This window comes from Molossus molossus, unplaced genomic scaffold, assembly GCF_014108415.1.
Source record: "Molossus molossus isolate mMolMol1 unplaced genomic scaffold, mMolMol1.p scaffold_m16_p_9, whole genome shotgun sequence".
Classification (NCBI taxonomy): Eukaryota; Metazoa; Chordata; class Mammalia; order Chiroptera; family Molossidae; genus Molossus; species Molossus molossus.
This window is the reverse complement of record NW_023425403.1, coordinates 26,304,063-26,444,790: the sequence shown is the minus strand read 5'-3', so window position 1 is coordinate 26,444,790 and position 140,728 is coordinate 26,304,063. Positions and strand designations below refer to the sequence as shown.

Here is a 140,728-nt window from a genome sequence, read left to right as displayed (position 1 = left end):
GCTATTAGAACTTCTGCCCATCAGGAGGCTGCTGCCTCTCCTAGTTCTGCTGACCACTGATTCTAAGTCACAGATCATCACACAACTGCCCCGCCACAGCAGGATAGCTTGGATCTTTGGAGCCCCTAACACACTAACAGCAGCCTTGGGGGCCGGCACTCAGTAAATTCAGATGCCCTCATTCACTGTCTGCTTCCAAGGGCACAGAACAAAGGTTATCTGGGGACCCAGGGCCAGGATAAAGCTCCCTCTGGGGAACATATGCTTCTGTCCAGAGTTGGATGACCTCTACAGACCAGGCAGCACTGTATCCCTGGGGCCAGTCATTAGGATGACTTCCCAAAGCAGAAGGTCACTTGCTTCTAAACCCTGGCTGGCCATCAGAAATGATGGCAAAAGTGTAAATAGGTATTTCACCTAGAAAGGGTAATTTGGCAATGTCTTTTAAATTTGCAAAAGTAGATGCCTTATGATACAGCAATTCTATTTCTAAGATTTTAGTCTACAAACATACTACCCACATGTGAAATGACATGTGAACAAGTTATTCACTACAACACCATCAATTAGGAAAGATTGGGAGTAAATTAGATGTTCATTAGAAGCTTTTTTTTTTTTTTTTTTTTTTTTTTTTGGTACATGCCCCTAGCGGAAACTGAACCCAAGACTCTCTGGTTTGCAGGCTGATGCTCCAACTGCTGAGCCAAACCGGCCAGGGCCGAGCTTTTTTTAATATTGTTATGAAAGGGTCACAACAATAGATTGTTAAGTTAAAATAAGCAAGGTGCAAAAGGGTGGGTATATTTTACTATTATTAGTGTAGAAAAGAAAGGATAATTACCTATTCAAAAGATTAAATTAAAAAACAAACCAAAGTGGCAAAAGGAGGTACCTTTCACCCAGTTAGCAGCATAGGCTGGGGGGAGGCTAGACTGAGAATTCCAGAAGAAATGCCCCCCCCCCCCCCAGCAGAGGAGGAAATGTGTGGCCAGGTGCTGACTCATAAAAGCTTGGACTCTCTCTTCTCACGGTCTCCTATGGTTAACAGCCTAACCATTCCCCAAACTCAGGTGTACTTAAGTGGGTAGGGAAATCTTGTGGTGACAAGGTCACCCCCTAGAGCAACAACATCCTTTAAAGCGGCTTGACTTCCTGGAACCCCTTTCCTCCCCCTCCCCTGCCAGTTCTGCTGTCCTGGAAAATGATCACTGAATGGCATGTGTTTGTTTTAGAGATTACTCTTTAAGGATCTTATGACACCCCTTTGAGATAACTGGCAACACTCTGGGGTGTTGCAAAACTGACTTGGGAGTGACCGCCTTGATGACCATCAGGAGGCCACAGCCAAGACTCAGACCAAGTGGGCCTGCACTACTCGGGCATAACCCAGGGCAGTGGCTGGGGCTGGGTCTCTTCACCTCCACCTGCTGGGCATTTCTCTGGATCCCTAGGTCTGCTTGGAGTACTGCAGGGGCATGGAAGGTATTTGCTTGGGAGCTACTGACAAACCCTGCTCATGGGTGAGCTGCTGGGTCCCTGGGAGATGAAACTGGTTCTTTTTCCTCAGGGATAATTTTAGGTTCTTGCTTCCACTCCAATCTTTCAAACTCCCAGCCCCTGGCTCAGCCTCCCAGAGGGATTGTTTAGACCAGTGACTATACAGTGTTCTTTTGAAATATAGAGCTCTTCAAAGGAGACATACTAGGGCATGGCCCTAGAGGCATTTTCCATAATATTTTTTCTCCTTTTTGTCTCATTGTCTTAGGGGAGGAAGCAAGACAGCTCAGGGATCAGTTCTGATAGGACTTAATAAAGGTATCATATCTTTCTTTCCCTGAACTTGAACCCAGGAGTTTATTTTCCAGCCACACCTCCCCACACCCAATTTCAGAGGAACTGGCTTGGAGAAGTGGAATAGCTTAGCCCACAGAACCAGCTGTAAGTCTGGATGAGGGTGTGGGGAGGGCAAGTAGGTTCTGGGCTCCTTCAGGTGAAGGGAACCTCTGACAAGACTCTATGAAAGACTTCAAGAGTCATTAAAATACCAGGCCTCTGGTTCCACACCTTGAAGATGCAACATGTGAATTCCTCGATCCATTGTCTTTTAATTTTTAAAAGGTCATGAATAATTCTTCAAAGAAATAGTGAACACTTTCCCATTGGGAGGGTGATGATGTAAGATTTGTGGATAGTTGGGGGTGATGTGGACAAGTCTCAACCTCAAACCCATTCATTTCTTTTTAACATGTCTTTACAACAGAATAATTTAAAGAGAAGGGGCCCATCTAGAAAATTTCAAGGTGAAAAGGTGTGGAAAGGGCAACATGTAATGTGGAAGAAGGAGAAATCAAAACTCTCAGGATCCCAGGCTACATGAGGTCCAATCAAAATTCAAATGAATGGGCAATGATAAAGACTCCTGAAAAAAGGCAAATTTCCCCAGAAGCTGGGGGTGGGGGGTGGGGGGGCAGAACAGAAAATTGGAGAGACAAGGAGGGTAAGTGAAATAGAAGGGAAAGGGGACAAATCTCACTGGAATGACCTCTTGGGAGAAGAGAGGATACTGGCTGCCCTCTATTACTTAACTTACAATATCTTAGGGGAGGGCACCCAGGTAGTGGATGGAGAGGGTTATCTTTTCCTGTGACACAGTAAGCGGGGTGGCCAGAAAACCAGTGCCGATCAATGCTGTGCTGAAAGTGGAACTGGTTATTGCAGGAGTGGGTACATCGTGGCAGAGAGGTCAGGGCCTCCGTACTCCACATTTGGCTAACGGAAAAGCCAGGCATTCATCTGGCTTCCCTCCCTACCCTCCGATTCCCTTCCTGACGCGGCAAGTTGAGACTATTGGCTGCTGCCCCTTTAAGGGCCGCCTCTCCCCCCCACCCCCCACCCCCGCCCCAAGCGGTGGCACCAAGTGGGGGGTGGGGACGGGGGAAGCTGAGCTTTCTCTCCCAGTCAACTAGGGAAGATGGCCCAGGACAGGGTGATCGCTCCCACGCCCCGCTGTCCCCTCCCCTGAGTCTCGTGAGCTGGGAGCCCCCTTCCCTCTGTCCCTCCCGCCCCATGCGCTACGTGGGAATGGCTCCGCGGCCTGACGGGAACAGCACTCTTGCCTCATGGCCAGATGCCCCTACTCTGGCCACCAGTACTGGGAACACGAGTGGGCTGTCAGGGGTGCCGTGGGCAGTGGCGTTGGCTGGGGCGCTGTTGGTGCTGGCGGTGCTGGCCACCGTGGGAGGCAACCTGTTGGTAATCGTGGCCATCGCCCGGACGCCGAGACTCCAGACCATGACCAACGTGTTCGTGACTTCTCTGGCCGTGGCCGACTTGGTCGTGGGACTCCTGGTAGTGCCTCCGGGGGCCACCGTGGCGCTGACTGGCCACTGGCCCCTGGGAGCCACTGGTTGCGAGCTGTGGACCTCGGTGGACGTGCTGTGCGTGACCGCCAGCATCGAAACCCTGTGCGCCCTGGCGGTGGACCGATACCTGGCCGTGACCAACCCGCTGCGCTACGGCGCTCTGGTCACCAAACGCCGCGCCAGGGCAGCCGTGGTCTTCGTGTGGGTCGTGTCCGCCGCGGTGTCATTTGCGCCCATCATGAGCAAATGGTGGCGCGTGGGGGCCGACGCCGAGGCGCAGCGCTGCCACTCCAACCCGCGCTGCTGCGCCTTCGCCGCCAACTTGACCTACGCACTGCTTTCTTCCTCCGTCTCCTTCTACCTTCCGCTGCTTGTGATGCTCTTCGTCTACGCGCGAGTTTTCGTCGTGGCTACGCGCCAACTGAGCTTGCTGCGTCGGGAGCTGGGACGCTTCCCGCCGGAGGAGTCTCCGCCGGCTGCGTGTGGATCTCTGTCCCCAGCACCGGCTGGGCGGTGCGCTTCGCCCGCGGCCGTGCCCTCCTGCGACCGCCGGCCCGCACGCCTCCTGCCTCTCCCGGAGCACCGGGCCCTGCGCACCTTGGGTCTCATCATGGGTACCTTCACTCTTTGCTGGTTGCCCTTCTTTGTGGCCAACGTCGTGCGCGCCCTGGGGGGCCCCTCTCTGGTCCCCAATCAGGCTTTCCTCGCCCTTAACTGGCTAGGCTATGCCAACTCTGCCTTCAACCCGCTCATCTACTGCCGGAGCCCCGACTTTCGCTGCGCCTTCCGCCGCCTGCTGTGCCGCTGCCGGCGGGAGGAGTACAACGCCTCGGTCTCCCCTTCTTGCACCCCTGCGGCCCTGGCCAGCCCCTCGGAGTCCAGGCAGTGCCCAGCGCTCGACCAGTACGTAACCGAGGCAAAGAGCCTGGCAGCTCGGGATAAGAAAGCACTGGGTGGCTCCTCTGGTCACTTTTTTTGAGTTTGGAGTTCGGTAGGAGAAGCCGGGAGCCGAGGAGGGACTCTGCACTGAAAGAAGGGTAGACGTGGATTAGGGACCCAAAATAGAAACCAGGGTCCATTCTTTTCCCTCTGGCCCGCTGAAGTTTGGGGTTTTATGACCGCCTGGATTTCTTGTCACCGCTTGGGCTGGCATTGGCGGGCAGAGACGACTGGAGGCCCTCCCAAGTCCTTGACCCCAGTTCTGGTTTCTTTGAAAGGTTTGATAGCTATGAAGGTGAGAATCCACTTAGGGTATGACGGACAGAGGGGAGTGCGAGTTCTCCCAGCTGGTAGAAACAGGACTGGGTGGGAGTTGGGGTCGGCTTGTGGCTGGGTAGGGCCCGATGCTGCTTTTGTATAACTACATGTTTTCCAGGGTTCCTGACCTCCACCCCTTCCCTGTGTCTCCTTACTCCAAGATTTGCTATCTTGATCCCCCCCCCCCCATTTCCTGGGGAATATCTTAGGCCTTGAAGGACAAGAAACAAGAGCTCCACTGATCCAGAACCTCTGGAAAACTCTGGCCTCTGCCTAGAAGGAGCCCTGTGGAGTTTCCCGGCTGGAAAAGTCTGTCCTCCAGAACCTGATGACTGGGCCACTGGGTGGGGAGGTAGGGACTGACTGGTGAGGGGAGTCATTACTAAGCAGGTTTCAAACCATCCTCTCTTTCTCTCTGAGAGAAGTTTTCTAAACCCCACCCCTGAACTTCACCAGTACCTCAGCAGCTGGAGGTCCGGCTGCCAGTGCTCAGCTGCCCTAGGAGCAGCCTGGCTAGCTTTGCCCGGGCACCTTGCTCACTTGTGTGAATGTGCTTAGGGCAGAGAGAGCACCCTTCATTTTATCCCTTCTACCCCCCAGACCTGATGAACCACTCAGTGTTCTCTAGGCATGGCAGCCCAGGCTGAGGGCAGGATGCTAAAAAAGGTCAAGGTTTGGAATTTTTGTCCCTGGCCTCCTCACCGCGGCTCTCTAAGCACTAGCCTCCTTCACCTTAGACAAAAAAACAGCTCTAATCTACCTCACAACAGTGTCAGAAGGATTTCTTCAGGGTTTTGAGGGACTCTGGGGTTCATAGGAAGGTGAACTATTAGAATGGATCTCTTCTTTATCTTTTAAAATCAACTTAATAAATATTATTGAATACAGTTCATCCACTGCTCTCTATTTGTTTTCTTTTCATAATCCCCTTGCTCCCTTCTTAGAGCTGGTTTTTGATGGAGGCAATAAATTAGGACTAATCCTTGTTCCTTTCTTCCTAATCCTCATGAAATGAAAATGAAACATCTGCTTGGGTAAAGGGAAGCCAGCTTGAGCCTTTGACGCTCCTGCCTCCCTACCCTTTCCAAAACTCCCAGAATCCAGTTCAAGTGAGTAACAAAGCCATGTAACACATAGGACTTGAGCAAAGTGTCCATAAGACTGGGTTTGCTGGGCTTACATAAAGCATATGTCAGGTCCCATGCTATACGCCAGTGGTGGCTTCCTAAGATCCCATTGCCAGCAAGAACCAGTTTTGTTCCGCCCTATACGTGTGCGTTTCTGGAGGCACGGAGCATTGCTTGTGTTGGGTATATGTCTTGGGTTATAAATATAGTCTGACATTTCCCATTCTTTTCATAACCTCTTCCTTCCCACTCCCTTTCCTGGGCTGCAGAAATTTATAGTAGCCTCTGGAAGTGAAACTGGAGTTACAAGTTTGAGCCAGTTGATAATTATTTTCCTTATTCTAATTTTTGTGAAGCTTATCAGGCAGTTTTCTATGGAAAGAAAATCTCTATGAAAATCACTGGATCGTTTTGTGAGTTCTTGTTTAATCTCCACGAACAGAGGCCATTGTCTGGGCTGATTTACAGGATAACCTGTGAAATAAAAAGTTTAATGTGCCATATGACGGCAGTATACAATGCGTTGGCTAGGTTCAGGGGCTCCAGGGTTATAAAACTTTGATCTGCCCTGAGAGTAAACTCGGTGGATTTCCACATATGGGTGTTCCCTGTGAATTGGACCTGGTCTAGGCTGTTCTCTTTTCTCCAGGAGCCCAGGTTTTATTTCTTAGGTTGTTTGCATACCAAAGATGACTTTCTCCTTTTCAACCCAGAGCAGTGTGAGATCTCTGCTGTCGGAGGTGTGGAAGGTTTCCGGGCAAGGACTCAACTTTTGAACCCTTCATAGGGAAGGAGGTCTTGCTTTATTTAGCCTGGGGATAAGTAAGAGGGCTGCCTCCCCCTATCTCTGACTATTTTCCCAGTGTCACTGAGGAAAGTTGCCCAGTCAGTTTTAGGCAGGGGAGAAGGATGATTTGGGGGGTGGAGAGGCATTCTGGTTTGTAGAATTGTTCTTGAACATTATCCAGGAACTCATGCTGCTTGAGTCTTGCTTGACATATACCCGTGTGCCAGCTGTCAGACTCCTTCGGAGTGTTTAGACTTGCACTGGGGCTGTGGACTCCGTCTGCGAATTGTCACCAGTGTATCTGACAGATGGAGAGGCAGCCACTCTGGTCATTTCTCCAGCAATTTGTGGCCAGGTGTTAGGCTGAGTGAGATTTACATCCTTGGATGGGGAGCAGGCTGCTTTTGTTAGCATGAGGCCCGAGCACTTGAACTGTGGAAGACAAACAATCATCCTCTGAACCTAGAGATGTGAAGACTTGCAGACCAATGAGAACGAAAGAGCCCGTGGAACCCCTGGTCATGCCAGACTGTTAGCAGGAGCTGGGCGTCGGGCAGAAATGGCAGGGAGAAAGGGGGCTGAGTTGGAGGAGTGACTGGATTTTCCAGAGGAACTGCAAAGGAGCAGGCAGAGTTAGAGCACGGCTGACAACAGACTTTTCTCAGACTGTCCCCATGGTACATTCTTCTGGGGAATGGTGCTAAGTTCAGGCTGTGGTCCTAATGAGCAGTCACCAAGCTGTAATTCTACACCAGCTTCATTCCTCCACCCTTTATAGAGTAGGAGCATCTTCTCCCTCTTTTCCTGGGGGCACAGGTGAAGGTCATGGGAATAGTGCTCCTTTTTGTTTCCGTCTTGAAAACCAAAGACCCAGGCTCCTTCTCAGGCCTCCTGGTGGACTATGTGTTTTTGTGTCTGTCCAGAGCAGAAGTGGGCGCCTGCAATGGAGACTATTGCTAATGCTCTCCCCCACCCCCAGGCAAAAAACCCCAATATCATCAGCTTTAGGTTAAGCAGTGAGTGGTTGAAGCATAATGTACAACTCAGTTTGATTAGCAGAAACTCCAGAAGGTCGTCTGATCTTTCATTAGCTCATCTTATTGTGACATTAAGGAAAATCAAAATGCTTCCCTCATCTGTAAAATAAATGGAGAATAGACCTTTCTCTCCTCTCTTGCTTTCAGAAGGGAAATGAGCATTTTTGGGATGGCTGGCTCACTTGAAGTTCTATGAAGTCCTAGTCAGAGCTTAGCACCTTCAGCATTCGCTCCACCCAAGGCATAAACAGTGCTGGGTGCCCCCTGATGGCGATGTGAGGTACAACAAGTGTGGACTTGGCAATGTTGGTCTGTTGAAAACATAAGGCCCCTGCCTATCCCAACTGGAAGAGACCACAGAAATGATTTAGACCAATCCTTTGATAAAATGGATGAAGAAACTGACTTGTAGAGAGGTGAAATGTGAGAAGCCAAGATTGAAATGCAGCACTGTGGTTGGTAGTATAAAGAGCACAGAATTCAGAGCTGGAAAACAAGTAAGAAAGGGAAGAGGAAAGAAATGGTCATTTATTGAGCACAAATAAATATGACTGTTTTATTTGGTGTCACTACAGAAGTTAGGCTGTAGTGACACAAATAAAAAATAGGGCTTCATAGAAATTAAATAGCTTGCTTATGTTGACTCTAGTGCAAAATAAGCTCCAAAGTTTTTTTTTTTTCCTCTACACACACTGCTAATAATCAGTTATGTGACGCTGAGCAAGTTGCTTAGCATCTCTGACACGTTGTTTGCCAGTGAATCAAATGAAGATTTTATTATTGCTCTACTCAGCTCACGCAGACTGGTTTTGAAGAGCAAATGAAAGACTGTATGTAAAAATGGTTTGGAAACTGAAAGGGCTTCTCTAGTGTAAATGGTGTCATTAGAGTATGGAGCTGGGACCAGTTCCAGGTGTCCTGGTTTTCATCCTTGTATGGTCCTGCTTCTACTGACAGCCTGGATCTTGAACCCACTTGTCCTTGGTCATTGTGAGCGTGCCCTATCTTATCTTTCTTCTGCGGGTTCCTGCCCACCTCAGACTGATTCCGCTGGCTCCATATCCATGTTACTGTTCATATCCTGTTCTGGCCCTTTTCATGTTCAGACCCTGATCTGGCCTGTGCCTGACTTTTTTGGTCCTGGTTCTGCTCACCCTATCATTGTCCATGCAGCATTTATAATGGACTAAAATTTAAAGACGGACAGAAGGTTTAGGACAGAGGGCACTTCCAGATGTCAGTCCTTTATGGGACATAGTCAGGGTTCATGAGAAGAGGGCCCTAAGGAACCAGAAAGGGTAGATGGTGTATTAGTTTGCTAGAGCTGCCATAACAAATTACAAATGGAAATGTATTCTCTCACAGTTCTAGAAGCTAGAAGTCCAAAGTCAAGGCGTTGGCTGGCTCATGGGGAGCAGTTTCTCTTTGCCTCTGTGGCTTCTGGTGTCGGCAGCCATCCTCGGTTGCTTGGCTGGTAGCTGCCTCGCTCCAGCTTCTGCTCCCATCTTCACATGGCCTTCTCCCCCTGTGTGTTTGTGTCCAAATTTACCTCTTCTTCCAGGAGCACCAGTTGTTAGATCAGGGCCCAACCTAACTCAATAAGGCCTAATTTAACATGATTACATCTACAAAAATCTTATTTCCAAATAAAGTCACATTCACGACTTCTGAGGGTTAGGACTTCAACATATCTTAGAGGGCCACCATTCAACACACAACAGGGGGTGCAATGGGGAAGGAGAATGCCTAGCCTTTTCATGCTTATCTTATTCCTGCTGTTTCCCACATTTCCAAGGCTCTGTTTCATCGCAATCAGTCAGAAGGGTTGTGGGAGCGCTTCCATTCCTGGATTTCCACTTCTTGGCCCTTTCTCCCATCTTCCTGGGCCCCAGATTGGAGAGGCCACTGATAGGTCAGACCGGTGTTTGTTGTCTCTTAGGGCAGAAGTTGCTACCCATTCTCCATTCTTCCCTTTATCCTTCAGTAATCGATTCCCTATGTTTTTGTTTGTTTGTTTGTTTGTTTATTGATTTTTAGAGAGAGAGGAAGGGAGAGGGAGAGAGAGGTAGAAACATCGATGAGTGAGAACATTGATTGACTGCCTCCTGCATGACCCCCACTGGGGATCAGGCCACAACCTGGGCATGTGTCCTGACTGGGAATCAAACCGGAAACCTCTTGGTGCATGAGTCGATGTTCAGCCACTGAGCCACACCAGCCGGGCCGATTCCCTAAGTTTTAGATGGGCACATGGCCTTGCCATAGACATGTTGCAGCCGTACTTGCAGCTGGGTGTGACCATGTGGCTAAGTTCTAGGCAGTTGAAGTGTGCATCTTCTAGGTCTGTCACTAAAAGGGAAAGGCAGATCCCCCACGCCCACGTCTTCCCTTCCTGATGACTGGAATGCAGATGAGATGTTGAGAACTGAAGTAACCACCTTGGGTCATAAGATGGCAACCGGGTGCTGCAAATGGCAGAAAAACCAGATGGGAGGAGTCTGGGTATCCAGCAGGGTAGAGCCAGTATTTTAACCCTGGACTGCTTATATTTAAGACCCTTAAATGGAAGAGAAATAATCTTTTATCTTAAGTCACAGTTATTTTAGCCTTAAAAAAACACAGCAGATGCATTATACAAATACATCAATGAGGGCATAATAAGAGAGGGTATTCATAAATGGGTATCTGCTTACATTCTGTGATGAATGCAGTTGGGCTACAAAGCTGCCTTGCTGTGGTTCCTCTTCAGGTACTTCTGATCTCCGGGAACTGGCATCTCTGTAGCATCTGAGTTTGTGTTGCACCCGAGACCATCAAGTCCACCTCTTTGACGTTGATTTGTATGGAGGCAATGATCAGTAAGTGTATTAGTTTCCCAAGACTGCCATAAGAATTACTACAGCCTTAGTGGCTTCAGACAACAGACATTTATTCTTCCCTAGTTCTGGAAGCCATAAGTCTGAAATCAAGGTATCAATAAGGCTGGCTCATTCTGGAGGCTCTGAAGGAGAATCTGTACCATGCCTCTTTCCTAGCTTCTGGTGGCTCTGGCAATTCTTGGCTTTGCTTATATACATCACTTACCTCTGTCTTCACTTTCCCCCTGTGTCCCTGTGTGTCTTCTCTTTGTCTGTCTCTTACAAGGACATGCATCCTTGAATTTGGGGCTATCCTAATCCAGAACGATCTCATCTCAAGATCCTTATCTTGAATTATATCTTCAAAGACCCTCATTCCAAACAAGTTCACATCCAGATGAACATATCTTTTAGAAGACACTATTCAACTCACTACAGTGAGAGATACTTATGAACCCTTTAACCAAGAATTCTGGTCTCACGGATTGTCATCCGCACCAGTCACCCCTCATAGAAGTGTTAATTCTCTTGGACTGTGTAGTAGGCCGAATTCTGAGATGACCCCCAATAAACCACATCCTTGAATAATCCCTTACCCCTAAATGTAGGTGGAACCTATAATTTGCTTCTAACAAACATGATATGGCAAAGGTGATGGGATGTTACTTCTGTGATTATGTTATGTGGCAGAGGCAAAGGGATTTCTAAGATGTAATTAAGTTCCCTATCAGTTGACTTAAGTTAATAAAAAGGGAGATAATCCTGAGTGGGCCTGACCTAATGAGATGAGCCCTTTAAAAGAAGCTCAGAGGTCAGAGACAGAAGAAGTCAGAGGGACAATCTTGCTGGCCTTCAGAAAGCTAGCCACTCTGAGTTCTACAACTGCAAGGAGTGGATTCTGCCAACAGCTCTGTGAGTGGGAAGAGGACCCTGAACTTTGGATGGGACTGTAGCCCTGGCTGACATCTTCATTGCATCCTGGTGAGACCCTGAACAGAAGACCCAGCTAACCCATATCCAGACCCCTGACACATGAAAATTGTGAGATAATAAATGTGTGTTGTTTTAAGCTGCTAAATTTGTGGTCATTTATAAGACAGAAGTAGAAAATGAATGTAGACTCACTGCACAATTCTGCCTAAGGTTATTCTTTCTAACAACCCTTTTCTGATGTTTTTAAAGGTTTCCCATCAGAAACGAAAATACAATGGGACCACAAACTCAGGAAGATCCCATCATCTGTCATGACTTACTATTCTCATCAAAGGCCTCTTGGGGACTTTTGATTGGGTGTCCCAGGAACAGGGGCTCTAGGTTGCCATTCTTCACTTCTGAGGGTATGACAGTTTCTATGATACCTTGATCCCCACACACCTTTTAAGAAAATTAGGAGCTAAAAGTTCAGAACCCATTTACTACAGTTTTTGTTTCTAAATTGCTAGTGAGGTGCCACACTTTCTAACGCAAAGGCACACACACATAGTTCTCAAATCTCTTCAGCAAGGAATGAGATGAGCCCAGGTCAGTGTGGCTCAGTAGTTAGAGTGTTGGCCCACACACAGAAGGGTCATGGGTTTGATTTCAGGTCAAGGGCACGTACTGGGCTGCAGGTTGGATCCCCAGCCCTGGAGGCAAACAATAGATATGTTTCTCTCATATTGATGTTTCTCTCTCTCTCCCTCCCACTCTCTCTAAAAATCAATGAAAAAATATCCTTGGGTAAGAATTGACCAAAAAAAAGTGAGACAAGATAAAATATTTTTGTTTCTACTGTTGGTATTTCCAGAGAGGGAAGGGTTGGGTCACTTCTTCCCAGAGAAGAGAGAAGTGGGACTGGAGGGCTGTACCCCAGCTCAGCAACCAGTGTCTCTGGTTTCCCTTCCAGTCACCGGATTGTGTGAGTGAGCCCTTCCTCTAAACCTCCCCTTGGGCCCACGTCTGAATCTAATTGATGTTGGGACACTCTCCCAGGACCTCAGGGAGAGGACTGGGAGGAGGGGAGCATAGGCCGCTGTTTCTCCAATGGAGAAATTCCTGCCATTTCTGGGGAAGAGAAACATTTGAAGCTGATGGTGAACTTCACTACGCCAGCAACCTCAGGACTCAAAAGCCAGCTGTGTGATGGCTTCCTCTCGTTTACTGAGGGAAGAACTAATGTTAAGGGCAAACTAGTTCTTATCCCTAACCCACTCTCATGCCCATCCTCTTGGTAGGGTTGCTGGCTCACTGGCATTGCCCTGGGTGGTCTAGTATTGGACTTCTGACCTTGCTTTTCTTGGAAGTTGTTGCAATGAAGAATGTCTGTTTCTTTAAAAAACAAAAAGGAGGTATTCAAGTAGTACAAAAATAAGTGGAAATTACTTTTGATACATAGGACGCTGTTTAAATTAAGCAGATATTTTTCAGAACTGCCCCTGCCCACCAACATCTCCCTCCAGGCCTGGTCTGGTGCGTGGTATTTTTATAAAGGACTTCTGGCAAGTCTACCCAATAGCCCTGTCATAGCCCGAGGTCTTCATCACTTCTTAACTGAATTAACTAAAATAGTCTCCAGCTAGCTCTGGCTTCTCTTTAATTCGTCTTCCACAAGCCCTTAGGGGGATTTTTCTAAAATACAAATCAGACAATGTCATTACCTTTCTTAAAATAATTTAATGATTTCTTAAAGCCTTTGGGGTAAGATTAGATCCCTCAACATTAAAGCCTGGCATTAAATGGACAATGCCTACCTTCTTTTTTTTTTTTTTTTTTTTTTTATCCTCACCCGAGGGGACATTATTCCACTTTTTGTACAGATAGAATGGGAGGGAGAGAGAGGAAGGGAGAGAGAGAGAGAGAGAAACATCGACGTGAAGGGACACATCGAGTGGCTGCCACCCGCACGACCAACCAGGGCCGGGGACAAACTGCAACCTAGGTATGTGCCCTTAGCGGGAACCGAACCCGGGTCTCTCCGAACCACAGGCTGAGGCTCTAACCACTGAGCAAAACTGGCCAGGGCAATGCCTACCTTCTTAACCCAATTTCCCGCCACTCTCCTCCCCCATCCACGTTTATCCCAACCAGGCTTAAATTCACTCAAGAACTCATTTTATTTTCTGTTGTCTCTGTACCTTCACACAGACCGAACCCCCTGTCATGCATCCAAACACGATTTATACTCTGCTTACCCATGCACCCGTTCCTCCCAGCAGATAGTTTTCATCAAGAGAACAGTCTCTAAATACGTCACAAGGTAAAATTAACAAAGTTTGTCAATGGCTTGAATGTAGCATATAAGAGAAAAAGGAAGAAGTCAGGGATAAGAGCACAATTTTTGTCCTGAGCACCTGGCAGAATGGACTTGCCACTTACTAAAATGGAGGAAAAACAAGGGGGATATGAAACTATGAGTTAGTTTTTGGACATAGTATATTTGAAAAATATATATATTATGTCTTAGAATATCAAGTAGGCATTTGGATTCCCAAGTCTGTAGGTTAGAAGGGAAGTTAGAGATGCATATATAAGTTTGACAGAAGTGTATTTAAGCTCATGGAAGTGGATGGACTCACCTGCATGGTGACCATAGATAGAGAATTCAGAGTGCATCAAATCAACACATTGTACACCTTAAACTTACACTATGTTATATGTCAATTATGTCTCAATAAGGCTTGGGAAAAAATAACTCCAGGCATAAATAAAATAATTTAGAGGACTAAGCCCTGGAGCATTCTAACATTCAGAAGTAAAAAATAGAAGGAACCAGGACAGCCACTGAGAAGCAGCAGCAACGAGGTGAAAGGAGAAGCAAAAGCAAGTAGTGTCCAAGATGCCACGGGAAGAAAGCGTTTTAAGGAGGAAATGGTCAGTTTTGTCGCATGCCATTGAAACATCTAATAAGAGGAGAACTGAGAACACACCTTCAGATCTGACAGAACGAAGTCTGTCATTTGTTACCTTGATGAGAGCAGCTTGATGGTGTGAAGGTAATGAAATGCTGATCAGAGTGGGTTCCACAGAACACGGGAGGTGAAGTAGAGATAGGGAGTATAAAATGTTCTTTCACTAGCTATTGCTCTGAAGAGGACCCGAGAAATGTGGTGTGGTTGATGATCCTGTTGTTATTTTGGTCAATCTGGGCACCGTGTTTCTCAGAATCCTTGTTAGATTCCAGGTTAGAGTTCTCCAAAAGAGGATCTTGCTCAAGATTTGAGAGGCAGAAGTGAAGCAGAGTCCACTAATACTTGAAGGACTCCAGGGTGGGATGTGGAAGCAGAGGTGGTAGGTGGGTTCTGACTTGTCTGCAGACAGCTCTTCTGTCAAGCTCTGCTGTCCATCTGAGCATCTGGGCCCACCTCCAGACACTTGGCTGCAGACCCACAGGTGTGGTAGATGCAGAGAAGCCATGTCTTGCCATAGACCCCCCCATGCATTCCCCCTGCCGTTCCTGCAGCTGAATGTGTCTGGCTTCTTGAGTTTCGTGGCAGGCTCTCATTTGTCCATGCACCAGTGCTCCAGGCAGCCCGATGAATGATTGTTCTCTGATTCTCCAGCTCCATCTTTTGGAGCTTCACTTCCCAGGTCATCCTCCAATAGTGTGAGGTCTAATTCCTGCGATAGCCACATCACTCCCAGCAGATCTGTTTCCTTGGCTGAACCCTTACTGACACATGGGGTAATAGCTGCAGAGGGGATGTGAGCTCAAGGGAGTGTGGCTTGTTTTTAAGATGGGAGTTTTGCTGCCTGTTTGTTTGCTTGAGAGAATGTTCCAGTAGAGAGGTGGAGTTAATGGTGGAGAAGAGAAAGGACAACTGCAGGAATATGGAGCTGGGACCCAGGGTACAAAGGGAAAGGTTGGATTGAGATGGGGACAAGCATTGTACTAAGAGAAAAGACAGGGTAAGTGGGTACCTATGGAGGTAGATTGACAGTTACAACGAGAGCATGTGGAAGTCTCTCTTGATGGCTTTTATTGTCTGTGAAATAAGAAGTACCAGCAGTAGATGAGTCTACAGGGAGGAGAGAGAGAAAGGTGTGATACAGTTATGAAATTTGTCTTTTTTGGTTGCCTAGCATGTGGACCTCTTTCTAGAGTTTTGAGAATTCTCTGTTTTTTTTTGCATCTTGGTGGGAGACAGAGCGCGTCCACCACATATGAAGATGAAATGAGCAGACGCTCAGTCTTACCAACCCTTAGTTAGAGCATGGGGAGGAGCCAGCAGGGCATGTGAGTAGGTTCACCCATCAGACACAGACTTCCCCAACTGTATGTGTGGCAGGTGAAGTTAGAAAGGAGGGACAGTGTGACAGCAGCAGCTGTGGCACCAAAGCCCTATCTGCTGGCTGCAGAGGAAGCAGGCTGCAGAGGAGTGTAGGAGCCAGTCAGCGTCCTCTGTTTTGCAGCAGTGGGATCCTCACCTGCTTCCTTCTGGGGTCTGATCATTGTCACGATTCCTGCTCCCAAATCTCCAGCCTCACTGTCAATTATATGGACTATCAATATCCTTTCACTAAATCCCTCTTATGCTTAAATCAGCCAGTCAGTTTCTGTTGCTTACAACCAAGAACCCAAACTGATACTGACAGAAATGAAAGGCTCGAGTCAGCTAATTTTCTTTCCAACTTCTTTCCTCATGCAGTTGGTATCATTTTTCTGGGTTTCCTCCATGTCAGGGGCTAGTAGCTTCTGGAAGCTTTAGGATCATTTCCTTAGAACTGCATGACTAGAGAGTAATGAAAGGCTCTTCTCCAAAGGGACTCCGATAGGCCAGGCCTGAGCCACACTCTCCTTCTCAGAGCAAGCACTGCGGCTCAGGATTCAGGAACCAAAGTTCTATTCCTGGCTGTGCAATTTGGGAGGGTTCAACACCCCAGCTCCAGGCAGTTGGATTAAAGTCACTAGAAGATCCCCTCCTCGGCCAGGGAAGGGCCAGTGACTCACAGCAGCCAAAAGAAAGGAGAAAGATGGCTTGGGGCTTCAACAAAGGAAACTTCCTCACTCTTACAGGGAGCTAAGACAAGAGATGATCTGTCTTCTTCTGAATAATAAGGATATACTTTCTGGAAAGGCTGCAGCCATTAAAAAACAAGGCAAAATGTAAACACTGTTATTGAATGGGAAATCTATGCATGTGGTTTAACATTTCAAGGGTACAAAGTAGTATACGGTGAAAAGCAAGTCAGCTGTCTTTCCTGTCCCTGTCTAGCTGCTACTGAATTTCACTTTGCAGAGGAAATCATAGTTACGTGCTTCTGCGTGTCCTCCCAGAGAGTCTCTGTCCATACACAAGCATGCGCATGCAAGTGTATCTTTAAAAAAAATTTTTTAAAATTGATTTTAGAGAGAGAGGGAGAGAGAGATAGAAACATCAATTGGCCGCATCCTGCATGTCCTTCACTGGGGATCTGGCCCACAACCTGGGCATGTGCCCTGACCAGGAATTGAACTGGTAACCTCTTGGTGCATGAGTCAATGCTCAACCACTGGCCGGGCCACAAGTGTATCTTTTATTTCTCCCCTAAACGCTCCCCTCTTTGCTCTCTATTCTCTACCTCCCTTGTTTTTAGTTAATGATGTAGCTTAGAGATTTCCCACAGCTATACACATAGGTCTGCCTTTAACAGCAGCACAGGATCCCATTTTGTGGATAGTCCATTGTTAATTTAAACATTCCTTCAGTGATTGACATTTAGTTTGCACATACAGTTGCAATAAAAATTTCTCAAATGCATATCATTTTGCAAATATACTATATTCGCTTTTGCTCTCATGCCCAGAATCAGCAGGAGACCAAAGCTGAAGCATCCAGAAGAGCAGCCAAGGGAACCACAGGGAATGACGCTGGAACCCTGATGACACTGTGACACTCTGGACCGGACTGGGACTGAAGTCAGATGTACCCTGGCCTGCCCAATGACAGAGCCAATACATTCTCTCTCTAGCTCAAGCCAGTTTGAGATGGGTTTTTAAAATTACTTGTGGCATAAAAAGTTATCACTGACACATGTTAGAATTCTCACAAGTGAAATGTAAAGTGAAGAAAGTATGATGAAAATGATATGTACATTTGCTATCAGTTATCTTAAAATATAAACATCATTTTTAAAAATTGGAAGAGGGTACACCAAAATGTTAACTGGCTATGGATTGATAGTAGGAAATCTGTGCTTGTCATTATAGTTCCTGAAGGTTTAAAGTTTTCTACAATGATGGGGATTAATTTCATAATTATTTGTCTCAAAGCAGATTCCCTGGGAGCACAGCCCGAGAAAGGGATTTGGGGCACATGAATTGCAGAGGGAGTGCCCTATAGAAGGAACCTGTAAGGGAATAAGGGAGGAAGAATTGTGAAGGGTAAGGGGCCATGCACGCATGTGGTCCCAGGTCAAGTGTAAGTTTGGCCTGATTTGTGGGTGGGCCCTGGAGTACAGATTGAATCACAGAGATTCCCCAAAACAAGGGCTAGGCTTTTTGTATGTCTAGATCAAGCAGCCATTGGCTACCCCTTTTGGTTGGGGTGTAACCTGCTAGGTAATTTCCAGGTGAGGTGGATCCTGCCAGCCAAAGGCAATTCTCCAGAGAAGGTAGGTCTGGAAGACACCCACCATCAAGGCTGGTAAAGGGTATCTGAGTGAGACCCCCAACAATGTCTACAACAATATTTATGAAGTTATTAAAATAAGAAAGAAAGAAAGAAAGAAAGAAAGAAAGAAAGAAAGAAAGAAAGAGAACGCAAAATCAAGTCTGATCCTACAGAGGCTGATTCTTTCTACCCTCGCCATTTGCCTTCCAACCTGCTTGCTTGGCCACCACTGAAACAGCTGACAGTGCCGAAGTCTTGACTAGAGAACTAAGAGAAACAGGTTGGCTTACTGAGCTATAAGTTACACTATTCCTAAACCTAGGGCTCTTTATTAAAATAACTTTGGAAGAAAACTGTGCTTTCTGTTTTTTTAAAATCTGGAGCCATTAGCAAAATGGAAGTAGAAGCTTTTAAAATGTATCCCTCAATTTGCAGGGTTGAGATATCACTGGATCTGAGGTTTTCACTTCTGCAGGATAAGACCTCACCTGGCTTATTGGCTGCCTGCCTTGCCCTGTCTTCCTTCTTTTAAATTTAAATTTAATTTTTTTTATTGTTGCCACTATTGCAGATGTTTCCCCCTTTTCCCCCTTTGCCCACCTCCATCCAGCCCCTGCCCCCCTTCCTTGACCCTTCCTGCACTATTATCTCTGTCCATGGGCTATGCACGTATGTTCTTTAGCTAATCCCCTCACCTTCCTTTATCCAGTTTCCTCAACCCCCACCCCTCCAACAGCTATCAGTCTATTAAATTGCACATATTAGTGAGAGCATATGGTATTTGTCTTTTTCTGACTGGCTTATTTCACTTAGCATAATAATCATCAGGTCCATCCATGCTGTTGCAAAGGGTAAGGGTTCCTTCTTCCACTCTCTGTTCTTTTTGTTGTTAATCCTCACCCAAGGATTCTCTTTTATTGAAAGAGTGGAAGGGAGGGAAAGAGAGAGAGAAAGAGAGAGACAGAGAGAGAAACATTGATGTGTGAGAGACACATTGACTGGTTGACTCCCACATAACCCTGACCAGGGCCAGGGGTCAAACCTGCAACCCAGGTACATGCCTTTCACTGGGAATAAACTCCACAACTCTTCGGTCCACAGACCAATGCTGTAACCACTGAGAAAACCGGCCAGGCTAGAGTCCTTTCTTTTTCACAGCTGCATATTATTCTATTGTGTAAATGTACCACAGCTTTTTTATCCACTCATCTACTGATGGGCACAAGGGCTGTTTCTAGATCTTGACTATTGTAAATTGTGCTGCTATGAACATAGGGGTGTATATATTCTTTCTGATTAGTGTTTCAGGATTCTTAGGATATATACCCAGAAGTGGAATCTCTGGGTCAAATGGCAGTTCCGTTAAAAAAAAATCTTTTTTTTTTTTTGTTAATATTCACCTGAGGATATTTTTTCATTGATTTTTAGAGAGAGTGGAAGGGAGGGGCAAGGGAGAGAGAGAGAGAGAGAAATATCAGTGTGAGAGAGACACATCAATTGGTTGCTTCCCTCACTTCCCAACTGGAGCTTAGGATCAAACCTGCAACCCAGGTACATGCCCTTGACTGAGAATCAAACCTGTGACCCTTTGTGGTGCAGGCTGACATTCTAACCACTGAGCCACGCCGGTCAGGGCCATTTTTAATTTTTTGAGGCAACTCCATACTGGTTTAAAAAAATTATTTTTTCTTTATTGATTTTAGAGAGAGAGGAAGGGAGAGGGAGAGAGAGATAGAAACATTGATGAGAGAGAACATCAATTGACCACCTCCTGCATGCCCCACACTGAGGATTTGGCCCACAACCTGGGCATGTGCCCTGACTGGAAATCGAACAGGTGACCTCTTGGTGCATGGGTCGACACTCAATCACTGAGTCACATCAGCCAGACCATACTGTTTTTGTTTTTTTTTAAATCTTCACCCGAGGATATTTTCCCATTGCTTTTTAGATAGAGTGGAAGGGAGAGAGGGAGAGAGAGAGAGGGAAACATCGATGTGAGAGAGACATATTGATTGGTTGCCTTCCCCATGACCGCCACCGGGGCTGCGAATCAAATCTGAAACCCAGGTACATATCCTCGACAGGGAATTGAACCCGAGACTCCCAGGTCCACAGGCCGATGCTCTAACCAGCCAGGGCCCCATACTGTTTTCCACAGTGGCTGCACCAGTCTGCATTCACACCAACAGTGCACTACGGTTCCCTTTTCTCCACATCCTCACCAGCACTTTTTGTATGTTGATTTATTTATTTATTTTTTATCCTCACCCGAGGACATTTTTTTTCCATTTTTTGTTCAGATGGGGGTGGGGGGCATCAATGTGAAAGGGACATATCGAGTGGTTGCCACCCGCACGACCTAACCCGGGACGAGGACAAACTGCAACCGAGGTACGTACCCTTTGCGGAAACCAAACCCGGGTCTCTCTGGACCTCAGGCCGATGCTCTAACCACTGAGCAAAACTGGCCAGGGCTGTATATTGATTTATTGATTGAAGTCATTCTGACAGGTGTGAGGTAATGCTTCATTGTAGTTTTAATTTGCATTTCTCTAATAATCAGTGACCTTGAACATTTTTTCATATGTCTATTGGCTTTCTGTATGCCCTCTTTGGAAGTGCTTTGCCCATTTTAAATTGGATTGTATGTCTTCCTGGTGTTGAGTTGTATTAGTTCTTTATATATTTTGAAGATTAACCCCTTATCAGATGTATCATTAGTGAATATGTTCTTCTATATGTTGGGTTATCTTTTCATTTTGTTGATGGTTTCTTTTGCTGTGAAGAGCTTTTTAGTTTGATGTAGTCTCATTTAATTATTTTTTTTCTGTATGTCTCTTGCCCTCAGAGACATATCAGCAAAAATATTGCTCTGAGAAATGCCTAAGATTTTACTGCCTATATTTTCTTCTAGTATTTTTATGGTTTCATGACTTACATTGAAGTCCTTTATCCATTTTGAGTTTATTCTTGTGTATGGTGTAAGTTGATGGTCCAGTTTCATTTTTTGCATGTAGCTGTCCAATTTTCTCAACACCATTTATTAAAGAGGCTGTCTTTACTCCATAGTAAGCTCTTGCCTCCTTTGTCAAATATTAATTGAGCATAATGTCTTGGGTCTATTTCTGGGTTCTCTGTTCTGTTCCACTGGTCTATATGCCTGTTCTTGTGCCAGTACCAGGCTGTTTTGATTACAGTAGCTTTGTAGCATAACCTGATATCTGGTATTGTGATCCCCCCTACCTTGTCCTTCTTTTTCAAGATTGCTGTGGCTATTCGGGGTCTTTTTTTGTTCCATATGAACTTTTGAAGTGTTTGTTCTAGTTCTGTGAAATATGTCATTGGTATTTTGATGGGGATTGCATTGAATCTATAGATTGCTTTGGGCAATATGGACATTTTAATTATGTTAATTCTTCCAATCCATGAACAAGGTATGTGTTTCTACTTTTTTATATCTTTCTCTATTTCTTTTTTCAATGTCCTGTAGTTTTCTGCAAATAGATCCTTGACTTCTTTGGTTAAGTTTATTCCTAGGTATCTTAATTTTTTTGCCACAATGGTAAATGGGATTGTTATTTCAGTTACTCTTTCTATGAGTTCATCACTGGTGTATAAGAACGCCATCGATTTATTGACATTAATTTTATATCCTGCTACTTTGCCAAATTCTTTTATTAAGTCTAATAGATTTTTGATGGAGTCTTTAGGGTTTTCTATGTATAATATCATGTCATCTGCAAATAATGACAGTTTTACTTCCTTCTTTCCAACTTGGATCCCTTTTATTTTTACTTCATGTCTGATTGCTGTGGCTAAGACTTCCAGTACTATATTAAATAAGAGTTGCAAAAATGGGCATTCTTATCTTGCTTCCTGTTCTTAAGGGAAATGCTTTTAGTTTCTGCTCATTGAGTATGATGTTGGCTGTAGGTCTTTCATAGATGGCCTTTATTATGTCGAGATACGATCCCTCTATTCCCACATTGGTGAGCATTTTTATCAGAAATGGATGCTGGATTTTGTTGAATGCTTTTTCAGTATCTATTGATATGATCATGTGGTTTTTATTTATGTAGTGTATCACATTTATTGATTTGCGAATATTGTACCAGACTTGCATCCCTGGGATGAATCCCACTTGGTCATGGTGAACAATTTTTTGATGTATTGCTGGATCCGATTTGCTAGTATTTTGTTCAGTATTTTCTTTGCCAAATATTAATTGACCATAAAGTCATGGGTTGATTTCTGGGCTTTCTGTTCTGTTCCATTGAACTATATGCCTGTTCTTGTGCCACTACCAGACTGTTTTGATTGCAGTTGCATTATATAGTAGTTTGATACCTGGTATTGTGATCCCTCCAACTTTGTTCTTCTTTCTCAAGATTGCTGAGGCTATTCATGGTCTTTTTTTGGTTCCATATAAATTTTTGAAATATTTGTTCTAGATCTGTGAAATATGCCATTGATATTTTAATAGAAATTGCATCAAATCTATAGATTGTTTTGGGTAGGATGGACATTTTAATAATGTTAAGTCTTCCAATACATGAACATGGTACATGCTTCCACTTATTTACATCTTCCTCTATTTCTCTCTTCAGTGTCCTATAGTTTTCTGAGTACAAATCTTTTACCTCCTTGGTTAGATTTATTCCTAGATACATTATTTTTGTTGTTGAAACAGAAAATGGAATTGTTTTCTTGGTTTCTCTTTCTGAGAATTTGTTATTGTGTATAAATATGCCACTAATTTCTGAATATTAATTTTGTATCCTGCTACTTTGCAGAATTCTTTTATTAAATCCAGATTTTTAGTGGAGTCTTTAGGGTTTTCTATGTATAATATCATGTCACCTGTAAATAATGACAGTTTTACTTCCTCTTTTCCAGTCTGTATGCCTTTTTTTTATCTTCTTCTTGTCTTATCGCTGTGGCTAGGATTTCCAGTACTACATTGAACAAGAGCAGTGAAAGTGGACATCCCTATCTTGTTCCTGATCTTAAGGGAAAGGATTTTATTTATTTATATTTATTTATTTAAGTAATCTTTATTGTTGAAAGTATTACAGATGTTCTCCGCTTTTTCCCCTTTGACCCTGCTCACATCCCCCTTCTGCCCTCCCCAAGCTATTGTCTGTGTCCATTGGTTATGCACATAACTTCTTTGGTTTATCTTTTCCCTGCCCTCCCCTTCCCTTTGAGGTTTGTCAGTCTCACAACCAATCTGCACTTCTTAATCCCTTCACCTTTTCCATACATCTCCCAACCTCCCTCCCATCTGGCAAACAACAAAAAGTTTTCTGTATCTATGAGTCTGTTTCTGTTCTGCTTTTTAATTTTGTTTGTAGATTCAGTTGTTGATAGATATGTAATTATTACCACTTTATTGTTCATAAATTTTATTGTTTTTTATCCTCACCCGAGGACATTTTTACATTTTTTGTTCAGATAGAGTGGGAGGGAGAGAGAGAGAAAGAGAGAAACATCGACGTGAAAGGGACACATCGAATGGCTGCCACCCACACAACTCAACCAGGGCCGGGGGACAAACTGCAACCGAGATACATGCCCTTAAGCGGGAACCAAACCTGTGTCTCTCTGGACCACAGGCCGATGCTCTAACCGCTAGCCAAACTGGCCAGGGCTATTGTTCATATTTTTAATCTTTTTCTTCTTCTTCAAGAAGACCCTTCAACATTTCATATAATACTGGTTTGATAGTAATGAACCTTTAGCTTTTTCCTGTCTGGGAAGTCTTTATATGTCCATCGATTCTAAATAACAGCTTTGCAGGATAGAGTAATCTTGGTTGTAGGCTTTTGCTTTTTTTTTTTCTTTATTGATTTTAGAGAGAGAGGAAGTGCGAGGGAGAGAGAGATAAAAACATCGATGAGAGATAACATTGATTGCCCCCTGCATGCCCCCCACTGGGGATCAGGCCCAGAACCTGGGCATGTGTCCTGACCTGGAATCGAACCAGTGACCTCTTGGTGCATGGGTTGATGCTCAACCACTGAGCTACATATGCCAGGACTGCAAGTTTTCCATATATGACCTTTATTATGTTGAGGTATGAGTCCTCTATTCCCACCTTGCTGAGAGTTTTTATCATAAGTGGGTGCTGAATTTTATCAAGTGCTTTTTCTGCGTCTGTTGATATGATCATGTAATTTTTATCTTTCATTTTGTTTATGTGATGTATCACATTTATTGATTTTTTTTTTTTTTTTTTTTTTTTTTATCCTCATCCGAGGACATTTTTCCATTTTTTGTTCAGATTGAGTGGGAGGGAGAGAAAGAGAGAGAAACATCGACGTGAAAGGGACACATCGAGTGGTTGCCACCCGCACGACCCAACCAGGGCCGGGGACAAACTGCAGCCGAGGTACGTGCCCTTAGCGGGAACCGAACCCGGGTCTCTCTGGACCGCAGGCCGACGCTCTAACCGCTGAGCCAAACCGGCCAGGGCTGATTTTTTGATATTGTACCAGCCTTGCATCCCTTGAGTGAATCCTACTTGGCCACGGTGTATGATCTTCTTAATGTATTGCTGGATCTGGTTTGCTAATATTTTGTTGGGGATTTTTTAAAATTTATATTTTTATCCTCACCCAAGGACATTTTTTCATTTTTTGTTCAGATAGAGTGGGAGGGAGTGGGGGAGGAAGGGAGGGGGAGAGAGAGAGAGAGAGCGAGAGAGAGAGAGGAAGAAACATCGATGATGTGAAAGGGACACATTGAGTGGCTGCCTCCTGCACGACCCAATCTGGGCCAGGGATAAACCGCAACCAAAGTATGTGCCCTTAGAGGGACCTGAACCCTGGTCTCTCTGGACCGTAGGCTGATGCTCTAACCTCTGAGCCAAACCGGCCAGGACTTTGTTGGGGATTTTAACATCTATGTTCATCAGAAATATTGGCCTAAAATTTTCTTTATTTGTAGTGTGCTTATCTGGTTTTGAAATTAAAATAATGCTGGCTTCGTAAAAAGAGTTTGGAAGGTTTTCCTCCTCTTGAATCTTTTAGTATATTTGAGAAGGATAGGTGATAATTCTTCTTTGAATGTTTGGTAAAATTTGCCTGTGAAGTCATTTGGTCCAGGACTTTTGTTTGCTGGGAGTTTTTTTGATTACTGCTTCAATTTCATTGGTTATCAAGCTAGTCAGGTTCTCCAATTCTTTCTGATTCAGTTTTGGAAGATTGTATGTTTCTAGGAATTTGTCCATTTTGTCCAGGTTGTCCAATTTGTTGGTATATAATTGTTCATAGTATTTTCTTACAATCCTTTGTATTTCTGTGATGGTAGTTGTTACTTCGCCTCTTTCATTTCTGATTTTATTTATTTGGGTCCTTTCTCTTTGTTTCTTGGTGAGTCTGGCTAAAGGTTCATCAATCTTGTTTATCTTTTCAAAGGGGCAACTCTTGGTTTCATTGCTCTTTTGTATTTTTTTTTTTGAGATTCTATGTCATTTTTTTCTGCTCTGATCTTTATTATTTCCTTCTATGTACTCTGGACTTTTCTTGTTTTCTTTCTTGTTAGGTGTAGGTTAGATTGTTTATTTGAAAACTTTCTTGCTTCTTGAGGTAGACCTGTAATGCTATGAACTTCTCTATCAGGACTGCTTTCACTGTGTCCTGCTGATTTTGGGTTGTTGTGTGTTGATTTTCATTTACTTCCAGGTATTGCCTTATCTTCTAAAGGGCTGACTTGTTTTGGATTGGGTGACTTGAAGCCAGAGAAGAAAAGAAAATGAATTAGGGAGAAGTGCCTTGGAATTCCAGGTCCTCCCTCCCCCTCCCCCAGCCACCTCTCAGAGGATTCTCCTCAAATGCCATGGAATATTCCCATAGTCCTTGAGGATTGCCACCACGGAGACAGGGAGTTGCGTTCTGTTGCTCTGGTGACCAGTTGTCTGAGACCTCTTCATTGGAGTTGCCACCGGCCTGTGTGGCTGAGGCTTAGAGGAAGGCTTTGGGCAGAAGCAGGAGAGAGCACAGGAGTGGAGTCATAGTCTTGGTTCTACTTTAATCTCAGTGATGTCCACCCTTTCCGTGTTCTCAGATGTGACCTCAGCCCAGAAGCTGGAAGGCAGCTTGTTAAAGACCTACAAACAAGACATTTACCCTAACAAGATGTTCCTGGCCTATAAAGGTAGATGCCTAAGACTTAGTATATCATAATTGCCTCTAGGGGGTAGTATTCCACTGCTGCTGAGGAATCAGTATTGGCACAAGCTTCAGCAAGCGGAGCAGTCTGTTCTTTTTAACAAAAGTGCCCCATGGTAGCCCCGACTGGTTAGAGCTTCAGCCTGCGAACCGAAGGGTCTCAGGTTCGATTCTCCATCCAGGGCACATATCTGGGTTGCAGGTTTGATTCCCGGCCCAGGTTGGACTCATGCGGGAGGCAACCAGTCAATGTGTCTCTCTCACATCGATGTTTCTCTCTCTCTCCCTCCCTCCCTTCCACCCTATTTAAAAATCAATGCATAAAATTGCCCAGTGGTGGAAAAGAGCAGAAAATGTCCTGGGTCATTCCGTGCCCTCTGCCTTTCTCTGGGGGCTTCCAGAGATTTGGTGTAAGCTCTGGTATATCCTCTTCCCCAGCTCTGTGTGGGGCCTGCATTGGCACTGCACTTTCTTCCACCTCTTCCTCCACTTCACCTTCTGTTCCTGAGTCAGAATGGTTCTTAAAATGGAATCTTCTGATAAACAGCCAGCCCTTGCCACTGTGAAAGTCAGTGTTACCTTTGTTTAATCTCAGGTATTTATAACTCCCAGGTTATACATCATTTTCACCCTTTTAAATGGCATAGGCTTCAGTTGTCTCTTTAAAAAGATAAAAATTGCCTTGGCCAATGTTCATACTGTTGAACTGTGGTTGAGAGTCTCCCCATGCACTGAAAAGTTGCTGGTTCAATTCCCAATCAGGGCACATAGCCAGGTTTTGGGTTTGATACCTGGTACAGGAGGCAGCTGATCTGATTGATGTCTCTCTCTCTACCTCGTCTCTCTCAAAACTTAATAAAAACATATTTAAAAAAACAAAAAGACAAAAATTATAACTATTTACTAACAGCACATTGTTTTTATGAGAAGGAGGGCAAAAAGTTGTCTTTTCCTAGGCAACTTTCCAAAGCTCCAGGAAAGCCAGGATAGATTGTGGGCTGCAGAGTGGGCTCTGTGGTTCTTCTCACAGTCTGCATGACCAATGAAGGACAACCCTGGGTTTCTTCCGTGGTGCACAAGATCCGACAGCAGATCGCACAGGATCCCTCCCTGAACTACGAGTACTTGCCAGTGACGGGCATGAAATCATTCATCCAGGCCTCCCTGGAACTTCTCTTTGGAAAGCATAGTCAAGTCATCGTGGAGAACAGGGTGAGAAGGGCCCTTCTTTCACTCACTCAGACACAGGGTGTGGAGATCAGAGACTGAACCTTCTTGAACCTGAAATGGAACTTGGAGGGCCCCCTGGCATTGACAAAGGAGACACCTGAGGCTAACACTGTCCAAAGCTTGTCACTGAAGGGCAGAGCCATCATCAGAACCCAAAACCTGTGCTCTTGGCTCTAGCCCACACTGTTAATGTGCAAGCTCTTTCAAGAAAGGAATTATCTGCCATGGCTGGTGTGGCTCAGTTGGCTGGGCATCATCCCATGAACAAAAGGTTGTTGGTTCGATTCCCAATTAGGGCATATTTCTGGGTTGTGGGCTCGTTCCCCATTAGGTAGCATGCAGGAAGCAGCCAATTGATGTTTTGCTCTCACATTGATATTTCTCTCTCTCTCTCTCTCAAAAATCAATAAAAATATTGTTTCTAACAAAAGAAAGGAATGATCTAAATCTGAGCTGGTAGTAGTATCACCATTACTTTTTTAAAGTGTTATTTCTGTTTATTTTTTGCTGGCAGGTAGGGGGTGTGCACACAGTTGGTGACAGTGGTGCCTTCCAACTTGGGGCTCAGTTCCTCAAAACCTGGTGTATAGGTTCTCAAATAGTTCACATTATTTCTTCTAAAAAAGGTAAGTGTTATACAAGGTGAGGGTGACAGAAGATCCCTGTCCCGTTCCTAATTCCCATTCAATTGTCAGTCTTCACCATTGTCCTTCTCACTCTCCGTCATGACAAATGGTGGACAAGGCAAGGTATGCTTGTCCTTTTCCTATCATTGCCCTACTTTCAATCATGACCTTCAGGCCCATTCTCTGGTGTATCTACTTTCGTGTCTCCATTTCCCATGTACCAGCTGGTGAGGGCTGTCTTCCCACAGAACAGCATGGACTCGTCTTCCAGGACAAGGGCTTTATAGTATATGAACACTCCTTCTGGGACTCTGAGCAGCTATACATGAACCCCAACATACTCCTCGATGTGGTGGAGGTAGAGTCCCCTTCCCCCAAAACTTCTCCCTAGACCTGATTTACAGTTTTATTTTCCTTTCTTCCCCACCCTTCTGATTATCCAAGGCCTTTTCTAGGCTTGGATTTGTCTAGTCCTTTGGTAGGAACCAACATGGAGGGTCACTTCTCCAGCACCCTGGTGCCCCTACCACATGGTAGGGGCCAGTGCCTGATGGGACAGTCTCTATCCGCAGCAGGCTCCACATGGCTGTATCTTTGTGATTGGGAACATTGGCAACTGCAAGTTGACACCATCTCAGTGGACAGCGTTGATGGCCACCATGAAGGTGAGGCCAGTGTCTCACATGACTTTTCCCCTCTTACCACCTACCATTGCCTTCATTAGTCTCATCCATTTTTTTCATCCTCCTTTCTCCTACAGAGAAAGCAGATATTCCCATTTTTTGACATTCCCTATCAAGGTTTCTACACCGGTGACCTGGAAGAAGATACTAGATTCTTACAATACTTCGTGTCTGAAGGCTTTGAGTTCTTCTGCAGCCAGTCTCTGTCCAAGAATTTTGGCATTTATGGTATGGTGGGCAGAAGGAGAAGAGAGGGTCTGATGCTGAAGTGCTGCCACGGCACAAACGATGTGTTTGACATACCCGACCCTGCGGAGAATGCCAAGGCCTCCAGAGAGGGCAGCACGAGAGAGGGGCTAGACCTCGGTTCTGCGGAATCCTCTCAGCTCAGTTACTAAAACTGGCTCCAGTTACATTGTTTCCCCGTTAGACCTTGTTTCTTCATTTATAAGATGAGGGGTTAAGAATTAGTTATCTTTCTAGTTCCTTCCACCATTGAGACTCTTACAGCTACTCTTTCTGGAAGAAGGGTCTCTGGCAAATCCCTGGGACCTGGCCACCAGCTTGGCTGGGCTGGGATGAAAGCCCTGTAGGTTACCCCTCTCTTCTGCAAGGCCCGAGGCACAGTTATAGGGGGAGGAGTGGTAATGGAGGAGGGGACTGAGAACAAGGCTGTTTGTCTCATTGCTGCAGATGAAGGAGTGGGGATCTTAGTGGTGGTGGCACTCAACAACAAGTTCCTGCTGTGTGTCCTCTCTCAGCTGAGGAACTTCGCTCTGGCTCTGTGGCTAAACCCTCCTATAATGGGTTCTCGCATTATCACCTCCATCCTTTGTAACCCTTCTCTGCAGGAAGCATGGTAAAGGTGAAGGATGGGGGCAGGGAGGGATGGGCAGAGCCTCTAGATACTTACAGACTTCCTGATTCACAGGATTCAGCTGGGTGTTTCTTCTCCTGCCCCTGTTGCCTCTTTACTCCATTCGTTCATCAACATTTACTGAGGATCACTGTGTTCCAATGGCAGTGGCTAGGCCAACCCTTGCCCTACTATGGGGGAGCGGGTAATAGGACGTCTTCCCTGGGACACAGGCTGATGAATTACTTGATCTCTTGCAGATAGCAGGAGATTAGGAAGCCTCAAGGGCCTGCTACTCTGGCAAGTTTGCCTAGGAGTCTGCTTGGCTTGCTTAAATTAATACAGTCTGAAACTTTTCTCCCATTCATAACCATCTCAGATCCCGGGCTCTAATACTGTGTCCTCAGGCACACTGGCTGGGGCTTCTGAAGGGAAGAGAAGTGGAATGTCAATGAGGAGGTTGGGAGCAGAGGGAGACTTCACACTCTAATTTCTTGCTGTCTTTCCTTTGGCAGGAAGCAGAATCTGAAAGCGGTTGTAGAGAGCACTATGTTGATCAAAGAAAAAGTTAAGGAGAAGCTCCGGCTCCTGGGAACCCCTGGCTGCTGGGATCACATCACTAACCAGAATGGGACCCATGGCTATCTTGGCCTTGACTGTAAGTATCTCGAAGGGTATAGCTCTCCTCTTTCTGACCTTGGGCTTGTATTTGAACATTCAACTTCACTGACTAGGTGACCAATTTCTAGCTTCACACCAGATCTTCAATTTTTCTTGAGGAAACGGAGCTGCTTTGAAGGCCCTTCTGAGCCCCTAGAAATGCTGATGCTCTCCTCTATCCCCCATAATCTACCCAGGGCTAGAGGGAACTTAGAGGTGGCTACCCCAGGATCTGAGACCCTGTGATTATCACCAGTCCAACAGGTGGAATACCTGGTCAAGAATAAACATATCTACATTCCCAAAAATGGTCGAATTAACTTCACCTGTATCAATGCCTGCAACATAGATTACATCACTGAGAGCATCAACGAGGCTATCCGCGTCACAAAGGACTCAGAAAAATCTCTTGAGGAAGTAAATGACTCCTAGTTAGAATAAAGGCTTTAGTCTTTGCAAAAATTCTGTGCTGATTGTTCACTGCTACAATTGATTTCTCTGCAAAGTATTCTGTCTCTCTCTCTACTTACAAAGTATTGGTCTGGCATCAGCAAGGGGTGGGGTGGGGTGGGGAAGGCCCAGAGAAAAAGGGAATATCTATCTTCATAAAACATCTCATATTTATTGAACCTACTATGTCAAGGCCCTGACCTGATGTCTTGGTTCATTTGGGCTGCCATAACAAAATACTACGGACTGGATGGCTTATAAACAACAGGAGTTCATTTCTCACATTTCTGAAGGCTGAGCCGTCCAAGATCAAGGCGCCAGCAGATTCTGGGTCTGGTGAAAGCCCACCACCTGGTTCATAAACAGCATCTTCTAGCTGTAAACTTACCTGGAGAAGGGGTGACGGATCTCTCTGGGGTTTCTTTTATTTTTATTTTATTTTATTATTTTTTTTTATCCTCACCTGAGGACATTTTTCCATTTTTTTATTCAGATAGAGTGGAAGGAAGAGAGAGAGAGAGAAACATCTACGTGAAAGGGACACATCGAGTGGTTGCCACCCGCACAACCCAACCAGGGCCAGGGACAAACTGCAACCGAAGTACACGCCCTTAGGGGGAACCGAACCCGGGTCTCTCTGGACCGCAGGCCAACGCTCCAACTGCTGAGCCAAACCGGCCGGGGCCTGGGGTTTCTTTCATAAGAGCACCAATTCCATTCATGAGGGCTCTACCTTCATGACCTAACCACGTCCAAATACCATCACATTGGTGATCAGGTTCCAACATATGAATTTGGGGGATACACAAACATTCAGACCATAGCATCTGAGCATCAAAGGGAATGTAAAAAACATGTAAAATCCAGTCCTTTTTCTCCAGAAGCTTAGTTGGGAGACAACCTTAGTCACATGAAACAAACAGTTAAGTAACATTTTGAGGCTAAATATAATAAAAAGGCACAACAGATTATATTAGATATGATGATTCCAGTCCTGAACCTTCATGTCATCCCAGCAGACTGAGTGGAGCAAAGATGAATTGCCCTGAAGAGCCCTTCCCAAATTATAGGTTCATGAGCAAATTTAATGTTGTTATTGTTCTAAGGCACTAAGTTTGGGAGTGATTTGTTACACAAGTTTAGATAGCTGGAACAACCAGTTTATCTTTCATGTCTCTTTTAATCTGTAGCTTCCTCCTCCATCTTTTTTTCCCCTTGCGATTTTTTATTTTATTATTTTTAACTTATCTTTATTGTTGAATGTATTACAAATGTTCCCCCTTTTTTCCCTATTGACCCCCTTCTCCCTGCTCCCACCCCCCTCCTGCCTTTCCTCACACTGTTGTCTGTGTCCATATATGCATAGAAGTTCTTTGGTGTATTTCTTCCCACTCCTCATCCTCCTTTCCTTTGAGGTTCGTCAGTCTAACAACCAATTTGTTCTTCTTAATCCCTTCACTTTTTTCACCCATTCCCCCAACCCCCTCCCATCTGGCAACCAACAAAATATTCTCTGTATCCATGAGAATGTTTGTTCTGCTTGTTCATTTTGTATGTAGATTCAATTGTTGATAGGTGTGTATTTATTGCCATTTTGTTTGTTCATGTTTTTTTTTTTTCTTCTTCTTTTTCTTCAAGAAGACCCTTCAACATTTCATATAATACTGGTTTGGTGGTGATGAACTCCTTTAGCTTTTTCTTGTCTGGGAAACTCTCTATATGTCCATCAATTCTAAATGACAGCTTTGCAGAATAGAGTAATCTTCACTGTAGGTTCTTGCTTGTCATCATTCTGAATATTTCTTGCCACTTCCTTCTGGCCTGCAAAGTTTCTTTTGAGAAATCAGCTGACAGTCTATGGGAACTCCCTTGTAGGTAACTAACTGCTTTTCTCTTGCTGCTTTTAAGATTCTCTCTTTGTCTTTAACCTTTGGCATTTTGATGATGATGTGTCTTGGTGTGGGTCTCTTGGGGTTCATCTTGTTTGGGACTCTCTGTGCTTCCTGGACTTGTATGTCTGTTTCCTTCACCAAGTTAGGAAAGTTTTCTGTCATTTTTGTTTCAAATAGGTTTTCAATTTCTTGTTCTCTCTCTCCTCCTTCTGGCACCCCCATGACGTGAATGTTGGTACACTTGAAGTTGTCCCAGAGGCTCCTTACACTATCCTCATTTTTTTTGGATTCTTTTTTTCTCTTTGCTGTTCTGATTGGGTATTTTTTGCTTCCTTATATTCCAAATCAATGGTTTGCTTCTTGGCTTTACCTACTTGACTATTGAATCTCTCTAAATTACTCTTTATTTCAGTTAGAGCATCTTTAATTTCTGACTAGTCCTTTTTTACACTCTTAAGGCCCTCACTAAGTTTATTGAAGTTCTCACTAAGTTCACTGAGCATCCTTCTAAGCAGTGTTTTGAACTCTGCATCTGTTAGGTTGCTTATCTCCATTTCACTTGGTTCTTTTCTTTCATTTGGGACATGTTTCTTTGTCTCCTCATTTTGGCTGCCTCCCTGTGTTTGTTTTTAGATATTAGGTAGAGTTGCTATGTCTCCTGGGCTTCCTAGGTGGCCTATTGTAGTAGGTGTCCTGTAGGATCTAGTGGCACAGCCTCCCTGGCCTCCCAGCTGGACCCTCAAGGTGCATCTCTCATGTGGACTTTACACCCTTCTGTTTTAATTGAATCTTGATTGCTGTTGTCACATCAATGAGCGGGTTTTACTCAAGCTGATTAGCTGCAAGGACTGGCTGTGTCCACTATCCACCAACCTCTGACTGCTTTGGTTGATCAGCTGTGCAGGGGACCACCACACATAGCAAGACTTACTTCAGCAAGGTTCTGGTACCCACTGAGTCCATTCCTTGAGTGTGTCACTTGTGGAGGTGGTCGGGTGGTGGTGCTTCAATGTGGTCTGCTGTCCTTTGGATGTACTGGCTCTAGGACAAGGTTAGCTACTGCCTGTGTTCTACCCGGAGCCACCAGGCATAAGCTACAAAGCGATCTGCAGATGGCTACTTCTTATGCTGGGCTTGGAGGTGCCCAGGAAAAGCCAAGTTGTGAACCAAGGTTGGCTGCTTCTATTGCCAGGCCTGGAGCCACTTAATGAGAGGTATGGGGCTCACTGAGAACAGATGCTGCTTGTTTGAGAGAATTTAGGAAAATGTGAAGCAGGATCCAAGACAGGCCAATCCTACGGTAAAGCCAGTTGGAACTGCTTGGATGGGCCTGAAAGTTGAGTGGGGCAGGACCTCAGGGAATCATCAGGGTGGGGCAAACAGTGTAAGCCAGGTTGCTGGAGTCCCAGATATGGCTGCTGCCAGCCTCGTGGGGGAAGGGCTCACCGAAGGAGCAAAGGCCTCTGACGGCATATCTGTCCAGGAGAAAGCCGCCTCTCCAGCCCTCGCTCCAGTGCCAAACAACTCAGTTCTTTTCCGTATGTCTCTGGTACCTTTCAAGCTGCCGCCCCCATGCTGGAGCCTGGAGGGTGTGAGTCTGAATAAGTCCATGTGCCGGCCCTTTAAGAGGAGCTGCCTGGGGCTCCCACAGCCACAGCCACCCTCAGCCTCAGTTCCCACTGGTTTTTCCAGCCAGAAGTTATGGGGATTCTCTTCCTGGCACTGGAACCCTGAGCTGGGCTCTGTTGTGGGACAGGAACCCCTCAGTCCTCAGGGAGGACCTTCCCAGCTGAGGTGTCCTCCTGATTTTTATCTGCCACATGTGGGTGTGGGACCAGCCTGTTATCGCTTCCACCCTCCTACCAGTCTCGATGTGGCTGCTTCTTTAATTCCGTAGTTGTAGGCTCTGGCCAGTTTGGCTCAGCGGTTAGAGCGTCGGCCTGCGGTACAGAGAGACCCGGGTTCGGTTCCCGCTAAGGGCATGTACTTCGGTTGTAGTTTGTCCCCGGCCCTGGTTGGTCGTGCGGGTGGCAGCCACTCGATGTGTCCCTTCACATCGATGTTTCTCTCTCTCTCTCCCTTCCTCTCTCTCCTTCCCACTCTATCTGTAGAAAAAATGGAAAAATATCCTCAGGTGAGGATAAAAAAATAAATAAATAAATAATTCCGTAGTTGTAGGACTTCCATTCAGCTTGATTTCAGGTGGTTTTGAATGATGGTTCTGTAGTTGTAATTTTGATGTGGTTGTGGGAGGAGGTGATACCGCGTTTACCTATATCACCATCGTGACTGGAGGTCTTCTCCTTGCAATTTTTTAAATAGAACTGGGTTTTTTGTCCCGTAAGGTTTCTCACAGACTTAATTTTGCTAATTTCATCCCCAGGGTAATAATTTTAACGTGTTCCTCTGTCTCCACGTATTTTTTTTGAGGGGGAGATAAGTATCTAAATGAGAGGTTTGATCAGATTCAAGTTCAGTTTATTATTTTTTTGGCTTGTTTAGGCCACATCATAGATAGTGATGTTGTGTTTCACCAGGAAGCATGAGATGCAAGTTTTTTATTGTGAGGTCAGCAACCATTGATGATGATAGCTGAGCTCCATTAATTCATTTGTGTGGCAGACTGGCAGATATTCTTACTAGCTGGAATGCTATTATAAATAGAAATTTCCCCTCACTGTGATTTGCATAATAGAAAGGCGTAATTAATGCTCTATTCTTTCCTTAACTTACCAGATTAAAATATATGTTTTACAAATTTAAAATGATGTGATGTTTTATTCTCCTGCAAACATCATCCTTATTGATATTTTAAATGTCTGACCTTTGAGCTGTAGCAGTCAATTTAGTTTGTGAGATCTTTTGATACAACTCCAGCACTTTTTGATAGCTTCTTTACTTTCTAGCATGACAAAAAGTGCCAACATTTTTTTGAACATTTTCTGCCCTACACCTAGAATCAGTCATTTCTCAAAAGAACTCTTATCACTTTTTAGCAGCTGTAAGTATTTGTACACCGCAATCTGGGCTGTTAAGATGCTCATTGCTACTGAGTTGGTCATTATTTCCAATTCTTTTCAGTAAGATAAACTATACTGAGTGCCTGTCTACCTTTGCAAACCAGCCTAGGACACTGGAGACATGAGGGCTGAGGTTGAGTAAACTGTCAGTAAATGCATCTGATTTTCCAAGGAGTCCAGACTGTCATTACTATTATAGCTAATGGTTGTTAAGTGCTTATCCAGAGTTCTACTAAGAGCTTTATGTCCATCATCTCATTCAATCCTCATAACAGCTCAAAGAGATAGGTTATTACTATTATCATCCTCACCTTACAGTCTTGGGAGCATCAGTAACCTGCCCAATCAAGGTCACACCCAAGGTATGGGGTGCGGGGATAGAAGTGCTTGGTGCCCTGACTCCTCCTACTGTGCTGCCTTCCTCCAAGCTGCTCCCATCGCTCCTACATTCTCGCCCCTCAATGGCTCTTGAACCTAACCCTAAATAGGTAATACAGACCCAGAACAGGCCTAGAGGGAGGCTGCTCCAACCCAGAGGAGCCTCCAGTCTCCGTGCATGCCTAAGCCAACTGTGCCGCCTGTGCCTTGAAAATGAAGAGCTCCAGCCCTGGCCGGTTTGGCTCAGCGGTTGGAGCGTCGGCCTGCGGTACAGAGAGACCCGGTTCGGTTCCCGCTAAGGGCACGTACCTCGGTTGCAGTTTGTCACTGGTCTTGGTTGGTCGTGCGGGTGGCAGCCACTCGATGTGTCCCTTCACATCGATGTTTCTCTCTCTCTCTCCCTCTCTCTCCCTCCTACTCTACCTGAACAAAAAATGGAAAAATGTCCTTGGGTGAGGATAAAAAAAAAAAAGAAAATGAAGAGCTCCAGCGTCCAGGCAGAGTAGATACTGTCCTTTGCGGGGGAGGAAACTTGCCCACTGTGGGGCTGGTGTCACAAGGAGATGAAGGGACGGGTAGAGCGGAGGGAGGGACTGGTTGACAGCCGTTCAGATGACTGGGAAAGCCCGTGAAAGGACATGCAGCGCCACCAGCTGTGCAAGAATAGTCTCGGGACAGTGTGGCTGCAGAATGGCCAGGTTCTGTGGCCCGGGCTTCTGCCCAGACCCTGCGTCTCCACTTTTGAAGGTGGCGGTCAGGTTCCTCTCTCTCATTGCTAACGGCCTGCCGACCTGGACCGGCTGGCCCAGGCTTCTTCAGGGTCCAGGGTCAGTGTGCTGGGGAGAAGGACGCCGAGCAGCAAGTATCCGAAATACAGTAACTGATGCCCCGCGACCTGGCGCAACTGGCCATCTGGGATCTCTGTCACCGAGTGCATCTGCCTCTGAAGGTGCCTGTCAACTCCGAGGTTCTCCATGCCAGGGCTCGCTGGGATTCCAGAGGATTCCAGAGGATCCCAGGGACGTGTGTCCCCACATCTTTTCACTGGAGTGGGCTCCCGAGCCCAGCAGTTTGTGGGTGCCCACTTTGCTGAATGTGTCTTGGGCTGCCTTCTCCCTTTTTCCATCAGCTGTGGGTCCCACAAGACCTGGTAGTAACTGAAAAGGAAATGGGGAGTTAGGGTGGCCTGCCCTGGTTGACAGGTTGCTGGGGATGCACCATAAGCCCAGGCACCAGGGCGCTTCTTCCTGGACACCCAGTTCTCTGCTCTTGGGGGGCAGAGATGGCTTCAGGATCAGCCTCAGATCCAGGGTGTGTGCAGAAAGGGGGAAGGATTGGGAGGACGCCCCAGCTTCCTCAGAGGAAAGTCCTGTGGTGGGCCAAAGACCAGCCTGTGTTGCTTCCTACCACAGTTGCCGGGTTTGTGGGGCCAAGGACCGGCCTGCCCTGTAGGTGGAAGTCCAGAGGTGAGAGAAAGGCATTCTCGACCTAGGCGTCGGCCTGGGGTCCCAGGCGGGAGCTGGAGCTCTGGTCCCTGGATGAAGAATGCAGAGCAATGGTGTTGGGATGGGGGCAGGGGTGCGAGTGGATGGAGGGACACTTGGAACTGCTCTTGAGTGTCCCCAGTGGGCCTTCGCTTTTTCTGGAGGTTTCCATCCTGTTCTGGCTCTAAGGTCTTCCTGGGCAGCCAAATCTTGTGCGCTTGATTACTCTTCTCACATGCACATTGAACAGGGACCCTCATCCTACTATGTGACTTAAGATTTAAGTGCCATTCTTCCGCTTGCTCACCCCTCTTCAACCACACCAGTCTTCTTCTAGTTCCTCCAATATAAGTAAGTCTTCCTGTCTCAGGGCCTTTATACATGTTGTCTTTTCTGCTCGTAACACTTTCTCTGCTTTTTGGAAGGTCAACTCTGTCTCATTGTGTGGGTCTCAGCCCTTAGCTTAAATATCTCCCCTCAGAAAGGCTTTTATCTAGCTCTTCTACAAAGTAAGATCTCCTATTTCCTGTCTTTCTGGTTTCCTTTATACCTCTTGCCCCACGTTGTATTATTCCATGTTATTCTCTGACCTTGACAATTTAGTGTAAAATAGGGCAGGAGACACATTGCCTGTCAAGCCTGTGACTGTCACATAATAAACTCTCAAATTTTTGGATAGTACTTTTATTAATTAATTGACTCCTTGCTCCATAGAACATTAGAGCCAGAAAATGCCTCTGGGGATAGGGCAGTCTACCCAGTTCTGCAGAAATCTGCTCTTTGCAGCAGCTTCAGTATGTCATGGCGTAGGGTTGGCACATAAGTATAATCTTCATTCACTGAATCCTCCCTTAGAGACCTAAGTCAGTCACCTCTGCAGGGTAGTATACCTGGGCCCTCACACAGGGTCTGGCACTCAGGAACTCAGTGAATGTGGGGTGCTGAGTGGAGGCGGGCCTCCCAACGCCAGCCTTGGCTCTTCTTGGTCATCCTTTGAGGCAAAGTCAGCACATCACTGCATTCCTCCAACACTGATCTCACACCACAGAGCTGAAGCTGTCATGAGGACATGAAGAAGTGAATTCATCCCATATGGCAAACTTAGTACAATCCCCATGAGACCTCCCTATTGTTCCCCCAAAGTCCCTGGCTGGCTACCAGCTACCTCATTTCCCCCCCTTCCTCTTACCTGTTTACAACATCTCAAATCTCTTAATGACCTTAAGCGATTCAGTTAAAATCCCAAGCTTATACCCTTCACTCAGCACAGTCCAGCCCTTAGAAGGCAGTTTAGAAAGCACCCGTTGTTACTGGAGCACACCCCCTGGGGTGTTGCCTTCCCCTCCACATACCTGAGCAGCTTATTTAGTATTTCCCCAAAGAAAATGGATTTTCTTGCATGAGATGGGGAGGAGAGAGGGTATATTCTGTGCTTAAGAAAAATGAGCTTTTCTTCATTTTATTATAATTTTAAAAATAAGGATAGTTTCGTGGTTAGGAGAATGTGCTTTGGACTGAGGCAGACCTGAGTTCAAATCTGTACCCTGCATTTATCTGACCTTGGGAAAATTACCCATTATCCTTAAGGCTCTGTTTTTTTTTTCCTTCTGTAAAATGAGGATTAAAATACCCACTTTTATGGGTTGTGGTGAGGATGGATAAGAACATGTCTGTAAAGAGCATAATAAGTGGACGTTTCTGTGGTCACTCAAGTCCCCAGGAGAGAACTCAAGGAGTCACCCAAGGCCACAGTGGGTTATGAAAGGCCTCTGTGCAGCCTCTTCATGTCTCTGGCTTCCCAAGAATGTCTGCAGATTTATAACCCTTCCCTCATGAATCCACTTCAATCTTTCGTCCTAGCTCTTTGCTCCAATTTTCCTTCTGCGATGTCCTTGCCTCTCTGTTGTCTCTACTCACTCAGTCCACAACTGTGGTCACATAAAAGGCAGGGACACGAATGAACCATCATGTGGTTCACAGCCCTTTATTGTTCAAGAAAGGATATGGGTAAATGAAAACCCAGATGCTAATCTCCCAGGGTGCCTGCCGATGGCTCCTAACCTTTTCTGGATCGGGGAGGGACTCCCTGTGAGTCTAAGGAAAGGTAGAGAATTTCTCCCCAGAAAAATATATATCGCCGCATGCACATGAAGTGTGCACACAATTTCGGGGCTCTGGGGCTCACTGAAGCTTGTGAAGTGCTCGCTAAGTGTCCTCGAGATCCAGGCAGCTCAGACGACAGTCTTCAGTCCTTTTCTGGTCAGTGTCTCACAGAGCTGCAGAGGCAGAAAAACAAGCGGACCTCAACTGTTGTCCCTTTTTCTGCCACCCCTTTGTGAGGAGGTGCTCAAACTAGGAAATAAAAACTGCTTTAAGCCCTGGCCGGTTTGGCTCAGCGGTTGGAGCGTCCGCCTGCGGTCTGGAGAGACCCGGGTTCGGTTCCCACTAAGGGCATGTACCTCGGTTGCAGTTTGTCCCTGGCCCTGGTTGGTCGTGTGGGTGGCAGCCACTTGATGTGTCCCTTTCACATCGATGTTTCCCTCTCTCTCTCTTCCTCTCTCTCCCTCCCACTCTATCTGTACAAAAAATGGAAAAATGTCCTCGGGTGAGGATAAAAACAAACAAACAAACAAACAAAAAAACACACAAAAAAAACTGCTTTAAGGAGGAGGGGAGACAAAAACAAACAGACCCAGTGTTTGTAGACAGCCTGTGGGAAAATGAGAAATGGTCGAGCTAGTGGGGCATGTTTTGTGAGCTCCACAAGGATTCGTGGTGGCAGAGAAAACAATGTGTGGCAATCAAGAAGAACTTGAGATATGAGAGGAGAAATGGTCAGAACTAGGGGGGGAGAATGGTGTTGAAAATGTGACTCGGGTTCAGATGAAAAGTTTTAGGAGACTGGTTGCACAAGAATGTGATTACTTAACAGTACTGAACTGGACACTTCAAGTGTAAATTCTGTTATGTGTGTTTTACCACAATTAGAAAAAATTACTGAGCGATGTGTCCTCTATGAGAACTTTTAGAGGTTTGCCCTACCAGACCCTGAGCAGACAAGACCCCTTCCTACCAGGATGCGCAGAGGCCAATGGCAGAATTCGGGTGTAGGCCCTGTCTTATCAGTGGTAAGCTGGTTTTAGAGGGATCATTAATGTTGTGGAGGAATTAGCATAAAGCTGTGGAAAACTGGTGGGTTTAATGGAGGAGGGCTGGAGTAGAGTAGGCAGGGGCTGTGGAAAAGAGGGCATAAAGCCAGTGGGTAGGATGTCTTGCCCTCCCTTTGCCTTTTCTGAGTCTCAGTCACGCTGGGAATGTGAATCTGTAAGGCTGACACATACACTAGCTTTCTCTAGGTTCCTGTCTTTTGAGACAGCAGGTGGTGCTGTTCAGCAAACAGGGGAACCGGGAAGAAAGCTGAACTCGAGCAGTGGGGCACCTCCACCCTGGTAACTCCCTCCCTTTGCATTGGCCAGAGGAGGAGGAGGGAGGGCTGGGATTTGTTCTGCCTCGTGTTTCCCATGTGTGTTGGTATCCCAACTGTCTTTGGAATGTGGCTCAGGTGAAGTCCTGGGTGGTGGCCACCAATAGCTTGTCTGGGAGGGGTAAAGAAATTCAGAGGCATTCTCACACACTCCAACACCAGCCAGGCTGACTCACCCTCCACCCCGCGGGGGTTGCAATGGCTTTGCCTGCTCCCGCTGCTCCTAGGAGTCCCCTTTCCTTAGAAAGCTCAAACTCTCTTAAGAGTCTGGGACCCCACAGCATAACAGACCAAACCTTTAGAAAACATCTCCTTAAATGTATCTTTACATTTCAGGCTTTTATCTGGTGAGCTCAGGTTGCAGAAAGCATACATGAGGACCAGGTGGTGAACTGTGGTTCTTTCCACGTGGGTTAGGGCATTGAATTAGGTCAGAGTTCTTTGAGCCTGTGAATCTAGGTTTGATTGTTCCACTGGGCTTTGTCCCCAGCAATGGTAGGATTCTGGGGAATGAAAACACAACACTGGTTTGACAGCTTCAGCAAGTTTTAGAAAGCCCAGCACGCTGAAGCCTGATAGCCTTCGGAACGTGTCGGCGTGCGGTCGCACTCAGCACTGGTCCCTGCCCTTGTTTTGCCTCTGCCTCACCCTTCTCATAGTGTCCTAATTTCTGTTGTTTAACTTCATTTATGTGATTTTGTAAAAAACATTCCATTCTTTTTGAAACAGGGCAGGGTACAAATAAATAAAAAGAAAAACATGATTCTAAAAGGTTAGCTATTTTGCCCTGGCTGGCTTGGCTCAGCGGTTAGAGCATCAGCCTGTGGACTGGAGAGTCCTGGGTTCGGTTTCTGCTAAGGGCATGTACCTCAGTTGCAGTTTGTCCCTGGCCCCGGTTGGGATCGTGTGGGTGGCGACCACTCGATGTGTCTGTCTCACATAGATGTTTTTCTCTTTCTCTTCCTCCCTCCCACTATATCTGAAAATAAATGCAAAAATGTCCTCGGGTGAGGATAAAAAAATAAATAAATAAATAAATCCTTTAAAAAAGTGATTAGCAGGTTAATTAAAAAATAATGATAATAAATAAAAGGTTAGCTATTTTGATATTGGCTGAACCTTGTGCTTGTGTAATAAAATGACCACATCCCTTCGTGACTGTAACATTCAGAATCTTCTGATACTGGTGGTGGAAAGAGGATCTCCTTATGGGAAAAAGTGACAGAACCACATCGCCTTCACTTTTGGCCCCTGGCATTCCTGATGCCTCCCTCTGGCGCCTGCTGTAACACCAAGCTTCAGAATGGGGTGGCGCTAGGCACTCTGTGTCCCTTGAACCATTTTGCCATTGCGGACTCACGATCTTTCCCTTACTAGTTCCTGCAGAGCTTCTACAGCTCTGAATTCATACGGCTGGAACATCTGAAATGACTTCTGAAAAGACTATGAGATAAGAAAAATATAAGCAGAAAATAACATAAAACTAGGTCTTCCAGTGATAGCATGCGATTTTTTTTTCCCCCATAGAGGAGCCCTTCCCTAGTCTCTAGCGTGCCTGAAGATAGTGTAACCGCCTTAGGGTACACTCACACACCTCTTCTGAGTCTAGAGCTAAGAGAGCAAGGCCTGGACAGAAATAGGGAATGTCCTTGTCTACCGACATTCCCAAGGCCCCTCTCCCGATCTATTTTCTATCTGAGGAACTGTTTCTTTTACAGATGATTGAAACTTGCAGTGACTCCCTCGTTCATAACAGAATTATATACCACGTGGTGACCTCAACTTTCACACAAAAACTGAGCAGGGCAGTGGTCATTTTCTCACACTAGTTACAAATTCTCAAACTGCAGCAACATGCAGGAAGCTCGCCACTTCCTTAACAGGGTGGTGCTTCCAACACACCTTCCTAAAGCCACTTTCAAACCAGATGATGTTTTCTAACATCCAGAGCCAACCTTGGCTTTCAGCTGTAACTCACACATCCCCTCAAACCCCCAGTCTTAAAAGATGAATGTAGCCATACCACACACTTAGAAGTATTTCCCTGCATTTTCTGAGATGTTTCAACCAAAGGTCAGAGGCATCTAAGTGCTGAAAAGCCATTGTTACTATCAAATCGAATTTCAAAGAATTTTAGAGATGTAAGAGACTGTAGAGATCATTTAACTCTATCTTGTGGAGTCCTGAGGCTGGATGTGATTGACTGACTTGCTGAAGGCCCCAGAGCTAAAGAGTCACATCTAAACATAAGTGTGATCATGACTAAAACTTTTTTCACAGAAGTAGATTATGTATATATGCAACATGATAGATTTAGGAATTAAAGGCATAAAGGAATGATTATTTGTGTTTTGTATACAATTTTAGCTGCTTGTAATGAGTGTCTTAAGGTATTCATAGGAACCAATCTGGGCTCCTAATAGATGGAATGAATAAATGAGTCTGAGGAGAAGAAAGTCTAATTCCATCCATTGAATATAGAGCTCTAGGGGTAACAGTGAAATTTAGATATGATCCTACACTTCAGAAGTTCATAAAGGATAGACATATGCTTAAATAATTCTAATATAAAATAGACTTTGATCAACCTTGTCACAATTTAATAAGGAGTTCAGGATCACTATATGAGAAAAAGTAGTAATATAAATAAGGAAACTTATCAGTAAAGTATAAGCAAATTATGTAGTGGGTGTGTAGATATGTAGATATGCCCATTCACACATGTATTCTTTTTTCCCTGCATTACAAGTATCCAGTAAATTAGGATGGTGGCATTTGGAATGAATTCTTGTAAAATTTCCAGCTCAGTTTTATGTACATAAAGATATTTAATGGTATGTCTCTTCTCTCTTGGTTTGGTTCTATGGTCTGATGAAGTAAAAATATTTCTAGTCCAGACCTTTCCTCTGGGCTCCAAACACATATACCCGACAGTCTGTTTGCCATTCTCTTCGGTGTCTCCAAGGTACACAAAGCTCAACATGTCCAAAATGGAACCTGCTCTGTCTTCCAGTGTTCCCCGTGTCAGTTCATAGCATCATTGTCTGCACAGTTATGCAAGCCAGAAACCTGGAGCCAGAACATAATCTCCCTAAGGGTAGGCACCTGGCCTGTCTTATTTTCTGCTGCAACTTCAAGACCTAGAACAGTACATGGCACAGCGTGGGTATTTAATAAGTCTCGTGGAATCACAGCCTGCAGTGTCTAGATTGTATTCATTGCCCTCCTTCTCCACCATTTCTACTCAGCCCAAACTGCCATAACCTCTCACTAGCACTACTGCAATAATCGTCTAACTCATTTCCCTTCACCCATGCTCAGTTCTATTCTGTGTCCACTCTTCAGCCAGTGATCTTTTCAAAATATAAATTTGATCCTAAGATAAATGTTCTTACCTTGGCCTCTAAGGTTGTGGATAGTCTGTATCCTACCACTTTCCCAGCCTTATCTCATACGTGATTGTCCTTGCTCTTTGGATCTAGTCATTAGCCTTTTTACAATGCCTCCCATCTCTGCTCTCTCTTGCCACAGGGCCTTTGCACGTATTGCTTTCTCTGTTTGGACCATTCTTTGCCTCTTCACCCACTTAACTTCTTTCATCCCCCAATTTTACTCTTAGGGAAGCTCAGATGCATTTGATGACCTGATATCAAATGCATATGATGAAGATGTCATAGTCAAAACAAGTTGAAAAATGCTGAAAAGAGATACCTTCATAGCACTTGTTGTGGTTTTATCTTTATATTTGTTTGCATAATAATTTTCTGCATAAAACTTTTCACAACTTGTAAGAGGTTTTTGTCTATCTTTCTGTAGGAGGTCAAGGATCTAGTCAACAACTGTTTAAGCATGTCACCATTTCTTTCTTCATGTTTTTTTAAATCCTCATTTGAGGATGTGTTTTTATAGATTTTAGAGAGAGAGGAAGGGAGAGAGAGAGAAAGAAACATCGAGTGATTGGTCACCTCCCTTACGTGCCCTGACTGGGTATCGAACCTGCAACCTGGGTATGTGCCCTGACCAGGAATCAAATCTGAAATCTTTTGTTGTACAGGATAATGCTCCAACCAACTGAGCCACTGTCCAGGGCCTCATGTGTTTTTATCAAATATATTTAACTGTATTCTTTTTTTTTTCTATTGGATACAAATCTACAAAAGATAGATCCATCTCTGTTTTTGGCTTAAAATTTACAAAGATCCTTCCCTAGTTACAATATAAATGTTTAATAATGTTTGATAAAAATATCCTATGATGATAGATGGGGAGGTAGGTTCTCCTTAGCTTATGAATGCCTTATGAGATGGTTTAAGTGTAATTCAGCCTGAAGACAGGGTATGGACCCTTCAAAGTCTTTCCTTACCCTGTGATGTAAGGATTCAGTAAAATTGAGAAAAGAGGAGCCTTTACGGGTTATCTGCTCTTTTCTTGAAAGGTACAGAAATGGGTAAGTTGACCCAACCTTACACCATCAGATGGTTAGAATCACTCAGGCAGACTAGATGTTTCAAACAGACCCTGTATATGCAGGGTGTCCCCAATATATGTATACAGGGTGTCTGTAGTTTCTATTACATTTTGAATATAAAATGTATTTTAATAAATACTGGCTTTATAATTATTCAAAGTTGTGTAAACATTTTTTGGGGGGCACTCTATATAAGAACTTATTATACAGTAAAGAAGGGTCATAAATCCAATAAGGAAAGGGTGAGGTTATTCAATAAGTTGTATCTTAATACTTAATTAGGACTTTGTGGAAAAAAGTAAAATTTATCTTTATACCACATCATATACCAGTATAAATTCCAGAGAGATTAACACATAAAATAGTAAAAAATTCAGCCAAAAAAGGCTTTGTGAAAAATGTAAGTGAATATTTATCTTATAAATTTAAGAGCAATGAAAAACATTACCCCCTTCTCCCCATAAAGAATATTAATACAGCCCTGGACAGCGGTTAGAACATCAGCCTGTGGACCAGAGAGTACCGGGTTCGGTTCTCGCTAAGGGCACATACCTCAGTTACAGTTTGTCCCGGGCCCTGGTTGGGTCATGCGGGAGGCAGCCATTCGATGTGTCCCTTTCACGTCACTGTTTCTCTTTGTTTCTCTCTTCCTCTCTCTCCCTTCCACTCTATCTAAACAAAAAATGGAAAAATATCCTCGGGTAAGGATAAAAAAAAAAAAGAATATTAACACAAATTTAGTGACCAAATTAAAAAGTAAATGACAAAAATGGAGGAAAAAATAGACTATCAGACACGATACAAAGGGTCAATATCCACATAAGGATACATATTTATAAATTAGTAAAAAAGAACTAAGACCCCAGCAGAGAAATTAGACAAAGGATACAAACGCACAGTTCATATGTAAAATAAAATAGTTGGTTGACACACATAAAAAAATATTCAAGCTTGTTAGAAATCAAAGAAATGCAAATTACACTACTCTGCAGTTGCATAAATGCAAGCAATTTCCATTTTAATCTATCACATTAACATATATAAAAAGTGATACTCAGTATTGGTGAAGTTTGGGTGAAACAGCTTTTCCAATATGTTATTAGGGGAGTGATATTTGTCATCATGAATAATGAATATTAAGACCCATTTTTTTTTTTTTTTTTTTTTAATCCTCACCAGAGGACATTTTTCCATTTTTTGTTCAGGTAGAGTGGGAGGGAGAGAGAGGAACAGGGAGAGAGAGAGAAACATCGATGTGAAAGGAACACATCGAGTGGCTGCCACCCGCACAACCGACCAGGGCCGGGGACAAACTGCAACCGAGGTACGTGCCCTTAGCGGGAACCGAACCCGGGTCTCTCAGGACCGCAGGCCGACGCTCTAACCGCTGAGCCAAACCGGCCAGGGCAAGACCCATTTTTTGACCCATTTTTCAAAATATATACTAAAGAAATATGTTAAGGAAATAAATCTAAATATGGACAGTGTTTTATGCACAAAGATTTTTATGTGTTATAGCATTATGTTCAATAGTAGTGAGATGGTTACAAAACCTAGTTTACATTCACATAATGAAATTAAACAACCATTGAAAATTAAGTATATGAAATTATCTAGTAAAGTGAGAAAATATGGGAAAATATTACACAAAATTATATATGTTTGTGCAGTATAATGTCAACTACATTTAATGTGTACATAGACAAAATATTGGGGAAAAACTATTCAAACAGTAACAGTTGTTATTTTTCCAAGGTGAAATATAAGCGATTTTTAAAAACTTTTTCTACTTCTCTTATTTTCCAGGTTTCCTATGAACCAATTCTCACTCCTTTCCTAGGTAAAAACTGAGGTGATGCCATAAAGACAAATGAAGTACTGTTACATGCTACAACCTGGGTGAACCTTGAAAACATTAGGCTCAGTAAAAGAAGCCAGACACAGAAGGCCACACATAGCATGATTCTGTTCATGTGAAATGTTCAGAACAGGCAAATCTACAGAGACAGAAAGCAAATTAGTGGTAGCTGAGGGATGGTCCAGGAGGAATTGGGACTGATTGTCAATAGGTATGCGGTCAGTTTCTTTTTCTTGTGATGGAAATGTTCTGGAATGATATAGTGGTAATGGTTGCACAATATACTGAATATACTAAAAACCACTGAACTGCACATTTTTAAATGGGGAATTTTATGTTATGTAAATCATATTTCAATAAAATAAATAAAAATAGGCTTGAGATTAAAAAAAAAAAAGAGAAAGAAACAGAAATGAATGAGCACTCTAGGTTAAGAATTTAATAGAGCCCATTTTTAATCCTCACCAGAGGATACTTTTCCATTTTTTGTTCAGATAGAGTGGGAGGGAGGGAGGGAGAGAGGGAGGGAGGGAGGAAGGGAGGGAGAGAGAGAGAGAGAAACAGAGAGAGAGAGAGAGAGAGAGAGAGAGAGAGAGAGAGAGAAACATCGACGTGAAAGGGACACACTGAGTGGTTGCCACCTGCACAACCCATCCAGGGCTGGGGACAAACTGCAACCAAGGTATGTGCCGTTAGCGGGAACTGAACCCGGTGTCTCTGGACTGCAGGCCGATGCTCTAACCGCTGAGCCAAACCGGCCAGGGCTAGAGTCCATTTTTCAAAGCTAATTTCTTTGTGTTCTCAAGGAAGCCCTTGTTCTTAGTCTGGTCGGCCTGAAGGAACTCAGTGAGTGCTGTGTGTGTCAGAGAAGAGAGTAAGACAGAGAATGAGGGAGGACCAAACATGGCTCTGTGTTGTGTGACTGACTGGCTCCTCTTAGGATCAGAGATGTTTTACAAATTATAAATGGCTATTAAAAAATGAAAATGTGCCCTGGCCAGTTTGACTCAGCGTTTAGAGTGTTGGCCTGGGGACCAGAGAGTCCCAGGTTCAGTTCCCGCTAAGGGCACGTACCTCTGTTGCAGTTTGGCCTTGGGCCCGGTTAGGGTCATATGGGTGGCAACCAGTCGATGTGTGTCTCTGACATCGATGTTTCTCTCCACCCCCCCTCCCCCCCCAGCCCCTCCTGCTCTATCTGAAGATAAATGCAAAAATGTCCTTGGGTGAGGATAAAAAAAAAAAAAAGGGAAGAAAATGTAAAGTGATGCTATTTATAATAACATTAAAAACATCAAATATCTAGAAATAAACCCAACAAAAGATATACAAGACCACTATATAGAAAACCACAAACATTGAAATAAATTAAATTTAAAAAGGACATACCTTGCTCATTGTTTATAAGATTCAATATTATAAAGATGTGAAATTTCCCCAAATTGTCCTATACATTCAATGCAATCTCAGTCAAAATTTGAGCAGGGTTTTGTTTTTTTTTTTAGAAATTGACAATTGATTCTAGAATGTATATGAAAATGCAAAGGGCTAAGAATAGCCAAGAAATCTAGAAGGAGGAAGAACAAAACTGAAAGCTTTCCATTACTCCATATCAAGATATATTATGCAGTTATGATGACTAAGACATCATGGCATTGGTTCAGGAACAGACTAATAAATAGACCAATGGAACTGAAAAGGGTTCATAAATAAATCCATACATAATGGTGACACTGAAGAGTAGGTAGAGGAAATCTGGGTTTTTTTGTTTTTTTTTATATCCTCACCCGAGGACATTTTTCCAATTTTTGTACAGATAGAGTGGGAGGGAGAGAGAGAGGAAGAGAGAGAGAGAGAGAGAAACATCGACGTGAAAGGGACACATCAAGTGGCTGCCACCCGCACGACCAACCAGGGCTGGGGACAAACTGCAACCGAAGTACATGCCCTTAGCGGGAACCGAACCGGGGTCTCTCCGGACCGCAGGCCAACGCTCTAACTGCTGAGCCAAACCGGCCAGGGCGAAATCTGGGTTTTTAATAAATGGCACTGAGTCTATTGGATATTCTTATTTAAAATATATATAAAAGGAATCCTGACCCTGATCTGATACTATATAAGAGAAAAGTTTTTGTGTTTCAATGGAAAACTGCATTTTCTGTAGCACACCATCTGAGTTATCTGATGTAGATTTTATGGCAGCTATTTTATAACTCTGCGACTTGTAGATAATTGATAGCAATGCAAAATTCATGAAAATAAATTCTGTCTGGTGGAGGGACACCCTTCCTTCCAGTCATGGAAAAACCAGTTTTGTTTCAATTTGCATATTCAATATTTCTGTTCTATAAATGTGTCAGTTCTTTGAATTCACCTTTGAACAAGGGAAACACTTTGCCTGTTTTTCTTCTTAATAAGTTAAACAAAATTCTAACATGTGTTCATTTTTATATTTGTATGAGAATCATAATTTTATACTTTCATTGGAAAATTATCTTTTTTTTAAATCCTCACCCGGAGATATTTTTCTATTTAACTTCAGATAAAGTGGGAGGGAGTAGGAGAGAGAGAAAGGGAGAGAGAAACATCAATGTGAGAGGGACACATTGATTGGTTGCTGGGGACGAGCCACAACTGAGGTACGTGCCCTTGGCTGGAATCGAACCCACGACTCATTGGTCCACTGGCCGATGCTCTAACCATTTAGCAACTGTCCAGGGTGAAAATTATCTTTTATTGATACGCAAAATTAATTCCAGATACATTACTAACTGAAATGTGAACGATAAAGCAAATAATGCTTCTAGAAAATCATAAAAAATATATTCATGACTTTGGAGCAGCAAAGATTTCTTAAACAATATACAAAAGCACTAACCATAAAAGAAAAGATTGATAACTCAGATTTCATTAAAAGTAAAAACTTCTTTTCATCCCAAAACTCCACTAAGGGAATGAAAAGGCAAGCCACAGAGTGGGAGAAGAGATTTGCATTACATTTTTTTTGGACAAAGGTATTATATATGTGTGTGTGTGTGTGCATATCTGTGTGTATATATGTGTGTGTGTGTGTATATGTGTGTGTATATTTATGTATATATATATAAAATAATATATAACTAAAAAGGTATCATTTATATTGTATATATAACAAGCCAATAAGAAGACAGACAACTGAAAAGGAAAATGGAGGAAAGAAATGAATAGGCACATCACAAAAGACCATATTCAAATGGCCAATAAACAAGCATGCACCCATTCAGGAAAATACTAATTAAAACCCATGCACACCCACCAGAAGGGTAAAATAGAAAAGACTGATAATTCCAAGGTTGACAAAAATGTGGAGATACTGGATCTGTCAAACATTGTTGGTGGGAGTATATATTGGTACAGCTACTTTGGAAAATTGTTTGGCAATATCTTAGTGCTAACCATGGAGCCACCCTATAATCCAGTAATTCCATTCTTAGGTGCGTGTGTATGTTTATGCATATGTATCAAAAATACACAAGAGTGTATAGCAAATTTATTCCTAGTAGCCCTGTATTAGTTCCCTGTGGCTATCATAACAAATTACCACGAACTTGGCTGCTTAAAATAATAATGATTTATTTTACTGTCAGTTCTGGAGGCCAGAGTCTAAAATCCAGTTGTCATCAGGGCCTCACTCCCTCTAGAAGCTCTAAGGGAGATTCTGTTCCTTGTTTCCTCCAGCTTTCCTTAGTTTGTGGCTACATCACTACAATCTCTGTCTTTACCCTCTACTGGCTTCCCCATTTCTGTCTCTGTAATCTCCCCCTCTCATTCTTTTAGGGACATTTGTCATTGGCTTTAGAGCCCACTTAGATAATCCAGGATGATCTCCTCATGTCAAGATCCTTAAATTAGTTACATTTGCAAAGACTCTTTTCTAAACAGTCATATTCACAGGTTCCAGGGATGGGATGTGCACAAATCTTTCGGAGGAGCCATCATCCAGCCCCCTACAAGCCCCAAACTAGAAACAATCTAAATGTCTATCAACTGTAGAATGAAAAATAAATTGTGGTATATTCATACCATGGAGCACATAAAACAGTGAAGAGGAACAAATTACTGTTACAGGAACACCATTGGTGATGCTCATAAAGATAGTACTCGGTGGAAGGAGCCAGATCCACCATGAATACTAAGTGTATGATTCACTTATATAATGCTCAAAAATAGCAAGACTGATCTATGAGGTTAGAAGTTAGGATAGTGGCTACTGTTGGAGGTGACTGGGGGGACTCAAGGGAGATCTGTGCAGGTGCTGACACTGTTCTATTTCTTAATCTGGGTGGTAGAAATTCTTCAAGCTGAACACTTTTGTGCAGTTTTCTGTATATAATATTTATAATACATTCTTCTTTTCCTCTTCTTTCCTTTATCACAACTAAGCTATAATAAAGTTTGTTTGAAAAAATCTGTCTCTGCCCTGGTCAGTAGGGCTCAGTTGGTTGGAGCATTGTCCTATACACCAAAAGGCTGTGGGTTTGATTCCTGGTCAGGGTGTATGAGGGAGGCAATGGATCGATGTTTCTCTCTCACATTGATGATTTTCTCTCTCTCTCTCTCTGTCCCTCCTTCCCTCCCTCTCGCTTCACCTCTCTCTAAAATCAATGAAAGCATGTCCTTCCATGAGGATTAAAAAAAGAAATCTGGCCCTGGCTGGTTTGGCTTAGCGGTTAGAGCGTTGGCCTGCAGACCAAAGAGTCATGGGTTTGATTCCGGTCAAGGGAACGTACCTGGGTTGCAGTTTGGTCCCTGGCTCTAGTCGGGGTTATGTGGGAGGCAACCAGTCGATGTCTCTCTCTCACGTCGATGTCTCTCTCTCACATCGATGTCTCTTTCTCTCTCTCTCTCTCTCTCCCCACCTCCCACTCTATCTAAGGATATCCTCCAGGGAGGATTAAAAAATAATAGCCCTGGCCAGTTTGGCTCAGTGGTTAGAGCATTGGCCTGCAGTCCAGAGAGACCCGGGTTCGGTTCCTGCTGAGGGCGCATACCTCAGTTGCAGTTTGTCCCAGGCCTTGGTTGGGTCATGTGGGTGGCAGCCACTCGATGTGTCCCTTTCACATCGATGTTTCTCTCTTTCTCTCTCTCTTCCTCCTGCTCTATCTGAACAAAAAATGGAAAGATGTCCTCGGGTGAGGATAAAAATAACAATAATAACAATAATAATAAAAAGAGAAATCTGTTCCTGTTACACAAACATTTTTCTTCTATTTTATGAATATATATATTTATTTATTAAAAATTTTTTTCCCTCTACATTGATTTTAGAGAGAGAGGAAGGGAGAGGGAGAGAGAGATAGAAACACTGATGAGAGAGAACATTGATTGGCCACCTCCTGCATGCCTCCCACTGGGAATTTGGCCCACAACCTGAGCATGTACCCTGACTGGGAATCAAACTGGCAACCTCTTAGTGCATGGGTCGATGCTCAACCACTGAGCCACACTGGCTAGGCAATATATATATTTACTAAAAATTATGAATGATTACAACAAGATTTTCTTTCTCATAGGTTTAGGTGGTACCATCTCTCAGGAATGTTTGTTTTTGGGACATGTGTATATATTTTCGGTCTAACAGGTTTTGAAGAAAAGTTGAATTGGAGGATCCAATCGGGGCTAGGAACAGGCTGTGTCATAATTTGTTCCCAAACTGTTCTGTAAGACTTTAGTGTCACTGACCTTCCTTGCTGGAACTCAGAGTGTGGGTGGTTGGAGTAATGGTGGGAAATGTTACTCTAGGATGACTGATTCAGACTTAGGAAAGGTATTATGCATCCTAGGATTGGTAAGGGGTAGGATTTCCTGAAGATAGGCAGAGTCATAAGAAGGACTATAGAGGCAGGTAAGAAGAGGGCACTTAAGGAGAGAACCTACTGTTGCCTCCTAGAGGAGACCCCTAGGTAAAGAGCTTTATTCTGGTGCTCCCCCTTGGACTTTGTGAAATGTCATACTGGGCTCCACTTTAAGCTTCCAGGCCTACGTTGTAATTCCTTAGGTTCAAAAGTCAACAAACCAAACCAAACAAAACAGAAACAGACTCACAGATACAGAGAACAAACTGGTTGCCAGAAAGGGGCGGGGGGAGGGAAGATAGACGAAAAAGGTGAAGGAGAATAAGAGGTACACACTTCCAGTTATCAGACATGGGGATGTAATGCATAGCATAGGGAAAGAGTCAACAATATAGTGATAAGTTTGTATGGTGATAGATGGTTACTAGACTTACTGTGGTGATTATATCATAAGGTATGTAAATGTTGAATCACTGCGTTATACACCTGAAACTAATATAATATTGTATGTCAACTATACTTTTTAAAAAAGTCAGTGTACCCATCAACCCTGTGCCATGTATTACGGATCAAATGGGGAAAAGGAATAAAGGGATGGTGGGTCTGCCCACACCCACCTCTTGGCCAGCTCTACTGCTGTGGGGTCTGTGTCCACAAGTCCCAGCAGTTGAGAAAGTGGAAGCTCATGACATGTATGGGAGAGGCCAGAACAAGCACCTGAAGGGTAGCTTCTAATGGGACAATTCAAGGAGGAATAGATACTCGAAATGTCTGCTTTCCCCCTGAATGCCATGAAACTTATTCTGGAAAAGTGGAGCATGGCTTGCATACAATGAACACATATTTCTTTTATATCCAGGCAAAAAAAAAAAACAACCTTATATATATATATATTTTTAAATGGTTATGCAGGTTACTGGTAAAGGTGGTGGTAGCAGGAATGAATGGATTAATACTGATGGCTTAAAAGTCATTTATACCTCTTCTACTTAACCTGAACTGCCTTTTATTTGCAAGGAATTGGGAGAGCTAGAAAGGGTGAGGACCACACTTCCTGCCTCTGAGATGTTTACAAGTGAATAAAACAACTGCTGAATCAGAGTACAAGAAGTAAGCTGGGAAACAAGAAGCTATTCTGAAGGGAGAGGCAGAGGGAGGGTTTTGTGCAGGAAGTGTGAAGGTAAGGGGTACACATTCCCTACAGTCTTTTAGTGGTGGGATTCAAGGACCTTTTTGAAGGGACTGAACAAAGTGGAAAGATAATATCTTTGTGTCATCTATGATGTAAGCTTTGTTAAACAAAGAATACCATCAACAAGATTGTATGGGGAATGGTGAACCATTTGCTTGTTGGGACCATCCTCTGTCCATGAGGCAGGAAGCCCTTGCTCCTAGAGCCAGCACCTGAAAGGTAGTCTTCTTGGTTGGCTGAGTGGTCCTGGAGAAGCCAGAGGGCTGTTTACCAAGGTCCACAGTGAATGAGTCATGTGTGTGGACTTTTGTCAACTCACTTCAGAGTCTGAGGCAAAGGAGATAACTAGCAGCCATTCCCAGCCCCTTTCTGCTCCTCCCTGGGGTTGGCACATTAGCCCATCCAGAGTCCCCAGAGTGATTTTTGAGTTAGTGTTCCCGCATTTGGGGGATACCGGGGAGCTGTGGGTAGGAGTGATTGGCAGTAGCAGGGTAGTGAAAGTTCCTCCCTAAGTATGCCCAGCCTCACCACCCCTAGCATGGCTCCACACATATTCTAGAGGGGGATTCTTCCCACCTGTGCCTAAAAGACAATCTGCTTACAATCTAACTGCACCGGTGGGTGCTGCCTGCAGAGAGGCCCAGGGTCAAGCCTCAGTCCGGGTGCTCTCTGCTCTGCCGCTCTGGGAGAGGGCAGGTGGCTAACTTGTCCCGTCTAACCTGCCTGGCGCCTTGTCCACGTGCTCTGGGCCTACTGAAACTCTTTTTCTCTCTGTCAGAGCAAGAGGCGGGGCAGGGTGAGAGGAAAGAGCAATCATCTGGCCGCACCCTGGTTGTGGGAGGAGTTTGCAAACACTCCTGGAATTCAGAATTCCGTGAACCTGCTGGGTCCACTGCCCCAGAACTGAAGACTGTGGGTCTGTAAAGTGGGGAGAAGACAGACTCTTGCTCCAGGGTGGTCAGTGAGTGAGTCTCGAGGGACAATGTGCTCTGACGGGAGGAGGGGAGAAAAGGACCATCCAGGCATCTAGGGAGTAATAAGCCAACTCCCAGAAATGCCCTGTTCTGGAGCTCCTGGCGTCTTTTCTCTGACAGATGTCCACTTCCTGCTTCTAGGGAGCCCCACTCCTCTGAGTTAACCCTGCTAGTATCCAGTGTCTAGAGAGAAGGTTCTTGATCTCCATTTCTCAGGGGTGTCTGGGCAGCCTTGTCCTCCCACAACCTACCACCTCTCCTTTGACCACAGAGCCTATTTGTGTCTGACAGAAACCCAAACACATGAGGTCACAGGTGCTCATAATTTTTCCTCCCCTCACCACTGTGCCCCCGCCCCTTGTCCTCTAATCCTTTCCACGAATGGAAGGAATGCTTCATGTCATACTCAGCCTGTGAGGCTGTCCAGCTAGGTTTCTTTGCTGGCACTCTGTATTGTGGGGGCTGGACTAAGAGGGAATGTGAGGGAGGGGGTGAGGCCAATGCTGAGAAACTTCACTCCCAGGGTCAGTCTTGACCGCAAATCTCTGACACTGTAGTGGAGCCGTAGAGGGTAGGACAACTAAGAGGGAAGAATATACTTTATTTAATGCAGTACCAACACAGAATAGACACCAAGGATGGGCAAGGGCTGGGACAGAATGGGGATGCAGGCAGAAGTCCCCAGGTAAAAATGAAGGAAGGTATCTGGCTGTGACCTGTCATACTATTGGCTGTTTCTGCTCGTACCTGCCTTACAACCTGAACCACAGCCTGATCCAGCCACTGCTCAAAATCCTCTGAAGGCTAACTCACTTGGTTTAACACTGTAGTATAAACTCCTTAGTCTGGAGTTCGTGATCTGCATGATCTGGGCCCACAATTCCTTGGCTGTCTTATCTCCACCACCAGTCCCCAGTAACCTCCTAAAATATCCCACATTCTAGTCCCAGTGGTAAACTCATACCCCTAAACATGCCACGAACTCTCTGGACTCCATGCCTTTGCTTAGACTGGTCCATTCTCTCCTTCTGCAATGCTCTTCCCCCACCATCTTCTCTACCCATCAAATCTGGTATATTGTATAAACAAAGGCTCAATACTACTTCCTTCATAAAAATCCACTTACTTAGAAAAATCATTTTCTCCTCAAAGCACCCAAAGCATTATATTAACACAGGACTTCTTTTATAGCATTTGTCATAGTGTGCCTTGGACCTGGGTCTCATGCAGAGGTAGCACCTAGCACAAAGTAAGTTCTCAATAAATCTTTATGGTAATGAATGGAGTCATGAGATTGAAAGAGGTTAATAAATGGCCAGGAAGGGAAAATAGCACAGAAACAACAGAGTTCTGTTAGGCTTTCCTGCCTCTTATGTGTCTGGTGCCTCCTTTCTTTTTCCCCTCTGATCACATTAAATATTTACAACGTGCTAAATAGGCTTTTCCCACACTGTAGCCGCCCTCAGTTGCAACCTAAGGCATAATGTCTCTGTTGTAATTTCCTACATGGTAAAAGAGAACACTGTGTACTCATGGTTGGCTGGAATAACCTGCAACCCTTCAATCCCGTAGCACTTCCCAAGGACCTATTGTGTACCCAGGTTTCTACTAGGGGCTGTGGAGGACACAATTTAGATAAGTCACTACCTAGTCCCTACACTAAAGAGGGCTATCAGAAGCCAAACCTTGGAGAAATCTGAGTGAAGCCTTGCAGTGGGTAGGACTTGAATAGTCAGAGAGACTGGCAGGGCAACCACAGGGCAGCCAAGTGCTAAAGGCCTGGAGGTGGGAAGATTATCTGGGCTATAATTTGCTCAGGAGATAGAGGAGAAAGTTAGGGTGGGCCCAAAATAGGAATGCCTTTAAATCTGTATGTCTGAAGTTAATGCAGGTGAGGCAACATTATAGGATTTCAAACAGGTTAGTGCAACAATGTGCAGTGTGGACTGGAGGGAGGAGAGCCTAGAGATCAGGGGGATACTAGTAGCAATCCAAGATGGGGTTCTGAGGATCTGGAAGAAGGGATGCAGCAAAAACACTAGATGGGAGTCAAGAAACCTGGGTTCTACTCCTGGCTCTGTTGTGGGGCCTTCAACCAGTCACTTTTCTGCTCTGGGCCTTTCCTTGACTGTAAAACCTAAAAACTTTGCCCTGGCCAGTTTGGCTCAGCGGTTAGAGCGTCAGCCTGTGGTCCTGAGAGACCCTGGTTCGGTTCCCGCTAAGGGCATGTACCTCAGCCCTGGCGTCAGCCTGCGGTCCAGAGAGACCCTGGTTCGGTTCCGCTAAGGGCATGTACCTCGGCCCTGGTTGGTCATGCAGGTGGCAGCCAATGGAGGCAGCCACTCAATGTGTCCCTTTCACGTTGATGTTTCTCTCTCTCTCTCTCTCTCTCTCTCTCTCTCTCTCTCTCTCTCTCTCTCTCTCCCTTCCTCCCTCCCTCCCTCCCTCTCTCCTTCCCTCCCACTCTATCTGAACAAAAAATGTCCTCGGGTGAGGATAAAAAAATAAAAAAAAAAAAAATCTTCAAAGTGACCTTTCCAATGATCCACAGTTAAACCTTTGAAGTAGGATACTGGGAATGAAGGGAATAGGCCAATCTAATGGACATTTGGAACAAAGAAATGATTCTCTGAAGTCTAAAGATAAAGAGCAGGGGGAAACGGAAGAGGGTCCAGCCAGGGAGAAATGGGGAACTGGGGATGGGCGGAGCCTCTGCTCCTGACGTCTGGTTAGGCAATCCCGGTTACAGTTCCCCCCTTCTTCCCCTTCCCTAATTTAGCCTCTTAGTTTCACCTTATTTGGTGAGGGCAGGGCAAAACAGACATCCCCACACCACCTGATGCCTGCCCCCCACTTTACCTTCCCCTTTTCAGGCTTTGAAATAATCCTCCTCCTTCCCCAATCACCTGGCACCATCCCAGAACCCACCATCCTCCACAGTTATCACCCCCGCGGCCGAAGTCGAAAGCGGTGAATTTGGGATAGTGTTCATAACCACTCTCACACTACCGTTCACCGAGAACTCACCACGTGCCAGGCTACATGATTTTTCACAGCAATTCTAGATGACCTCATTTTATCGATGGAGGAACTGAGACCAAAAGATGTTAAGTAATCTGTGCAAGGTCACACACACGCCAGTGGGCAATGCCAGATTGGAAATGAGGTCTGACTCTCACGTCTGCGCTTCCGCCAGTTCCGGTCGGGCGGTGCGACCTCTGTCAGTTGTGGGTTCCATCCCTCACCTACCTACCACCTCTCAGACCGTAATTCTCCAGGCTCGGCCCCTGCCCTCGCCGCGCCAGGGCGGCCCCGGCTCCAGCCCTCTGCGCCCCGGCGCGGCTCGCTCCACGGCAGGTGGGCGGCGTGGGCGGGGCTGTCCGGGGAGGCGGGCCCTGGAGGGGGCGTGGCCGGAAGCCTTAAAGAGGCCAGGGCGGCAGGGCGGGCGGTAGAGGCCGCGGGTGGCGGCTATCTTCTCTTCACCTTCCAGAGGATCACCGCGCCGTCACCATGTCTCTGGCGGCTTCGGCGGGCCGGGGCCCGGGGGCCGTGTGGTCCCCCACACATGTGCAGGTGACGGTGCTGCAGGCGCGGGGCCTGCGGGCCAAGGGCCCCGGGGGCACCAGCGATGCGTACGCGGTGATCCAGGTGGGCAAGGAGAAGTACGCCACCTCGGTGTCGGAGCGCAGCCTGGGTGCGCCAGTGTGGCGGGAGGAGGCCACCTTCGAGCTGCCGCCGCTGCTGTCCGCCGGGGCCGCGCCCGCGGCCACCGCCACCCTGCAGCTCACCGTGCTGCACCGCGCACTGCTCGGCCTCGACAAGTTCCTGGGGCGCGCCGAGGTGGACCTGCGGGAGCTGCACCGGGACCAGGGCCGCAGGAAGACCCAGTGAGTGCGGGCGGGGAGAGGACCGGGAGCGGCGGCGCGGCCAGTGCGGGGTGGCCTGGGCGTTGAGATCTTTGTGGAGAGATCGCGCAAGGAAGGCGCTGCTGTGTCTCTAGGGGACACAGAGAGACCTCTCGAGAGGGATCCTTGCACCGGTGATAGTCTTCTCTCCTAGCTTCGGCTCCTTCGGCTGTCCCGCGCAGCCCTCTTATGTTAGCAGGGAGGGGTGCTTGGGGCGAGTTTGAATCGTCAGGACGTCGCCCAGCGCCTGAAACTTAGGAAGCACTTAATGAATTTTTGATGGAAAATACATGTGGCCTGACGAGTTCTTGTTATTAGTGTGGGTAGCATGTATATTTGATACACACATTAATTATGTGGAAAGCCTCCTAGGTATTTTACTGTTCTGGGCCCTGAGCTGAGAATGGGTGGGCCACAGCGCAGAGAGGATTAACTGGAGGAATGAAAACCACCGACACTCCCTGGCGGTAACTAGAGGCTCACCCAAGGACGGAGCTGGGGCATTACAGTGAGGGGTGGGTGAAGGTGGGGGTCGGGAATGGGGAGTGCAGATTGCCAGGTGATGGCTATCTCCCACCCCCACATCACCACAGCGGAAGGGGTTGGTGAAGGGAATTTGGCCCTCCCTTCACCCCTCTCCTCCCTAAAGAATGCTAGAACATTTTGGTCTTAACCTTAGTATTAACCCTGTTTGCCTGGGCCCCAAATTAGTAAGGATTTTCACTGATGACTGGAGCCGGGGTCTGCCCTTGGCCCAGCTCAACTGGGAGGCAGGCATTGTTTTTCTTTGGAGTTTGTCAAGTTCTCTCTGGCCCTACTCCCAGCAGATGGCTGCTCACCTGTAGCTCTCAGTCAAGAGTTAAGTGTTAGAGTATCTCACTCCTGCCGGGAAAGCTGGGCAAATCTCATTTTACTCCAAGATATTATCCAGTTATTTGCTCCCTTTCACAGATATTTGGAAAGGAACATTTGATTGTGCTCATCTAGTATACCTTGCTTAGCTTATATTTGCTGGACCTTAAATATACAAGCCGGTCATGTTACCACCTAACCCCTACAATTTATGAAGTACACTGATTCACACTTTGTGTTTTAGATATAAACAGTATTTTAACTTTCCCTTGTGAAGGAGACAGGAAAAGCCAGAAGGTTTGTAGTTACCAGACTCCTTTTTCTGTAGGGTGGGTCCAATTTCAGCATGCATGCTTGCAAGTATAATACTTGATTTGCCTATCTGGCCAAAGATGAATAGGCATTTCTGAACTCAAATCAGATAAAAACAGAGTCTTTAGGTGAGGATGGATGGGGTATCTTCATAGCATCAATTTACAAGCCATAAGGTGAGCAGTGTCTTTGCTAAGGAGGGGCTGAAGCTGTGCTCATTTTTCATTTGCTTAAATGATATTTGGGGCCTTGGGTTGGCTTCCTTCCAGCTGCAGCTGGGTGCCATTGGCAGTCCTTTGTTTGGTCCCAACCCAAGATGTGTGGATATTATCGCCTGTCTCTGCCATCTGCTTCTTATAGGAACATTTTATTCCCTTGAAAGAGAGAGTGTTTCCCTGCCAGAGGTGGGGACTCCAGATTCCTGGGTCTGTTTGCCCACTCTGGTCCTGACTCATTGTTGGGCTTCAAGTTGCTTGGTCTCTCAACCCAGGTTTCCCTATTTATGAATGGAGCTTGTTGCCTAACTTAATTAATGTTTGTCAGATGTTTCTGGGTTCCTGGATTAATGGGGCCTGTGTATAGATTCAAAAAGTTCTGTTACTGCTTTGTGAGAAATGAAAACCTCCTTAAGCTCCCTAGTTCAGGAAGTGTTTAGGCTTTGCAGCTTCATTTTCTCATCGTCTCCAATGTAATCCTAAACTTAGATTGGTTACTCCTGTCTCCTTTATATGAGCTGATTACCACTTAGTCACAGTATCAGCTTGTAGGAAAATGGTGCTTAGTTGATATTAAAAAAAAAATTTTTTTTACGGGGAGGGAGAGAATGGGGAAGAGAGAGAGAGAAACATCAATGTGAAAGAGACACATCGACTGGTTGCCACCCACACTACCCAGCCAGGGCTGGGGACAAACTGCAACCGAGGTGTGTGCCCTTAGTGGGAACTGAATCCGGGACTCTCTGGTCCACAGGCCAATGCTCTAACCGCTGAGCCAAACTGGCCAGGGCTAAATTTTTTTCTTTTTAAATAACTGCAAAGGAAGGCTTCTTTTCTTTGCTCTTCTAGCAGTAGGTGAAACTACAAGCTTTCCCTCTATCACAGTGGATCTCAACCTTCCTAATGCCATGACCCTTTAATACAGCTCCTCATGTTGTGGTGACCCCCAACTATAAAATTATTTTCATTGTTATTTTATAACTGTAATTTTGCTACTGTTATGTCTTAGGCGATCCCTGTGAAAGGGTCATTCGACCCCCAAAGGGTCACAACCCACAGGTTGAGAACCGCTGCTCTATCACTTCTTGGGACTTTCCAAGGTGCTGGGGGAACCCAGTTAAACAAACTCTGTCTGATACCAGGGTACATCACTTGGGCCCTCAAGACAGTTGAGATTTGGAGAAAGATATACACTGAGAGGCAGAATTTTAACAAAAACTGGCTGGGCTAGGGTCATTTGAATTAGTCATTAATGGTTTGGCTCCATCTTAGACATTAAAAACCAAAAACAAAACAAAAGCTCAAATCTTGGTCTGTAGGTTTGTGTGTGTGTGCATGTTCATCTCACTAAAGAAGATTGCTGCTATAGGATATGCTTTCATTATAAGTCTAGAAGCTGCAACTCAAGGCATTAAGAGGTAACTGTGCTAATATTTCCATTTGTTCTTTTGATAAACCCCCACCTATCATATCTTTGGAGTCAAGAGAATATGCTTTTTATAATGATTCAGATTTTGGGGACTTTGATTTTAGTGTGATGACACACATCTTTAAAACACCAAACAGAGCCCTGGCCAGTTTTGCTCAGTGGTTAGAGCATCTGCCCATGGACCAAAGAGTAGGGGGTTTAGTTCCGGTCAAGGACACGTACCTCAGTTGCAGTTTGGGGTCTCATGGGAGGCAACCAATTGATGTGCCTCACTCACATCGATGTTTCTCTCTATTTCTCTCACTCTGGCTGAAAATAAATGGAAAAGTGTTTTTGGGTAAGGATTAAAAAAAAAAAAAAGTAAAACACCAAACAGAGGCTGACATATAGGATAGGATGATAGGGAAGAGTGTGTAGCCCCTGTACTTAAGAAATGGAAATGAATCAGTTTTGCACTTATTCTTACCTATTAAAGACCTGGGGTCTCAGATGGGCCTTGGTTAAATGGGATCAGTTAAGTCTTATGGTCATAAACAAGACATGAATCCGAGAGGCAGAATCAGGTGACTAACATGTAGGGTTCTGTGCTCAGCTCTCTAGTCTCATGTAACTTTGGATTCTAGATTGATTTTTAAAAAAGTTTTTTTTTTCATCTTCACCCAAGGACACTTTTGCACTTATCTTCAGATAGAGAGGGAGGGAGAGAGGGAGGAAGAGAGAGAGAGAGAAACATCAATGTGAGAGAGACACATCGACTGGCTGCCACCCACACGACCCCAACCGGGGCCACGGGCAAACTGCAACTGAGGCACATGCCCTTAGTGGGAACCGACCCCGGGACTCTCTGGTCCATGGGCTGATGCTCTAATTGCTGAGCCAAACGGCCAGGGCTAAAAAACTTTTGAGGATGATAAGAGCAACAAAATTTGGGGAAATTATCTGTTGGAAGATAGATTAAAATAAATACTCATTCAGGGTGGTAACTGGAAGGTCATTGTATAACTAAATATCATGAAACTTAATACTGGAATAGTCCTCCAGATATAAAGAGAGAGTGTGAGTGATGGAGAGTCATTTTTCTATATCTCTTTTAAGATTTAAGAGGGAATTTGGCCTGGTCGGTATGGCTCAGGTTGGTTGGGTGTCGTCCTATGTACTAAAAGGTTGCCAGTTGGATTCCCTGTAAGGGTACATGCCTGGGTTGTGGGCTTGATGCCTGGGAGGGGGCATGCAGGAGGCAGCTGATCTATGTCCCCTCTCACATTGATGTTTCTCTCTGAAAAACCAATTAAATTTTTTTTTTTTTTAAATAAAAGAGGGAATCTGGTTGAATATGAAAGAATTTGGGTATTAATAAAGGTTAACCATTGTCCAGCCAGTGTGGCTCAGTGGTTGAGTGTTGACCCATGCACTAAGAGGTCGCTGGTTCTGTTCCCAGTCAGGGCACATGCCTAGATTGTGGGTCCCATCCCCAGTGGGGGCGTGCAGGAGGTGGCCAATGGATGTTCTCTCTCATTGATGTTTCTATCTCTCTCTCCCTCTCCCTTCCTCTCTCTAAAAAAATCAATTAAAAAAAATTTTTTTTTAAATAAAATAAAATCTATAAAGGAAAAACATTTTTTTTAAAAAAGGTTAACTATTTTGAAGAGCTGTAAATGTAGAAGGATGCTGTAATAAGTTGCCAAAGGAAGTTTGGGTTATTCAAAAGAAATAAAGGCTAGGGAGTTTTCTAGGAGAGGTGGATGCAGGGAAATGACTTAGAAGATCATAGAGATGTGCAATTCACAAATTATAAACAGTCACTGTTTATGCTTATACCTTTAGAATTCCTAAGCACATTCTTAAGTTTTTTATAACAGATTGGAAAATTTGAGCAACGCTGTTAAGTTTTTCCTTTCTTGGGATTCCCCTTAAAGATAATATTGGGCCTTACTGGAAGCCCTCCTCCCTCTCACCTGTCACAGTCCCCTCCCACTCTAGTGTAGGAAACTGATAGCTCTATGCCCAAGACAGTTCTCTGTCACCTCTGGGATAAACCCTGTTCTGCTTATGACGATGGAATGAAATGACTAAGAAGGGGGAAGTTACCTCAAAGTTGTTGTTCTGGTGCTATTAAAGATGTTCCTTTGTTTTTCTATGATGTTATTTGATTATAATTTTATTTGTAAGACATTCAGTTAGCATGGGGAAAGTTCTAACTGCTTTTTTTTTCTTGTCTTTAAAGTTTATCCATACTTTTCATCAATGTTTTTTTAATGTCTACTGTGGGCCAGGTACTGGGTATACAGTGTAAACAATGGTGACTGAAACAGACACGATCACTGCTTTCAGGAAGCTCAGAGCCTTGTGGGGGGGATATAGACATTAAACAAATGAGCACATAAATAAATAATTATGTATTGTGATAAGTACTGTGGAGGAAGAGAACAGGGTGTAAGAGAAAAGAGCAGGAAAGATATGATTTAAAGATTGCAGATAGCCTCTCTGAGGCAGAGACCTGAAGAATAAGGAGGATTTTTTCCAGTGAAAAGTTGAGGAAGGAGTCCTGACTGGGGTGGGCAGCCTGTACAAAGGCCTTGAGGTAGGAACACCTGGGAAGCTAGACTGTGTAGATTGAGGCTGAAGAGGAAGGCAGGGCTTTATGTACGAACGACGGAAAGCCACTGGGTATTAAAAGCATAGGGGCACTGTAATCCAGTTTGTCAAAAGTCACTGTGGCTGTTGGGTGGAGACTGGATTTGAAGCAAGCCTAGTCTGGAATCAGGCAAACTAAAGGAGACCACTGCAGTAATCTAGGTGGCCAATGGTGGTGGTTTGGACTAGGGTCATGGCTGTGGAAATGGGCAGAGGGGAGTGGATTTCAGAAATATTTTGGAGGCTGGGTTGGCTTGGCTTGGGATGGATTAGATGTGGGTGGGGGTGAGAGGAAGTGATAAGGACGAGCAAATAAAATAAGAGCTTGCTGTTGAAAATGAACCAGGAAGTGGTGGCTGCTTTCTTTCCCCAACAGTCACTGTGATAGGGTGAGGTCACCATTACAAAGACAGTTTGGGGCAGTGACACCTGTGAGTTGAGTCGGCTGCTGGAGTGTATTAGTAGGAAACATCATTGAAACCAGGGCGTGTATATGTGTGTCTTCAAGTACAGTTTTAATACAGGTCAAGTCTTTGTTTTGTAATAGAGTAGCTGATGTTGTCTTACTGGTGTGTTCCAACACAGCTGATGAAGTCACTGCTTCAAGAAATATAGGACAAAGACAAGGAAAAATAATACGTAACATTAGGAAAAATAAACCCACAAATGGAAAATAAAACTCTGGAGGCAAGCAAGTCAACCATTTAAATATTTTTCACATTAGGGAAAGTAAGTATACAAGAGACTTGTGCTTTTTTCCTTTTGCTTAAACTTCCTTCTGGTTACAAAGACTGCTATTGTATTTCTATAACTACCATCAGTGGGAAGGCTTTTATAAATAGTATCTGTCATTTTAATTGTAGTTATTAACTAAAAAATGTTATAATTACATTAAAAGCAATGCATGTGCTGATTAAAATGCCATCAACTCAAACATTATTTGCTGATATCATTCTTCCTCCCCTTTAACAATAATCTTAAATATCTATATAATAAAAACTTCAGTTTTAATTGCCATCTGTCCTAGAAAACTGTGCTTCTTACCTTATACTTTTGGAGGGATGTTAGCTCTGGTTTAGTTCCAGAAGGATTAGGACGCCCTAGCCCAAGTGGAGAGAGTGAGAGGGGGACATTTTAGGCCTTATCTTCACCTCAGAGCAGTTCCCCAGGTGGCCTTTGGTTCTGGGTCTGGTGTAGATCTAAATTCTCAGGCCTTTGAATTCCTCATTCCTAAGGCTAGGGCGTCCTAATCCTTCTGGAACTAAACCAGAGCTAACATCCCTCCAAAAGTATAGGGTAAGAAGCACAGTTTTCTAGGACAGATGGCAATGAAAACTGAAGTTTTTATTATATAGATATCTGAAGAAAGTAAGCCTGATGCCAGATTGTCTGGCTTTGAAAACACTTGGCAAGTGGGTTCTGCTCCCCGTAAAGAGGTGTTCTGGGTCACATCTTAAGCCCCAGCTGACTCAGGAAGAGACCAAGCCTGACTTTTACCTTCTTCTCCCTCGGCCAGGGATCACTTGGGTCCTGTTTTTGCTGTGTGACCCAGCGCAGGGCTCACAGTCTCTGAGAGGAAGTGAGTGCGTGTGCGCACATGCGTGCTTGCAGTCCCCCGGGCACGGGCAGGCCGTCGTTTACCTATGTGACGTGGAGAACTGTTCAATCTTACATTTAATCCGGCGAATTAAAGACTAGGGGTGTTGCCGGGCTGGTGTGGCTCAGTGGTTGAGCGTCGACCCATGCACCAAGAGGTTGCTGGTTCGATTCCTGGTCAGGACACATGCCCAGGTTGTGGGCCCAATTCCCAGTGGGTGGCATGCGGGAGACGGCCAGTTGATGTCCTCTCTCATTGATGCTTCTATCTCTCTTCTTCTCCCTTCCTCTCTCTCCAAAATCAATAAAGAAAAAAAAATTTAAAAAAAAGACTAGGGGTGTCCGAAGTATGAGGTCAAAGCTCTGCCCTTTCAGTTTCCCAGTTTGGGGTACGGCTTCCTTATCCATGCCCTTTCTGAACATTGAAGAAGCAGGTTGCCTTTTGCAGCTTGGTGGCTAATGATGCTTTTGGCAAAGGAGCTGATTTTAGCCATTAATTAGACAAGAAATTCCTTTCCTGCAGGGAGAAGTCTGTAGATAATCTGCTAGAAAAAAATCCGGGCTTTAGTCTCCAGGGTGTCCCCGGGGGACACATTTAGGAATGTGTAGTGGAGAGAGAAAGGCAGCGGTAATTAACTGTCTTTTCCTGAATGCTGGCCTCTGAATGGAGCAGAGGGAAGGTATTTATAAGAAATCCCCGAAAAACGTTTCTAGAGGTGCAGCTGCTGCACATTTCACTTTTAAAATAACCACTCTTTTATTAAAACGGACATGGCTAACCTAGGTAGAACAATTAAGGCTTCTAGAAAGTCTGGTCTGAAAGGCCTCTTGTGATCATAAAGAATGGGTGTCCTGTGTGCAGGGAACCAGCAATAGGCCGGGCCCTGGGCTGTTTCTTCAGGGGTGTTGCCTCCTATGGCGTCAGTCCTGTGGGGTTTTCCTTTGACACCAATGGAACTTTTCATTTTCACTAATCATTGGTTGTTAAACAGGGTTTTCAAAATGTTCTTGGTGTGGGGTTTTTTTTCCCCCTCCTCCTTGGGACTTACCTTGATTATAAGATAAATCATAGATACTCTGCTGGCTGGCCAGGAACTCTCATAGAAAGGAGCACAGGGGTCTGGTGTGGGCGGAGCATAGGCTGAATGTTTTCCGACGTCTGTCATGCTGAAGTTTGTTTCTTTTGTCCTGGTCAAAAGATAATGGACCAAGACATCGCATCTTCTTTTTCCGTCCTTAAAGTCTCTTTGGCCCTGGCCGGTTTGGCTCAGCGGTTAGAGCGTCGGCCTGCGGTCCTGAGAGACCCGGGTTCGGTTCCCGCTAAGGGCACGTACCTCGGTTGCAGTTTGTCCCCGGCCCTGGTCGGTTGTGCGGGTGGCAGCCACTCGATGTGTCCCTTCACGTCGATGTTTCTCTCTCTCTGTTCCTCTCTCTCCCTCCCACTCTACCTGAACAAAAAATGGAAAAATGTCCTCGGGTGAGGATTAAAAAAAAAAAAAAAAAAAAAAAGTCTCTTTGCACCAGTGATAAAGGACCTGCAGTAGCCATGAGACTGTTCTTTGGCAGACCAAATACATCAGTGGCATTTACATGTGGGCTAGAGGCGAGGTAGCTGATCTGATGGTAGAATATTAACATTTGTGGCTTTCTGAGATATGATCAAGTAAAAAAAAAACTGGTCAGTAAATGAATGCAGCAGTGTACTTACATGGTTAAAAGTGCATCAATTTTTCAAATTCTCAGAGAATCTTGAAATACTGGTGCTTGCTATTCCCTTTAGTCTCTACCTGCAAGGGGTTTCATATTGCTTTCAACTTAGGAAACATGTCTTGAATCTTATACGTCAGTCAAGTATGCCACCTCGGCATATCTCTGAAATAGTTTGGAAGCTGTCTGTTTTATGTCTTTCCTGCCTACGTAGAAATCCTAAAGGGTTCTGTCTAAGGAGTGTTAATTAACTCTCTCAGTTAGTTACAGAAGATATACACTGATCATGCTATTTAAAAATTCCTATATACTTTTTAATTTTGGAAATTGTGCGATACAAACTAATTTTATAATTAAGTCTTTTCCTACTCCCTTTAAATGCAAATCATTGTTACTGGTATTTGCTGGATGTTTGGATGCCTAGTCAATCAGAATTGTAGATATCTTAGATTCCCTTTTGAGAAGCATCTGAATGGGTAAACTATGGTATATCTGCACTTCACAGAATGTCATACAGTCATTAGAAACGATGGGTGTGGAGACTGTAAGACAATGATGTACTTAACATACTACAAATAAAATTGCATGTGTACTTTGGTTACAACTAAGTGATAATTATAGTTAACACTTATGGAGTCCTTATTAATACCAGGCACTGTTCTAAGCACTTTATATATGAAGCCATTTAATCTTCATAACATCCTTGTGAGGTAGGTGCTTTTAACCCTGTTCCAGAGGAGGAGCCCAAGCCACAGGGAGGTTATATTACTTGCCTAAACTCTCTCAGCTAGTGATTGTTAAAATATACAGGAAAAAGACTTCAAGAAAATACGTAAAAAGGTAATGGTTGGATTAGAATGAGAGTGAGACCTTTTTTTTTTTAATTAAAAAATTTTTCTATGACCCATTTTCATTACTTTGTAACAGAATTTCTATAGAGCAAATAATATAGAAAGCACCAAAAGCATTTTTAACCTGCCTTTTCTTACATCTCTCTCCTTTACCATGTCGCTTACCAACTTTTAGGATTGAGTTTGGTGGCTACAGATAGCCTTTTGGTGTCACTAGAATGGCTAAAATTAGGGTAAAAAAAATGATCCATTTGTTGCTGTCATGATTTACCAGGAGTTCTTCCAAGCAGTTGATAGTGGGCAGAAGGGAAGGTGAAGCTGGCTGATTGGCAATTCTGTATTCAGAGTTAGGTAATGATGACCAGCCACCTTGGTCAATAACAAAACTGGTTAAACTACTTAGCTTCTGCAAGGTACACACCACAAATGTTTTATAGGTCATAAACATTTCTGTCCCTGTTTGCTATGCATTGTTTCTTGGCTACTAAGAGAAGAGTCTGGACATTTTATCCATCACTCCTTTTCAGAACCCTCGTAGATGTTCTCAGCTGCTAACCCCACACTATTTTCAGCCTTATTTTTATTTCCTGGGGAAGACAATTAAGGAACTGCTTTTTAAAATTTCTTCATCTAAGAAAGATCTCGTGTGTCCCCTGCCTCAGAACACCATGTCAGGTACTGTTCTGTTCTTCCTGCTCTTTCCTGACCTGGGGCCATAATCCCGTGTCATGATGCTGGGTCACGTTGCTTGTTTATGATGATGACTCATGCTACAAGTCCTGGCTGAGATTTTGCAGGGGAAGGGAAACAGGCAGTACACTAGTGATCCTTGAGTCCAAACTGGACCCATAGACAAAGCTCCCTTGAAATTAACCGAACACTGTAAAATGTTGAACTAACTCATAGAGCTGTGGTCTTCCTTTGCCTTGCCTTTCTGTGTCCAGTCTGAGAATACAGTATTAATTCATTTTGCCAGATCCCTAAGTAGGTAGTACTTATAGGCCTGTGGGGTTTAAATGAACTGAGAACCATACTTGTGTGTGAGAGTCCTCATCTGTGATGAGACTTGAGTTTCTCTTCGTGTCTCATTGTTTTCTTGTGCTTCAGAGTTAGAAAGAAAAGGCAGCAGTTGTGCCAGTGTCACCAACATTTTGTGATGATGTTTGTAAACTCACTCTGCTCCCCACCCCTACCCCCAGAGGGTAAGCTTTTTAGGGTAGAATCTGGCCTCTTCATTTTGCATATTAAGTGCCTGGCACGTGAAAAGTACTTGAACTGCATCTTTGGAGCCATCATTTCTTTGTACGTGTCTGCCCTCAGGAATGTTTTGAAGGAAAAACATGCTTGCTTCATCTGCTGAAGGATTACTTTTGAGACATACCAGGCAGTCCTCTGCAAGCGCAATCCCCCATGTCTGCCAGGAGCAGAGCCACACTGCCCTCACCCGCCACATTCCGCTGGAAGGCCCCCTGGTCCGCTTGCCATGTGCTAAACTGGAGTTCTGAGGCAGACGAACCCTGAGAATTGCTCATGGTTGGATGGTTTTGCGTGTTCTAAAAAGCGACTAATTCAAAGCCCAGGAGATTTGACGATGCAGATCTAGGTAGTAGCTCCCCAACCTGGCCACTGGGGTTGGGGGATGGGAATCCTGTGTCCTGCATTCTGCCTCTTTTCCTTCCTGCACCTAGTTCTTTCTTTTTTACATTCCCTACTACTCTTAATAAGGCATTAACTGTTTGTTGTATTGTGTTTGCCCCCTCCCCGCAAAAAAAACCCAAAACCAAAACCAAACAAACCAAAGCCCAAGTCCCCCTAACAGGAGGGCAGCCTGTTTGGATGCTTCGCATTTTTGCTTGTATATGCCCAAGACTATCACTTGCCTGAGGAGCATGGAGGGATTGGAAGACGAGTTTTCATTCTTTATCGTTTTGTATGATTCAAGTTTTACCCTATGCCTGTTATTACTTAAAAATATAGTTTATATAAATTTCCTGTTGCTTCCTATGTATTCAGGAGATCCTTTTAATTTTTGAAGAATTGAGTTTTAATTATAAGTAAAATTTATTAGTTGCTTAAAGAAGGGATCAGTTGATATTTTTGATAGGTTGCAGGGGTTTTCCAGAAATGGGCTTAAAATAAACTTGCTACATTGGGACTATGGCTTTCTCTCTGTTCTCTGGCCTTTGGACTAGGAAAACGAACCCGGCCCTGATCTCTGAGATAATGCAGTCTTTCTGGGCTTATGTGAAAGGTAATGCTGAACACACCCACGCTGACATCTTGTGCTTGGTGGCCATGCTTTATTATTTATGAACTACTTCCGCAAGGTGCTGGAATCAAGTGAATGTAAAAGGAAATAAACAGAAACGCTTAAAAATTGAATTGATGGCCCTGGCCAGTTTGGCTCAGCAGTTAGAGCGTCGGCCTGCGGTCCGGAGAGGCCCGGCTTCGGTTCCCGCTAAGGGCACGTACTTCGGTTGCAGTTTGTCCCTGGCCCTGGTTGGTCGTGCGGGTGGCAGCCACTCGATGTGTCCCTTCACGTCGATGTTTCTCTCTCTCTCTCCCTTCCTCTCTCTCCCTCCCACTCTATCTGTACAAAAAGTGGAAAAATATCCTCGGGTGAGGATAAAAAATAAAAAAAAAATTGAATTGATGTTTAATTTTTTAAAAAATGTTTTTTAATTGACTTTTTAGAGAGAGAGGAAGGGAGAAAGAGCTAGAAAGATCCATCAGCTGCCTCCTGCATGCCCTCTACTGGGGATCGAGCCTGAAACAGGGACATGTGCCCTGGGACAGGAATTGAACCGGGACCTCTCAGTCCATGGGACAATGCTCAACCCACTGACTCATACCAGCCAGGCTTGAATTGATGTTTAAAGATTAAAATCCAGTTACATGTACTGGTTGGGGATTCCTCAGGGTGATTTATGGATCATGGCATTCACTGTTGTTATCAAATCATGCTTGTGTCAAATATCCTTGTCTAATATTGATAGTAGAAGAAACAACTCCTGTCTTCCCTTCTATCTTTAGTAAATCTAGCACAGATTTTTATAAATTCTGAACGTTTGCATGCAATGCTTGCCTGCTTATGACCCAGTCTGCCTTTCGCCTCCTGAAATAGCCCTGTGGCTGTTCGAGGCTACTTGGTGTTTGGTTTGTTTGTGAAAATAAGCAGATAGGACCAGTTGGTGAAGTGTCTGTTCACATCTCCTCTTGGTGTTGGGAGTTTCCAAAACAATCCCACTTAGTGCCTGGGGATTGAACCTGTGCATCAGGTAATAATAGGTCCTTAGGGAGGATTCTAGAGTTGGTTGGAGTTTTGCTCAAAATAAACAGACTTTGGCACTGATATTTTTGGAAAGGCAGGCTTGGTCCCAAGAACTGTCAAGTATGTATTCTTTTTTTTTTTTTTTCATTTATATTCAGATAAAGCGGGAGGGAGAGAGAGGGGAAGAGAGAGAGAAACATTGATGTGAGAGATACACATTGACTGGTTACCACCCACACAACCCCAACTGGGGCCAGGGACAAACTGCAACCAAGGTATGTGCCCTTAGTGGGAACTGAACGCAGGTCTCTCTGGTCTGCGGGCTGATGCTCGAACTGCTGAGCCAAACCGGCCAGGGCAAGTATGTATTCTTTAAAAGTCTGCCCTGTCTTCGCATCCCCTGGGTAGAGAGGGGCAGCTCTCTGCTCTGGCTGCTGTGGTCCTCTAAGCCCTGCATTCTGCTTTCAGCAACTTCCTTCTTTCAAGGTGCCTACTTTCAAGTTGGTACTTACAAAAGCTAACCACCCTTCATCACCATTTAGCTTATGACTGTGGAGAAAAATACAAATAATCCTCCCAACATCTAAATGACAATTATGCAAACTGTTCCCGCCCAGGTTCTGGAAAATGTATTGGAAAGACACTAGGCTGACAGAGACCAAGCAATCTCTCAGGCCCTTGCATCCCCCCTCCCTCTCCAGCTGTGGATTGTGGTTTTAAAAACCATAAAAGAGCCCTGGCCAGTTTGGCTCAGGAGTTAGAGCGTCGGCCTGTGGACCATAGAGTCATGGGTTTGATTTTGGTCAAGGGCACGTACCTAGGTTGTGGTTCTGTCCAGCTCTGGTTGGGGTTGTGCTGGAGGCAACCAATTAATGTTTTTTTTTTTCTCTCTCTCTCTCCCTCCCTCCCTCCCACTCTGTCTGAAAATAAATGGAAAAATGTCCTCGGGTGAGGATTAAAAAGTACAACAATGACCATAAAAGATTTCTCCTCAAGGTCCAAAAAGCATAGCTGACATTATTTTCTCAAATCTTGGCTATGTTTTGATAATGCATGTTAAGTTATTCTCGATGACTTTGTACACCGGACTTTATGAAAGCTTATGATTTATGTCTGATGGCAAGCCATGGTGGGTTTTCCCCCTTTCTACTTTTATCTTAGGATGTTGAAATTTGAAGTTCAAACTTTCCTCAAAAAAAAAAAATTAAATTTAAGTCCTTCTTTCTGTGTGTTGCAAAAGGTGGCCCATCGAAGACCAGTTAGGAGAGAATACCAAGCAGTAATCTGGTGTAAGGGACAAAAGGGAGTCTCTAGTGCAGAGCTGACTCAGAACCCAGTTGTGCCCCTTGGTGGTCGTAAGGCCTTGTACCAATTACCTCACTTGTGAGCCTCAATCTCTTTATCTGTAAAATGGCTATAATACCCAATTTGGGAGGTAAAGCAATGTCATTCTTTTGAGACTGAAATGAGGATGTTTCTCAGTGTGTGCAGCACCAGGTATGCTGGAGGTGTTAAGTGTTAGGTTTCCACTTCGCTGCTGCCTTCCTTTAAGTGTAGGTGAACTGAAACAGCGAGGGCAGTGATCTGCCCTGTGAGCAAGAAGGCTGAAGGTGAAAGAGGAAATTGTGGTTGTTTGGACAAAACCATCATTTCCTTAAAGCCCATGGCCCTCAGCTCTTATCTAGGTCACTAAAAAGAAGGTCAGAATGTGGGTTCTCAGTTTGTGAGGGTGACTCTGGGGCTGACAGTCTGGAGACCGTGTACTAGAGCTGTTTGCTCTGTAGGGTCATGCTGCTCACATCCTTGCAGTTCACCAGCTGGAAAATGCCGAGGGGAGACTTCTTTTTTCTAAAGTTTGTCTTTCAATGGAGTTGAACGGGTGATATATCATTCGCCATATCTTGAAGTAGTTTGCAAATGACCAAGAGAAATACTTGAATAATGTTTAAAATACCCCACCCCCTGATTATGAAGCTAGGGAAGAATGCCTCCTTTCAATTTTCTTTCTTTTTTTTAAAATTGTGATAAAAAATTATACATACATAACAAAATTTACCACTTTAACATTTCTAGGTGTGTGGTTTTGTGGCACTAAGCAGTCACATTGCTGTGCAACCATCACCGCCGTTCATCTCCAAAACCTTTTCATTTTCCCCAACCGAAATGATGTCCCCATTAAATGCTAACTCCCATTCGCTCCTTCCCCCAGCTCTTGGGGACCACCATTCTCCTTTCTGCCTCTGAATTTGACTACTCTAGAGCCTCATATAAGGAGAATCTATATATATTTTTACTGTCTTATATTTTCCATTACTCCCTGGCCGGGACCGTTCTACAAACTCTTGCTTTTCTCTGAGATTTACTTGTAAATTTGCATTATACCTTCTTAACTATGTGTGTATGATCTTTGCTTTTTACCCTACTGAAGGAAAATACCAGTCATAGGAAATGATGTGATGGAATGTTTATTTTATATATTTTATTTTTAGACATAGCACTTTATTGCATCAAGATTTTAGATGATGCTACACTGAGTACAGAATCAGATCCTGTCTTTGTCTAGCGGTGGCTTCTCAAAAGTAAAACTACAAGTGCTGGCTTTATCGCCCACCCCAGCCTTGACTCCCCAGAGGAGAGTATAAGAATGTTTGTGTAAGAGGTTGGAATAGCAGAGACAAGAGGCCAGTTAGTGGGGATTGTGAGCATTGTTTTAGGCTCTTCAGTACAAAGGTGACCTCTCAGTCTTTCTCCTTGTAGGTGGTACACCTTGAAATCCAAACCAGGAAAGAAAGATAAAGAGCGAGGAGAAATTGAAGTTGACATCCAATTTATGAGAAACAACATGACTGCTAGCATGTTTGACCTTTCCATGAAAGACAAGTCTCGGAATCCATTTGGGAAACTGAAGGACAAGATCAGGGGGAAGAATAAGGATAGTGCATCAGATACTGCTTCAGCCATCATCCCCAGCATGTCACCCTCCGTTGACAGTGAGGATGAGTCGTCTTCGAAAGACAAGAAAAAGAAGTCAAAGATTAAGACCTTGTTTTCCAAGTCTAATTTGCAGAAAACACCACTTTCCCAGTCCATGTCTGTCCTGCCTACTTCAAAGCCAGATAAAGTGCTGCTTCGTCCTGGAGACTTCCAGTCCCGGTGGGAGGATGATGACAACGAGGATGAGTCCTCCTCTGCCTCGGACAGTGAGTTTCCTCCTCCTCCTTACTTGGCCTTCCTACCTCAGCACAACTTACTTTGCTTTGAGAGAGAAAAAACAAACAAATCTTAAGAGCAAGATTTAAATTCAGCTTCTCAGTTACTAAAATGATGATGGTGGTGGTGGTGATGGTTATGATTATGGTGGTGGTGGTGGTTATGATGGTGATAATGGTGGTGGTGGTTATGATGGTGGTGGTGGTGGTGGTTATGATGGTGATGGTGGTGGTGATGATGGTGATGGTGATGATGGTCATAATGGTGGTGGTGATGGATTAGTTTGGTTAGGAAGCCTTCTCTATTTCTCAGCCCTCTGTTTTCTAAGAAATGTATAAATTCCTTTTCCAAAATGTCTGGCTCTATAACGGATGTGCATTACTAGAAGCTTTTGGAACTAACAGAATGAGTACATCTGGGTTTTTTGTTGTTGTTTTTTTTAAATTAAAGGTAAAACCATGGAACATTAGTGATATTTCATTGATTCATCAGGTATTTATTGAACTCCTATTATTGGACTTAAACTTCATGGGATTCATCCCTAATCAAAGCTATGGAATCCAATTCCCTTAACTCTGAATTAACTGTGTATTTTGAACTGCAATTTCAATGCTCAAATCCCTACTGTTGGCCAGATCTTGCTATTCTACCAAGAGTGCTGCCCTTTTCATTAGTGAGAGGTAGGGTTTCTCAGCCTTAGCACAACTCATAGTTTGGGCCATATATTCTTTGTTGTGGGGGGCTGTCTCATGCATTGCATGATTTTTGGGGGCACCCCTGGCCTCTAGCTGCTAGATATTTTTCACCAGTTGTGAAAACCGAAAATGTATTTAGACATGGACAAATCTCCCCACCCCAAGTTGTGAACCACTAGTTGAACTTCTTAATTCCCTTTTTTCTTCCTTTTTCTTCCCACAGTCATGTCTCACAAGAGAACAGTAAGTGCAGATACTAAGCAACTGAACCAGATCAACTTCAACCTTCCCAAGAAGGAAGGGCTCTCCTTTCTTGGTGGCCTTCGGTCCAAGAACGACTCCCTTTCCCGCTCTAATGTCTGCATCAACGGGAACCACGTTTACATGGAGCAGCCAGAAGGCAAGAATGAGACCAAGGACAGCACCTCTTCTTCTTCCCCTTCTCCCCAGGGCTTCAGGAAGAAGCATTTGTTCTCGTCGACAGAAAACCTGGCTCCTCGGGCTGGGAAGGAACCTGGGGAAGGGGGTGCAGTGTCATCTGACAAGTGGCTCTCTGAGTCTTCCACAAAGAACTCCCCGAAATCCATGACCCTGCCGCCCTCCTGGCCCCTAGTCAGCGGGGACATTGGGGAAAATACAGCCCCAGCGAAATCAGAGGTTGTGAAAGAATCCAAAGACAGCAAGAAGCACGAGAACAAGAAGTCCTCTTTGCTTTCTCTGGTGACAGGAAAGAAGGACGTGGCGAAGGGCGGTGAAGGCGAAAGCCCTGCTGCCACGCCCGGGACGGAGAAGGAAGGCATGCGGGGGGAGGACGGGCCCGGGCCTGTTGAAGGCGTGGTGAAGAGGTCTGAGAAGGGTACCATGGCCCTTGTCTCTGGACAGGGAAAGTCCCTGAACCCCTTTGAAGAAGTGCAGATCACAGAACCGGAAGCTGACCCAGAGCCCAAGTCTGAGCCAACACCACCTGTTACCTCTGCCAGGGCTCCCCAGACCAAAGCCGTGAAACCTCGGTGAGTCTTGGCCGTCTCTCTGTGATCATCAGAGCCCAGGGGAACGCCATGGGTGCAGCAGATTCTGAGTGTGCACGTTGGGAATACCAGGTTTTGGTTGTGGTATGTGCAGGACCTGTATTTAAGTCCGTCGCACACCTCCCTTTGAGGCTGATGTTGTCTTTCCTCCTTGCATTTTAACACTGGTTTGCTGTCACAAGAGACCCTTGGTCCACTCTTGAGTGTGCCTGTGACAGTTTTCTGTGTGTTTACTCCATCCTGAGTGAGCCTTGGGAGTTTCTGCTTGTCAGCGTGACTCACGTTCACTCACAGTGTTTCTGTGGTCTGGATTGGGAGAGGCTTGTTTTTGAGATTCTGCTTACTTTGATTTCACACAGACACACACAGACTGACACAGACACACAGATGATTGCTATTCAAAATGTGTGCTCGTTGCGCTGTGGTGCATCTCTTACTGCTTTGAACTATTTAGATGCTTTCTGTGTTATCACCAAAAGAAACTGTAGGCTGTCGCTTTACCTGGATTTTTCTGTTTCTGTTGCAAAGCCCTTCGTGTGGCAGATGTGCTCGGTGATAAAATGTGTCTCTTTTGTATATTAAGTATTGTTGTGTTCCTTGTTTAACTTCTTAAGGTATTGCCCCAATTATAACGTAAGTTTTTCCCTTTAAACGACTTTATTTTTACATGTTTTTTGCCTCTCGTACAGCATCTGCAACTGACCTGCAGATTTTTTTTTGTCCTTTTTGCAGACTGGAAGTGTCTCCAGAGGTTCAGCCCACAGCCAGGCTTCCTCCTTCCCCTAATTCTCCTCTCTTTTTTTCTGCTCTCCCTTCCAGTTCTGCTCAGACACCTGTCCCTTCTCAGTCGGGGCATGCGTCAGAGACACAGTGCTCAGATTCTCTCTCGTTCTTCTCCGCTTTCTCCTCTCCCCTAGCAGCTCCCATTTCCACATCCACTCCCATTGAAAGCTGGCCTTCCACTGACCGGGGCCAGGCTGATTCGGAAGAACCACCTTTGCTCCTTAATGCAGAGTTGCAAAAAGAGAGTTTAACACAAGTTTCAGATGCTGTTTCTTGTGCCTTGGGATCACTTTCCAAACAGCCCACTACTGCAGTGTGTGAAAGGATGGAAGAGGCTCCAGTGAGGATGACCAGCGAGAAGGACACAGAGGAGAAGACCAGTGTCGATGACTCAGAAAAGTCTCTCCTGAAGCAGCCTGAAATGGGGCAGCAAGAAGAACTTCTGAGGTTTCCCCCTAAAAAACAAGACTATACGCCTCCCTCTGAAGGGGCCCAAGAAGTGACATTCGCCCTTTCCGTGCGAAGTGGCAGGATGGAAAGCCCAGCTGGGAAGCCTGCGATGGGGGGAAACACAGACTTGGAGAGTCGGTCTGGGTCTTTTGAGGAGAACAAAGTTAGGGATGGCAGAATGACTTCTGCAGTCAAACAAGTGGTACCCCCTCTTCAAATGGGAGAATCGGTCCCCCAATTTGACTCCACAGTGCGGAGACATGAAGAGATGGGTCTGAATGGCAGTGGGGGCCAAAGGAAAATCAAGAAGCATGTGTCATTTTCTGAGCAGCTCTTCATGGAAGAGGAGGTGGAGAAGTCACCTGGACTGGTTGAAGAGGACAAAGGTAATCCCCAGGAGCAGCGGTGTGAAGGGGTTGCCGCCGGCAGTGTGTGTGACAGAGAGCCGGCTGAGTCTCCCCACACAGAAGACTTGGAGGGGGAAGTTGTGATTGAACCCAGTGTGCCAGCTGCCACGGCCGATCATCTGCCCCGCCCCTCTCACGAGGAGAGCGTCTCAGAAGGCCCAGTGAGTGAAGCAAGCCGAGGGAAAGGCATTCCACTCTTTAGGACTGAGGAAGATGATATCCTTATGGCTCAAAATCAGAGCAAAGCCAGTGATCATGAAGGTCTATTGTCTGATCCCCTGAGTGACCTTCCGTTGGCCTCGGATGTTAAATCTCCAGTCACGGCTGATCTGGACTTAACCCTTCCTTCCATTCCTGAAGTCGCATCGGATGATGAAAGAGTAGATGAGGTGGAAGACGACCGAGAGGCAGCAGAGGTGGCAACTCTGGAAGTAGGAGCTTCTTCCTTGAGCTCGTTACCTGCCCATCCTGAGAGGGCACCGAGTGGCGAGGCGGGTGGGTTGGCAGTGCCCACAGACAGCCTGCATGACCTCAGGTCGAAAGCACCTGAAGCTTCTGTTAGGGCTTCTTCAGAGGAGACTACAACTTTAGAAATTCATAAACCACATCTTGGCAAGAGTTCATGCTTGGATACACAGCTGCCAGGTCCTGGTGATGGCAAGGAGGAGAAACTGATGGGAAATGGCAGGTCAAGTCAACCTCCTGACGTGGCCCTGAATTCTCCTGTCTCCAGGCCCTCTTTTTCTGAGCCCTCTCCTGCCACACACTCTTTCCCTAGCTATCCATACTCTGACACTCACCACACCAGTACAGCAGAATCTCAAAAAAAAGCAACAGCAGAGGGCCTCCCTGGTAAAGTGGAAAATTCTGGCAAGAGGAAGCCGCTTCTTCAGGCCTGGGTCTCACCCTCGGAGACACATCCAGTCTCAGCTGGAACTGGGTCAGCCAAGCACAGGTGAGAGTCGGGAAAGATTGTCTTCATAAATGTGAGCAATGTCCCCTTTGCTTTTTGCCTGCAGAGGTTATTATGGCTTTTTAACTGCACAGATGTTCTGATGGTGCAACCCACCTGTTTTGCTGGCAGGGCCTGTTTTAAAAGGGCTGTCTCTTGTGGTGGGAATACCTCAAGACACTCCTATGTTTGTAGCAAGAATGTAGTAGTAGTCTTCAAAAATAGTTTAGGAATTATTCTGCACAGTCAGATTCAGAGCTCTGAAATAGCAGAGATGTACCATGGCGAGTATCTTAATGGTCTCAGAAACCAACTGAGATTGAAAGTGTTTCAAAGCTTCCTTTTTGCACAGCTCAGTGCGAAGCTAACATGTTTGTTCTGAACTCTTTCTTTACTGCTGAGAAACAGAAAGCTTTGTAAGGGCTCCCACAGTGGAGTCCTAGGCTGTATAGTTGCCTCCAAAAATGAGAGACTGTCTTTAATGTTCTCCTGACATGGAGAACGAGGACAAGGGGCTTGTGAGAACGTCAGGACACCTGGCTGTAAGCGTGTGTGTTGCTGGCTTGCATATGGCTGCCTAGTCCTGACTGCTTTCATTTCCACAGGAACATTGGTGTGTGTTAGATCAGAGATGTGAACAGCGTGTCACCACTCTCCCCCTCATCTCTGGCTGGCTGCCATCTTTGAGATGGGCAGTTTCTCAGTTCTGCTGTTACGGAAAGGTCTAAGGATCATTTCTCCCTTCTCTTTAGACTTCATCCTGTGAAGCCAATGAACACAACGGCCACCAAGATTGCTAACTCCAGCTTGGGAACTGCCACTATCATCAGTGAGAACTTGATCAACGAAGCCATTATGAAGGTATGTCTTCTCCAAGACGTGGGCATGTTAGTTAGGGATCTGGAAAAAAAACAAAAAAAAACCCATTTATAGAGTCACCATTGTATACATTTCCCTGGGCAGCAGGTAATGCCAGGAGTAACTTAACCATACGTCTTGTGTCTTTGGATAATCTCTGGAAGCCCCTGCACTTGTCACCAAATAATTTCTTTTCCTTTATGTTTATTTGGTTATTGTTGAATTTTTGTTTCTCAAGTAACATAATTGACATTATCACTTTTTTTTAATGAGAAGAAAATGTCACCCACCATCTGGCCCATTCAAATGAGATATTTAATTTTCATGTATCCTTTCTTATCTGTTGGCAAGGATATAAAATTCTTGTAGGTGTAATCATTGCACAGATACATTTTTTGTAACTTTGTTCTGAAATAATTTCAAATTTTAAAAAAAATTGCAAGAATAGTACAAAGAACTCCTGTGTACCTTTCATCTGAATTCACCAATTATTAACATTTTATCGGATTTGCTTTTTCATTCTCCCCACCCACTCTTTGTTCTCTCTTTGTATATATTTTTTCTGACCCATTTGAGAGTAAGTTACTTATATCATGCCTCTCTTACTTCTAAATACCTAAGTATGGAATTCCTAAGAATAAGGACATTTATCAAAATCAAGAAATTTAACATTGATGTGATACTCTTTTCTCATTTACTGTTTAGATTTCAGTTTCATCAATTGTCCCATTAATGTCCTTTTTAGGCTAAATTTTTTCCTCTGGATCCAGGATCCAATCCAGGATCACTTATTACGCTTCGTGATGTCTTAGTTTTCCTTATTCTAGAGTAGTTCCTTGGCCCTTTTTTTTTATTTTTTTTTATTTTTTAAGACATGGCCGTTTTTAAAGAGTGTGGATCAGTTGTTTGTAGAATTTGTTTCAGTTTGGATTTGTCTGATGTTTCCTCAGTTTGGTTGAGGTTATGCATTCTTGGCAGGAATTAACTATAGAAATTACATGTTTTTCTCAGTGCATGTGTGAAGAGGCACATTATGTCAGTCTGTACCAGCAGCGGAAGTGTTACCACTGATGACTTAGTTTAGGTGGTGTCCACCCAGGTTCTCCAGTGTAAAGTTGCTATTTTTCCCTTTACAATTAATAAGAAATCTGTGGGGAATTAATTTCAGACTATGTAAATATCCTGTTCCTCATCAACCTTTGAGTGACAGGCTTTAGTATCCATTGATGAATATGATAGTTGCAAAGTGGTATTTCTAGCTCCATCACCTGCAAGGAAACACTCTTCAATTCTTTTTCACTTTGTAGTATATCAACCTTTTTTGCATGTTGCTGCTTAATTATTTGAAATGGTTATACCAATATTCACTTAACTATTTCCCTATCTTTGGATATTTAGGTTGTTTTCTGTGTTTGTTTATTTTTTGTTAATCCTCACCTGAGGAGGATATTTTTCCATTGATATTTAGATAAAGTGGAAGGGAAGAAGGGAGGGAGGGGGAGAGAGAGACAGAGAGAGAGACCGACCCTGACTAGGGCCAGGGATCAAACCTACAACCCTTCGGTCTGTGGGCCAACACTCTAACTGCTGAGCCAAACCAGCCGGCCAGGGCTTTCTATTTTTAAAATTAAATTTATTGAGATAACATTGGTTAATAACATTACATAAAGTTCAAGTGTACAACTTTATAATATATTTTCTGTTTTGCCAGATGAATAACACTACAGTCAACAATTTCTTGCATAGAACTTTTTCCCTTCCTTAAGATTATTTCCTTAAACTCTCCCTCCCCAAATACAAAATCAACCTCCCAGGTGATTTCTGCATTAAGTGTCTTCATCCTGCCCTTTCTGGTTCTAAAATCAGAAGGATTTAGAATCCTGCTTGTAGCAGACCTCTGGTCTTTGGCTCATTATCACATGGATTGAAGGAGAATGATATACCGAGTGGTTGGTGACCATTAGTGGGCAAGGATATATTGTGTTTCAAACATGTGGAGAGAGCCCTGGCTGGTTTGGCTCAGCAGTTAGAGTGCCTGCCTGCAGACCAAAGAGTCGCGGGTTTGATTCTGGTCAAGGGTACATACCTTGGTTGCAGTTCATCCCTGCCCCTGGTCGGGGTCATGTGGGAGGCAACCAATTGATGTGTCTCTCTCACGTTGATGTTTCTCTCTCCCCCCCTCCCACTCTATCTGAAGAGAAATAGAAAAATATCCTTGGGTGAGGATTAAAACAACAAAAACACAAATACGTGGAGAGGAATTTCCTAAATGACTACTGGGGACTGAAGTTGGTATAAATAGTTTATTTTTGTAAAGGTCATCTAAAAGTTTCGTTCAGTCATAGATTTTACCATCCCATGGACTTCAGGACATCAAATAGTTTTTGTGTTTTTAAAATAAAACTTTTTGCTCTGTCTCCTTCCCTCCTGCAAGCATTTGCAGGGCGGAGCGCGGGGGGTGGGGGTGTGTGTGTGTTAATCCTCACCCAAGGATATTTTTCCATTGATATTTTTTAAATAGAGTGGAAGGGAGGGGGGCGGGCAGAGAGGTGAAAGAGGCACATTGATTGGTTGCCTCCTGCTTGACCCCAACCAGGGCTGGGTATTGAACCTGCAACCTAGTATGTGTCCCTGACCAGGAATCAAACCCAAGACCCTTCAGTCTGTAGGCGATGCTCTAACTGCTAAGCTAAACCAGCCAGGGCCCTGCAAGCATATTCTAAGTTCTGGGTGGTGGATGTCGCCTCTGGCCGCACTGCACCTAAGCCACCAGGAACTGGGCTAAAGGCTCACTGAAAGTTGGAGATCTGAATTTCAGGTAAAGAGGCTGAGTAATAATAATGAATTATGGCTCAAGACAAGTTAGCATCTTGCCTTCTCTCGGAATTACCAGCTGCAGCCAGAACTGTGCACCTACCATGTTTTACCGCTAGCTTAAACATGTACCATAACTTGAGCAGCTCAGCTTGGCTGGGTTCTGCGGTTGTATAGAAGAGGCAGCACTTGTCTTCCTGGAGTTAACAATATTTACCAGGAAATTGGGCAAAATAAGAGTACAGGACATTGATGAAAACTAGAGTAATTTAGTAGCTTCCCATCCCCTCTGCCTTTTACTGTGGAATGCAGCTTGGCTCCAAAGAGAAACAACACCTAGCTTTCAGGAAGTGAGCAAGAAAGACCCTTGGCTCCCATTTTATTTACTCTTCAAAGCTTGTTTAATCAGGGGCTTATCTCCTGGCCCTGACAGAGAGAATAATCTGCCTTAAAACAAAGGCAATTGCTACTTGGTTTGCTCATGATTTGTTAAGTCCTACTGCTGCCCCTCTGCCTGCCTGCAACAAAGTTCTTGGTCCTGGACCATACCTAGTAAATACTTGGAGTAAATGTGGAAAGTTTCCTGCAGACTGCTGTTGGCTGGCCATATAATAGATGCTTTGTAATAAGGCATAAACAATACTTATAAAAGTAACTACTCTTTGGAATGTTGCAATGTAAGAGAGAGGTTAAAGAAATTGCATAGGTAGCCCTGGCTGGTTTGGCTCAGCGGTTAGAGCATCAGCCTGTGGTCCGGAGAGGCCCTGGTTCAGTTCCTGCTAAGGGCATGTACCTTGGTTGCAGTTTGTCCCCAGCCCTGGTTGGGTTGTGCGGGTGGCAGCCATTTGATGTGTCCCTTTCACATCGATGTTTCTCTCTCTCTCTCTCTTTCTCTCTCCCTCCCACTCTATCTGAATAAAAAATGGAAAAATGTCCTCAAGTGAGGATAAAAAAATAAATAAATAAGAAAGAAAGAAAGAAATTGCATAGCTAAAGTTACGAGAAGCTTGCTGAATCATTACTATAATGGTTTGGGGGGAAGGTATTTTTCTTAGGGCCAACATCCTTTATAGATGATTTATAACTAGGGTGTATTATTTACTCAGGTGCTTTGACACTTCCATTTAAAAATAATGTAGACAACTACATCCAAAAACCATCTGTCCTGTTTATGTGGAAAAAGTTGGACACAATTTGAATATACATCATTATTATAACAACTGTGTGGGGAAAAAAATCCAATGTAAAAATCCTGAGAGGAAATATGTGACAATGGGCACTGTTGTTTCTTGAATTAATGGGTATTTTATTTGTACCTCTTTCTCCCCATGGCTGGTGCTCACCTTTTATAATGTTGAATTGTTTTATAATTTTTTAAGTCATCACATTCCTAGAATCTTCTAATGATTTCAAAGTCCTACATACTTTTCCCTTTGGAATACAGACTCTAAATTGAATAGCTCTTTGACAGACTGTATGAAATACCTTAAGCCCTGGCTGGTTTGGCTCAGCGGTTAGACCATTGGCCTGCGGTCTGGAGAGACCTGGGTTTGGTTCCCACTAGGGGCATATACCTCGGTTGCAGTTTTTCCCCGGCTCTGGTTGGCTCGTGTGGGTGGCAGCCACTCAATGTGTCCCTTTTACGGCAATGTTTCTCTCTCTCTCTCCCCCTCCCACTCTATCTGAACAAAATATGGAAAAATGTCCTTGGGTGAGGATCCAAAAAATATATACACACACACACACACACACACACACACACACACACACCTTAAGAGTATATGTCTTTTTAATTTTATGCATTTATCTTAAGGAAATATCTAGAGATGTAACCAAATATTTATGTTAAATTTTAATTAAAATGTTATTATATAATTGTGAAAATTAAAAACCCAGATACCCAGCGAGAAACGTGGTTAAATATAATGGAATTTTAAGCATCCATTAAAACAATTTTTGCTAAAATGTAATGATGGGAAAAGGTTCACGAAATAATAATTTAAAGAAACTATAAAACTATATTCTGTATGATGTTAAAGCTGTAAAACATTCCATAAAGAAACTGAGGAAAAATAAGAAAGAGACCCAAACATTATGTGTTGGAGTTACAGGTAGTAATTTTTACCACTTCTGTATTTGAGATTTCCCATGTGAGCAGATACTCCTTTTATAATTAAAAACAAAATCCTGTTATTTGGGGAGGAAATTAATTGTAATTCACCTCCAAGTCTAATTCAGATGTCACTCCATCTTTGAAGCTTGTCCGATCACCTGCGTGGCAGTGGTTTCTTGTTTGTCCAGCTCCTTCGGCACACTGTACGTCTCTGAACTCCAACCTCCAACCTCTAGAACCTCAGGTTACAGTCATTGAGCCCCTCTTTTGTATTTCTTCTTTTTAAAAAAAAAAAATTTTTTTTCATTATTGATTTTAGAGAGAGAGAGAAATATCGATGAGAGAGAACATCGATTGGCCGCCTCCTGCATGTCCCCCACTGGGGATTTGTCCCACAACTTGGACATGTGTCCTGACCAGGAATTGAACCAGCGACCTCTTGGTGCATGGGTCGACGCTCAACCACTGAGCCACACAGGCCGGGCTCTTTTGTATTTCTTTTAGCTATTTAGACTTCTTTGCTGACTTGATCTCTTTTTTTCCCCTTCTTTCCTCTTCAAAGAAATACACCCCCTCGGACCCTGCTTTTGCTTATGCACAGCTAACCCACGATGAGCTGATCCAGTTGGTTCTCAAACAAAAGGAAACAATAAGCAAGAAGGAGTTCCAGGTTCGAGAGCTGGAGGACTACATCGACAATCTGCTGGTCAGGGTCATGGAAGAAACCCCCAATATCCTCCGAGTTCCGGCTCAGGTCGGCAAAAAGGCAGGAAAGATATGAATGGCCAGCATACAACACTGAGACTTCCCCGTGGGTTTGTTTCCACGTCTTCCTGAGGTCAAGGACTCTGTATGCCTGATAACCAGCATACTAGCTCCAAGTCACCATCTCTCTCCCTTGCCTCTTATCTGGCAAGAGTCAATTCTACCAGCTGAAGCCAGGTTAATTATTACAATGAATCTTTTACTGTACGTTCCCAGGATTTTATTTTTAAAATGCCACTGTGCCTTATGTTGTAAATATTTTATGCCCTGACCAAAGACATGGTCATAAGATCTGACCCTGGCCCAGAGAGTCATATGGCGCCAGGGGTATTAATGTATTTTAACATCGGGGTTTCCTTTCTTTGATATTGAGTATCACCCAGTCATTAACGCTTGGGGTAAAATGCGAAGGTGCTGTGTTACACGTACTTTCTTGGCTTTTGAGTAGCTCAGGTGTGTCTTTTTGGCAGCAGATGCTAAATTTTGATGTTACGTCAACCTCTCGGGCTTCTTAGACTTGGTCTTATTTTTTGACGGGCAGAGGAGTTTAGGGAAAGCCACTGAGTATACCTTTTAGATTTTGAACAAGTTGCCTTTTGTAAACATCAGCTTCCACTACTCTCTAGCCTTAAAATTGTGCTCTGTGTAGATCCACAGGACCCTTGAGAAGTAGAACAGGGGAATGAGTCACTTGACACTCACTTAGGGGGAGTTGGTCCAAGTCCCTCCTCACGTGATAGCAAGGTTCCTGCTGGCTAGAATGGCCTAGCCGGTGCCACGCTAAGGGACCAGGTGACCCAGCCCTTACTAAAATGGTTCCACCAGGTACGGAATGATTTTAGTGGGATTCCTGTGGCCTCTTCACCCTGTGCCTTGGCTCCCTGGTTTCCTTGGCAGCTCTTCCTGGCATTCCCCCCTTGTTATAAAATGGTAAAGAGCAAGAAGATGATACTTGTTTTGAGATTGCTGTATTTTTAAGACTGGATTAATACACATATTTTAAAAAATTAGGACACTTGCCCTCTTCTTAATTAACAGTATCAGTTCAAATTCTTTAGGTAATTTCATTGTTAGTAACCTAATGATTGGACTTAGCATGTTTCTGTATTACTCATCCTTCTTTCCTGGTTGTGACAGTCTCACCAGATCTGGACCATTCTCCTGGGGGAGGAATATTGCTGACCAGTGGGGCAGGCAGGGTGGCAATACCAGCAGGTATTAAATTGGGAATCTCTTCTTCGCATATTCTTGTTATATTGAGGTTAAGAGGCAAGATTGTTGGCATTGGAATTCCTCTTCAGGATCACGTTTGCTGCAACCTTAGTTCTATCGGAGCACTTTAATCTGAAGGATGGTATTGTAACTTGATTTATCTAATTAGTTTTTAACTACCTATAGCTATTTTATTTAATTCTCTCCTACAGTACTGGGGACCACCGTAAACTTCTCAGATGACTTGTATTTTTGTAGTGCTATGAAATTTATTTTCATACCTACAAAGAGAATTGTATATTCACTTGAATTCTGAAATTGTACATGTATATATTTGTTCCACAACATGTTTTTTTTACTTGATATAAATGTGTTTTGACTGTGATAACCCAAGTGCACTGGGGGACGGGTGTGCTCTGAATGGTCTCTCCTTGACGAGCAGGTGGAGACGTGTACTGTTCAGAAGGGGCTGGTTTGCTGATTGCTGCTGGGACCTCGGGAATGTGCCTTGGTCAGTGTTTGAGAGGGGTGCTGGGTGGAGGAGTGAATTCCTGTGCTCTGAAATGCCACTTGGGAACTCTGGAGAATGAAGGACAATTTACTTCAAGGGTGTCTGGTTTCGACCACTGCTGGAAAAAAATTCAACTTAGAGCATTCCTGTACCTCTCAAAGTTGGCAGCCTGAAGGTCCTTAGTTAATAACTGTTCCTGAGGACTCTACTTTTGGGGAGAATTTATCTAAGAAAATCTTTAGCCCACTCTAAGCCATTAGTAGGGCTTGGTGAGTTTGGTTGCTGGACTCCTACACCTGGCATATGCCTGAAGGCCTGTGCCCATCTATACAAGAACTGGGACTTGTCCCTAGCTGCTGTGAGTGCTAACCTAACTGATGGGCCCCGGGAGGAGGCTGTGCTCTGGAGAAGCAGGGGCAGCTCTCTTCTTGGCCTTGCCTACCTGCCTCCAGGAAGAATAGGCAGAACTTTAAGGCAGCATCAGATTAAATACCAAACACCTTGCAATCAATTTCAACTGGAGGTCAGCTCCATGAAAAAAATGTCAATCCTTTGCTTGGTTGTTTCATATCATCTCATTGCTTGGGCTTTGACGGGGGTCCTGCCCTTCCCTTTTATTCCTGTGTGTTAACCTCATCAGAATAGTAGAATGGAGGAGCAAGAAAGTCTGTCCTTTGCCACGAGGAACAGCTGTTGACCTGAGTGGAGAGGTGTGTGCATGCATGCGTGCACCAATGGGATACATGTGTGTGGTTCCAGCTTTGCTAACAGTGGGAGCTCGAAAGGGAGGAAGGTCCATGACACTCAGCCACATACTGTTGAAGGTCAGAGCCAATTAAATGTTAAATTATGCAGGATTTTTCCTCACTGGCTCCCTTCTCCCAATTGACTCTTTTTTTCTTTTTTAGAACTACTAATTAATAATCCCTCAAGGCTAAAAGATAAATTGTCTTAGGTAGAGAACATAATCTCCTAGTATCCACACCAACTTCAACACTGCAGTTTCTCTGTATTTATTATGTGAACTACTAACCTGACCTCTTCCTTCCTCCGACGCTTGAAGGATTGCCCAGTGTTTTGGGATTGTAGAGTTATTTCCTGCTTTATTACTTTGGGAATTTTGAACTTCTCTGATTTTGTTTTTAAAAAGTAACCTAAAATTTCCTACAACACTAAATAAAATGGTACTACCTTTCAAAGATTTGTGTCTGTGGTTTAGTATGGATGTAATGAAATTTTCTTCTGTCTTCCTGGACAACTTCCCTTGGGGGTGACCAGCATTTCTCACCCTCTGAGGATCTCTCACCTGGATTCCTACTGCTGCCACCTTGCCTGGTGCCCAGGGGTCCCAATGCCCTTTCTCCTCCAGAGAATGGAACATCTTTGATCTCTCTATGACACACCCCTCATCTTGGTCTTCCGCAGGGACCTCAGACTCTCACAAAATGGAGAGAAAGCTGCTTCTGCCCTTGCATATCAAGTGCTCATTTTAGGCTGAACCTTGACTACAAAAGGAAGTCCCATTTATTGATTTCCCACTGATCACTAAGCACATCCATCCCCCTGGCCACCCACTTGGTCTATAGATTTCTCTAAGTAAAGTTATAAAGGCTCATTCTTAGGGCAGGGGAAGTAAGACAAATCCTAAATTCCTCACTACCAAGAGTGTAACCTCTATTATTTTTATTTGTCCCAGCATCTTCCCCTCACACAAATAGATACATTTTTAAATGAAGATGATACATTTTTAAATAAGATACATTTTATAAAAGAGGATGAGTGGTACAGACTGTTCAGAACATTTCACATGCCTTTAGATAATTTTCTGCAACAAGGACCAATAGTAGGAAGACTTCCCCAGTTACCTCCCTCCCTCACCACCACCACTGCAGAGGAGCTGTGGCAACTGCAAAGATTATCTAGGTCACTTCTGGCTCAGGTTATCATCGTAGCCACCTGTGCACCAGAATGAGGCCTTGCTGGGGGAGCACCCTGTCCCCCTCCCCCATGGAAAACTCACAGGGTGTAGTTACCACTCTTTAACCTTGGCCAAAGTATCAGCATAGGCTCCCTTGAACTCAGTCTCTAACCAAATGGATCCCATGCCTAACCAAATGGATCACATCTTTTGTGATCTCCAGTGTTCCCCATTCATATTCAAAACTGGCTTGCTTGAGCTCTGTGGGACCAGCATATTCTAAAGCCACAAAGTCTCCGGAGGGAAGATGTCCTCACTTAGCCTTTTGATGTTCAACTATTTTACACAGAAACCTGTATCCTGAGCCCTGGAAATAGTCACCTGGTGACAGTGATAGGCTCTGCAGAATGGAGAGAAAGCTGCTTCTGTCCTTGCATATCAAATGCTTACCTCAGGCTGAAACTTGACTGCAAAGCCCATTTATTGAGTTCCTACTGTTCACCAAGCACTGATGCGACTATTTCTAATTCTCATCAAGGTAGATAAAATCTCCATTATGCAGATGAGTCTTAGAGAGGCATCAGAATTTGAGTTTGCTTGGGGTCACGCAGTGAGTACTTCAGAAAGAATTTGAGCTCACCTGTCTGACCTGGAGTTCTGGAGCAAATATAGCATTTCCTGTTTTTGTACAGCCAGCGAGCCAAGGATGATTTTTACTTTTTTTTTTTTTTTCCCAACTGTAAGATAAATAAGTCTAGAGATCTAATGCACAGAATTATAAGCACAGTCAACAACAAAACACTGAGATTTTTACGTTTTAATGATTAAAAAAATAAAAATGATGCTATTTTATGACACATGACAATTACATGGAACTCACATTTCGGTGTCCACCGGGTTTTATGGGAACACAGCCATGCTCGTTTGTTCACGTCCTTGTCTGAGACTGTTTCCACCTTACAGCAGCAGACTAGAGTAATTGAGACAGAGACTTTATTGTCTGCCAAACCTAAATATTTGCTATTTGGCCCTTTACAGAAAAAGTTTGCTGACCCCTAGACTAGGATCACTTTGGGGGCCAAGGAGATCATATTCTGATTCCCTTGGAATCCTGGAGGGTTGGAGCAGGCAGGGATAATGGAGACCATGCAACTCAGTCCTCCCTCCAGATGAAGCCAGGTAAGCCACACAGGCTCCCTGAGGAGGGAAGTTGCAGGTGAGGTGACAGTCTGTGCAGCGAATGGGGCCTGTGGCCACCTCCTCAGAGTTATCAGACGCCTTTGTTCGTAGGAGTTCACGAAATGGAACACATTGCTCCTCCACCCGGGAGAGGGAATATGTGCTGGGGTCACAGAATAAACAACACAAAAGGGAAACGTGAATACGAGTGAGGGAAGTTATCTGGCACCAGATTTAGGAGGTCCTGGCTGTGCTCTGTGCTGCGGCTGTCCCCTGAGGGTGTTGGGGAAGAATGAGTGTCCGCTACAGAGCTGAGGTGGTGGAAAGAAAATCCTGTCAGAAAGGCTCGAAGGCCTGAGCCACTGCCAGGCTTCGTGTGACAGAGGAAAGAGAGTCCTCGGGGCTCAGAGTGAAACTGGTTTTGGGTGACATTTCAGTAACAGCTGGGAGGAGCCCAGGGGTAAGGTCAGATGAAGGACCTGAGAGCAGCCCACTGCCCCCCTAGTTGCTTGCTCTGGATTAGAATGCTCCTGCCTCTGAGAGTCTGTGCTACTGCTGACAGGCCCACCTCGGATGGGTATGAATGGGTATGGATGGGTACGGATGGGTACGGTTGGGTACGGATGGGTACGGATGGGTACGGTTGGGTACGGATGGGTACGGATGGGCACGGATGAGTACGGTTGGGTACGGATGGGTACGGATGGGTAGGGATGGGTACGGATGGGTACGGATGAGTACGGATGGGTATGGATGGGTACGGATGGGTAGGGATGGGTACGGATGGGTACGGATGGGTATGGATGGGTACGGATGGGTACGGATGGGTAGGGATGGGTATCCCCAGGCGCTGAACAGCTCTTTACTGAGTGCCAGCCCTCGCTGTAGGAGGGGTTCCCAGCACACAGGGATGAAAAAGCCAGATCATTTCCTCAGAGACTTGCAATCAAAAGGAAAGTCAGACAGGTAAACAGCTAACTAGAATATACACATCGAACCAAGGGGGAACTGGAGGAGAACTTCCTTCAGGTCCCACGCCTTCAGTGCCTTCCTCTTTGGTCTCCTCTCTAGAAAGAGCTCTGGCCTTCATAAGGTCACTATTTCCCATCTGAACCATGGCTGGGCCTTTCCAACAGCCCCCTCCACGGTAGCTTTCTGCTCTACTCAAGCCCGTCCTGGGCATGCAGCATTCTAAAAGCCTGTGTGTCAGGAACCATGAGAGCGCTGCTAATGATGCAGAGATAAGAAACAGGGTTCCAGCCCTGGCCAGTTTGGCTCAGCAGTTGAGTGTCGGCCTGTGGACCAGACAGTCCTGGGTTCGGTTCCCGCTAGGGGCATGTACCATAAAAAAAAAAAAAGGAAAGAAACATGGTTCCAGTTTCACAGATAGGGGATGGGGGACGCGGGTTTGAGGAGAATCTGTTAAACAGACCATCACTATTATCGATGATGGTAACTCTAAGAAGTGTTTGTGGCAGTGGGAAGGGCACCGAGGGTAATGTCTCTGTCCTGATTTCCCAGAGGAAGGCGGATAAATTTCCTAAATAAATCAAGTTCTTCTTGGGAAAGTGCAGAATCTCAGACCTATACGTCTTGGTAGAGTGCGCCATCTTCTGGCCTGGGCCCTGCCCACCACCCAGCCTATTAGTGTCTGAGGACAACTGTGGCTCTTTTATGCTATCACACACTTGTGACTAGAAAATAGATCCACCTCTCCACTTCTTACAGTTGCTGGTTGGAGGATCATAAAACAGCTCTTCCATTTTACTTACAGTCACGTAGGGGAAAGTAGAATTTTAAGACTTCTGTCATGGGTAGATGACTATAATAACGCCATTATTTTAAAAAATGCAGTTATGTTCAAGATCTGCACAAAATTAGGGGTGAGAGGAGTCTTCTGCTGTTCTTGTATGATAATGTAAAGAGCTACTCTCAATGCTAATTATGTTGTTTTTAGGGACATGTTTCCCTCCTCAGTAAGAATGTCGACTGTAGTGCCTGAAACTAACTCAGAAATTCTGAGTTGTGTGTGCACATGAGCATGTAACACACAATAGTCACAGATATAGATGTCCTTGTTCTGCATTGCAGTCCAAGGAACTCACAGTTTCACATTCTCACTAGGCATAGAGGGAGCTTTTCATACCTGACCCTGACCAATGATTATAGCTCTTTCTTTTTTTGTTAATCCTCCTCACCAGAGGATATTTTTAGATAGAGTGGAAGAAAGGGAGGGAGGTTGGGGGGCGGGGGGGAGAAAGAGAAAGAGACACTGATGTAAGAGATTGGCTGCCTCCCACACAACCCCAGGGATCGAACCTGCAACCCAGGTACGCGCGCTTGACTGGGAATCAAACCTGAGGCTAACCCTTAACTTGCTAAGCCAAACCAGCCAGGGCTGATTACAGTTCTTTCAAAAGAACCTATAGCTCTGTCCGATGAGATCCCTTTCTTTTTGAGGCTCAAATGCTGTTTGAGTACTCACTGGACTCATTGTGTAGATTTGACTCTTCAGATTAATGAGCACCATTTTTCTTTTGAAAAATTTCAGCTCTAGGATGCATAATAATTTACAGATCTTCTAAAGAAGACAGCTGTAACCTGTATCTCATCCCTCAAGGGAGTATCCCTGTTTGTTAAGGGGCTGGAAAGACACCCTTACCTTTCGATTCATTCTGCATAGGAGCTGTTCATTGATTTTCTGTTCTCAGTGAGAATGGATGAGCTCATTGTACAAGATTGAAATTGAACCTACAACAACTTCTAAAATCTACCAATGCCAGAGACCTCACTGAAACTCTCCATTGTCAGCCTGAGAAATAGAAATTCTCCACACTTGCTAGGATGACTCCCATCTGTTTTCTTGGAGTCCTTAGGACAAGCTTCTGGCTGTACTTGTCATTTAATTCTTATTTTTCAGACACAACTGATTCTAAAACTTCCAAGCATTAAAGTATTTATTCTTAGAGTGCAATTAAGATTTACTTATAAGAAAATACATGCTCTTTTTGGTGACTTTTAATTTATACTCAAACAAGATATATATAATATTTATTTATTTATTTTTATCCTCACCTGAGGATATTTTTCCATTTATCTTCAGATAGAGTGGGAGGGAAAGAAAGGGAGAGAGAGAAACATCCTCACATGGACTGGTTGTCTCCCACACGAGCCCGACCAGGGCTGGGGATAAACTGCAACCGAGGTACGTGCCCTTGACTGGAATCGAACTTGAGACTCATTGGTCTGAGAGCTGATGCTCTAACCGCTGAGTCAAACTGGCCAGGACATGATTTACATAATTTTTAAATTGTAAGCTTGGTTTCAGTAACAGCATCAATTTTGCTCAAGACTCTTTAATCTATACCAGCAATTTCTCAACTGGTGTGCAAGTTGTATACAATACCTGACTATTTAGTCATGGGCCCTGACCTCTTTTCCCTTAGAATTAAAAAAAAAAAAAAAAAGACAAAAGCCAACACAACAATAGCCATCCAGTGTGAATGAATCAAAATTATACCCTTTTTTTTTTTTAGATCGGCAAAAAATATAATCTGTATTATTATTATTATTTTTTAGATAGAGTGGGAGAGGGAGAGAGGGAGGGAGGGAGGGAGAGGGAGAGAGAGAGAGAGAAAGAGAGAGAGAGAGAAAAACATCGACGTGAAAGGGAGGACACTTCGAGTGGCTGCCTCCCGCACGACCCAACCAGGGCCGGGGACAAACCGCAACTGAGGTACGTGCCCTTAGCGGGAACCGAACCCGGGCCTCTCCGGACCGCAGGTGGACGCTCTAACCACTGAGCAACCGGCCAGGGCTAATCTGTATTTTTGTGTGCTGCATAATTTTAGTAATTGGCTTATGTGTGCCATGTGCTAGACAATACTAAGCTAGGAACTTTGGAGCCAGAATCTTGGAGCATCTTAAAGCTCAAGCTTTTTTTAAAATCCTCACCTGAGGATGTGTTCTCTCCCACCCCACCCTCCGCCCTTTTAAAATATCATTGATGGAGAGAGAGAGAGAGAGAGAGAGAGAGAGAGAACCATCGCCTCCCAAACCAAACCGGGATCCAACCAGCAACACTTTGGTGCAAAGGAGACCTCCAGCCACTGAGCGCACGGGCCAGGGCTTAAAGTTCAAGCTTTTAAAAACATGTGAATCTGACGCCCCTTCCTTTCCAGCTCCGGCCTCGGACGCAGCAGCCGTCGCGATGTCGATGCCCAAGAAGAACCGGATCACCATTTATGAACTCCTTTTTAAGGAGGGGGGGATGGTGGCCAAGAGGGACGTGCACCCCCGAGCTGGCAGACGAGAGACGAGAACGTGCCTCATCTTCACGTCATGAAGGCCACGCAGTCTCTCAGATCCCGAGGCTACGTGAAGGAACAGTTTGCCTGGAGACACTTCTGGTACCTTACCAGCGAGGGCATCCAGTATGTCCGAGATGACCTCCGCCTGCCCCCTGGCATCTGCCTGCCACTTTGCGCCGCAGCCGGCCTGAGACTGGGGGCCGAGGCGGCGGCCTGCACGACTCTCACGAGGGGAAGCTGACAGGCGCCGACACCGGAGCGCTGTGCCCTGGCGCCGACAAGAAGGCCGAGGCGGGGGCTGGGTCAGCAACTGAATCCAGTGGAGAGGCGGCTTTGGTCGTGGACGTGGTCAACCACCTCAGGAACGTTGGAGGGACTATTTTGTGTTGAATAAACTTGTGTTCAGAAAATAAATAAATACAAACAGCTGAATCTGCTTGACACCTCCAGTTTACCAAAGGCCACTCCACATTACTTCACTCCCAACTTCCCAGGACATTCCTTGGCTAGCTTCTGAGAGTACTTGAGTTTGCCACTCTGGATTTTAATCCTGCTCCCTCCTTCTACAGTGGAGGAAAGCAAACCACAACGAAGCGCAACAACTTGCTCGGGAAGGCGCTTTAGAACGTAGAACACAACCTCCTCCTCGCTCACTACTTGACTCTCCCTTGTAGGCATTTGTTCTATGGCCAAAATAAACATTCCTTGCCAAAGAGAAGCGGAGAATCTGCGATTCCCCTAGTGCTTTACAACGCTAAGTTGTTTGGGGATGGAAACCGTTTCTCGTCTGTTACGTATGTTCATGTAGACAGAACGTTCACCCAAATTCAACCCAGAGCCTGACCCACCTCAAACCAACTACAGATAGCTGGGAACTCAAAGACACAGGCCACACCAGGAACCTCCTCTCCTAGCTTACGTTTCCACCCGAGTCCATAAAGGAAAGGGCCGGAAGTGGCGACTGCCGCAGAGCGGAGAGAACTACCCATATACCGCGGTCGCGCTGGCCGGAAGAGAGAGGTGCAGCTCTCAGAAGGTTCCCCTCCTCGTTCCCGCTTCCGCACGGTTGTGGTTGCAGACGTTGGGTCGGGTGTCCGAAAGCCTCCGCAGCGCTGGGCAGTTTGTGAAATGCCGGGCGGAGGCCGCTGCCCCGACTGCGGCTCCACTGAGCTGGTGGAGGACTCGCACTATTCGCAGAGCCAGCTGGTGTGCTCTGCCTGCGGCTGTGTGGTCACCGAGGGCGTTCTGACCACCACCTTCAGCGACGAGGGCAACCTCCGAGGTACCTGTGCCGTCCTTTCCTCGGCTGTGGGAACGGCCTGGGGCACTGGAGAGACTGGAGTCAGATTCCTCTTACCTCTTGGCCACTTCTTGTCACGCACACGTTTAAAGACGGGAGAAAACGACCTAACGTGAACGAGTGGGCTGTGAAAGGTCAGGGACCGCCATTTACCTGTGTTTTCCTAGCGTCTAGTACAATGTGTGCCATGTATAAACGTTCAATAAACGAAACGAAGAGAAACAAGGTTCCGCTCAATTCACCCAGTCTGGTCGAGGTGGAAGGATTGCGGGTCAACTCTTTACGAATACCGCGCATAAGATCACCCCGAAGTAGTTTTTAGCACTACTAAGTGGCAAAACATCCTGTTCTTCCTTTGCTTTCCAAGTTCCTGACCAGTGCAGCCCTCAAAATCCGCATCCAGGAAAATTACCTGGATTGGATGTATGTGCGGGTAAAAAATTGTACTGAAATTTCTGAAAATTTGAAACATTTGGAACTGCTTTAGGTAGTCCTAACCTTCCTCAGTCTCTGTGTATTTGATAGTGCTTGTGGACATAGGGAACCAGGAGGACCTTTAATGTGCACAGATGGGCACCTTCTGTGTGACAGGGAGCAGATGCCTAATGATTTGAATTCTGCTCCCTGGCTTTGTGTGGTGGGAGGGCAGGTGTCAGGTGAATAAAGGCTAAACAAGCTATTTGTCCTTTTTTTTTTCTTCACAGAAGTAACATATTCTCGAAGCACAGGAGAAAACGAACAAGTTAGTCGCAGTCAGCAACGAGGTGAGAATCAACCTTTTATGACATAGTGGCTTTAAAGAAAATTCTTTTGATGGTCCAGCGCATGTGCTTCCTTATCCTGATTTCAGCATCATTATGTAAGGTAGAGTAGAAGGGAATGGTGATTAGAAATAAAGGATGGGGATGGTTCTAGGAGAGGTGGCAAATCAGTGTAAGTTTGGGATTTGCTCAGGGATATGTTTGAGGTAGACTCAAGGAGTCCAGATCAAACTTTGGTTTGTCCTTGAATCAAAACGGCCTCCAAAAATTGGTGTTTTGGCCCGGCCAGTGTGGCTCAATGGATTGAGCGTTGTCCTTTGGACTGAGAGGTCTTGGTTCGATTCCCAGTGAGGGGGCGTGCAGGAGGCAGCTGATGGATGTTTCTATCTCTCCCTTCCTCTCTAAAATATAAAAACATATTCTTAAAAAATGATGAGCTGAAAAGTGACCTCTTTTCACAAATTTCTTTATGCCTTCAGAATGACTTCACCAGATGTCACTTCTGTCGTAGAAAGGTACTATATTATTTGTGCTTTTTTTTTTTTTTTTTTTAAGAAAGAGAGGGGAAGGGAGAGAGAGAGAGCAAGAGAGAGCGAGAGGGAGAGAGAAAGAGAGGAACATCATTGTGAGACAGAAACATGATCGAGTACCTCCGCTTGTGCCCTGACCAGGGCTAGGGATTGAACCTGCAACCTAGGTATGTGACCTGACTGGGAATCTAACTGGAGACCTTTTGGTGTACGGGATGAGACCTCAACCAACTGAGCCACATTGGCCAGGGCTGATTTGTGCATCTTGTATCAGAGGCAAGTTTAGCAGAAATTGCTAGGAGCTGCACAGTAGATCCTTTGGCCCATCTAACTCTTGCTGTGGGTTTTCCCAGGTCTCCGCCGAGTGAGAGACCTCTGTCGAGTTCTGCAGTTGCCATCAACGTTTGAGGACACAGCAGTTGCCTACTACCAACAGGCATACCGGCATTCTGGTATCCGTGCTGCCAGGCTGCAAAAGAAGGAGGTGTTGGTTGGGTGCTGTGTCTTAATCACCTGCCGGCAGCATAACTGGCCCCTAACCATGGGAACCATCTGCACCCTGTTGTATGCAGATTTGGATATGTTTTCTGGCACCTACATGCAGATAGTGAAGCTTCTAGGGCTGGATGTGCCATCTCTGTGCTTGACAGACCTGGTGAAGACCTACTGTAGCAGGTACCTGCCTAGTGGGAGATGCGGGGATGGGATGGGTCCTTTTACCCAAAAAGGGATGAACCCTTTTACCTTTGGCTGTCTCTTTTTGACCAAAGCCCATCTAAAAATAAGTGGGAGAAAAATCTATTCTCCCTCTCCTGTGCCTAGTACTGATAAGGTTAATCCCATTTTATATTTCTAGAATGCTATAATTTCAAATATTTTTGCAGTAACAGCAATCTAATGATGTAGGAAAGGAGGCATTAGCCTTGGCACAGGGCTCCTGAGTTGCACCACTCAAGTGTTTGGCTTGTGAGGCTGTATGCAACAGCTCTGCCTCAGAGGATCAACTGCGAGTGGAGCTGAAAGAATATTAGGAGACGTCAGAGCTGTAGTTAGAAGCTTAATTTTTTTTTTTTAAAGTAGCTGTGTTCTATTTTTCTGACAATTATAGTAGAAAGCAAAGGTTATCAGTGTCAAGTAGTCTTGAGTTTGAAGCTTGATTACTTCTTGGCTGGATGACTATGGGCAAGTTTTGCAACTATAAATGCACATAACAAGATGGCAAAAGGACATTTGTAAAGCACTCAGAATAATGGCTGACAGGGCTTGTTCAACAAAAGTTAACTCCGTTCTGCACCTCACAAGCAGAAGACTTACCAGGTCTTCTCTCAGTACCTGTATGAAACTTGCTGCCCAACAAGCTTGAGTGTTCCCAAGAGGCTAGAACAGCTTGCCCATCTTGAGCAGACTGCTCTTCCCCACTTTGGAAGAGCAGTCCCTCCTATAGGCATTGAGCCAAGACCCTCATTTTGGTTATTTCAGCTTCAAACTGTTCCAACCCTCCCCATCTGTGCCAGCCAAATACATGGAAGACAAAGAGAAGATGCTGTCACGAACACTGCAGTTGGTACAGCTGGCAGATGAGACGTGGCTGGTGACCGGGCGGCATCCCTTGCCTGTCATCACTGCTGCTGCTTTCCTCGCTTGGCAGTCTCTGCAGCCTTCAGCTCGTCTAACATGTTCCCTGGCCCGATTTTGTAAATTGGCAAATGTGGACCTGCCCTATCCTGCTTCCTCCCGCCTGCAGGAGCTGCTGGCTGTGCTGCTGCGGATGGCCGAGCAACTGGCCTGGTTGCAGGTTCTGAAACTTGACAAACGGTCTGTGGTGAAGCACATTGGTGACCTGCTCCAGCACCGCCACACTTTGATCCACAAAGCCTTTCGAGAAGGAACAGCAGAGGGGGAGGCCCAGGAGAAAGAGCTACAGGGGCAAGGACAGGGAAAAGAGGAAACGGGTAATAGTTCCTTAGATATGCCTGAGGGGAAGCGACCAGCTAGTCCTGCCCTTCTCCTCCCACCCTGCATGTTGAAGCCCCCAAAGCGGGTCTGCCCCACCCCTCCTACCTCCACGGTCACTGGAGATGAGAACATTTCTGATAGTGAAATAGAGCAGTATTTGCGTACCCCTCAGGAAGTGAGGGACTTTCAGAGAGCCCAAGCTGCCACAAGGAGTCCTAACCCTCCATGATGCACTTTGGGGGTTTGGGGAAGGGGGCACTTCATTCTGACAGCAGCTTGATAATAGGTCTGTCATGTCCAGAGAAATAAGTGTGTACAAGTCCTTTGGTATTGTCTCTGCAGTTAATTGGAGCCCAGGTCCTGGAGTAGAAATCAGAAGGAATGTAGGGACACCTGGGTTGGAGAGAGAGTCATGTCCTTTAGTGCCATAGAGCAGGTTGCATATGTTTACATTCTGTGGGATGGCTTTCCTCTTAGACTGTTGGGAGAGAGTCAGGCTCCCTCCTGCACCTGGTTTGAATTGGGTAAACTGCTCCTGCAGGGCTCATGGGGCCTCCCTACTAGAGTGGAGCAGTTGGCATTTCTAATCGTGTCAGCCCTCAGAGGATAGGAGCTGGGCAACTCTTGGTTCTGTGTCCTTTCATAGGTGTTGGTGGGTGTATGGTGTCATGAGATCCTCTACCTCATAACAAAAGGACTGTGGGTGGACTAAGGTTATAGCTCAAAGGGCTTTGCAAAATTTTAATATATTAAAACAAGAGGCATCTGCTAGAAAACATTCTATTGTATAAAACCCGAGCTTTTAAAAACATGTTTTCTTTGGCACTTCTTATCCCCTCCCTCCCCTTTCCCCAGCGTATTGCAAAAAGCTCTCCAGTGCTAAGGCATTGGCAGGGTATGTAAACAGCAGCCAGCATATGTGGAAGAATAATACAAAGCTTTTTTTTTTTTTTCCTGTCTAATATTGTCTGTGCAGCAAGCATAAATAACAGGATCCATCCCAAGGTATGTGGGTTTCCTTTCCTCCCCTATGCCTTCTTTCACCTTGGTGATTAGGCTGGGGTGACATGGAGACTGGGAGGGCACCTGGACCAGGCCCTCATGATGCTGTTCACAGGGCCCCAGGTTCCCTCCACTTTCATTAGGTCCTGTAGTAAAAGGGTGGTGGTTGCTTTTTAGTTTGAGGGTAAAATAGGAGTGCTGGTGTTTGAAAGTGGAGGTGCAGGTTCCAGGGGAGCTGTGGAGACCCTGACCACCGCCTGGAAGGGTTTGGCCTGGGCTTCTGTGCAGCAGGAAGCTGGTTTGGTGTTTTGGAGGTTTCTCCCTAATAGGGAGCTGGAAATCAAATGGTTGGAATGGTTCTTCCACGTGGCCTCATGGAGGCAGGGAAGTCCTCTTCCTTAGTCCTTTGGTGTTGGAAGGCTGAGACTGGGGACATAGGTCTTGTAATTGAACAGTAGGTGCTTCTCTAACACCACTTGCAGTCCTGTGGTGGAGCCCCTCTTCAGGGCCTTGTTCGTAGGACTAGGTTTAAGGCAAGACTAACTTCAGTCCCAAATCTAAGTACTAGTCTCTGCTTTCCTCAATTATCCCCAGGCAGAGTCGGCTTTGCCTTTAGGTGCCACCAACAGAACCCTGCTGTGTGGTGTGTACCATTCGTGGGAATGCTGTCGCTCCCTAATTGTGCCCTTGCCCCCCTGCTTTATCTCCCAAGCTGACTTTCACACTGCCCCACCTTCATCTCTTGCATAGTCAGAAAAGCAGCACCTTGTTACCTCCAAATGGTCCTGATCACCTGGCTCTGCTAGGCTGGCTCCCCACTTACTCAAAAACTGGTTGTGGGAAAGCCCCTAGAATCTAGACACAGGTGGCTGACTTCAGAGGAAGGTGGTGAGAGAACATTGTTCTCAAGCTCCCATCTGTGTTTTCCTGATCAGGCTGATGACCACCGGTGAGGCAGGGTGGACAAGATGTAGGGAGGCAGGCACCTTAGGAGGAGCCTGCCTGGGCTTGCTGTGCCTGTCCACTACTCAGCATTCCACAGACTGACAAGACCTTCCCCCTACCCTGGACGGCACTGAAAACCGCCAGAACTAGCCTGGGCTGGGACAGAAGTGTGTCCTGCCTGTGCTCTGGGATGTCTGTTGCTACCCCAGAGGGATGGCCTGTTAGCAGGGGCAGGCCTCTGCCTATCCTTTCCCCAGCCTCCAGGTCTAAAGCTGGTGAGCCCAGGTGCAGCCCTGGGCACTGCCAACTCAAACTTGATGTACCCATAGACGCCTTTGAGGGCCCCAGAGAAGCCAGGGTAACAAGCCTGTGTGGCCAGCCTGTCCTAAAGTGTCACCCGCCCCGCCCTAGACAGTGGTCTCGCTCTTCCAGAGGCCTGTCTTCATGCAGCCGCCACCGGCTGCCTCAGTGCCGGTCATGGTGATGTCGTCGTACTTGCCGCCCTTGGGGGCGCCGTTCAGACTGGCTGTGTTGAGCGGGTACGAGCGGCGCTTGCTCTCCTTCTCCAGCGCGCCCTTGAGGTTATCGCGGCTGGCGCTGCGGCGCTGGCCTGGCCTGCCCGCCTCCGGGAGCGGCGCGGCGCTGGTGTCGCTGCCCTCAGACGGCGTGAGCGTGGGCTCGCCCTCCAGCTGGAGGCAGGCGCCAGGGCTGTTGCGACTGCTGCTCGGGTAGCTGTCAGACGGGCTGTTGTGCAGGCTGCCGCTCTCGCTTGACAGTAGCTCGGGCGCCCCGGCCGCTGCGCCCCCGCGCAGCGCCTTGAGCCGGTTCTTGCTTCCCGCCTCCCCCGAGCGGTGCCCCTTGGCCCGACTCTTGTGCACTCGGCGCCCATGGGGCAGGTTGTTGGGGTGGCGGGGGGCGAGGCTCCCACGGGAGCTCACGGGCTCTGGCTCCCCTTCTCCATGGGCCGCCACCCCCACCTCGCACACCTGACTCTGGGCCAGCTGCAGGTTGGTGAGCTTGCAGGGGCCTGGGGGCGGTGCGTGGCCGCTGCTGCCACTCGGGGAAGACTTAAGCGAAGGGGGTCCCTCTCCGAACACTGGGGAACCGTCCTCTGGGGCTGCGGGCACAGCTTGGGGTGAGGCGCGAGAGGCCGAGGCAGGAGGGCAGCAAGCGCGCCAGGAGGCCCTAACGTCCCTGCGCCTGGCACAGTGGTGGGTGAAGACGAAGAGGCCCAGGGCCGAGGCCGCCACCCCGTACAGACAGCTGCACACCACCCGGGGCAGCCAGCGCTGGGACACTGCCAGAGCCCCACAGGCCCACATGGCCAGGTACAGGAAATGCGTGGTCACCAGTGCCCCCAGCTGGACTCCCGGAGAATAGAGGCCATCACCATCCTCTGGGGGTCCAGGTGTCGCCACCCCTGCGCTCCCAGTGGCCAGAAGGGAACCCGAGTCACTCAGGAGGGGGCCGCTGCTCCTGAGCCTGCTGGAACCCCTCAGCTCCTCCCCTTGGTCCAGGGAGGCCCTGCTCGTGACTCCCTTTGAGCTCTGTGCCAGAGGACCCCTCAAACGCAGCCCTGCACACAGGAAATAGATCCAGGTGATCAGCAGAATCAAAGCCACCGGGATGTAGAAGGCTCCTAGGCTTGGACGCCACACCAGCCAGCAGCTGAGGGGAGACACAGGCAGTGGATGAGGGGGGGGGGGGGGACAAGTCTGAGGCAGGGCCCATAGTCTGGGTGGTTGGGGACACAGAACGCAGTGAGTTGATAGGCAGAGACTGGCTTAGTCAGCATGCACGGGCTTGGATGGGCGAGCCTAGCAGGGGCCGCAGCCAGTGGAGTAGAAGGCATCTGGTGCTGGGGTGGGTAGGTTTGGGGCAGGCAGGCAGCGTGCTCACTAGGGGCTGTGGTCCCGGTAGTTGTGGATGTTGACAGCAGCTGTGATGCCACAGATAATGAGTGGAATCCCTCCAGCGATCAAATAGAACCTGGAAAGGAATGTGTTTGGGAGTCAGAGAGAGGGGGAACAAGAGAGAGGAATCGGGTGCTCAGACCCTTGACTTGGGGTCTCTGTCCCATCTTCTTTTCCCTTTAAATTCTGTTAGAATTTTTTTGCCATGGATGCAAGGCCCCTACGGGGCCGGCTTGGAAGATCCCTAGGGGACTTAGCCAAAACTACTCTGAGGGACAGAGGCCAGAGTTCTCTCTCACCCTAAGTGTAGAAGTCAGGGATTTCCAGATTCCCTGCTGAGTGCCCTTCCCTGGCACTGTTGTAGTCACTTCCTTCCCTGGCCTTGTTATGCTTTAAAAGCCCTAAGGGTGCATCCATTCCATGACCTTCAGCAACCTGGCACCACCTAGGGCCTTGCCTCTTCTGTCTTTGGACAGCGGTCTCCCACCCTGCATCCACCCTGGGAGAATTGATTTTGGTGTCCTATGCCCCCCTCTGAACCATTCCCCACCGCAAAGCTGATATCTGGAAGCATGTACCGGAGCATGGGGCGGGGAGCAGGTGGGGCAGAGTCCCCTTCCTGTGGAGGGGGCGCCCTCCAGGTGAGCTCCTTGTGGAGGACGCGGGCCTTCACACCCATCCAGAGCAGAGTGGACAGTGAAGAGTAGTGCAGAGTGATGCCCACCTGCGGGATCAAGGTGCGGAAGCTGGGACTGGGGGACGCTGATCAAGGAGACTGGGCTGCTACACTGGGGCCGTGCCAGAACCCCAGCCCCACTGTGTGTTCCCACTCCTCTCATGTTCCCAGCCCCAAGCTCCACCCAGGTCCTCCTCCAGGTTCTGTCCCTGCTATTACCCTCTCTACTTCCACCCCCCATTTTCCCCCCAGTCTGGTGACTTTCCATGACCTTGTTATGGCTCGCTGGTTCCTCCCCAACCTCTCCTCCATTGTAGGCCCCCACTCTCCACTTTGAAGTCCCACCTCCTACTTTTTCTGCTGCTTACTACCCTCTTATCTCATCCTGCCCCGACACAGAATGTGTCCAGGAGCTGGACCTATTAGTGTGAGCCCCCTTTTCCTTCCCCTGCACCTCCCTACCTGCCTAGGCTGCCATCACTAATCTTGGGGCTCCCCAACCCCCACCCCAGCCCCTTCTCCTCTTACCGCCTGGCAGACCATCTGGTAGTTGGTGAGTGTGATGCCTCCTGCAAAGACGGCGGAGGTCATGGCCATGTGGAAGCACAGGTTCAGCAGCATGTGCCAGCCCTTCCGGGACACATGGATGGAGCTGCCCCAGAAACAGCAATTAATGGGCCACCCAGCCCAAGGTCAGGCCCATGGGGTCTCAAGGCCATTGGGAGGGCCGAAGAGGGGGTGGCAGATATCTGTGTGCATGCATGTATGTGACTGCGATAGAGGCCCCAGGAAAGGAAGACCTTAGCCCACAAGATGTGTTTTCCAACCTAGAACCTTCAAATAAAATGCTAGGCAAGAGCCTGGAACATTCATGTGGACCTACCTGGGAAAGAAACACTTGCTATACTTAGTGAGACCTCCCCACCTTCCCACCACTCCCTCCCTGCCTGCAAGAGCTCCCACCTGTGGTTGAGGATGTAGGTGATGATGGTGGAGAAGAGGCAGAGCAGCAGCAGGGCTGTGCAGGGGTACACCACCGGATGCAGCCCCGTCCCCGAGCCCCCCACCTCCCTGGGAAAGGCACTCAGCTCCTGGAGAGTAGGAAAGAGGAAGTGTGTACTAGGAAGCCAGGAATCGAGGCCGTCCCATGGAGTCCCGGCCAGTCCCCCAGGCCAGTTTTCCTCTTCCCAAGCCTGGGCAGCTTTGGTCCTCAGCTTGGGCCATCTGCATAGGCAAAGATGTAAGTGCCGGGACATCCACTCTTAGAAAGCTAGCCGATGTAGTGTTAATAATCGACTGCCTGTCTTTCTGAGGACTTTTCAGGTCCCCAGCCTGAAGATCAGAGATGCGGAAAGAGGGGGTGCTGTCTATAACACAGCTGCATGCCTGCTCAGGATCTGGGAAAGTGGGATGTGAAATGTGGTGAAGGAGGGGGAATGAGCTAGGGGTGAGTGAGGGCGGTCACCAGAAAGGAAAAATGTTCCCAGATTTTTTTTTCCACTTTAATAATCTGGATCTCAGGGGGTGCAGGCAGAGTCTCAGAAGACCAGGCTGGGTAGTTCCAGACCCCTCTCTCATTCTGGGAGTGGAAGCAGGACCTCCCTTTCTGCCGAAAGATGAAATGCGGGAGAGACCGGAGGGACAGTTCCCTGTCCTGCTAGTTTTGAGGCCAGACAAGGCTGCTGTCCTTTATTTCCATGTGGCCTGGGGTGAACAGAGAACCCCACCTCCACCTCACATACCTCTCTGGTTCCCTGGCCCTCTCACCGTCCCATCCTAACTACTCACCATGAGCACGGCCACATTGCCCAAGTGCTGGCAGTGCAGGGAGCTGACGTTGGGCTGGCTGGAGCGCAGCTGGCAGCCTTCGGAGCTCCAGCCCCCAGCCCCGCTGGGCCCCTCCTGGCTCCACCAAGCTGCCACGGGTTCGGCCCCCTCAGCCCAGTGCCGCAGGGAAATTGCCACTGGCTCCGTCAGGTTTCCCACACCACAGCCACCTACAGGAGGGAGGATGTCCACACAGGCACAGACAAGGCGGCAGGGGGCTGGCGGGTGGAACTAAGCAGTGGCCAAGCAGGCAAGGAATACCCTTGGGCTGGGCTTGGTGGAAAAAATGGGCCTGCCTCCAGGTCTTCAGTCTGACTGGGGAGACACCAGGATGTATCAAAGCGAAAGCACTGGGCCCTGGCTGGTGTGGCTCAGTTGGGTGGAGCATCATCTATACTCCAAAAGGTGGTGGGTTTGAGGTCCTGTCAGAGCGCATACCCGGGCTGTCCGTTCATCGCCTGCCAGGGCATGGTCTGGAGGCAACGATCGATGTTTCTCACATAGATGGTTCGCTTTCTCTCTCTCCTTTCCTCTCTCTAAGACCAATTAAAACAAAACAATTCCTTGGGTTAGGATTGAAAATAAATAAATAAATAATAAATAAAACTCAGGGAGGTGGCCCACTCTAAGTGCCAAAAAGTGGTGGTGACATGCCCACCACCAAAGAGAGGACTGTAGGGCTGGGTCAGGGCAAGAAGGTAGAAGGTAATGCTGAGGGGGAGAGACCAGGTGAAGAGAGGACTCAGGACGGCCGCCCTGTGCGGGAGAGTTGGCACCAGGTGAGGAAGGGGGGACAGAGGGAGGTCGGGGTGGGTCAAGGGTTTGTACTTCTAGCCCTTCTGAAATTTGAAAAATCTGGGATACAAAATCCAGTGTCTTCCTGAACCCTTTCTCCACCAGCCCCTTTCATCACGGGATAGCTGTGTCCCCCCTCCTCCTCGGAAATGGGGAGGGGTCACCATTCTTCGCCACCTCCGCCAGGATGTTTGGCAGCACTGGTGGGTGAGGCAAGGGCAGGATGAAGGGGTGCAGGGAGACACTTGGGAGGGATCCCACGCGGTACCTGGCTTCAGTGCCTTACTTGTTCCTGAAAAGATGACTGGGGTGGCCACGCCACGCCTCTTGCCAGGCCCCCCGGCTCCAGGGCGGGAGGTGTTGCCATGGCTGCGGAAGAGGCGGCCATTTCGGAAGATGAGCAGTTGCAGGGTGCAGTCTGGAGGGACTGGGGGAGCCAAGGCAGCCGGAAGGGATGAGAACAGACTGGGCGGCAGCTGGATGGAGGCCAGGGCTACGCTGTTCTGGGGGGGACACAGGAGTTCCTCAGAGACCCCCAGATCCCTTGGGACTCTGATATCTTCCAACCCCTCCTCCTGCCTCCCCGACCCCCTTTTCTGGGTCCTGCCTCCTCTCACATCATCCACCCCCACAGGCACCTGCATCCTGGCACCACCCCTCTTAGCATCCTCCCTGCCCCAGTGCCCACCTTGATGTGGAAGGAGGACAGAGAAATGTTGGGCCTCCCGGTGGTACAGCGGAAGCGGAGCTGCTGATCAGCCAGGGGCTCCAGCTCAGGAAGGGGGTTCTGGCCAAGGCCCGCGGGCCGGGCTCCAGGCCCACCTGCCTCCCTCCTCTGGAAGGCTGTGCAGGTCAGGCCCACATAGCTGTGCGGCTTGATGAGGTAGGCCTCCAGTGCCACGTTCCTTGAGTTCTAGGGACAGGGGACTTGTCACCAGACCCTTTGAGACATGGCGGCCCTGTTTGGCCTTCTCTTGCCTGAGACTGTACGGTCCCTCTCTGCAGATCTGCTCAGGCTGTGTCCCTCCACCCTTCACTCCTCACTGTCTTCTCCAGGCCTGGCCAGTCTTATCTCTGCCAGGGACTCTCCCTAGCCCCTGGCCAGGGCGCCTTCTTCCCCCTAAGGCCCTTCCTTCCACTCATCCACACCCACCTTGTATCTCAACACCAACTAGTTCTGCTTCCCCAACTAAGCTGCAGAGCATGATCCATGTCTAAGCTCTTGTATCTCCAAAGGGACCAGCACATAGAAGGTGCTCTGCCATGATTGTTAATTGGTTCATGACCCACCATTGGAAATGTCACCCTCATCTCAGGGAACAGAAGTCTGCATCACAGTGCTATCCCCCTACAACTTGGCTCTCCACCATGACATTGTGCATAACTTCCCCAGGGTCACTGGCTTCCATTTCCTGCACTGCCCCTGAGCACTCAGAATCTGATGCCACATGATTGGGAATCTGGTCAAGGCAGGTGTTCATGGCAGGTGCACAGTTGGAGGGCTTGCTGCCTGAGAGAGAAGCGTTTCCCTCCTGGATGACTCTAAATTCCCTCCCAGTGCCAGGCCCCCAGGAGCTCCCTCCCAGCTGACCCACATTACCACAGAGATGTGCTGGGTGTGGGGGCTCAAGGCGGCCCCCCCAATGCGCTCTAGAGCACCCACGATGCCACTGCAGGCCTTGTCCTCACGCTGGGCCAGCCAAAGCAGGTGCTCATCTACCAGCATCAGGTTGCTGGCCATGTCCACCATCACCTCCACCAGCTGGGGAGTTATGGAGACATGAGCGGGACTGGGTGTGAGAAGCTTGAGCAAATGGGGAGCAGGAGGTTTCCAGGGGCCCCAGAGGCCTGGTTGAATCTCACCTCTTTAATCTGGTCGACATAACCCAAAAATTTCTGGATCATCTGAGCCACATAGACTACGTCCATCATGTCTGAGAAGCTAGCAGCCTCGGCTGTGTACACGCGCAGCTGGTGGGCCAGGGTCAGTGCATTGGAGGCATTGATGGGCATCTGGGAGTGTTAGGAAAGATAAGGGACAGTTCAATCTTTCTCCTTCCCCAGAACTGCCCTTAGGGGCCCCCTCCTCTGTGCCAATGCTTAGGGTGCAGTGCCTGGGGAGAGGGTTCTAGCCCACCGACTGGGTCTAATCAAGGTAGGAGGCACGCATAGGAGGGAGCGCGCCTGGACTCAAGGGCAACCCACTTCTAGCGCCACTGGCCCAGGGAAAACGGATGACTCATGCTGTCCTTGGTTTCCCCCTAAGGCTGCCCTTGCTGTGTTGGGGGATAAAGATGCTTGGGTGGCTTGTGCTTCCCGAGTGTGGCCTTGGGGGTCTGAATCCTCTGGAAGAAGGAAAGCTGGGGAAGAGCAAGAGTTCCTCGGGGTGCACACCCAAGGAGCAGAGGAGCAGTTGTGAGGCTTCTCCCCTCCCCAGTCCCTGGAACCAGAGCTGAGGGGTGCCCCCCACCCTCCGTCCTGCCTCACCAGCACGAAGGTGTAGAGCACCCGGGTAATGTCGTTGGTGTACAGACAGTGGGAGTAGTCCCCTGGCTCCCAGCGGCCAGCTCGGTCACACCGGCGGGAGGCCCGAGTGCCAGGGGCACCCCCGCTCAGGGGCACCGAGGTGAAGGGATACTGCAGGCAGGACTGGTAGGCTGTGATGCCAGCCAGAGTTCGAGGCCACCTGAGGGCAGAGGCAGGAGTTGCCAATGACCCAGGCCCCTCAAGGCAAGGGCCCCTCCCCTGCCCTTAGAACTGTGGTGCCAGACCCCTTGAGGGAAGGAGCCAGAAGAGTGGTTTGGGGCTGGCCCCAAGTTCCACCTTCTTTCTAACTGTATTTGTACTGCTAGTGCTGTGGTTGGTGTAATGGGGGCTGGACTCCAAGTCCCAAGTTCAAGTCACTCATCCTTTCTGGGCCTCAATATTCTCAGCTGTACAATGGGGAGAATCATGCCTCCTTCCTAACTGAGAGGGTCCTTGGGACAGTAAATGTGATATTCAAGCCTGGCTAGTGTGGCTCAGTGAACTGAGTATCGTCCCCTGGACTGAGAGGTCCCAATTCGATTCCCAGTCAGGGCACGTGCCCAGGTTTGGGGCTCAATCCCCAGTAGGGGGCGTGCAGGAGGCAGCTGATCTATGTTTCTCTCTCACATTGATGTTTCTTTTTCTCCCTTCCTCTCCCACTAGAAAAATCAATAAAAACATATTTTAAAAAATGTGGTATTCAAGTGGGAGAGCTTTGTAAACTATTAATGTACCTTTCTGTTCTGCACCACACATTTTAGATGGTGATTATAACCAAAAAGATGAGGTCCCTATACAACAGCAAGACTTGGAGCTGAATGACTAAAGGACGTGCTTTCTCCATCGTAGAGTGGATGGGAGACCCTGGTCACTTGTGTCTCAGATGCAGGAGTTGGGGCTGGGGCGGGATGGTGTTTGGGTTTTGGGGCAGCAGAGCACACCGAACCTGAAGTCCCCTCGGTTGTTGGCGACACGCTCAGCTGGGCAGTAGGAGGCGGAGGTCTCCAGCACCACAATCTCGACCTTCTTGCTGGCGTTGCCCTGGATCGTGGACACGGAGCACTCCCATTCGCCTGAGGCCCCCACACCGATGTGAGACAGGGTCAGCTCACTGCAGGCAGGTGGCAGGGCTGGCTTAGTGAGGCACTGGGGGGCCATGCCACCTCAAGCACCCCTGGCCTGGCCACCCACAGGAACCCTGTCCCAGGGCGTGTAGGATGAGCTCGGTTCTTTATTCTTTTAGCAAGTAAGGGCTACAAGCACAGACTCCTTTCATTTGGATTGGCTTTGTGTTAATGTTTCTCTGAGCTTCACTTTACCCATTTCTGTCATGGAGACAATACCCCTCTTACAAATCTGTTGGAGAGACTAAGTCTGATAACAGGTGAGAGCCACTATAGTGTACACCGCAAAAGCTCTAAAGAAATGTCAGATATAATCGTTTTTTTCTATCAAGCATTTAACTTCTATCCCTTATTTAGACCATTGACTTAGTCCTGGATTTCCATGAACACACACACACACACACTCTCTTACACAGATGGAGTACTCCCAGGAGTGTGTCTGGGCACAGCTCCTTTGCGGGTGGGAATGGGTGCTGTGACCACCCCCTCCCTGGCTGGGAAGGGGCGGTGGGCCTGTACCTCGTGATGAAGGTGCAGTCGTGGATGAGGCTCTCGGCCAGGAGGATGCCCGCCTGCTCATCGCCCTCCACGGGGGCCCGGTTGTGGTACCAACGGATGCGGGTGTCATTGCCCAGGTAGCTGGCGGAGCACTGGAAGGGCAGGCGGTCACCCTGGAACACCACTTGGCGTAGGGATGGGATGAGGTGGTGCGTGTGTAGCTCCAGGGTCCCCTCTGTGGGAGGAGACATGAGCAGTGGGGCCTGAGTGTGCAGGTGTGAGCACCCGCACCAGTGTGGGAGAGTCCAGGAGGGGCGGCACCAGGTCTTCTCTGGGGCCTCGGGAAGGAAAAGGGGGCAGGAGAAAATCTCCAGAGATAGGAGCACAGGAGAGGAGCAGGAGGGTTTAGGACAGACAAGTAAAAGTACTCCTTTTGCCCTGGCCGTTTGGCTCAGAGGTTAGAGCGTTGGCGCTAGGACCAAGGAGTCTCGGGTTCGATTCCGGTAAAGGGCACGTGCCTTGGCCGTGGTTTGTCCCCAGCCCTGATTGGGGTTGTGCGGGAGGCAACCAGTCTATGAGTCTCTCTCTCACTCTCTCTCCCTCCCTTCCACTCTATATGATGATAAATGGGAAAAATACCCTCGGGTGAGGATTACAAAAAAAGTGCTCCTTTCCGTAGCACACTTGTCACCCCAGATGGAAACGTAAAGCGGCAGGCCCAAAGGACGTTTAGAAAAGCTGATGGAAGACGACCCCGGTGGAAGGTGAGGGAAAGGATACTCCAGAGAACATGCCCACCAGCCAGGCCCTTCAGGAGGGAGTCTGGGGCCCGAGGGGCAGGCAGCGTCCCTGGCAGGTGTGCAGGGTGGGGATTTGCTCACCGCAGCGCAGCTGGGACTCCTGGAGGCCGCCCAGGGCCTGGGCATGAAGGGCAATGGGGTAGGCACAGAGTGTGCGCTCGGACAGCTGCAAGGAGTGATTCTGGGCCCAGGAAGGCAGCCAGCGCAGGCGACAGTCACAAGTCAAGAACTCAGTGCCGAAGTCCCTGCGGAGTGGGTAGAGGGGCCGTGGAGTAGAGCAGAGGAGTGTGGGCTCATGGAGTGGGGATGGGGCCCCTGGAAAGTACTGAGGCTGGAGAGGGCAAACTTGGGTATGTGTGCACCAGCCCAGCATTCATGGGAAGGCACATATGGTGGAGTTCCAGCCACTGTCTCTCCTGCCAACTCATGAGGCTGGCCACTGTGGTCAGGTGCCCAGGTGTCTCCCTCCTGGGCAGAGAACAAAGGTGGGATTGGGTCTGAGTCCTTGGGCTGGGAAGAGATACTTACACAAGCTTAAGGGCTGGCAGCTCATCAAAGACCCCAGGTTGCAGACTGGAGAAGATGTTTCCAGATATGTTTCTGCAGGGGGCAGGGGGAGTGAGCTGGATCTCAGGGTCTCCTGGTGCCAGAGGGAGGGTGGGTGGGGAAGTGAAGAGCATGCAGGGACCTGTAAGGTGTGGGGCTGGCTTCCTTCTCCCAAACCATCCTTTAGGGTGAGCCTTGCCTCTCCCCTCTCCCCTCACTCACAGTCGGAGAAGCCTGGGGAGGCCTTGAAAGGTCTCAGAGGTGAGACAGCCAATCCGGTTGTTGGAGAGGTCTCTAGAAAGATACACACAAAGCTCAGCAAGCCGGCCATGTGGTAGCACACAGATTTGCTTGTGAGGGACACACAGTGTGGCTTGTGTGGGGAGCAGAGTGAAAAAGGAGATGAGGTTGAGGTTTGAAATGTCTGCCCCCAGCCAAGATGCTGTGTGGGGGAGGGGGCAGCCATGGGTGGGTGAGAAGAAGGGACAATGGGGGTGAGCAGGAGGGATCCATGAGACCTTCTTCAGGGATAAGGGGAATGCTGGGAGGTTTGGGGGGCAGGACATGCCACTTACAAGCGCTTCAGCTCCCCCAGGCCAAGGAAGGCCCCGGGCTGCACTGTGCTGATGACGTTATTCCTCAGGTCCCTGTGGGAGGAAAGGGGGGAGGCCCTCACACCTCTCCTGCCCTGAGGGCCCGCAGGGGGCCTGGCAGTCCCACCGTCACCAAAAGTGTCGGCATTCAGTGTCTTTCTATTTTTTAAAAAAATATTTTTATTGACTTTTAGAGAGAGGAAGGGAGATGGAGAGAGAAAAACATCAATGTGAGGGCTTAACATCTATCCCATCTGCTGCCTCCTGCACGCCCCTTACTGGGGGCGGGACTGAGCTGGCAACAGGGCCTGTGCCCTGACTGGGATCCAACCAGAACCTTTCAGTGCCTGGGACAACTCCCAGCCCGCAGAGCCACTCCGCCTGGTTCTGCTCCCTCCTGAGTCCGGCTCTCCGGACTCAGGTTGGATGAAGGACCCTGCCCTTCAGCCAGGCCTCTGCAGCCTCCCTGCCTGACATGAGGGGTACTTGGTCAGGAAGATGTCAGCAAGGATGCAGGTGCCAAGAGAGGCGATGGGAGGGCCTCAGATGAGGAAGCAGGAAGCGGACGTGTGAGAAGCGGGGAGGACGGACTCGGGCCTTGGTTCCGCCTCTGAGCTGCCTTGGTACCTGAGGTGGTCACGAGAATCATTTCAAACCGGGTGCTAGTCTTTTGAAAATTTCTCTATGAAGGTAAAGTCCTCTTCAGTTTGGCAGTTGGGAAGTATTTTTATGGCTATCCTGCGAATCTCTCCATTTGAGAAATGCTGAAATAGGTCAGGCAGCGGGTTGAGGACCACATGGATGCTGACCTGGTCTCCGGGCCCAAGGCAGGGCTATAAATCACCTGCCCCGGCCCCTCAGGGCAAGGTTCGCTCACAGTCCTGTGCCTGCCTCCCCCCAGAGAGAAGGTGTCAAGGGAAGTGCCACTCAGGGCTGATCCAGCAAGTCACAGACAGGACAGAAGACAGGGGAGCCCCTGCCACTCCCCAGCCCAGACTGAGGCAGGAGCCCTCGGCTCTCCCTGCCAAAGCCCCTGGGACATCTCTGGATTATGGGCAGGAGGGGGTTAACCGAGTCAGCTCCCTGCTGGGAGGAGAGGAAATGGGTGTCCAGGATGGGGAGGCGCCATCCCACCAGGGGGCCTGTTTTCCTACTGACAGTCCCAGTTGGGGACATAAACACTGAGAGAGAGAGAGAAAGAGAGAGAGGGAGAGAGAGAGAGAGAGAGAGATGAAACACTCTGCTCAGCTCTGCCTATGGCCAGGGGTCCTCATATCTCAGCTCCCTCTCATATCCAGGACTCAGCTGAGCCCCCTTGGGAAAAAAGGGAAAGCCACCAGAAGGGGCCACCTCCCGAGAGGGATGAGGGATGGTTTCCATACCGAGGCATGCTGGGAGGTGCCCCAGTGTCGGGCACACGAAGACCCTAGAATGCTCCTGCAGAGTGGAGACTGGAGAGGACAGGATAAGTGCCCCGCCCGCCCAGGGTTGTCCTTCCCGCCGGTCACCCCCCTTTTGCTGCTCAGACCCCCGCCTTCATGGCCCTTCGATGCTGTTGCAGCATGTGCCCCCTGGCCCCTGTTGGGGCCTGGCCATTCTCAGGGCTCTGTATCCCACCCCCATGCGGGGGACGGGCAAAGGGAAACACATTCCTCATTGTGTCACTTCCCTTCATGGGCTGCCAAGGGGCTGAGGCTGCAGCCCCCCGCCCCTTCCCTCTAGCTCACTTGTGTTTATTCTCATTTCCTCCCCAGCGCTCCTCGAGAACCCCCACCCAGCCTGCCCCACTGATGCTCTGCAGATGGGAGCAAGGCGGCCGCTGGTCCCAGCGCTCTCCAGCCCTGGGCTTCCTGCAGCCCAGCCATGCCGGGCCTACCGAAGCGGAGCTTCCACCAAGTGTTGGCACTCCTTCCCCTCCTTCCCCGTGCCTCGCACCCACGGACGGCTTCCTGGGTGACGAAGGCAGCCCCTCAAGTGCCCTTGGGAGTTAGCCTGCTCGCCCAGACCAGCCAGCCCTGGGTCCTCTCCTGAAGGGCACAGGTCAGGGTCTGCTCACTGGGCTGAGCTCCAATAGCCCAGTGGGGTTGGGCCCACATGCATCAGCTGACTCCTGGTCCCTGGTCCCCAGCAGCTCTGGGGCAGTGCCCTCCCTAGCACCAGGAGGGTATGCTAATGAAAGAAGTTGGGTATTTTTTCAGACCTATGAGGCCCTTATAAGTTGGTGATTCAGCACCTTTCTTGCTTAGCACATCCTTTTGAAAATGTGACGGTGCTATGTACTCCCACCCCAGAACAATGCATACACCCTACATTGTGCACATGATTTCAGGGGCTTGTGGAACCCAAGTTATGAGCCCCGGCTCTGGATTGTCTAATCTGATCTTTTCATTTCTTAGATGAGGTCATAAGGACACACAGATGTCTCTGTGATGTGGGCTCTCCTGTCCCTCTCTGCTTCCACAGAGCTGTGGTCTTGGATCCTGGAGAAGGTGCAGCGTAAGGCTGGAACCTCCCCTCCCCCATACCCCTTGCCTAACCCAGACCAGGCTCCCTTGACTCAACACACCTCTCTCCCTGGATCTATGTCAGTGTGGAGGAGGACTCCCTCCCCATGGCAGAAGTTGGGGTAGGGGGGTGATTTCTGGGAGCAAATCATATCCTATACCCTTCTTGGGAAAACAAAAGCTCAGGAAGCTGAGTGTGTAAGAGTGCATGTATGAGCACAAGAACAAAACAGCAGACTGATAATTGGACTTAATAAAAAAATTAAACTTTTGCTTTTTAAAGGAAGGACACCATTAACAAAGTGACAGATGACCCATGGAATGAGAGAAAATAGTTCCATAAATCATATGCCTGATAAGGGACGTCTATCCAGAATTTATAAAGAACTCTTATAGTTCAGTAATAAAAAGACAAATTACCCAGCTGAAAAAAATGGACAAAAGATTTGAAAAGATAAATCTTCAAAGAGGATATACAAATGACCAATTAATGCCTGAAAAGGTGCTCAACACCATTAGTCACTAGGGAAATGCAAATCAAAACCACAATGAGATACCACTTCACATCCAAGAAAAAAGACAACAGCAAGAGGTGATGAAGATGTAGAGAGATTTGCAGCCCTTGCACATTACTGGTAGGAGTGTAAAATGGTGCAGCCACTTTGGAGAACTCTATGGCAGCTAGCATTACCATGTGACCCAGCAGCTCCACTCCTGGGTAGATATTCCAGAGAGGTGAACATACATCCACGCACAAAAACCTGTACTTGAATGTTCATAGTAGCATTATTCACAATAAGCCGAAACGTGGAAAAACCTCAAATGCCCATCAACGGACAAATGAATAAACAAAAATATGCTATAGACACACAGGAATACTATTCGGCCATAAAAAGGAATGAAGTGCTGACACATGCTATCACATGAATGAACCTTGAAAACATTATGCTAAGTGAAAGAATCCAGTTACAAAAGATCACATAATCCCATTTATACGAAATGTCCAGAATAGGCAAATTTACAGAGACAGAAAGTAGATTAGTGGTTGCTTAGGGCTGGGAAATAGGGAGTGACTGCTAATGATTCAAGGTTTGAGGATGATGAAAATGTTCTAAAATTAGATTATGATGATGATTGCACAACTGTGTAAATACACTAAAAACCATTGGATTGCATACTTCAAATGGGCGAACTTCATGGTATGTAAATTATATCTCATAAAGCTGTCAGAAGAGCGAGTGTGTGAGTCTGTAAAACAGTGTACGTGTGCACGTGTGTGTGTGTGTGCACGCGCGCGCGCGCGCGCGCACCACGTTTGGACAGGGTGGGGCAGCCCAAAGTTGGCTCCCTCTGGCCCCTGCAGACCTCCCTGCGTGTGGGTTTGAAAACCTAATTATTGGTTCGGAGGCCGCAGAGCAGCTTTTCCTGGGCCCTCCAGGACTTCCAGGGTTCATTAGAAAGCGGGACGAGGCTGAGAAAGGGGCTAAAACTCCCTCGTAGCTATAGAGGTTGTGTGGAAAGAGGAGAGGGAGAGGTTCTGGTGGCGGGAGGAAATCCAACATGGTCCTAGCCTCCCTCCCACCCACCCTCAGCCTAGGGCCCCTTATCTCTGATATCATCCAACAGGTATTTATTGAGCACGTACCCTGTGCCAGGCATTGGAGCTACAACAGCAAGCTAGAGGGCTGTCCCCCAACCCATCAGCCTCCCTTCCCGGCCTTCAGCTGCGCCAGAGCCTAGGGCAGCCTCTCCGCAGCCCCAGTGTCGGGGGGATGGGGAGGGGAGGAGGGACCGAGGCCCCTTGGCCCCGCCTACAGATTAATGGAAACCACCTGGCGGGTGAGCGGCACTCCACCCCCAGACCCCACTTGCCACCATTCCCATGACCATCTGCTTCTAATGAGTACCCCATCCCCCTGCATACCAGCCCCCCGGGCTTATTAATCTCATTAGGCAATGACAAATCATCCTGGGGCTGAGCAGGCTCCCCGCCCCGGGCCCTTTCCTCTGGGCGCTCAGCCTCTGGGGGCGGTGTCCTCTCGCTCACTCGCTCACTCGCTCGCAGCCCAGGCCCGCTCCCCGGCCTCTTCCGGGGGCTGTCTGCCCTGTGGCCCACTTGGTCCGGGGCTCTCACTGTGGTTGGGGCACCCGCAGAGCCCTGGGAAGACTTCTGGTGGCCTGCTCCCTGTTGAATGCGCGTGGTGGGGGATCTGGGCGAGATGCGAGGCAGCAGAGGAATGAGCCAGTCCCGAGGGCTTTCAGCACCCCCATTTCGGCTACATGACTGCCCGCTCAAGGCTGGGGAGCTCTGGACAAATCCTACGCAGTGAAGGGGCCTATAACATCTTGCAACTTGGAACTCTTCAGTGGAGAAGGGAACTGGCTTTTACTGACTGAAAGCCCATGCTCTGGGGGGAGGGGGCTCTTTTCCTAGAGGAACTCATCCATTCCCATGACAACCTGTCAGGAACACACATTGCCCCATTTTCCAGGTGAGAAACCTGAGGCTTGGACAGGCACCCAGAAGGTAAACGGCAGAGTCAGGATTCAATCCCGGGTCTATTTTTACTGCAGAGTAAAACTCTGCCCTTTCATTGCCTGCCCACCCCCATCCCAGAATTCCTTCCTCTGGCCAACAAACAGGCTTGTCTATGCTGAGGGGTGGTGGAATACAGAGAAGGGGGCCTCACCCATGTCTGGGCCCTTCTGTACACTTCTTAGGCTGGCCATGAACTGCCTCTGCTGCACCGTTTCAGGTTTTCTTGTCTAACCTGCCTGGCTGATAAAGGTGTGTCCCCTCCCCAGCCTCAGGGTGCTGCGTTGCAAAACAGGGACCATGCAGACCTATCCCGCCCCCTCCCCTACACTGGACCCATTCTCAGAGGCCAGAGCGGGGCTCAGCACAGGGAGGCAATGCCAGCATTTTCTAGAGTAGCCCTGACCTACCACTTCAGTTATTAGGCTAGGCCCCAACCCTCCCCTGGGACTTGCTGCTATGGACTGTGGATGTGAAGCTGCCATGGGCTCTGCTGCCCAAGCTGAGATGTCTCAGCCTGACAGGACAGAGAAATCAGTGTTTCCTGGCACCAACTACACGCCAGGCCACGGCGTCTCATGTGTGATGAATAGGCCCACAGTCTACGGGTCATCTGGTCCACTGGTTCCCAACCCTAGATGAGCATGAGAATCGCCTGCATACCTTGTAAAAAATTCCCAGGCCCCTTCCAACCTGATGAATTAGCATCTTCAGAAGCAAAGGGGCCCAGGCTCTCTCCCACCTCTGGGATAGTGGTTGCGATGATTATAGTGTTGTATGTCCACTAGGCCAGGCTGTAGCACCCAGTAACTTAAGGAAATACTAATCTAGGTGATGTGTAGGCATTTTGTAGATGTGATTAACATCTAAGTCAGTTGACTTTAAATAAAGGAAATTACCTTTGATAATATGGATGGGACTCGTCCAATCAGTTGAAGGCCTTAAATAGCAAAAGCTGAGGTTCCCGGAGAAGAAATTCTGTCTCAAGATTTATAGCATCAATTCCTGCCAGACTTTCTAGCCTGTGAGTCTGTCCTACAGATTTTGGATTTGCCAGCCCCCATATCACATGAGCTATTTACTTAAAATAAATGTCTTTATAAAGAAATGAAATAATTTCTTTATATGTTCTATAAAGACACACACACACACACCCAATTGATTCTATTTCTCTGGAGAATCCTGACTGATATAGGAGTGATCAATCAGGCCTGGAGACCCTGGGTGCTCCAGCCCCTGCACTGCCTTTCCATGGGCACCTGCTGAACACAGTGCCTACCTCTGCCCAGAGGCCTCTCCTCCTTTGGAATGACCAGTCGCATCACTTTGCTCTTTGATCTTTTCCTTGATATGCAGCACTTCACACACAGACACACACACACAGGATCATAGAATTTTAAATCCATAATGCACCTTACAAATCACCCTGTCCCCACCCCCCTTTTCACAGATGAAGAAACAGGCCCCAAGCCTGGCGCCCATCTCTGCATTTCTCTGCCTCATCTCTGACCACTTCCCAGTCACGGTGCCCTTCTGTTCCTCGGACTCACAAGGCATACTCTGGACCCAAGGGCCATGCCCACTGCTGCTCGCTCTGGCCTCCAGATTCTTCGTCTCTTGAGTCGCTGGCTGAGTCACTTTGTCAGGGAGGCCTTTCTCAACCTCACTACATAAAACAGCACCCCTCCACCCCCATTGCTTTCTATCCTCCTTACCCATCTTTGTTTTTCTTTGTAGCACTTACTGTCTCCTGACATATACATTTATTTGCTATTTTCTGGGTCCCATCAGGAGAGGGTAAATTCCATGAGGGCAGGCACTTGGTCTATTGTGTTCACTCCCAATGCCATAAAGGAGATTTGTAATATGCAAATGAATAATACAATATAATAAATAAAGGGGGCTTGCTCAATTTTTCTAGAATAAATGACTAGAATGATCCCTAACAAAGCAGGGGCTCAAACTCAGGACCTTGAATTCTCACTCAAGTGTTCTTCCTCATGCCCAGGACCCCTTCCACCTCACATGACTCGGGAGTTAGCCATTGTTCTTTGGCTAGTTTCCCACTTCTCTCTGCCTGCCTCCCATGCTTTGCATGCACTTGTGTGGTGACGAGCGTCACAGTGCTGGGAGAGGAGTCCGGTTCAGTATGTTGGCATAGGTGGGAAGAAAGGGACCATCTTTTCATCTTCATTAGAAGATCTACCCTCATGAGATTGAAGGATGAGAAAGGGGCAGAGCCAGTGGGTCTCTAACTGATAAAGCAGGAGGATCAGGATGGGAAGATGTCAGGGAGGCCATGAGAATCTCAGAGCGGTGCTTGCTCATGCTGAGCAGAGAGAACATCTCTGGGCGCTGGCTGGCCCTTGTGGGGCAAAACAAAGGACTGGAGAGGCAGCTGCGGTTTGTCTTCCTCCAAAAGATCCTGGAAGGAGAGTCTGGCCTCCTGCCAGTCAACTCTCCAAGACCATGCCTAGGAATCAGAACTCCTAGTGCTAACTGCTCTGGGAAGATAAAACCTGCCCTGCTTGTTGGTGCCCAGGGAGATGTTAAATAGCAGCGTGGTGGCAGCTCTTTCTCCTTGCCTGGACCACCCTGTCTGTGAGCTGCAGAGGGATGATCAGAGGGACCTGGTCACAGAGCTGTGTTGACACCGAGGTCAACATCCCAAGACCACCAGCAGGGAGGGAACAGAGATGGGAGACAGGCGGTAGGAGGAGGGGGAGATGGAAGCAGGGTCAGTCTCCAGGAGGGATGGGAGGCCCAGGTCTTCTATGGAGGAGACAGGGCCCAAAGCTGTGTTCCCAGCTGTGGGTTCTGGAGCATGCCAACTCAACAGGGCACTGAGAGAGGGGTTGGTTTGATCCCCTCATTTGGCAGGTTAAGTGACTTGCCCATGACCCAGTCAAGTCCCCAGCTCTGGGAACAAGTTTCTTTTGGGCTAGCGGGGCCCTCCCAAGTCCAAGGCCAGCCTGACTGGGTCTGCAGGGCAGCCAGAGGACGCTGCTGCTGCTGCTCTAAACCAGGGCAGAGGGGTGCGGGGTGCAGGGAGATTTGCCTGTGACCACCATCTCCACCTTCAGCCCAGGGCTCTAGCCTCTCAGGGTTTTGTGGTTTGTTTTCAGGGAAGGAGGAACAGGTCTCCTTCACACTAAATCCTCTCTCAGCCCTTGCTTTATGCTGGGCCCCCAGCTGGGAGGAGGAGAGGCTTCTGGCCAACTAAGGGGCTCAACCCTCATAGCTAATTGCTCATTAAAGAGCGTTAATGAGCTTCCTTTAGCCCCATCTCTGCCTAGACCAGTGAGGTTTCTCTAATTCTCTCTGCTGTCACTGGTGAAGGAGCTGGTCTCTCTCTCAGACCAACCCCTCTCTGCCCTCTACCTGGTAGTCCAGTCCTGGGCAGGGTTTCAGTGGGTTTGATTCTTGCCAGCAGGTTCTAGGTTGTGGGGTCCCTTAGCAACCAGTGCTCCTTATTCTTCCTGGACTGAGTTCTTGCCCATGACCACCATCCCCCACCTCTGCCCCACCTTGCCCCAGTACTTACAACTTCTCCAGCAGGGACAGTCCCAAGAAGGATCCATTCCGGAGCCCAGTGATCTTGTTGTTGCTCAAGAGCCTGAAGGAAGAGGGAGAACACAGATAGGAGAATGTGCTGTTACGGGCTGGAAGGTGTGGCTGGAGTAGGGAGCCAGCTTCACAACTATAGCCATGTCACACTCCATATAAATGGCGCCACCTAAAGTTGTGCAAGGCAGCACCTCCACTGTCAGCTCCAGGAGACTATAGGGAGAGCCAGCAAATGGTCCAGGCAGACTAGTCAACCCACTGGGCTCCACGGCCCCCCTTCGGCTGGGGTCTAACTTAGGGCCCCGTGTGCAGGTGGGCTGGGTAGGTGTGGGCTGCAGTGCTCATTTCCACCTTGGAACCCCAGGGTCCAGTCCACAGCGCCCCTTCCAGCCCTCCACAGCTCTGTCTAGCCCAAACCCTCAGCCCGATATCCTGAGGATAGTGGTGGGCGAATGGCCATGATTGGGTCAGGGTTCTGGCCCGTCGAACAGGAAGCCAGGCAGGTGTGGAGGCAGACGGGAGGAGCTGCCCCTCCTTGGGGTCTCCAACACTTTCTCTGTGAGCTGAGGATCTCACCAAAAGGGGACACTGTCCTCCCTGAAAGGGTCTCAACTTAGAGGGCCCGAGTGCCTTGCCCCTCTAAACCTGTCTGCAGCCTTAACAGAAAACTGAGAGAGCCCTGGGCTTCCCCCAGACCTCAGCCTTTCTGCCCACTCGGAGCTCTGTTTATTTATTCATTTGTATTTAAGGGAGGAGGAGAGGCCCCAAGCCAACTGTCTGAACCTACTCTGCCCACCCACTCAGCCTTTCTCTGCCAGGCTCCCTGCTGGGAGGAGGGAGTTCCAGACCAGCCAAAGGGCTCATCCCTTGAGTTAATTGCTTATTAAAATGCTTAAATGAACCCTGACTGGTTTGGCTCAGCGGTTAGAGCATTGGCCTGTGGACCGGCCAAGGGCATGTACCTGGGTTGCAGGTTCAATCCCTGAGCAGGAGGCAACCAATTGATGTGGCTCTCTCACATCAATGTTTCTCCCTCCCTTCCACTCTTTCTAAGAATCAATGAGGGGGGGGGGGGGCGGGAAAAACCCTGGCTGGTTTGGCTCAGGGGTTGGAGTGTTGGCCTGCGGACCAAAGAGTCTTGGGTTCGGTTCCCGCTAGGGGCATGTACCAAAAGTAAAAAATAAATAAACAAAAAATAAAAATCAACAGGGGGGAAAATATATATATATATATATATATATATATATATATATATATATATATATAATCTCCATCTGTGGGTAAGGATTAACAAAAAAAATGCTTTAATGAGCCTCTGCCCACACACTCTTCCCTGTCCTGGGCTGAGGCAAAGGGTTTCCCGTCTTTGCTCCCACTGGTGGACCTGGGAAAGCCAGAAGTACAGGCCTCGGGACTTCTCCTGAGTGGGCAGCCTCTGAGCTGGCGAGTAAGGGAGAGGGCAGGGGCTGGGACAAGGCACGAGAGAAACTGTCAAAGAGTCCTGCCCCATAGCTCACTGGGAGCGGGTGATGAATGTACCAACAGGCAGCGAGAGGCCCCTGGACATGTGACATTCCAGCTACTCCGTGTTCCAGAGGCTCCCGGAGAGCAGACAATGGCCAGCATGGAGGCAGCATGGAGGGTTCTGGGTCCATGGGAAGGGGCGGAGACCTCATCTCCTTCCTCTCTCCGCCTCTCTCCAAATAGAGCCTTCCTGACCTTCTAGGCCCCGCCTAACACCGGGTCCCTCCAACAGTGGCATTTCCCAGTGGGGTCTGAAGGGCGACTGTGTGGAGGAGTTCAGGGGGGAATGCTGGGTTTCCCAAGTGATTCACACACACACACACACACACACACACACACACACACACACATCATCTTGATAGTTCCATCACAGTGGTCACTATATGAGCAATTAGAACTTTCCTGAACCCCTTTATTCTCATTTTATAGATTAGGACAGATAGTTTTATTTCACATTACAATGGTGGTGGTAAATCGTAGATAGTCTTGTCAGTTCTTAGTGCCTCTAATGGTCTCATTCAGGCCCTAGTGGGGCTGGGGAGGTCCCCTCAGTGGTGACTGGCTCTTGATGGTGGGACTTTTTAAAAACAAATATGTTTTTATTGATTTTTCAGTGAAAGAGGCAGGGAGAGAGAGAGATAGAAACATCAATGTGAGAGAGAAACATCAATTGGCTGCCTCCTGCACAGCCCCCACTGGGGATCAAGCCCGCAACCTGGGCATATGCCCTGACCAGGAATCGAACCAGGATCTCTCAGTCCATGGGAGGATGCTTAATCTACTGAGCTACACCGGCTGGGCTCTGCAAAAAAATTTTTAAAAGATCATTGAATTGCCTAGCCAGTGTGACTCAGTGGTTGAGTGTTGACCCATGCACCAAGAGGTTGCCAGTTGTTCCAGGTCAGGGCACATGTTCAGGCTGTGGGCCGAACCCCAGTGGGGAGCATGCAGGAGGTGGCCAACTGATGTTCTCTCTCATCAGTGTTTCTATCTCTCTCCCTCTCCCTTCATCTGTCTAAATCAATAAGGAAAAATAAATAAATAAACATGATACATTAAAAAATAATAATTGAATTGAAAATATTGTATTTAAAAATTCTCCAACTCCCAAATCCCTGAGGTTAAAACCTGGGATCCTAATTTGATCATCTTTTTTATCCTCATTCGAGGACATTTTTGCATTTATCTTCAGATAGAGCAGGAGGGAGAAAGGGAGGGAGGGAGGGAGGGAGAGAGAGAGAGAGAAACACTGATATGAGAGACACATCGACTGGTTGCCACCCACATGACCCCAACCAGGGGCCGGGGACAAACTGCAACTGAGGTACGTGCCCTTAGCGGGAACCGAACCCACGTACCTCTGGTCCGTGGGCTGACGCTCTAAGCACTGAGCCAAACTGGCCAGGGCCTAATTTGATAATATTGTCCAGACAGGTCTAGAGGTGGTGTTGGGTGAAATACCCCATATTCTCCAGACTTTTTGGCCTTTTTTTTAAAAAAAAAAAAATGTTTTTATTGATTTCAGAGAGAGAAAGGGAGAGGGAGAGAGAGAGAAACATCGATGAAAGAGAAATCGATTGGCCGCCTCCTGCAAGCCCCCCATTGGGGGTTTGGCCCACAACCTGGGCATGTGCCCTGACCGGGAATAGAACCAGTGACCTCTTGGTGCATGGGTTGATGCTCAACCACTGAGCCACACCGGCCAGGCTGGCCTTTAACCCTTGAACTCCAAACTCTTTAACCCAGAGCTCACCGATAGAAGCGCAATGCAAGCTGCACATGTAATTTAAAATGTTCAAGTAGCCACATTTTTTAAAAATTTAAAAATTGGATTAATTTTAATATTTTATTTCACCTATATATCCAAAATGTTATCATTTCAACATAAATTAATATACAAAATTATTGAGATATTTTCCCTTTTTTAGTGTTTTGAGGGGTTAAGTCTTCAGAATCTGGTGTGAATGCTCCTTGGCCAGCACAGCTCAGCTATGACCAGCAGCATTACCAGTGCTCAGGGGCCCCGGGTGACCAGTGGCTTTAACTCCTTTCTAGTCTCCTAGTGGTCAGCACCTCCCCAGGAGGAAGTCTGGATTGCAGGACAGATACCAAGGCAACCAGGGTGGTGTGTGTGTGTGGCCTGGGAGCAGAGCAAAGGATCAGGGACCAGCTCCTGAGACTGGTGAGGACCAGCCTCTGGCCCAGAACAGCTCATCTCTTGCGTCCTGCCCCTCTCTACCCTGAACCCAGATCCCCTGCAGGCCAGTGCCCTCCACTCTCTCTGAGCAGCCTCTGTTGTGCCGGGAGGAAAGGGCAGCAAGGGGCAGGGGTCAGCTGCAGCCCACGCTTCCCACTTGGCTAGCCCAGTGCAAAGTCCATCCCTGTGAGTCTTGAACCGGGATTGTTTTTCTTGTTGCAGAGAACATGTCCCTGATCCCCACCATCTAAGCCACTCACAAAAGCAGAGACACCAGGCAAGGAGCATTCATCCTTCTCCAATATGCCCCCTTCTTGCCGCATTTCCAGTTCTTGGACAGAATTCAGGCAGACATCTGCATGATTCAAGTCCCCAAATACCCAGAATTGGATCTTCTGGCCTTAACAGCCTAGATAAGGCTGAGGAAATTTTACTTTAGACCCAGATTATCCAGAGAATGGCCTCAATTATGCTTGTCAGTTTATTTCTCTGGAGGTGCCCCTGGTGGGTCTGGCGAGGGAGGAGAGGGCAGTGATTTGGGTCTAGTATTGTTATGGGCAGGTAGGAAGCTGGCAGTTTCAGGGCTGCTAGTGGGATAGGTACACACACACACACACACACACACACACACACAGCCTCGCCCAATGAGAAGAGAAGTGTTCCTACTATGCTGGGCTGCGGGAGGAAGACAGGCAGGGCAGTTCCAACAGCTGGCCAGGGAAGGAGGAGCCTCGGCCCCATGGTTCTTTCCAGCGTTGCAGACACATTGCCAGTCTTGGCCCCATCTTAACAGCCCCTCCCCCCAACTACTAGACAGACACTTCCTCGGCCTGTACCAGCCTCTGGCCCTGCCACAGCACAGGGAGCCAGCCAGGTGGATGTCATTCCCCGACTAGCCCCACCTCTCAGACCTTTGGCTCACCCAGCCCAGTATCTTTAGCTTCTTTCCCCCGCCCCTCCCCCATCTACCACTCCAATGTCAAATTTTCATAAGAAGGCAGACAGTCCCCGGAGTCCCCTGTTCTCTACCTCAGAGTCTGAAATCCGGCCAAAGAGAGGGGGCATGCTGAGCCCATTTCAGAGCTGTCTCCCAGCGAGGGTCTTATTTTAGGGAACAGAGGCAAGCGGAGTCACCACTAATGAGGCTAGAGGCTAAGGCAGCGAGTGGCTGGCGTCTACGGAGAGGCCCTGTGGCCTCTGGGAAGCCACAAAAACTCACCAGATCCCAGCCTGACATCAAAGATGACCCTGTAGGGGTCACGCGGACACTGCTCTGTGGGCATGGGGCCAGCATCCGCCTGAACCTAGTGGTTCTCCCATGTGCAGGAAGAAACATACATGTACGACACCCACTCCGACACAGATGCAAGGACCACAAGTCTGGACGCCAGGGAGCTATGCTCTCTAGAGTCCGAGCCTGGGGTTTAGGCCTTCTGGGCTGGAAAGGACCCATCTCCAACACCTGCTGCAGGCACCTCAGCAGTGTCTTAGGGAGACCATCGGGGAGAGGGAGGAAGGTGGTCTGCTTACTGATACCAAAAGGGCCTCAGGCCCATAATCTACCCTGACCTTCAAGGTGATACTGGACTCCCAGCCTCTCCTGCAGGTACAGTGCCCAGGGCCTTTGAGCAATTCCAGGGTTCACAAAGATGTCTAAAACCTAAATAAAATAAAATGAAATAAAATAAAATAAAAAAGAAGCACTGCCTCTGAAATATAAATGCTATAAAATTGAAATTAATAAATGCTTAGCTGGGCCAGTGTGGCTCACTGGTTGAGCGTTGACCCATGCACCAAGAGGTCACCGGTTCAATTCCAGGTCAGGGCATGTGCCCAAGTTGTGGGCCCAACCCCAGTGGGGGGCATGCAGGAGGTGGCCAATCGATGTTCTCTCTTATTGATGTTTCTATCTCTTTCTCCCTCTCTTTCTAAAAAATCAATAAAAAGAAAAAAAAATGCCTAACTAAATAACTACCATAGATCAGACTATGTCAATTAGCAATAATTATCATGTTTCAGGAAGGACAGGGGAGCATTTCAGTGTAAGTGATATGACAGCAGGGCCTCTGAAAATGAGACTGCCTCAGAGCACAGGCTCTGCTTTGACACAACTCAGGCTAAAGGCTACCCTCCTGTGGCTTCCCTTCCCTTCCAGGCTGCCCTTCATGTCTCTTTTTAAATTATTTATTTTTATCCTCACCTGAGGACATTTTTCCATTTTTTGTTCAGACAGAGCAGGAGGGAGAGAGAGGAAGAGAGTGAGAGAGAGAAACATCGATGTGAAAGGGACACATCGAATGGCTGCCACCTGCAGGACCCAACCAGGGGCAGGGCTGGGGACAAACTGCAACCGAATTACATGCCCTTAGAGGGAACCGAACCCGGGTCTCTCTGGACCATAAGCTGACGCTCTAACCGCTGAGCCAAACCAGCCAGGGCTGCCCTTCATGTCTTTAGCCTGATTGCAGGGGACACAAATGTTGGAGAGGACATTTAACACTCCTGTACTTTCCATGATCCTGTCCCTTGGCTGGAAGCCTGTCCAGTCAGCCCTGAGCCCCTACTGGTTAGAGGAGACTCGGGTAGGACCTTCTTTCCCCAGGGCTTCCAGGGTCGTGTCCTGAGGCAGTCTCTGACCTCAGCCTTGAAGCTGGGCTGCCCAGGCAGGGCCTGAGGTCAAGGTCAAGAGAGAAAACAGTCTCAAAATGGCTCCTTTGCATGGGTTTTTTTGTCTCCTTTTCTCTAACCTACCCTCTCCATAAGATACCCCGTCTTGGTAGTGAGCAGGTGTTTGTGGTTGGTGGCCAGTATGCTGTGATGGGGATTTTGCGATCCCCAGCTTCCTAGCCTGAGTACACAGAATTGAGTCTGCTGTGATCATTCACACCTAAGCACTCTGCAAACCTACACTAACACCTATTGCATGCTCAGCCCTGTGCAACACACTAGAACTTCAGACATAAACGAGACAGGGTGTCTGCAATCTTCCGTGCTTGGAAGGTGAAGGGAGATGTGTCAGACAGGATGGAATGTTTGTGTCCACCTGATTGAGGAAGCTGGGATGTTACTGCCAATCCACCTTCAACGCTTCCTCCACACATGGCCTAAAATCTCACCACTGGGGAGCCAAGCTTCTGAGTGAAGAAAGTGAATTTCTTTTTAAACACAAATAAACTTGAAAAGGTCAATCTGTTATCAGTCTTTTTTAAATAGTATAAATTATCTTTACTCTTTCCACCCCAGAAGTTTTCCTTGGGAGCCCTGCGGCCCCAATCCTGTCCTGCTTTATGAGTTTATATCCAGTCTCCATGACAAGACTCTAAGGCCCTGAGGGCAGAAACCAGGTCTCTTACCTCCTGGCTGCGGGCTGGGCACACAGCTGGCACTGGCTGAAGGAATGGATAGGTGTCTGGAGGGTCAGAGGTTCAGGGAAGGTGGGGTCTTCAGTAGACAGAGAGTTCATGCTGAACCCTGGTTTTCCCAAGTCAGGGGGCAGTTCCCTCCTCCTACCTACACGCCCCACCCCAACCCTAGTCAGTGTTGGCAGAGGTCACTCCTGAGCTATCCTGGCTCCAAACAGCTCTTCTGGGCCACCACAGAGGTCACAGAGTCCAGAAGCTAAGGGGACAGGGAGAGCGAACACTGGGAGGAATGCTTTAGAGACCATGGTCCCACCTTTCCTGGGTAAGTCTGATTTCAGATACTCTGGGTGATGACAGTGGTCCCTCAAGTATGCTTTCACTTGTCAGACCATCACTAGGTGGTGCTCCCTTTCCCTGGCTCCCAAATCCATGTGGAGGAAGTAGATTAGCATATCTCCCCCCCAGTCCCCAGGGGTGCCCTCTGACTGGTCAGCAGGAAAAGAGGCTGACTGCGAACAGGAGCCCTGGGGTCTGGCCAGGACCTGTGTGACCTCGGGCAGGTCAGCCCCTCTTCTGGGGTTTGCTTTTGTGTAAAAGGGTCTGTACTGAAGCTCGCACTCCTTGTGTTTGATGGTGTTTCCCATCCTGGATCTGGAGACTCTGGGAGCCTGAGGTCTAGGGTTTCTGCCTCACTACACAGTTCCCAGCAGGCAAAGGGCCCTGGGGGGAGGGGGCTCTCAAACCTTCCCTTCCCAGCTGGGAGATGTCTGGCCCCTCAAGTTCAGGCTGAACTCCTTCCTCCCGCCACTCCCTCTCTCCCATTCCAGGCTCCTCGGTGACAGATTGGTTCCCCTGCCCCTCACCTGGCCCCATCCATCTTGCACACCCTTTGCTCCCCCATCTGCCTCTCCCTGCTCTTAGGGCTGGGAACGATGGGTCCTGGGAGGCTGTCGGGTTAGCTAACTCCAGTTTCTCTGCTCCCCCACCCTGTCACCCAGTCCTAAAAACAAAGGAATGTTCTGGAGTTTGGGAAGGATGCCCCCCTCCCCCAGGAGGGAGGAAGGGAAGGAGGCCGCCTTGTCCTGACAGTGTCTGAGCTCTAAATAGAACAGAGCGGCTGGGCTGGGGGAATGAAAATAAACAGCCCCTCGGAGCAGCCCCTTCCTAGCAGATACCGGATTTTCCTTCTGGTTCCTCAACCCAGGGCCATTTCCCTCCTCTTTCCTCCCCTGCTCTCAGTCAGATCCCAGGGAGGAGGCACAGGGCGGTCTCAGGGTGATGGAGGAATGAGGGGTCCAGGTCCAGGCTGTGTGACACTGGGGAACTCGCCTCCCCTCTCTGGGCTTCGGTGGGGAAAGCCCACTGAATGGAAGGCCAGGGATCAACTCAGAGGTGACTGGAACTTTTCTCCCACAGGAAAGGGTTCTTATCCCAATGACTCCCCTGTGACATAAACTTAGAATCACTCTCTCCCTTTAAAAACATGACCCCCAATTTAAGGGTCAATTTCTGGTTAGGTTCACATTACCCTGGTTTGCCTATGCCTTAGGGGGAAATTCTCAGATTCACCCCCAGGGCTAAGGATTGCTGCCCCCACCCCAACACAAAAGGACGATCCATGGTAGCCAGCAGGAAGAGATTCCTAGGGGATCAGGAGTGGCTGGGTTTGTGCTGGGCTCTGAATAATTCAGGCCAAATAACCCATTCTGGGTCCTGGCCCCACTAGGGGCTGAATTATAGGTGTTGTCTTTGGAGCTCAGCGCATGGCCTCTCCAGTCTTTTGGTTCGATGAGGATTCAACCAGTGAAACCTAGAGGGCTGTTCTCTGCCCAGTGCTCGGCTTGAAATGGGACCGTGGGCCCTGACATCCTGCACCAGAGGGGGAGCCCTAAGGGCAGGGATCCTAAGATCTCTAGGAAGAGTCTTGCTGCCTCCAGCTCCTCTAGCAGGTAGGTGGGAAGAGTCAGGGAGGGACTTAGACTTCCTCTGGACCCCTCATTTTAGATAGATGGGGTCCTGGACCCCATATGGGTGTTGCAGCTGAGACCTCACACCACTGGAGGGTAAATGAGTGTATTGGAGTGTCCTGGCCTCCTCCCACCTCTGCTTCTTCCCTCTTTTCTTTCCTTCTTTCTCTCACTCTCTCCCCCTCCCCCCTCCTCCCCTCACAAAAGCTCTCTGTACACAGCCACTTCCTCTGGCTGCTGTCTCTGAGCCCAGACCTTATGAGAACCATATGGGGGAAAGAGGCTGGAAGAGAAGGGGGTGGGGAAGCCAGTGTGGCCCCGCCTCTCCAGCCAGCATTATTCCACTCCCCTCTGGCTATGTGCATAGCAGTTGGCACACTTTGCCCCGAACTCCCCTAACTAGATCCTGGTGGCTGGGGTGGGGGCACTGGGGGGAGGGCTCAGTCGGGAGCTGGAGGTCCAGAGGGAGATCTGTGCTCAAGAGCCACTTCCCAGAGGCTGCAGCAAGTGTCTGTGAGGGGCTGCCCCTCCCCCATGGTACATCTGAAGACCACCAGACTCAGAGCAAAAGGACCCACCATGGCTAGGTGCATCCCTGTGGCAAATGCCTCTCTTCCCTATGTGGGCAGCCTACGTGGTGGGCAACGCTGCCTCAGTTGGGAGGCTGAGCGGATGAGGGTTTGTTGGCTCTGGGAGAATCTGGTGTGACCTGTCCCATGTCTGGCTCCCTCCCCACCCAGCCTTGGAATGTTCCCAGGTCAAAAGGGCCTGGGTCCTGCCAGGAAGAAGCAGGGTTTTTTTTTTACAGCAGCTTTTGTGTCCATTGGGTCCCAAGTCCAGCAAGGTGAACAGTGACTAGTCCCTGGCCTGAGAGGAATGCTAAGAGAACCTAACCAGCTAACCTTGAGGCTGCCCGTCAGCTAGCTGGGTGACTATGGGCAAGAGAGGACCTCCCCTGTCAGCCTCAGCTTGCTCAGCTGTGAAATGTAGATGTAGGGGCTGGACTTGCTGATCTCTAAGGCCCTTTTCACTGCAAACTGTCTCAGAATTTATGACACTGGCTGGTATCCTCTGAGGGGCTGCTCAGATGTCCTGGGATGTCCTCTTAGGAGATTTCCTTCTGCAGTTATCTATTACCAGTCCTCCCCTGGAATTCCTTATAGTGCCCCCTCCCCCTCACTCTAACTGCCAGAGCTGAGAACAGAGGGCAGGTCCATCAGCTGCTGCACAGGGGTGGCTGGGGGGCTCACAGGGGTCTGCATCTCCCTGTAATAAGCTGCCCTCCATGAGACCTTCCCCCATAAAGGACAGGAGCATAAGTGCCCACAGCTGTCCTGCGGGCTGGGCCTGGAGACTGGGGGTGGGACAGATGGATCAGGAAGGAAGCCAAGAGTTCTGCTTTTCTGGAAAACTTAAAATGAAAATCCATTAGAGGGGGGAGGGGGAAGCAAATCGTGGGGAGGGGGGCATGTAGTCTACAAAAACAGAAGGCAGAAGTTGAGATAACAGGGTGGAGGTGGAAGGGTTTTAGGTGAGGTAAATAGGGTTGTTCACAGCAATGCCGGGGAACCGTTTGGAGGCCTTCTCTGAGCGGAGAGGGTCTTTGCGGACAGGCACCTTATCTAGCGCTTTCTTTGCCTGAATAGCCCCAGACCCAGGGCTTGCCAGGTCTCCCAAGATGGAGTCCCACATCCCCTAAGGACCTTTGAGCGGGGTGCTGTGTGAAAGGGACAGGGTTCTGGTGGCCCATTCTGGAGGAAAGCAGGGGAGGAGGGAGGATAAAGCCAGTGCAAAACTGTTGGCTCAAGTCCTGTTGTTTGCACCAGGTGACAGGCAAAAAGGTGGACGGGGAAGTTTGTGTGGAAAAGAAAAAGAGTAGGGAGGAGGAGTTTGGGAGGGTGTGGAGGAGGCTTTCGTGCTTTTGCCTCTTGCTCTGCTGCCAGGCTGAGACTGCAGCCCCTTTCCAGGCCTCTCTTCCTTCTTCCCTCGAGATGCATGCTGGGCTAGGGATGGGTGCGTTGGAGGGACTGAGTCCAGGGAAGAGAATCCTAGCCCAGCTTCTGCTGAAGAATGTGGCTTCTTCTTTCCTTCAGAAGCCAGAATGGTGGGGTGGACAGCAATCAGGATCAGGATTATGTGAGGGGCGGGGAGGAGATGCTAAGAAATATATCTTTGGCTGGCGTTCAGTCACCCTCCAGGCTGATGGGCCAGGGGGCTCGCAAGATCCTCTGTGGCCTGCCCTGTCTGTCGTCTCTGTGGGGATGTCCAGCCAGGCTGAGGGGGCTGTTCCGTTGGAAAGTATCTGGGGATGGTTTGGGATGGGAAGGTAAAGCTAGTCATGTTTGCTGCCACCCTGTCATAATATATTCTCACCCAAAGTTGGCCCGACTCTCACCTTGGAGTGGCGTCCATGGGAATTAGCCATGGCTGGAAAGAATTAGTTGCCAAATCATTCTAAGATGTACTGCTAAACCACCTTTTTGTGTTTTCCCCATTCTTTCTGCCTTCAGCACGTTAGGATTCCCTAATCCCAACAAACAGACACTCAGAGACAGTGTCCTTCCCAGGTGTGTGAGCACAGCCACAAGATCCAGTATATAAACACCTATGGAACTGAATTGTCATGGCCCAGCAGGAAATCAGCACAGTCACTGGCCCAGCTACTCCACACTGCAAGCATTTTTCTCCTCCAGAACTGAGTGGGCTGGGGAATGCCGGGCCTGTCTGGACACTTCAACACTAGTGGACTCTCAGCAGGACCTGGAATGAATAGCCACAGCTGCCTTCTTAGGCCACGGCCATATCCCTGAGCTGCTGAGAGGTGGGAGAGAGCAGACATACTGCCTCCACCCCACTAATGCGCACACACACACAAACACACACACCCCAGCTGGAGAAAGGGCAGGCCAGCCCGCCAGCGTCAGAGGCTGACCAGTCTTGTCCTGTCAGGAAGCGGGCAGCCTCTGAACTCACCCAACCAAAGGCGTTACTGTATTGTTCTGGACACAATCGGATAGACTGAACCAGCCCCAACTCGGGCAAGGGGCGTTGGGTTGCCACTGGGGTCAGGAGGACAGAGAAAGGGAAGCAGCTTGCAGGCTGGATCCAGGACAGGAAAGGGAAAGGAAAGGGCAGAGGCGAGGGCCCGACCCTCCACTCCACACGGCGTGTGTGGAGCTCCAAGCACGTGGTCAGCGCAGGAACTCGCCTTTGGTGGGGAGGGGTCGCTAACTCTCCTGCGGTTTCGGGGACTTCAGATTCCCATCGAGGAGGCTTGGGGTCGGGTTGCCAGCAAAGTGAAGGCTTAATAAGGCCCTGGCTGGGAAGGGAAACGGGATGACGGAAGAAGGTTGGGAGGCAGCCGCTTTCCCCTCGGCCAGGTTTCTTTCTTAGCAAACTTTGCTCTAAAAAGTCAATCGAGAAAACAGCCGAAGCTAGTGTCATATCCAGGGGAGGAAAGAAGAGGGAGGAATGCAAGAACCAGCGCAGACCTCACTTGCGCGCGGCGGAAGAGGGATCCAAGAGGAATTGAGACGTCGGGGTCTCATTCAGACCAGAAGCGCCTGCACCCGAACCACAGACTCTTTCTACCCTCCCGCCCGCGCTAAGCAGACCAACCGGCTGGAAGCCGGGCTGGCAGTCTCCAGGAGCAAGTGGGGCGCCCCCCACTGGAGGAGCCTGGCCTGCTGGATGAACCCCGGAGACTCTCCCAGTCCAGCCAGGGACGCGTCCGCGGGGCTAATGACCACAGCACCTATTGGGCCGCGGGCGTGGATCTTTCCCGAGATTTCCATCCATCCCACCCACCTTAGGTTCCCGAAGTTCGCAACACAAGCCCAGGCTGGACACTCAAGGGGCGTGGGCATCCCGCCAGCTTGCATTCCCCTTCACCTGTGCAGGTGAGTGGGCGCTCGCTGACTCTCTCTGGGTCGCGCCCGCCCCCGAAGCCCCATCTTCCCTCCACACCGCTGGCGCCCTAATCTCCCTCCTAGTTCTCCAAGCCTCTCGTCTCGGCGCCCGGACTCAGGCCTGTCCCAAAGTGTCTAAAGTGGCGGCGGCGTCCCAGTCCCCCCTCTGCCCACCCCTTCCGTCTGGTCTCCTGTCGTCCTCCCGTCCGGACTCGGGCCGGGCCGGCCGAGTAGGGTACTCACAGGGTAACGGTGCCGTTAGGCAGGAGGCCGGGCTCGGGAGGCTCCGGGAGGTCCCCGCCGCCGCACACCACCCTCCTACGCGCCGGGTTGGGGGCGCCGCTGCTTAGCCCCTTGGGCCGCTCCCCAGAGCACTTGCAGCTGCGGATGGGGACGGGGCAGCCGGGCGCGCCCCGAATCTCGCGCGCCAGGAGCAGAAGCCACGGCAGCAGCGGCAGCAGCAGGCGAGCGGGCGCCCCCCGCATCCTGCATCCCCCGGCGCCCATCAGCCCATAGCCCCGCAGGGACCCACAGCGCTGGGGCCGGTCTGCGCGCGGGCCGGAGGGACCCAGGCGTGCGGGAGGCGTGTTCAGCAGGGGCCCGGGGCACTCGAGGGCGGGGCGGGGGGCCCTGGGCGGAGGCAAGCCCCGGGGTCCCCGCCGCCGCACCCCGGGGGCATGTCCGGCGAGCGCCCCGGCGGGGAGGACGCCGGCGCGGCTGTCAGAGCAGGGCAGGCGGTCCCAAGCGGTGCGGCCGGAGTCTCTGCGCGGTGCTCCCGGGCTGGTGGAGGACGGGCCCCTCCACGTCGCCTGCTCTGTCAGCGCTGGGCTGGGACCTAACGGATCGCGCCGGGCTCCTGCTGCCGCCGCCGCCGCCGCCGCTTCGTGCCATGGATGGAGGCAACTCAGCGCGGCGCAGCTCCCGCCGCCGCCAGACCCCGCCCGCCTCCCCGAGGGGGCGCCCTCCCCTCGCCGGCGCGTCCGCGAGGCCCTAGCGCCTCCCGCTACGCAGCCAGCCCGATGCCCTCCTGGGCGCGAGAGTGGGCAAGCCGGCCCGAGGCCCCGCGTGTCCTGCACCTGCCTGAACCCAGACTCCTCTCTCCCGCCCCTCTCCACAACCCATCCCAGACCTTCAAGCCCACCGCCATCACTTTCCTCAAAATCCTCCCTCCCTCGTGCGCATACAGCCAGCTCCCCATGCTTCTGGGAATTTCACTGACCTGCGGCTTGGCCAGAGATGCCTGGTGCTCCACGTTTTGGGTTGAACTTTGTTCCCCGCTCGGGGGTTGCTGAGACTCGGCTTCTCTTGGCCCCTGACCTGATGGTCAGTCTGGAAGCCGGCTCTCACTGTCACAGCCCTACTCCAGCCCTTGCAGGACACCGCCGGAGACTGAGGCGGCCCAGACCCTCCTCCGCTGCGCTGACCTTCCCAGCGGGGCGTGCATGTCGCTCCGCCAAGGAGGGGGCAAGGGCCAAGGCAGACGGACTACATCTTGCCTCTTACCTTTTCCACATCCCAGCGTGTGTCTGTGTGTGTGTGTGGAGGGGAGGGTGCGGGGTGCAAATGAGGAAAAGCAGGGATCTGTGCGGGGGTGCGGGGGTGTGGAAAGAGCACTGTACTGTGAGACAGTACAGTGAAGAGCCCCATTCTAGACAGCACTGTGTGACTTTGGACACAACCCCTAACATCCTGGGGTATGGAATCTCTGGAGTCAAAATGGGGCCCTGCCTGCCCCCTACTTTATGAATGTAAGTTGTGGCCTGGGAATTGAGTGAATGAGGGAGCACTCGGTTTCCAGAGTGAGAGGTCTGGTGGCTTTGGACATGGTTTGACCATGACAATTGGGCATGGGGGTGAAAATTGCCTTTGTCTTTGATGGACTGTAATGATGGGCCCGGGCTGGGGAGAGAGGGAAAGGGAAGTGTGGCCCACCGTGTCTGCTTCCTCAGTTTCCCCACAAAGGCTGGCTTTTCTGCCACTTAACAGAGCTTTGCTGCTGAGGGTCAGGCGGCCTGGGTTGGGGGATCCCTGGGCAGGACTCCTGTTCTTCCTTCACTGTGCCACCAAAGTGGTTGCTACAATGACCACTGCCTTCTTTCTGTTTTCTGCTGGTGTGTGTGGCACCTTTTCCAGGACGGTGGTCTTTCAGCGGGTCTCCCACCCCCCTTTGCGGGGAAGCAGCTTCTCTTCCTTACCCACTGGCATTGGCAGCAGACACAGGGCCAGACACTGGCTTCTTCACTTTCCCTCTCTGGCTCCACAAGTCTCTCCCAGTTGCAAGCTCTGGTTCCTTCAACTTCCAAAGATAAATAAATAGTGATTGCAAATGGAGGAGGAGAGAAGGCAGTGGACTCCCCCAGCAGGAGCCCTCTGCAGGCGGTGGGGGCGGGATGAGGCTGCATTCCTCAGGAAGGGTCAGGAGTGGAGTGTGTCACAGAGCCACAGGCCCAGAGGCAGGGTCTGCCGTCCCACCCTCCAGTGCCCAGGACAGGAAAACTTCAGAGAGGAGAGGAGGCCTCTGGCTTGGGTCACACAGCTTTTCTGTCAGTTCTGTTTGCTAAATGAAGAAACTCCAAGTCTGGAAAGGAATTCCCCTGCAACACCCATTCTCTGAGGCTGAGTAGAGGCCAAATGACATTTAATAAGGTTATGCTTCCTCACAGGTGAGAAGTGCTTGGTGAAGACATTTACAAAACGCTGTCCTGTCTACTGGTCATCATTTTGGGCTTCTGTTACCCACCCAGGGAGGTCAATGGGGCTGGGGTTACTTTCCCATTATGTAAGAGAGGATTTCTGGCCGGTGTGGTTGAGTGGACTGAGTGTTGTCCCTTGGGCTGAGAGGTCCCAGGACACATGCCTGGGTTGCAGGCTTGATCCCCAGTGGGGGGCGTGCAGGAGATGATCAACATGTCTCACACTGATGTTGCTCTCGCTCTCTCCCGTCCCCTCTCTCTCAAAAATCAATAAAAAATTTTTTTTAAAAAAGAGTGGAGAATAAACCTAATCACTCACTGATTGATAAAGAACTTACCTTCTGAGTTGTTTTAAAAAAATTTTACTTATTGATTTTGAGAGAGAGAAACATCAACTTGTGTTCCACTTATTTATGCCTTCATCAGTTGATTCTTTTTTTTTTTTTAAATCCTCACCCCAGGATATTTTTCCATTTTTGTTCAGATAGAGTGGGAAGGAGAGAGAGGAAGAGAGAGAAACATTGACGTGAGAGACACATCAACTGGTTGCCTCCCGCACAACCCCAATTGGTGCCAGGGACAAACCACAACCGAGGTGCGTGTCCTTGACTGGAATCGAACCTGGGACTCATTGGTCTGAGGGCTGATGCTCTAACCACTGAGAGAAACTGGCCAGGGCCATCGATTGATTCTTGGCCGAGGATCAAACACCTGGCTGAGGATGAAACCTCTGCCAGGGCTGATCCTTTTTAAGTGCTCTTTTCTCCCAGTCACTCAAAGCTTTTCTGATAGAAAGCTCTTGGTTATTTGTCCTCCGAGGTGCAGGGTAGAGTGAATGAGTGGCCTACATAAAAATCATTTTATCTTGAGGTTTGTTTGAGATAGAAGGATGACTCAAATTTAGTTCCCATCCCCAGGAAATCTAGCTAGGGAGTTTGTTCATAGTCCCTAGTGCATGATAAGCTCTTGAATGGAGTAGGGATAAGGTACCATGATAATAGGGATGAGGTTGAAGTAACCCTGTCTGAAGCAAGGTAGTGGGGCTTATCATAAGTTTTAGTCCAATCTAAGGCAGACGTGTAACACACATTACACTTCTAGACCATGATTATTCCCTTAAGGGTCTGCTATACTCCTCTCATAAAAAGCTTGCCTTTGCCAGGTACTAGCAGTGAGCCAACCTCTCTCTCTTTTAAAAATTTTAATTTTTGTTAATCCTTATCTGAGGGAGGGAGGGGGAGAGAGAGAGAAATATTGATGTGAGAGAGACACATATATTGGTTGCCTCCTGCATGAGGCCGGGGATTGAACCCACAACATGCCCTTTACTGGAATCAAACCCTCAACCCTTCAGTCCCTGGGCTATGCTCTAACATCTGAGCCAAACAGGCCAAGTTGCCAACCTCTTTTGTCCCCAACATCAATGCTGATCCATTCCCCCTTGTCAAGGTGTGGCTGGGGCCTTTTACTCCAGGATAGACCAGGCCCTCCGTTAGGAGCAGCTGAGAATGGAAATGGGGTAACAGTCACTGTCCCCTCTGTCCATCCCTGGAGCAGACCAGAGCTACCACAGGACCTGCACAAAAAGGAGGGTAACATCACTGATGTGCCAGGCAGTGTTGACTGCACTTTATTATTTTTTAAAATATTTTTTCTTTATTGATTTTAGAGAGAGAGGAAGGGAGAGGGAGAGAGATAAAAATATCGATGAGAGAACATGGATTGGCTGTCTCCTGCATGCCCCTCACTGGGGATTAGGTCCACAACATGGGCATGTGCCCTGACCGGGAATGGAACCAGTGACCTCTTGGTGCATGGGTCGACGCTCAACCATCGAGCCACACAAGCCAGGCTGTTGACTGCACTTTGTAAGAATTAGCTCAGTTAATCCTCACAACAGGGTGAAGATGACTGTTTTAACAGGGAACTGAGGTGAAGAGGTACCTTAATAGTAACTTGCCCAAGGATATACAGTGAGTAAGTAACAGAATAAGGATTTGGACTCTAAATTTTTTTTTTAATCCTCACCTGAGGACATTTTCCACTGATTTTTTAGTTAGAGTGGAAGGGAAGGAGGGAGGGAGAGAGAGAGAGAAAGAGAGAGAGAGAGAGAGAGAGAGAGAGAAAGAGAGAGACATTCATGTGAGAGAGACTCATTGACTGATTGCTTCCCGCACAATCCGACTGGGGCCGGGGATCGAACTTGCAACCCAGATACATGCCCTTGATCAGGAATCAAACCCAAGACTCTTCCGTCCATGGGCCGACACTCTAACCGCTGAGCCAAACCAGCCAGGGCTGGACTCCAGATTTTTAACTGCTTTGCTCTATAATTTCTAGGGGAGGAAAGAGACCCTCAGCAATCCCCCACCAGCTTCACTGCCCCGAAGGTTTCCTCACTCAGTTTAATTCCCTCGCCCCTCTCTGAGCTGAGCTTTTAAAGATGTCCACTTCCAAACCAGAGCTGGGAGTAGAACCAGGATCCTCTCCCCTATTCTTCCAAGAAAGTCAAGGAAGACAGAAACTTTCCGAAGGAGCCGTTACTCAGCTAGAAGAAGTGGAGGGTGAACAAGGACTATTGGGAGGTCACAGAATCAGAACACGCCCCAGCTCCAGGTCCCCTCTCCTCACCCAGCTGTCTGAGGCCCCACCCTGGATGGTCACCTTTTAATCCTTAGGTTTTCTTGCTCCCTCTGTAGTGCCTTGTTACCTTTCAGAGACAAGGTCTTAACACAGACCCAGGACAATAGTGGGTAAGATCACAGCCCATAACTGAATCAATAATGTGAATGTGACATTTCTCTAGGGCTCCATTAGCTTATAAACACAGCAGAGGCACAGAGCCTGTGACCCCCTCCTCCAGTCTCCCTCCCAGAATGGCTCTCCTAGGTAGTCTTCTGAGCACTCTGCCCCCCTCTTCCTTGTCTTGATTTATTTTTTTTATCCTCACCCAAGGACATTTTTGCATTTATCTTCAGATAGAGCTGGAGGGAGAGAGGGAGGAAGAGAGAAGAGAAACATCGATGTGAAAGAGACACATCGAGTGGCTGCCACTCACACAACCCCAACCGGGGCCAGGGACAAACTGCAACCGAGGTATGTGCCCTTAACGGGAACTGAACCTGGGACTCTCCGGTCTGCAGGCTGATGCTCTAACTGCTGAGCCAAACTGACCAGGGCCCCTCTTCCCTGTCTTATACCTCCATGGGGACTGTGCTGAGGTGTCCGTCCTGTTGGGACATTCACACTGAGGTTCATGATAGATGTTAGTGCCTCAACCAAAAGGAATGAATGAGAATTCATTCCTATCTAGATGAATACTTGGGGCTGCAGGGGCTTCCCTTTGGTGCTCAGATTTCACCACATGCCAGGTACCTGTGTATAATTTAGACATTCCCAGGGTTATAATCTCTGTGTCTATGAAAATCTGACTCATCCTTGAAGT

At 47.6% G+C, this 140,728-nt stretch overlaps 5 protein-coding genes and 1 pseudogene across 7 annotated transcripts; 5 read left to right on the top strand and 1 right to left on the bottom strand.

The window, feature by feature from the left end:
• Positions 1–3,066: 3,066 nt before the first annotated feature.
• On the top strand, positions 3,067–4,341 carry ADRB3 (adrenoceptor beta 3). Its single transcript, XM_036249775.1, has one exon. It carries the CDS (start codon positions 3,067–3,069, stop codon positions 4,339–4,341), a length of 1,275 nt encoding a protein of 424 aa, XP_036105668.1.
• A 21,700-nt stretch (positions 4,342–26,041) lies between these two features.
• Positions 26,042–30,657, top strand: GOT1L1 (glutamic-oxaloacetic transaminase 1 like 1). The gene is made up of 9 exons (XM_036249774.1): positions 26,042–26,156; positions 27,201–27,382; positions 27,915–28,026; positions 28,275–28,384; positions 28,599–28,691; positions 28,787–28,937; positions 29,403–29,568; positions 30,081–30,223; positions 30,482–30,657. Exons 1-9 carry the CDS (start codon positions 26,042–26,044, stop codon positions 30,655–30,657), a joined length of 1,248 nt encoding a protein of 415 aa, XP_036105667.1.
• A 28,040-nt stretch (positions 30,658–58,697) lies between these two features.
• On the top strand, positions 58,698–89,012 carry RAB11FIP1 (RAB11 family interacting protein 1). 2 transcript variants are annotated; one of them, XM_036249841.1, is made up of 6 exons: positions 58,698–59,143; positions 74,786–75,228; positions 76,157–76,943; positions 77,694–79,556; positions 80,306–80,414; positions 85,901–89,012. In XM_036249841.1, exons 1-6 carry the CDS (start codon positions 58,767–58,769, stop codon positions 86,117–86,119), a joined length of 3,798 nt encoding a protein of 1,265 aa, XP_036105734.1. In that variant the 5' UTR covers positions 58,698–58,766; the 3' UTR covers positions 86,120–89,012. The 2 variants fall into 2 exon arrangements, with proteins under 2 accessions (XP_036105734.1, XP_036105735.1); XM_036249842.1 differs by lacking the exon at positions 77,694–79,556.
• A 6,081-nt stretch (positions 89,013–95,093) lies between these two features.
• Positions 95,094–95,646, top strand: LOC118622322 (annotated as a pseudogene).
• Positions 95,647–96,288: 642 nt separating this feature from the next.
• BRF2 (BRF2 RNA polymerase III transcription initiation factor subunit) lies at positions 96,289–100,625 on the top strand. Its single transcript, XM_036250090.1, has 4 exons — positions 96,289–96,515; positions 97,238–97,297; positions 98,178–98,499; positions 99,304–100,625. The coding sequence occupies exons 1-4, from the start codon at positions 96,362–96,364 to the stop codon at positions 100,007–100,009; spliced, it is 1,242 nt and encodes a 413-aa protein (XP_036105983.1). The 5' UTR covers positions 96,289–96,361; the 3' UTR covers positions 100,010–100,625.
• A 1,402-nt stretch (positions 100,626–102,027) lies between these two features.
• Positions 102,028–135,465, bottom strand: ADGRA2 (adhesion G protein-coupled receptor A2). Of its 2 annotated transcripts, XM_036250088.1 has the most exons (19): positions 134,834–135,465; positions 121,610–121,681; positions 113,008–113,079; positions 112,655–112,726; positions 112,415–112,486; positions 111,968–112,131; positions 111,108–111,321; positions 110,411–110,575; positions 109,426–109,624; positions 108,802–108,951; positions 108,539–108,700; positions 107,627–107,851; positions 107,225–107,441; positions 106,105–106,313; positions 105,280–105,407; positions 104,845–104,968; positions 104,219–104,364; positions 103,627–103,716; positions 102,028–103,395 (listed from the first exon to the last, which is right to left on the bottom strand). In XM_036250088.1, the coding sequence occupies exons 1-19, from the start codon at positions 135,094–135,096 to the stop codon at positions 102,135–102,137; spliced, it is 4,005 nt and encodes a 1,334-aa protein (XP_036105981.1). In that variant the 5' UTR covers positions 135,097–135,465; the 3' UTR covers positions 102,028–102,134. The 2 variants fall into 2 exon arrangements, with proteins under 2 accessions (XP_036105981.1, XP_036105982.1); XM_036250089.1 differs by lacking the exon at positions 113,008–113,079 and having other exon boundaries at positions 102,029–103,395; positions 134,834–135,130.
• Between the last annotated feature and the right edge of the window lie 5,263 nt (positions 135,466–140,728).

What these genes read in the sequence shown, in the direction of transcription:
- ADRB3 (XM_036249775.1), top strand. Translation starts at nt 3,067, where the DNA reads ATGCGCTACGTGGGAATGGCTCCGCGGCCTGACGGGAACAGCACTCTT.
- GOT1L1 (XM_036249774.1), top strand. Translation starts at nt 26,042, where the DNA reads ATGTCCACCCTTTCCGTGTTCTCAGATGTGACCTCAGCCCAGAAGCTG. An exon ending in TACTCCTCGATGTGGTGGAG is followed by an intron (nt 28,385 to 28,598) that starts GTAGAGTCCCCT and finishes CTCTATCCGCAG; the next exon opens with CAGGCTCCACATGGCTGTAT. An exon ending in CAAGAATTTTGGCATTTATG is followed by an intron (nt 28,938 to 29,402) that starts GTATGGTGGGCA and finishes TCATTGCTGCAG; the next exon opens with ATGAAGGAGTGGGGATCTTA.
- RAB11FIP1 (XM_036249841.1), top strand. Translation starts at nt 58,767, where the DNA reads ATGTCTCTGGCGGCTTCGGCGGGCCGGGGCCCGGGGGCCGTGTGGTCC. An exon ending in ACCAAAGCCGTGAAACCTCG is followed by an intron (nt 76,944 to 77,693) that starts GTGAGTCTTGGC and finishes TCCTTTTTGCAG; the next exon opens with ACTGGAAGTGTCTCCAGAGG. An exon ending in ACTGGGTCAGCCAAGCACAG is followed by an intron (nt 79,557 to 80,305) that starts GTGAGAGTCGGG and finishes CCTTCTCTTTAG; the next exon opens with ACTTCATCCTGTGAAGCCAA.
- BRF2 (XM_036250090.1), top strand. Translation starts at nt 96,362, where the DNA reads ATGCCGGGCGGAGGCCGCTGCCCCGACTGCGGCTCCACTGAGCTGGTG. An exon ending in CGACGAGGGCAACCTCCGAG is followed by an intron (nt 96,516 to 97,237) that starts GTACCTGTGCCG and finishes TTTTCTTCACAG; the next exon opens with AAGTAACATATTCTCGAAGC. An exon ending in GTGAAGACCTACTGTAGCAG is followed by an intron (nt 98,500 to 99,303) that starts GTACCTGCCTAG and finishes TGGTTATTTCAG; the next exon opens with CTTCAAACTGTTCCAACCCT.
- ADGRA2 (XM_036250088.1), bottom strand. Translation starts at nt 135,096, where the DNA reads ATGGGCGCCGGGGGATGCAGGATGCGGGGGGCGCCCGCTCGCCTGCTG. An exon ending in ACACCCAGCACATCTCTGTG is followed by an intron (nt 107,852 to 108,538) that starts GTAATGTGGGTC and finishes CCCTGTCCCTAG; the next exon opens with AACTCAAGGAACGTGGCACT. An exon ending in ACCAGATGGTCTGCCAGGCG is followed by an intron (nt 104,365 to 104,844) that starts GTAAGAGGAGAA and finishes TTGATCCCGCAG; the next exon opens with GTGGGCATCACTCTGCACTA.